This window comes from Schistocerca nitens, chromosome 1, assembly GCF_023898315.1.
Source record: "Schistocerca nitens isolate TAMUIC-IGC-003100 chromosome 1, iqSchNite1.1, whole genome shotgun sequence".
Lineage (NCBI taxonomy): Eukaryota > Metazoa > Arthropoda > Insecta > Orthoptera > Acrididae > Schistocerca > Schistocerca nitens.
This window is the reverse complement of record NC_064614.1, coordinates 1,049,352,736-1,049,491,911: the sequence shown is the minus strand read 5'-3', so window position 1 is coordinate 1,049,491,911 and position 139,176 is coordinate 1,049,352,736. Positions and strand designations below refer to the sequence as shown.

At 40.0% G+C, this 139,176-nt stretch overlaps 1 protein-coding gene across 1 annotated transcript; it reads right to left on the bottom strand.

Annotated features, from left to right (window-relative positions):
* Nucleotides 1-21,716: 21,716 nt before the first annotated feature.
* Nucleotides 21,717-125,055, bottom strand: LOC126197262 (translation initiation factor IF-2, mitochondrial). The gene is made up of 15 exons (XM_049934628.1): nt 124,934-125,055; nt 124,003-124,168; nt 123,815-123,923; nt 120,843-121,026; nt 111,947-112,107; nt 106,522-106,698; nt 106,376-106,425; nt 105,558-105,772; nt 73,824-74,028; nt 47,704-47,808; nt 32,327-32,450; nt 32,106-32,246; nt 27,017-27,181; nt 26,718-26,858; nt 21,717-21,950 (listed from the first exon to the last, which is right to left on the bottom strand). The coding sequence occupies exons 1-15, from the start codon at nt 124,969-124,971 to the stop codon at nt 21,778-21,780; spliced, it is 2,154 nt and encodes a 717-aa protein (XP_049790585.1). The 5' UTR covers nt 124,972-125,055; the 3' UTR covers nt 21,717-21,777.
* Nucleotides 125,056-139,176: the final 14,121 nt, after the last annotated feature.

Sequence of the window (139,176 nt, the reverse complement as noted above, 5' to 3'; positions counted from 1 at the left end):
CATAAACGCCCTTTGTGGACAGAGATGGTGACCATAAATATTTGCGAGTTTCCATTTTATCTGTGGGCCAGACACTGTTGGGGGAGCCGTCGGATGGTGACATCCCTCTGCTGCTGACATTTTGCAAAGCCTCGGGTCTTCAAAGGAATTTTAGAATGGAATGCAACTTTTATGGCGGCTCTGAAATGGTCTATGTTGGGACACAAAAGCACTTCTATTAGTTTATCCAAGGTCACTGGTCGGACACGCTGTAACGTTTGGACCTTTCAGATAATGATCTCTGTGATAATTGTGTTGTTCACTTTAGGGCTAAATGGAGACTCAAAACGCGCTGCGTAATGTGGCTGTACGAAAAAAACAAATCAGAAGTACAATGGCTTCTCCTCTCTGAGTAGGAATTTACGAGTCAGGGACTGGTAGCTTCTCCAGAAAAGAGAAGGATATTGTCAACTTTGATCAGGACTGCCCGATGGGTAGAGCAGATGAGTTAGAGGGAAGACAAGGAGCTCGTGGAGTCTTCTGATAGGCACAATACCCTTGTGGGGCAGTTGCGTGAGTGCTTTTCTGGAGTTTACTGAGGTTTCATGGAAAGTGAGGAGAGGAAAAATTTGGTCTTTTGATCCAGGCTCCAGTCTAGAGAGGATTCCAGTCTTGACTCTTGATATGATTAGGTTGCACTTGAGACAGTTGTCCTGAGCATGACTTCGCACTAGCGTTGGCCCTGACTAGGGAGCCTGTAGTGAGGACTTAGCTATGCCGACAGTTTAGACCACAGTCACCTCGAACTACATGCTGTGCCGAGGGCAGTCTTATTGATTTCAGGTCTGCCACCTTAACGTTTGGCCTCCTTGTGTGCTCTGCCATATAAGTGAATCAAATTGATCCATGGTATGACCGGCGAACGGGAATGCCACACGTTGGGATCTGCCTAATTTATGGGCTTCTTTAGAGAGCAACTGCGATCTAACAGATTGCCAGCTGCGATTTTGCATATTTCGTGTCCGCGATAACGAATTACAGGCGCCACACATTGCCACCCTGCAGACGCTTGAACCATGACTGTCACCTGCTCCAGCTTGCTAGCGTAAACAGAATCACAGTCTTGCCACTTATTCTCAGCAGCACCAACATAGTATAACTTCTGTGCAAAACAAATCCATCAAAGTCTATTCTGCGTTGGATAATTTCAGATTGCATTGTCTATGTTTTGAGCAAGATTCAATAGTGTAATCAGACAGATTTTACTCTTTGCCAATCAATCGCCCCCTATTGGAGCGTTAAATATTTCTTGTGTCTATTTGTGATGCCAGCAGATCATGATTTATTCGTCATCATCCTTAAATTATACTGTTTGTCCTGTTTTATGATCAATAAACCTGGGTCATAATTTTTATAAAATATCAATCCCATGTTGAAATATCAATATCCATCAACAGTTTACTACGATAATGATAAGGTCACCATTCCATTAAATTATTTCAGCATTCAAGTTGATTTAGATTCTGATAAAAATGATAACTTCTCATGCAGGCTAACAACAACCACAATCACGGGGCAAAATCACTTTAGCAGACACATGGGTCAGGTAGTCAAGTGGGAGGCTTACTAGTTAACGTGATTGCTGTCAGGGCGTTAACTCTTAGTCGCCTGCAGCGTTTCAAATCATACCGCAAGGCCAGAGTAGTTTTGCAACCAAGAATGATGGAGGTGGGTTTTATTTTAAAGAACGTCGTTTTGAGAAACTAAAATATGATTATTGTAAGAAAAAAAATTACAACATAAGAAGACTCAAACAATTACGAAATTTTCTCAGTACAAAAATTACAGACTTTCGAATCCATTGCGTTATTTGTGACATAATAAAAACAAAGAAATCAAATCAACATTGATTATGAATCTTGTTAGTTGTCTGAGGAACAAAGATGTCCTTATGTCCTTCAGTTAATAGTTCTGACAAAAAAATATTTTGTTCTTCCACATGCCTTGGTTACCTTGAAAAATTCGCCCAAAAAGTCTTATCCATCAATATAATAGCTTTATAAACAAGTATTCATCTCCATAATAAAGTATTCCAGGTAATTTCTCCCAGATTCACAAATATCATATCTCCTTCTCTAAAAGTCAGCTGCTCGCTATAGTCTGTCTGTAAACTCAAGAGCGAGCAGCGCTTTTGGTGGGGGAAGTGGCCTTTCCCGGAAGAACGCTGCCACAGGCCTACAGGGGCACCCAAAAGCTGTTGCCCGTTATCTGTCTAGAGGTGTAGATCGGCGTGAAGTGATATACCTCGTTTCTGTTCGTATGATCTTAGTTGCCAGTGTCAGTCAGTTAACTTTGTATAATTGCTGATATACTTCGATTTCCGGAAGTGATGGATAATCGTCTAGCATTGCAAGAAAATGTGCAGAATATGAGGAAGAGGAGGTATTTGCGGAGTAACGAGCGTTCAAATCGTCTCTAATGTTATTACATCGTGTATTAAAGAGGCGGCCAAAGAAGAACTGTTGGCTAATATTACCAGTCCCAATCAAAGGGCTGCAATTTATGCAAACGTTAGGCTTGTCCAATAGGACGCATAAGAAAGGAACGCGAAAATCAGCCGCATGGTTTAGTGGAATCGCCACGATGGAAAACTAATAATCTTGGGAGGAAACTGATCTTTATAGACAGTTTCAAAATCACGTAAAACCTTTGATGCTTATGGAACATTAAATCTCTATCTCGGTCACTATTCACCTGATACTGAGACATATTGCTTGAAATTTGTGCGCAATAGCTATTGTAAACACTGCTGAAATTTTCTTCGAAACATGTACATCGATTCTGGACTTCTAAGCAAAAAGCTTGACATACGAGATGCGTTCACGTATTTTTTGGTAAGAACTTTATTTGTTAGTCTACAGCAATGTTACCCTCTTCAAAATATTCCCCATTACATACTATATACTTGTGCCAGTGCTTTTTCCAATTCCCGAAATTCTTTAGGAACTGTTTCTTCGGGGTAGTTAATAGGTCTCTTAACTGTGCTTTTTTAATCTCATCCATGCTTGTGAAACCGCTGTTTTTTAAGGCCTGCTTTGAAATGTTTATATCACTTGTATACCCTTGGTTCACTTATAAGAGGCTCACCAAAAGCAACATTTAACATTTCTAAAAATTTCATACACTTCATTCCACTCCTATAACAAAATTTAATACAGATATTCTAATCTATTTTCATACAAAACAAATAATCGTTGATGCTACCAAAACACATGTAACCTTTTTGACAGCTGACAACGGAGTAAATACCCAATATGCATAACATTGTACACATACTTTAGAGACATGTTTACGAAGACAGTGACAAAAAAGTAGTGCAAATTGTACTAATACAACACGTTAAATTATAAATTTCTGCTTACTTCTTAAACACTCTCCGTGTTGCAAAAATTGTTAAGTTTCAATGCAGTCCTTCAAAGAAAACTTCTACGTTTTAGTAGAAACACAAAGTAAGAACACGCCTCAAATTCTACAGATTGATTGCATTATATGGGGTTCGTTTTACGAATAGCAATAGAGGAACATGCAATACATTCACATGAACAGGCATTCGGTTCTATGTTTGTTGTATAATCGTGACTTCCATTCTTATCTTAATATTATTTACTCTATAATGTTGTGTTTTGGAAGAAGGTATCGTTTTTTGTATTCCTTATGGCCTTAATACATTTGTCTGAAACTGAACGCAGCCGAGACGTATCTGTACACGGCACCGCCACAGATTTAAAGCGCGCGCCGCGGCAGGGGCGGTATTACGTTGTGAAACAGCCTGTAGAAGCGCCCTGTGACGTAGTCGGGTAGGCAGAGTGGGGACTCGTTCGCTCGCTCTTCAGTTTACCGACAGACTATACTATGCCTCAATTAAGAATGCCCCAGCACTGCACAACTGACTGGCGACTGAGTACACCACAGATAACATTACACACAGTCAAGGATCTTATCCACTACTCATGCAGCGCACTCGTACATCTTTGCCCCAGTACAGTAAAGGTGAATTATGTAATATGGCAGAAAACATATAAAAACCTTACAAGTGCTATTAGAGGTATCAAGAATTGAGCAACAAAATTACTACTTTCTGTTCCTCAGGTTGATTAGCTGCAAAGGGTTACATGTAAAAAAAAAAAAATGCAGGTGCTTGGAGTTTGTGAAGACGAGGGATCGGCTTGCAGCCCTTGCGAATGTAGGAATCGAATGACGGACCAAGTGGGACAGATGTGTTGTTCTAAGTGTGTTGTCAGGAACAAATAATTCTTCATGGTCCATAAGTCAATAGCATTCTAGTTAGTGAGTTTCCGGTTACCAACGTGAGTGTGTGGGTTTATTGAGTGTGCATGTGCTCGGTATATAAGGTCTCAGATGAAATCTCACAGTCAGTAACTAGATGGAGGTGGTATTTAGTGAACGAGGTGGACAAGGAGTCGTCCAAGCAAAGCCAGTAAATTCCATTAGTTTCTGTGGAAACTACAAGTGTGACATATTTGTATGATATTTGACCTATTGAGATTGAACATATAGGCGGAAGTTGACAGGAGCCGCTGGCGGTGTGTATAAACTGTTAGCAGTCTACATTTTCCAGTGCTTGGTCGGATTTAGGGAACTTACTGAAAGTAGTAATAAAGTTTCAGCTCTTTAATTATGGACTTGGGAGTGGTGAGAATGTTAAACATCCCTCGCTGTTCAATGAGAAGCTGCAGAACCTTATTTAGACAGACTGAGTAGTGGACGGCGCGTAATTTTCCTCGCGCGTGAACAAAGTTTGGATTTTAGCGGCTGCTACGAGTGCGACTTCTGGCAGTGCTACGAAAGCTCAGAGAACTAATAAAAGGAAAGTTTCAAAGCGTGCTGTTTACTTTTCAGACGAGTTACTTCCATAATTTCTCGTTGGAATGACTCCACACAAGGAGATTAGAGCTGAGTCCAGGGGATAGTTCAATCCAAGCCTTGAAGGGAAATTCAGACAACTTCTGACACAGAAGTTGGTGACACGCTGCCCACGATAATGATATAATAATAATAATTAATAAGATGGATGATCATCTTTTTATTACTGTCAACAATTTGACATACTGAAAGAAACTTCGCTTACCTATACTAAACTGATGCTCATAAATTAAGGATAATTGCAGAATGTGGTGTCACACAACGTGGCACTACACAAAACTGGCGCCAATAGCATAGACACATAGGGAACACACACGACACAGATCTGTAAGTCCACGGTATTGGTTATAAGTTGAGAAAACTGTCCCGAAACACATGTCCTACAAAACGCCACTGCTTTCTGTGCATGTACCCCGACATCAATATGGGATATGATCACCAGGCACACGTACACAGGCCGCACAAAATATGGTATTAATATAAAATTAACTTTATATTAAGTTAACTTAAATATTAATTAGTTAAATAATCTAATTATAGATAATTTATAAATTATATTCGGGTTGCCATACTCTGGATCAGGTGGTCGAGCAGCTGCTGGGGTACAGCATCCCATTCTTGAGCCAGTGCCTGTCGGAGCTCCTGTGTCGTAGGGGTTTGAAGACGTGCAACGATACGCCGACCGAGAGCATCCCAGACGTGCTCGATGGGGTTTAGGTCTGGAGAACAGGCAGGCCACTCCAATCGCCTGATATCTTCTGTTTCAAGGTACTCCTCCACGATGGCAGCTCAGTGGGGCTGTGCGTTATCATCCATCAGGAGGAAGGTGGGACCGGCTGCACCTTCCCCCCTGCCCCCCCCCCCCCCGAAAAGGCGGACATACTGGTGCAAAATGACGTTCCGGTAGACCTGACCTGTTACAGTTCCTCTATCAAAGACATGCAGGGGTGTATGTGCACCAATCATAATCCCATCCCACACCATCAAACCACGACCTCCATACAGGTCCCTTTCAAGGACATTAAGGGGGTGGTATCTGGTTCCTGGTTCACGCCAGATGAAAACCCGGCGAGAATCGCTGTTCAGACTATACCTGGACTCGTCCGTGAACATAACCTGGGATCACTATTCCAATGACCATGTTCTCGACACCAGGCTTTACGGGCTCTCCTGCGACCAGCTGTCAGTGGAATGCACCTTGCAGGTCTCCAGGCGAATAAACCATGTCTGTTCACTTGTCTGTAGACTGTGTGTCTGGAGACAAATGTTCCACGAGCAAGGCTACCTGCAGTACTCCGTGGCCGTCTGCGGGCACTGATGGTGAGATATTGGTCTTCTTGTGGTGTTGTATCTGTGGACGTCCCGTACTGCAGCGCCTGGACACGTTTCCTGTCTGCTGGAATCGTTGCTATAATCTTGAGATCACACTTTGTGGTACACAGAGAGCCCGTGCTACGACCTGCTGTGTTTGATCAGCCTCCAGTCGCCCTAGTATTCCAGCCCTCATAACTTCATCAATATGTGTTCTTTGAGCCATTTTCAACAGAGTCACCATTAGCACGTCTGAAAACGTCTGCACACTTACTCGCTGCACCATACTCTGACATGCACCAACACACCCCTACGTATGAGAACTGCTGCCACTGCCACTGCCACCGTGCGACGACCGCAGGTCAGATGCACTGCATGGTCATACCCCGAGGTGATTTAAACCTGCAAACCCGCCACCAGATCATTGTTTTTCACCATGTATCAGCATTATCCTTAATTTATGAGCATGAGTGTACGTTACTGTTCATATTAACATTACATTCTCCAATCACATTAACGTAACCACCTGTCGAAAGCCTAAAGAATCACTGTCTGCTGAACGGACTGCCGCAAGACGATCAGGAAAAGAGTCAGTGAGATTCTGGAAAGTACCGACAGAGATGTGGAGCCACGTTGGCTCCAGTGCCGTGGCCAGCTGTGCTAGGTTTCTCAGTTGGGAATCCATGGCATGAACAGCCCGATCGTGTTGGTCCCACAGATCCTCGATTAGGTTTCAATACGGGGAGTTTGGTGGCCAGGGGAGTACCGTAAACTCGTAACGGTGCTCTTCAAACAACCCACGTACAAAGCGAGCTATGTGGGGCCTTGCATTGTCATGCTGGTAGATGCCATTCTGCCCAGGAGTAACAAACTGCATGTAGGGGTGGAAATGGTCTCCAAGGATAGATGCACACTTGTGCTGATGCATTGTGCCTTGCAGAATGACAAGATCACCCAAGGAATGCCACATAAACATTCCCAAGGCCACAACGCTTCCTCCTGTGGCCTGGACCATTTGCTTTCAGGCGTTTCACGCTGTACACGTCGTCGGCTGTCTGTCCAATGGAGCATAAAATGTGTTTCATCCGAAAACGCTGCCTGTCGGCATTCAGCTGACGTCCAGTTGCGGTATAGGCGAGCAGATTCCAGCCTTCACCGCCGATGAGCAGTAGTCAGCATGGGTGCGTGAAACAGACACTTGCTGCAAAGGCCCACACGCTGAAAGGTCGTCTGAGTAGACAGTTCCTCGACGGTCAGACATATGTTCACCCGTACACACTTTCGCAGCCGCCATTCACCTCTGTCACCTATGGCCCATGGTACACCACAGTTGCATCAGCGCCAGTGTTGGATAGCGCAATTTGCACGCGCTGTGTATTTTGACCACGAACCGTCGTCGTCCTGAATGCGAGTCCAGTGTACTAACCGCTGCGCCACCTCGCTCGGTCTAAGATCCATGCTCTTGCATACTTTCTGTGCAGAACCTTGGTTGATATTGCTCTTCTTCAGGAACTTACCAATACAGATATTATTGTTGTGTGTCATATTGCTATTTTTAACGTTAGCGAAGCTTCTACTAGCACTGCAGTCCTGATGCAAGATGGCATTCCCTTCACTAACGTCCAGTGTCTTCATAATGGTCCAGGTATCTCATGAACGGTAAAGGGGATACAGACATCATGATCGATCAAATGACATGAGAATTCTCTGATTTTTTTACACAAAAGACACCCGGTTTTATCAGCACCAACAGCAGTTCGATAATCATTGCTGGAAACTATAACCTCTTCCTCCATCTTAAGGATCAGACGCCAAATTTCAGTAAGTGTCATCAACTGCAAAGTCTGATCACTGGTCTTCACCTCGTTGACACTTGGGAACAGCCCTCATATCGACTTTACATGTCTGTCCCAGTGTGCAGCAAGAAGATTGAATAAGAGATGTGTCTCTCCCACTCTGAAACCACATGTTGCTAGCAATGCCACAACGCCAGTCAGTTTTTCTGACCACTGTGCCTACTCCTGCTTTATAAATCTTCAACATCAACCGGTCTCCCGTGGTTTCAGTTAAAGGAAGCTGAACATCCTCCAAGCTTAAAAATGAAGAAAAACTCAACTACGTGCAATTTTTTTTTACATAGGTATCACAGTTCCGATGCTCTGATGTGTTGGATTCGTTATGCAAAGTCTAGGTTTCAGCCCATAGTGAAATAATATGGAAAGCAGAAACGCTTCTGGAAAAAATCGCCGGCCGGGGTGGCCGAGCGGTTCTAGGCGCTACAGTCTGGAACCACGCGACCACTACGGTCGCAGGTTCGAATCCTGCCTTGGGCATGGATGTGTGTGATGTCCTTAGGTTAGTTAGGTTTAAGTAGTTCTGAGTTCTAGGGGACTGATGACCTCAGAAGTTAAGTCCCATAGTGCTCAGAGCCATTGTTTTGGAAAAAATCTAGCATATCTGCATCAGAGACCTGTACAAGAAAACTACTGTCCTAGACGCTGTAACGTATACAGAGCTCAAGTAATTTAAAGCTAAAATCACCTACATATGGCGAAATCGGCTGTCTGGAGTCCCTGTTGAGTCTCCACCAAAAGACGTAGCTGCTGAAGGAAAGGTTTCGCACATCACACACCGATGGAAAGCTCAACTAATCACTGAAGTTGTGAACGACTTCAGCTAGCAAGTGGATACCCAGAGGGGGATTATGGACTGTGTCCATATTTGTTATAGTACCCTATATGACAAACAAGACGTCGACGATCAGGATTGTCATACAGCACTCAGCACTATCCAGTAACACCTGCAAGAAGCAGATAGATACAGCCTAGAAAACCCGTTCACGATCAGCCCAAATGAAGAAGCAATCTTCCACACAATCCGCCTCAGTAGCTCAGGGTAAGCATGGCAGATTGCTACCTGAAGGTTCCGGGTTCGATTACTGGCCAGGACAGAGAGCTGCTCAGCTTAGAGACATGGTGTTTTGTTGTCCTTCGTATCGTTAAAATCGACAGGGACGTCACTTCAAACACACCGTCATATCATTTTTCACCAACCGAGATGGCTGTATGGGCACAGACCAAAAAGCCAATAAGTTTTAAAAAAGCCAACGCTATTGGAACATCCTCAAAGACTCCCATCAAGCTGTTGCACATGATGTGCAGCGAGCCGTCACGATACCCAACACTTTGAAGGGATAGTCGTTCTTCTCCTAAAAACTGCCTGGAGCAGCCACGTCTATAACTTCCGGCCTATCACATAGCTTAGCACTGATTTCAAAATGGTTACACATATGGCCAAAATTCGCATGGAATCACTCTTACCTGCCAAAAAAGGCAAACAACGTTCCACCACTGCGCCGCACGGTGGTCGCTGAAGCATGTCCAGAGCTTACGGTGACATGAGACTGGCGGCGCTTACCACTCCCCAGCTCAGGAATTTAATAGAAGTGATGAAGATAGTGGGTTATGGAGATCGTATCACAACAGTCGTCCATGACTTATTATCAAATGCTTCCTCTCCGATTTTAACCACTAGTCACCACACAAATTCACTCCATACTGATCTGTCTGTTCGTCAAGGATGGCCAGTATTGATGACCCTGCATGCCAAAGCCATAAAGATACTACTGTATCTCACTGAAAGCAGAATTAGAGAATTAGTGGTCCACAACAAGTAGTTTGCTGCACAGTGTACACAGATGATGTATCTGTTGTTGTGTCTTCCCTAAAATATCTGGCCTCCCTGTAAAACATAATTAAAATCTACATGAAGGCATCTGATGTCCCGATCTACAGCAGGAACACTATCATAATTCCTCTCAATGGAGACTTTGACCAAACATGTGATGTGACATGGGTCAAGCAACAGGCCTTTCACCATTCTCTGGGCATCTACTGACAGAAATAAAATAAAATAAAATCGACCGGTTAAAACTACTACCAGTTAAAACTACTACCAATTAAAACTACTACAGCAGAGCTAAAAATTTCGGATTTTAGATAAAACATTAAAAAAAAAACGAATAATGTTTATGTGGATACTTTCGATTGCTTTGAAATATTGGGTTACTATGTAAACTGGGAAAGGAGATCAGTGCTAATTTAATAAAAACAGTTAGAAACTAGCTACAAATATATGACATAAGAATCGGTACAGCATTGCCAAGACAATACTGTAGTTGTTGCCATGTGGCATGGCCTATTAGACTGTATGCGTGAACGTGCAGGGTGTAAGACTTGCCCCCGTCTGGTCTATGTAGTAGTTCTTTGCTGTCATCCTCCAAAATCCGTTGTATCCCAGAATGGCACTACCCCTAGTTTGGAAGTATTTTGCGAAGTGTGGCAGCAATGAAGTACAGTGCTTAACAGCTTAAAAATGGGAGGCACAATAATCAAATGAGGAGAAAACATCCACCATGTTTCTTGGAAGAGAAGATAAATTTGATTGACATGCCTACAAACATGGGATAATAACTGAATCCTTATTTTTGTGGTTGCTTTATGGTGAAAAATTGATATGATCCAATAATGACGATGCAGGAAAGTCATCAACTTGTGCCCTTTGCTCGCACTGTCACCAATGCTGTCTCCTTCACCTTCGTTATCTTTGCTGCAGACAGTGAGATCTATTTCTGCCACAGCCTCAACCTCATATCAATCAACATCTCCTACTCCTTCCCATAATACAACACGCAATAACACTATCTTTGCGCAAAGCCAGTGTCAGTGCCACACAACAGTCCTTCGTCATCAGCATAGGCGTGCGTATATTATGACTACTTCGCAGAGAAAGTTGATGCTCTGACTGAACAGATTAGTGAGCTACTGTCTCGTCGCAACTCCAGCAGTGACTGGGTCTGCTATTGTAGGATATTGTGTAGCTGTACCTCCCTGAACTACTTGGTAATAAATAATGCAAAGCAGCTGCCCTTGATGGTCTCACAGCAACTTTGGAGACCAGACATGCAAGTGCACTTCACTGTGTGCTAACCCAAATGTTAATGGCACTCAGGCTAGAAGCATCTGATTGCCAACTGCAGTCACAGATTCTCTTCATCAGCAATCAGAAGACAGTAAAAATATTTCTTGTGAACACTACTAATGGCATTCAACGTATTGAGTGGGACTTGGGACTGCACCGTTTCTTCACCTTGAATTTCACCATAATCAGACCAGACTTCTTGGTGTACTGTCATCTGCTGCAGCATGAGTGTAAAACTTGTTGACAGCATCAAAGACCTTACAACTGCCAGATTCCAAAGCAGCACAGTGATACCTTATGCCAAGCTCATCCAAGTGGTAAGCTGCCAAGGTAATTGAAGTTTCCAGCTATAATGCAATCTCTAGGTGGTCCGAGGGAGCTATGTCACAATACCATTCATTAAATTAAGATGGTTGATGACCCGCCAGTTTTGAGGAGAGCTAGACAATTAGCTCCTGACTGTATCGCTATTGCAAAGACAGAGTTTGACTCTACGCTCAGAGAAGATATTATTTGCTCTTCTAGCAGTCTGTGGTCATCATCTATCCACCAAGAACTCAATAAATGTGGCAAATGGTGCCTGCTTGGCAGTTACTAAGCCCTTATTGCAAGGGCAGTGCCAAACACATATTTGATACCCCAATTGAGAGATTGCAACTATGCTCTGTGTGATACCACTATGTTTAGTGTGCTAGACTACACAAAAGCCTTCTCACAAATTCACTTGGCAGATGAGGACATCCCAAAAACAAATATGAGCACACCATTCCATTCTCCTTGCTGTAAGGATTGTCATTCCATTTCGCTTACCTAGATAATACTCTCATCTTTTCAGTCACTGGAGAACAGCACTAGCAACACTTGGTAAAAGTTTTTAAACCGTCTTTGCTCAAATGCAGTCATTTCACTTATATTCCAACTAAAATTACTTTGCGTTTAACATTTCAGTGAGTCGAATGGTAGGGGCCAGGCGTCAATCACAACTGTTTCTAGGGCTCCAAGTGTTCACCGTGTTGCCTATTCTACTTGAATGGGCTGCAGGGTTTTGCCATGTGGCACAGGCTGCAGGGTTTGGAATGAGGCCAGGAGGTGGGCCTCAAGGGCCATAGAGGAGGGGAGGCGAAGGAGTGCCAAGCACGTAGTGATTTTTGCATCTTCTGTTGCACTACTATAAAAATATTTTCATGCAAATAGGAGAAACAGTATCTACTGCAGAGGTTAGTACTTTAGTAAAAATTTCAGTTTCTGCACATAAATATTGAAAAGAAGTATGTCAGATTCTCAATCTTTATCAAGTGATCTAAATAAATTGGTTCAAAAGTTACATTCCTTTGCATCTTATAGTATCACATCATAGCTTGCTTTAGTGATCATAGTTACGATGTTTTGAAATTAAGAAACCTACAATCACAAATTTAAAGAGCTTGCAGTGAAAAATGTGCTTGGTACGTTAAGTTTAATGGGCATTGCGACATATGTTACTGTGCACAAAATGCAGCCATTGTATTGAAATTGTTTTCAAGGGTGTAAGGAGAGCGATAACTCACTACAATGTGGAGTAAATACAATTTACATAGTCGAAGTTGGCCCTGCACAATATGCTGGACTCATTTAGCCCATGTGTTTTGTGTTTCGTTTTCTTAAGCAGTTTGTCAGATCAGTCACAACAGCAATCTAAGCTGGCATTACAGTAACAGTGGATGATAACAAGATTAAATTAAATGAAATTGTCCATGTAACACATTATCGTAAGACTAAAGCACTGGACTGATAATGAAAAGATTGTGAGTTTAAATACAGTACAGAACAAAACTCTTTTTTAAACTTATTTGTTATTTTTCTTTAAGAAAACTGTCTTCTAGCAATAATGTGGTCATAAAATTAATGGCTTTCAGTTACCTCTGTATGTTGTGAATGAAATGGCAAAAAATATGGCCACAGGGTACTCCGACTGCCAACATACAACTGCCACTTCAGGTTTATTGAACTCATACAGTAAAATAAACATAATATTGAGTGACACTACAATTCAAAACTATGTGACATGTATAACATGCACAAACAAAGTTCACATTTGGCACGGTCGCTGATGGGAAGTGATCGTAAAAGCATTTCCCATTTGTCATCACTACCGTCAGCCACCGCACAGAGTGTCAACTTCATTTGTGTGTATAATATAACAGTACACAGGGAGATGAGCTTTTCCAATTAATTGCAAAGTTAAAAGAACCCGTCAGCAATGAGGTAAGCTCTTTTATTTCAGTTAACTTGCTGTAAGCTGTGAGGGAGTGCTGAAAAGCAATGCCTTCGAATTGCTTGTGAAACCTCTTAAAGCTTTATAAATGTGCCAAACATTATTAAAATCCTACATCTTTATTCTTCATGTCTACATATTTATTTCTCAACATAGTCACCCTAGTGACAAAAATATTTCTCCCAATGAGAAACCAGTTTGTTGATACTGTCAGTGTAGAATGACTGACTTTGTTGACAGAAACACAACCTCACTTCTGCTCTTCTGAAGTCCTCAAAGGTGTTCTTTAAGTTTGGCAACAAATGAAAATCAGATGGGGCCAAGCTGGTACTGTATGAAGTATGTTTGGTGACAGTGAACACAAAGTGTCAGACTGTCGAAGATGTAACAGTTTTCGTATGATATCTGGCATTGTCATGCTGAAGGAGAGTGTGCTTCATATATTGAAAACTCAATTAGGGCACGCTGTTTTTCACCTGCCAACACAGTTATGTTACACTCTGCCTTGTTACACCCTACAAATTGGCGCCCTCTATCTGCAGAGGCATACAAATATATAGAAATGGAGAATAAAAATGTAGAATGTTAATAATGTTTGTTTTATTTAAAAAGCTTTTAAGTTTTCACATAAAAATTTTGCACACATTACTTATCAGCACATCCTTGTATTAATATTATTGGAGTTTTATTACAATTTTATTTGCACCACAATTTTACTTCTATGATTTGAAATTACAAACAGCACTGCAGTGAAGGCGAGATTTAAAATTGATCAGGAACTTTGACCATTCTCCACTGGGACACTTGTGAAGCAATGCCACAATTTGAAGCAGTTTGTCTGTCTCGTCATACATTCGCATGCCGTATAGAAGACCACAGTGCAGATGCTGATTGACAATTAATGTGGAGAAGGCAACAATTCATAGCATATTCTTTGTGCCTTGATTAAAGTACTGATGTTACTGATATAGCACCATTGGGTACTTTTGTCCAAGTAGTGGTCATAGGTCTGAATATCACAGAAACACTTTTGGATTTAATCCCCATGATAGATACATGCACTGGTGAAGAAATATTTTGTGCTGTTGAACATGCTCTTGAGAATACGAATCTGCCCAGATCAAGATGGTTTCTGTCACAACCAATGGAACCTCAAATGTAGCTTGCTGCAATGTGGGATCTGTGGGACATCTAAAAACTAAGTTGAATCCTAGACCAAAATTTCACTCAGTGTATTGTGTTTTGTTCTCTATATGCAGTACAGCGTTCTGTGAATGTTATATAGAACAATAGTTTCTTGCCAGTGATAGACAATGCCTGTCAAACTCTTCTCTAGCACTAATGAGTCATACATCTTATCTAGTATCTTTTCTGTGTTTTTTGGTTAACAAATGTTTATCCGTTTTTTGTACACCAGTGTTCATATTCATATAAGTGGCTGAGTTGCTTGAAATGCACAACTATAGTTGTTTGGATGCCTAACGCCTAGTTGTGCGAACAACTGTAAAACTGACATTAGTGACATCCAAAGAAATGTAAGTTATACAGCAACTGCTAAAACCATAGCACTGTCTAACTGCAATCAGCCACAGAATGCTACAACTGACTACATGAAAGGTTTAGTGAACGCATAGGAAATCGCTTGTAAGAAGTGTACGAGAATTCTGTAATTCAATGGCAAGTGCCCCCTCTTACCCTTTATGCACACATGAACACAAGCTCAAATTGCCTAGAGAAATCCAAGCAACGTTGATGAGGGGAAAAAAAATTATATGAACATATCATATGAATGAGTGCTTTAGAGTATCACTGCAGTGGTTTGAGAGAAAAGATGTGGCTACACTTGCTGAATTGAATGGCTTCAAAAATTCATTTACCAGATGAGTTGCTATGGAAAACCATTGACATTTTGGAACTGATTCTAGCCACACTTGGGTGTTCCCGTCTTTAAATTTCTGTTCTTACGTTGTTAATTTATTGTGGCACTTCTTCAAACCACAGTTTTGCATCCAGAAGCAACCAATAGTCAATGATTAACGAGTTCATTTAAGCTTTTGCATTTAAAGGAACAGTACAGTGATATCGTTTCAAGTATCATCTACCCCTGTTGTCACGGTATCATCACATATTGTTCACAGATGGATTCTTTTTACGTATGCAATGTGGCTCATCACCTACACACTACTCATTACTTGGCATACGAAAACGCTTTTCATGTGTGTGCCATCAAGTGCAATACACGGAAGATTAGTAGAGGGCAATCCCCTTAATCGACAGAGAAATGGTGGAAATTTATTATCTTACTATCCATCAGTGGCAGCTGCTGTGTTCGAGCGCAAGAGCACATAAATCCCTAACTTTTGAAACCCTGCAGATTTATTGGTTCTTATTCTTTGAATGCTGTTAAATGTAACACATAACCAGCACATTCCTCAGACATCCCACTTCACTCACTATATAGTAAAATTGGACTGGATGTCATTATTATGCTATTATTATTATTATTATTATTATTATTACTACTGGCAGTGGCTGCAGTTGTATAAATTTGTTCATAATCATAACTGTTATACAGAAGATGCTATTTCACACTTTCAAGTTTATCAGCATCAAAAAGTTTGTGAACATCCAAAATGTATACTCACGTGCTGCCACTGCTATCCATCAAATATGAAAGTAATGTCTTCGTAGGAGACAGGAGTGTTTGTTGAGGAGTACTTCAGTTTGTGCTCATACATACATTTCTTTCTGTGATACTGTGGTGCAGAGATACGTAGAAATGATATGCTTTGTTCTTATTTATAGTGCCGTGGATGACTTTTCATCCTACACTCAGCATTACCATTTTTCTCTGTAGTGACACATTACTGTTTTTCTTTGAAAGTGCTTATATGCTGGAAAATAAATCTTTCTTTTTCCAAAATGATGTTTTTATAGAACCTTGGAGACCTTTCCTATGTAAAATTTTCATTGTGTGTTTCAAAACAATTAACAATTTTTATGAGTTTCTATTCATTTTAAGAAACTAATGTACAAGATGACATGTACAATAACTTGGAACAATTGTCAATTGCAGCTACTGACAGAGACAATCAGTCCTTCATTGTTTCTGTTGTCTCACCTTCTTTCTTGATTCAATTACCTAATTGTGTTTTCCACCTATAGGGTAAGGCATTTAAAACTGTCTGTTGAAATATTTGGCAAAATATACATAAGATTAAAAAAAGTGGTAATAAAGAGGGACATCCATTAACATAACGCTTAACCCCCCTGCACCACCCCTGGAGGCAGAAGGAGGGCTGACTTTGAAATCTTAAATACAAACCCCTATTCTTTATTGCTGATTTGGATTCTTGGTGAAAAAATACGTAACTTTTGTATGAAACATTTCTTTTGTTTCACGATAGATTGCACCATAATTGGCACTCATGAATTTGGGGACACAATTGTTGTAAAACGGTAATGACTCCCAAAAATACAGATCCGATTATGAAAATCAAAGTACATTATTCGATATTTGAAAAATACTATCATGTGACACTGTCCACCCTCCCGCAATGCATTCTTACTCTACATTTAGCGTTTCCCAGGAAGAACAACGTGGCTGTAGTAGTAATGTGTTACCTTCAGGGTACTTGATTTTGGTGAGTCCCTTTGCCTCTCTCTATCTCGGGGTGCTTGATTAATGTGAGTCCCCTTGCCACTCACAAGTGTCTCAGCAAATGTTCGAAATGTTGTCAACTGTTTCTATTGCACATTGCAACTCTGTGTCTGAATCACAACCCGACATGTATTAGTGTCTCTGTGCCAATGTTTGCACATTCTCTGCAAATTCGCTGCCGCATATCTCCAGGGGTTGTTGGTACATTCATGTGAACTGTTTCTTTTTCCCATCCTCACACAAAAAAAGTCGGCAGAAGTCAAATCAGGTGGAAGTGTGGGCCACGTCTGAGGACCTCCTCATCCAGTCCATCAACCCGGATAGCTTTGATTCAAAACTTCTCGAGCTAGTCATGAATAATATGGTGGGCACCCATCGTACTGAAACCACATATCCAGTCTCATTTGAAGTGGAACATTGTCCATTAGTGTGGGTAAAACACTATCCGTAATGTCGCTATACATTTGACCAGTCAGATTACCTTCTATGAAATATGAGCCAGTTACCTGCATATCTAAAATACTGCAGCAAACACTGACACTCCACGGGCATTGATGTTCAACTTGTGTTACCCAATGGGGATTCTCCACTGATCAATAATGCACATTATGTTGATTCACTTGACCACAATTTGTAAAATTTCATTCATCGGAGAAAAGTATCTATGAAATGAAATTATCCTTGACTGCCAGTTGTTCCTGTATCCAGTTGCAGAATTTCAGGTGATTGTGAAAATCATCACCATGCAGTTCTTGATGCAACAATAAATGAAATGGATACCTTGTGTGGCATGCAGTGTGCATAGAACACTTCTTTGCAAAATTCCTGAACCTCGCACAATTTGCCGAGAACTAGTGTGAGGATTTGCAGCAACTGCAGCTAAAACACTCACAGTGTTATGTTTGTTTGTCACAGGCTGCAATCAGACTCTAAAGGTTTAACACTTCCCATTTCAGTAAACAGGTGGACAATACTGCAAAACGTCATTGCAGACGGAACATTCCTATTGGGGAACAGAGTAGCATACCTTTGATGAGCTTCGTCAACATTTCTATGAGCCTCAAAGTATGTGGAAATGATATCAACCCTCTCTGCAGTCATTAACATTGTGGAACAATTGCAACAAGATGTATAAGTCCAAATCACTGAAGTAACATGCATAGTCTGACGCAGACTGAGCACATGATCACAGACTTGCTTCATTCAACTGTGGGAAGTGTCACATGATAGCATTTTCGAAAATATCCAAAAAGTACTTCGATTGTCTTAATTGGATGTGCATTTGTTTGAGATAGTACCATTTTGCAACAATTGTCACCTCATTTCCATGTTTTCCTATTACAGTGCCATATATTATGGAACAAAAGAAATAGGGGTTCCTATTTAACCCCCCACCCCCTCCCCGTCCTCCCTCCTGCCCTGGGGGTCAAGCGTTACGTTAATGGATGTCCCTCTTCAAGGTGAACAACGCTTATAGCCACTTTTTTTTTTAATCGGTGTGTATTTTGCAAATACTCCGACAAACAGTTTTAAATGCCGCACCCTGTATAATCATTCTGCTCTTTTCTCTGTGCTTCTTAAAGTAATTGCTTATTAGACAGTGCATGGCTTGAATGTCACCCTTTTTCAATTGTGTCCGTATCTCCTGCCATCTTTCCTCCATGAATACTTCTTTGGCTTTTCTACATTTCTGGATGATTTCATTTCCAAGTGATCTACATTTTACCCGTTCATTTTCAACATCATTTTATTAATTCCAGTAGCTTATCTGTTGTACATGGCTGCCTCTTTTCTACCTTCTTTTTCAAAGCTGCATCTGGCCACCCAGGTTTAGGTTTTCTGTAATTTCCCTAAACTGTTTCAGATAAATGGCGAGATGGTTCCTTTGATAGGGCACGGCCGACTTGCTTCCCCATCCTTCCTTAATCTGATGGGACTGATGACCTCACTGTTTGGTTGCCTCCCCCCAAATCAACAAACTAACCATACTCTGAGAACCACTACAAAGTGCACTGCAGAAGGTACAACCCATTGTACCAGTTATTAGGGTTTCATTACTTTCCATTTATGTATGGTGCAAGAGAAGAATGACTGTATGAATGTTTCTGTGCAAATTTTAATTATTTTAATCTTGTCTCCATGATCCTTATACAACCAATATGTTGGGATTGTTGCGTATTCCCAGAGTTACCATTTAAATCTGGTTCTTGAAACTTTGTTAGTAGACTTTCTCAGGATAGTTTATGTCCACCTTCAAAAGTTTGCCAGTTCAGTTTCTTCAGCATCACTGTAACACCCTCCCATAGATCAAACAAAGCTGTCACAATTCGTGGTGCCCTTCTCTGTGTAAGTTTAATATACCCTGTTATTCGCATTTGGTGTGGGTCCCACACAGTTGAGTAATATTCTAGAACTGGTGGTACAAGTATTTTGTATGCAATCTCCTTTGTAGGCTTGATTGCACTACCCAGTATTCTACCAAGAAACCGACATCTACCCCCAGCTTTACCCACAACTGAGGAAGGGCATAGTTTTAAATTTTGAATATTCAAAGCACGTTGCCAATCTTTGTACCACTTTGAAATCATATCATTACAAGAATGAATATTTATGCAGCTTCTTTCAGACAGTACTTTATTATGGATAAGAGCATCATCTGCAATAAGTCTTAGGTTACTATTAATATTGTCTGCAAGATCATTAACATAAAACATGAACAACTAGGATCCCAAAACACTGGTTCCCCTGGGGACACACCCGAAGTTACTTCTACATCTATTTATGATTCCATCAAAGATGTCTTTCTGCATCCTTGCTACCAAAAAATCCTCAATTCAGTCACAAATTTTGCTTGATACCCCTTATGACTGAACTGTTGACAATAAATGTAGGTGTGGTACTGAGTCAACTGTTTTTGGAAATCAGGAAAAAATGCATCTACCTGACTGCCTTGATCCAAGGCTTTCAGTATGTCATGTGAAAAAAGTGCGAGTTCCGTTTCACATGACTGATGTTTCCGGAATCCATGCTGGTTGTCATGGAGGAGGCCATTCAGTTCAATACCTTGTTATGTTTAAGCACAGAATACATTCTAAGATTCTACAATAAATCAATGTCAAGGATACTGGACAGCAGTTTTTTGTATCAGTTCTACTTACCCTTCTTGTAGACAGGTGTGACTGTGCTTTCTTACAACTACTGGGCATGGATTTTTGTTCAAGAGATCTACAATAGATTATAGTTAGAAGAGGAGCAACTCAGCCACAAACTCAGTATATAAGCTGACAAGGATTCCACCAGGACCTGGAGCTTTGTTCAGTTTTAACAATTTCAGCTGTTTCACAACACCACTGACACTAATACTAATTTCACTCATCTTTTCAGTTGTATGAGAATTAAATTGGGGCAAATCTGCTTGGTTTTGAGCAAAGGATAGCAGAGCTGTCAATAGAGCAATGTGTGAAGCCTTCAGTGATTACCATAGTAGAATATTGGCAGATGATCTTTCACAAAACCCAAAGTAATTCTGGTCATACGTAAAGACAGTGGCACCAAAGTTAGTGTCCAGTCCATAATGAATGAGGCAGAAAGTGAAATTCTGATGTGGTTGAGAAGAGCACAATCTGGCACTGACTCAGTGTACCAGTAACCAAGTTCCTACTTTATCCTTTTACAGGGGAGAGTGTAATCATGTTTCTGGTTATTTGTTTCAGTTGTCAACAGAAGCTTCAGTAATACCATGTTGTCCCAATGCTGCTCCAAAATTAGATGCCAGTCATTGGGTAGTTGTTCATCCATCACTTCTTGTCAGTAGTGGCAGAAAAATGTATGAAGGCTTATTACGCCTGGCCAACCTGGTTAGTATCCAGCCTAAACACCTCTGGTGAACTAAATCAGTGACACAACTTACAGACAACACATCCACATGTAGTGACTGTGGTGAGGATGGAATTTTACCTCTGAACTTCCTTCTGTTTGGGGATGACAATCTGCAGAACATGCAGCAAGTGGGTGATCTTTGTCTTCAATTGACTGATTATTTTACCATTCAATGTTTTAGTCAACAACTCTCACTCATACGTAGAGATAACACCTTGCACTTAATGTGAGAATGAGTTTTGGTGAGGGATTGTGCACTGTTATTAGACCTGTGTATTCTATTTGACAGTACAACCTGAAGAAAATATTTTTGTGCGACTGCTGACGATGTTAGACAGCACAGTGTCACACTGATAGTAATTTCTTTAGTTGTCATGCTTTTTCTATTGAGCTACTTTTCAATTTTCCTTCATATGCTACACTTCTCAACATTAATAAAGCCTTAAATACAAGCTAGCGCTGCTACTCTTCATTTGTTGGTGGAAGAATGACTCAAAGATTCACTCGATGTATCAAATACAGGAAAAACAAACAAGGAACAATGTTAGAGCTTAATATAAAACCACCTAAATTATTTGGATTTTGATAGACAATAATGCTGCACTCAAATGGGATTCAATACACAAAATTATTTAGTTAGTATCGATTAACAGAATATTAAAATGTATCAGCAGGTATACATGTCAGCCAGAAATAAATAAATCTGAGTAACGACAAATTTTTTTATCTACAAGAAATTATACACAGTGTAGCATATAAATTAGAATAATCAAAATCCAGGGTCCCAATCTGTTTCTTGAGGCTCCTTGATAACTTCATAACACACTAAATTATCACCTGGCTGAAAGCGAATACTTGGATCAGAAAGACGTAGTCCACATTCTACATCTTTTTTGATACTATCTACCTCATTTTTTACATGTCTCATAGATTCTAGTGAACCTGCAACAAACCACAGAAGAACAATGATCAATTTTTCATTTGTTTCGACAAGTAATGTTGTTGCATTTTTTAACACTAACTTATGTTGGGTTAACTATTATCCTGTCTATAAAACTCACTTTTCAGAAGGAAACTGTTAGTAAAACACATTAATAAGAGTTTGTCTGAAGACGAGTGATATGCAGGAAGAAATTAAAGCAATGAAAGCAAGCACAAGCTGACAATGATCAAAGATGGAAAAACATCAATTGTGTCTTTTTCATATTTAGTTAAATGTTTCCTACACCATCTGCATAATTTCTATTGAACTGATGTGGAACAAGTCAATTTACAGGGTACATATTGCCATGTACTTGCTGTACCCCTAAAGGGATTGACAAGCCCTCAAAACAACGAAGCATCATGGGTTTGGATATGTACAAGGCATCGCCTTCCCGGACTGTGTCAGTCACAAGGCCGACAGACAGCAGGACAAGCGGCACCAGAGGTCCTCCATACCAGGGACCTATTTTCCTCGCCATGTCATGTATGTGGAACTGGATCAGCATAAATTCCTCCACAGCCCAGCTATACAATGTGATGTCAGTTCACTCCACTAGATTTCTGGGCCAATTCATGCACTGGCTTTCAGCAATCCATCAATCACAGCCCAGTCAGAAGCCACTGCAATGGGGCCTATTACTTTCCAGTGATATCTTGAGACATACATATCAGCCAACTATACCAGCTGCTTAATCTTCGTTGTAAGGGATTATCAGTGGCATGATCTTCATGTCCCACTATGTTTGTTCCCTGTGTACTCCAGATGTATGCCTGTTAGTGTCTGAGAAGTTGTATTTTTTTTATTGAGATGAATTTTCCTTAGTTACTGAATGTCGTTTACATGTGGTAACATGAAGTTTACTTCATTGACATGTTTTATACCATTTTGTGATGTTCAGAAATGTATAAACTTGAGTTTATATATCATGATGAAACTGTTTATGGAGCATTTTCTCTGGTGTTTCAGAAAATATTTGTCATTTCATTTTTTCAGTTTGTAGACAGAGTCAGTCCAAACAAATACTGCTAATCACATGTTGCATGACATTCCACCCAGTGTCATCAGAAAGCATTAGTATATTTGCCATTGCAAAGAAAATTATTTTTTAAGTGCAGTTTTTGATTTCCACTCGATATGGCAACCTCAAATTAATGTAGTATGATATCTGGTGTATCAATATGTACTTATATGGATAATAAATCTGAAAAAAAAACAGTACACAAGAAGTGATTTGTGTGACGCCCTCTCCCATGGTGTCTGCTACTACCATGTCGCAGTGTTACTCAGTCACTGCTGGTGAACCAGTTATTTTTCCTGTTTTACTGACAATGTGTGGTTTGTGGGGGACTCAACTGCACGGTCATCAGCGCGCATAGGAAGTCCCAATTTTGACACAGTCCAATTTTTTCACACAGTCTAATCTAGGCACTGTCACGAATGATGATGATGATGATGATGATGAGGAAATGATGAGGACAACACAAACATCCAGTCCCCGGTCAGAGAAAATCCACAACCCGGCTGGGAATCAAACCCAGGACTGTGTGATCCAGATGCAGCAATGCTAGCTTCTAGACCATGAGATTATTCCTGTTTTACTGTCCCTACCAATTCATCATGACGAACCAAATATAACACCAGATTAATTTGGGACCACACTATCAAATGGGCATGTCAAATTCCACTTTAAAACTAAAGTTGCTTTTAACAGGAAACAAACTGATGCTACTCATTAACACTGGGTATTGTGGCTTGTTGACTGTGGATGAATACCAAACACTATTCTCATTGCGTTGTTTTTTTTTTTTTGCACAAAACTTTACTGTTTGAAAATATGCAATATTTATTAAGCTATTGATTTGTTTGTTTCCAAAGATAGTAATTTTTCGAAGGGTAAAAATTGTTGAGCTACAGATATTGGAGAAGCTCAATTACATGTTTCTTCCATCTCAAATTTTCATTAACATGCCCACCAAAAACATCTGAGCATACTTCAGAGGGGTCCAGGAAAATGTAGACACTCTTTGAAAGTTAATATCTTTGGAACAAAATGACTTATTGTGGCAATTTGGTGCAGTACGGAAGTCCATTGTTTTCTCAAGAGATCTCGGCACACGTTTTCCTGCAGACAACAGTGCAACAATGAATGAAGTAAGATTGTCATTTGCCAAGGCCATACTGAAGTGGTACTGGAAGTACGAAAACATGACAGAGGTACAACAGCAATGGTGTAGTGTATACGGAAAAGAGTGACCAACATTTACAACAATTTATCATATTAGGGATAAATTTGAAGCTGACATTACTGTTCAGGATGTGCATACGGAAAGATCTGGCTGCTGAAAAACATCAACAGGTCAAGCTTCCAGTGCTGCTGTGTTGCAACATTTTACAAGGACACCTCATAAATCTGAGAAGCAGGCTACAAGCAAAAGTGGGCTAAGCCAACAAAGTGTATGACGAAGACTGCAAAGTGGAAAGTGTATTTCCAATATCACTGCGCATACGAATGAGGATGACCCAAATCGAATGATGGAGTACCGCTAGTAGTCTGAAGGCATGCTTCATGAGGATGAATGGTTTGCAGGGATGTTTATATGGTCTGATGAGGTGCAATTCAAACTGAACGGTACTGTAAACCACCACAACTGTGTATACTGGGCTCCTGAAAATCCTCACATTCACATGGACAAATATGTTAAGCTACCGGGTGTTAATGTGTGGTGTCATTTGTCATCGTGATGTTTGATTGGCACATTCTTCTTTGAAGGTACTGTAACTGGTGAGGTGTATCTTCATATGCTGCAATCATCGATTTTACCTGCCATCCATGACGTATTCAAAAATTAAAGACTTTTACCTATAATAAGATGGCGCTACACCTCACTACCACAGAGGTGTCAGAGCCTACTCGAGTGAAAACTACCTGGACGATGGATACATTGAAGAGGAGCTCTCGTGTACGCACTACCGTCTCCAGACCTTGCACTTCTCTATTTCAACCTGTGGGGGACCTTGAAAAGGGAGTTTATCAACAGAACCCAGCTATACTGAATGAGGTGTCCTGCACTGCTATCACGCCGGCAACACTGACAGCCATAGTTCGGTGAACAGTTCAGTGGCATCAATTCCATTTGGCTGTTAATGGGAGTCACTTGAAACATATGAAGTAACATTCCCCCCTTGCAAGAATTGTAATGGTGTGTTTTTACGTTCTCTTAACAGTGACTATCAAAGAGTGTCTACACTTTTCTGGACCTCTCTGTAAATAATACTTAGCTCTAACAAATGTTTGCTAATTGTTGGTGGTGTTACATTTCTTATACTGAACTGACTAAACTCTATTTTCCAAAAAATAAGGAAGATTCTACTACATGGGTGGCAAGTGAAAGGTTATTCACTTATTTAAAGTACAAAACAAGAACAAAAATTGAACCCTGATAGACTCCATTCACAATTTCTTCCCAGTGACTAACTTTTTTCCACTTCAGAAACCACTCACCACCATTTTTAGTATTATTTTTGTTAAATATCATTCTATCCAGTCGATAGGAACACTATTAACTCCATAGAACTTAAGGTTCTCTAAATGAGTGTTATAATCTATGCACATATGTTAGATAGGTCACAAACAATATCACCTTGTGATATTTTGTTATTTATGTCTCGTGATAGCTGGTGACTGAATGCGTAAATGGCATTCTCAATTAAGCATTCCTTCTGGAACCCAATCTATGCTTTACTATGTAAATTGCATCTATTTAAGTGTGATAATACCTTTGAGTACATTACTTTCTTGAGTAATTTAGAGAAAGATGTCAAAAAAAGGATCAATGATAATTACTTTCATTTTTCTTGTCACCTATTCTAAAAAGAGATTTACAATGGCATAATCTGTGAAAAAATTCCCTGTACTTGTGGTGCATGCATGGCATACATAATTTAAAATATGATTTCTTAATACAGAACAACTTCTCAAAATTCTGTTCAAAATTCCATCTACATTCTATAAGCTTTCGTTTTTGAGAACTTTCTAATAATATTAATTTTAGTGACGTGCATTGCATTAACTTAATTATTTTATTTTAGTTAATCAGCTATATTTAGAAAAATATTTCAAATGGTTTTAATTACATTGCCAGTTTCATTAGTTTTTGTCATGATGTGCAAACTTCAGGACATTTTAATAACTTTTCTTCATAATTGCAGTAAGTCTTACAGTACAGGAAGTCCTTTATTGTTTCTAAAAAACTATATAAAATTTTCTTCACTTTTACAAGATGTTTTAATACTTCTAGTTATCCAATGATTTTATGGCTCTTAGTCCTTTTTTTTTTTTTTTTTTTTTTTGGAAAGGTAGTTTCAAATCTGGACACAAATTTATAATGATATACAGTGAATTTCTGAATTTCACATTAGCATATTTTCCATTTATACATTAACCAATTCCACCTCTTTTGCACTTATTCTTAAAACATTGTATTCTGGAATCATTAATTAGCCTTCTCATTATGTATAGATGTGCCTCACTATTGTATGATGTTAAATTGTTAATCTTAATAAGAACTGTCCAAGTATTAACCTTAAGCGATTTAGGTAAATCATGAGAAACCTAAACAGCACTTCCTTACAAACAAGTCTAGTATCCTAACATTGTACCAACTCCCGATTATCATGTAGGACATAGGAAACGTATGTGTTCAATGCACATTTCTTGCTCTCACCTGCATATAAAATTTCTTCTCCTCGGACAAGCCTATATAATGCATTCTTCTTCAAAATTCCTTTTGTGCATCTGCATCCTGCTACTGGGATCTTTTTCCGGCCCTCGTTAATGATAAATTCCTGAAGGACATTTGCTTCACCTAGAACACACATTGTGATTGTAACTTAACACAAACCTGAAAATGGGTAATAAATTTCATTGCTGTACCATCATATAAACTCTAGGTGAACATATTTCTGGAAGCCAGCAACAACCTAAATTATGTTAAGACTCTCTTAGTAATTTTATTATGCTTACCTAGTGTTTGTTCAACCTCTTTTTCTGGTAGTTTTGTACTAATTTCTTTCTTTAAATCATCAATAAGTTTATATATGACATTATGGTGACGGATTGAGATCTTCTTGCTGTTAGCCATTTCTTGTGCCTTCTTTAATGTACTCACATTAAAGCCATATATAATTGCTGTAATTTATTAGAAATACAGTTATTTGTGTTCATACTAAATGTGAATTAAAATGACAAGACAATCATTTATCTTCAATCTGCAGCTTTTAAAACAAGTAATATGAAATTTCACAAATACTTTCCAAAATTTGGTTGATTTTAAGTTTTAACATCTAGTAAAAATATCTACAATTTCATAGAAAGGACTACTTACATGAAGTAAAAATATTATATGGTTGTCAAAACAAAATTTCATAGAAAGGACTGCTTACTTACATGAAGTAAAAATATTACATGGTTTCCAAAACAAATGTATCAAGCATATTCACATAATGATCCCACTAATACACTTATTGTAAATAGGTGTATGTATTTTTTGTGTTAAATAAATAATCAAGAGAAGTCCAGCAAGTGACAAAAACCACAGTCTAACATACACAAACATGATACTCAAGGCTGAATAGTTATCATCATCTCACAGTTGGAACAACACTAGCACCCCTAGAGGCAAGAAAGCCACCTGTAAAATTAATGTTTTTGTAATTATTCTTCTACTTGTTCCAAGCTTTAGTAAATTATCAAGAGACATGAATGTCTATGACATAATGTGAAAACAGCTGAATCTCAATGACTCAGTGGCTTAAGCTACAACTTTTCCTCAAGAAAAACTTTCGAATATATGTATAATAGCAGCTTACTCTGCCGAAAGCCAAGAAAATATAAAACCATATTTCATTTATGAGAATCATGTATTTCTGTTGTGTTTTATTATTATGACAGGCACTTTCCTTGATACCTAATAATTTTGTACAGTGTCTCATGATTTACACTTCAGTCAACTTTCTAATGCATGAATATTTGTTTGAAACTGTAATTATTTTTCTTTCTGTGTTTATGGCTCAAATGTAGTGACAACTGTGGGATTAGTCTCTTCTGCTCTGGGAAATAGTTTTATTACTTTTGACATTTGATCATAATGTCTGTATGGTTTTCCATTCGTCTACAGTTGTGGTGGCTTATTTGGTTCATTAAATAACTCAGGTACTGCATTCCATACAAGTTTCCTACATTCTTCATTCACTGATTTAACTGTAAATGCAGTTAAGAAAACTCCAAAATGTTGAATAGATATACATCATCTTTCTGCAGAAGGTGAGGCTTCTCTTTGTGAACCATTTCTTTGTGTCTTAAAGGAAATGATATTCTTCAGCCAGTTTCTGTAGCTTACAAAAGAATCATAAATAAACTGTCTTGTAATACCTTCTTTCATACATAACAGCATCCTTAGAGAACTTTAAAGACAAATGTTGTGTCATTTTTAGTTAGTGCCAATTTTTAATGGCACTATTTATGCTCCCTGTTGTAGTAACTACGTTACAAATCAATATAAATGATACTATTCACACTCATTTGATATCATACTCAGATGTCCACTTGGAGCACTGCAGTCACGGTGTATAGCAAAATTCAGCAGGAGTATCTTCACTGTGAGTATTATATTAAGCAAAAACTTCATAAAACTGTGGGAATTACACTTCATTACTGTTATTTTCTAGCTAATATAATAAATTTAGGCTTATGTTAGTCATTAACGCTCTGTGTCGGCAATTTCTACATGACTGTGCACACACAATTTGGTAAAGTATTGAGGAATGTATAATTATATACAGATGAGTGGTGTCTATTTCAAATCAGCTGCTTTGACAAACTGGGGGCTATATGTATTTTCCTTTTTAGAAGAGTTCGATCTGCAAATAGAACCACATCAAATTTATTTGATATGACATTTTGCTGGCCACAATGAAGAACTGTCAATTTCATACAGATAAAAGTTACATGTGGACTGAGCAACAAGAAAAAAAAATGTCATTTTGAATAATGCATTTCATAAAAGTATTTTTTAAGAATACTTGCAAGGTCCAAAAACACAGATTTAACAAATGAACATTCACATTACAAATGCTTGTACTGATTTAAGTTATTTATGACATACAATATGGTACCCGCCAGGTTAGCCGAGAGCGCTAATGCGCTGCTTCCTGGACTCGGGTAGGCGTGCCGGCCCCGGATCGAATCAGCCCGGCGGATTACTGATGAGGGCCGGTGTGTCAGCCAGCCTCGATGTGGTTTTTAGGCGGTTTTCCACATCCCGCTAGGTGAATACTGGGCTGGTCCCAACGTCCCAGCTCAGTTACACGACTTGCAGACATCTGAACAGGTTCGCACTATTAAATGGATTAGACTAGACACAGACAGCTGGGGTACACTAATTCCATCCCAGGGGGTACAGGGTGATGACAGGAAGGGCATCCAGCCACCCTCTGACACTAACAATGCCAAATCAATAGTAACGAGGCCGATCCCGTGTTGAAGTGGGACACGGGCACAAGAAAATGATGACGACTTACAACATGGTGAATATAATGTTAATGCCAGTTTTGTGCCCAATCATTACACAAAAAATAAGATTTTTGTTTGTGATTAGACCAAGTTAGTTGAATAAATATAATGAATTTTAAAGGGACATTAAGAGTTGTGATCTCTCAGGTCTCCTCGGTGTGTCCAATTACTGGTGTGCTACCTGCTGTTCAGATCATTTCAGAGTTGCTATTACAACCATGAACCACAGATGGTGGTAGTGACGCATATGAGGTTTGTCCGGAAAATACGTATAAAAGTTTAATAATAACTTTATTTTACAATTATTCAGGTATTACAATATGGTCTCCTTCAAAGTACTCCTCCTGAGATGCGATACACTTCTGCCAACGCCGTTTCCATTGTTGATAACATTGCTGAAAGTCTTCAGTTGTGATGATGTTCAGTTGCCGTGTCGTTTCCGCCTTGATGGCTTCCACATCTCCCAAGTGCCGCCCCCGAAGCACCATTTTGCATTTCGGGAACATGAAGAAGTCACACGGGGCTAAATCGGGTGAATAAGGTGGGTGGTCTGTCATGGTGGTTGAGCTTCGGGCCAAAAACTCGCGCACAATGAGCGACGTGTGAGCGGGCGCATTGTCATGATGAAGGATTCACCTGCCCCCTTTTGCCAACTCCGGTCGAACTCGGGCCACACAAGCTTTGAGACATGTCAGAACTTCAACGTAAAAATTTCCGTTCACTCTCTGGCCGGGAGGTACAAATTCCTTGTGAACAATGCCCCTAGAATCAAAGAAAACAATCAACATTGTCTTCACATTGGACTTTGATTTTCGCGACTTTTTTGTTCTCGTTTCTCCTGCTAGTTTCCATTCCTTGCTTTGAGATTTGAGCTCCACATCGAATTCGTAAAACCAGGACTCGTCTCCAGTGATGACTCGGTTGAGAAAGTCCCCTTGTTCCTCTGCTTCCAACCAATCCTCACAGCACTCAACCCTCTTTGCTTTCTGTTCTGGCGTCAAGAGCTTCAGTACAATTTTCGCAAACAATTTCTTCATTTCAAGTTTTTGTGTCAGGATTTCGTGAACGATTGTTATGGGGATTGACAGCTCATCAGCAATCATTCTGACTGTCAATCTACGGTCTTTAAGAACACAAGCACGAATTCGTTCAACTTTCGCACCGGAACTCGATGTCGACGGGCATCCTGGGCGAGGGTCATCATTCACTTCTCGGCCATCCCGGAACCTTTTTAACCACTTGTTCACGGTTGGTTCCTTCAGAGAATTGTCTCTGTAAACCTGTTTCAAACACTCAAAAATCTCACGGCCATTCTTGCCTAGCTTTGCAAGAAACTTGATGTTGACGCACTGTTCCTCAATCAGAGAGAGCTCCATGCCAACGGCAGGTGAAAAAGGGTAACTGTCAACAAGCTGCCACACACTCCCACCTTCACGCAGAGTGCTCTGACTCGAACTGAGTGTTGATGGGATTGATTACAGCATTAGTCCCACCTGGCAGTGACTGCAGCTTGTAACATAAAGACATTATTCAACTTTTATACGTATTTTCGGACAAACCTCGTACATACACAAGGCAAAAAATGACAGTGCATTGGTGGAGCTGTCAACTGTACTCATGTGATTCATGTGAAAAAGTTCCTATGTGATTATGGTCGCACAAAGGGAATTAACAGACTTTAAAAGCAGAATGGCAACTGAAGCATCATACGCAGGACATTCCATTTCAAAAATCATTAGAGAATTAAATTTTTCAGAGACCAATGGTGTCAAGTGTGTGCCAGGAACACAATATTTCAGGTATTCCCTCTTACCATGGACAATAAAGTAGTTGCTGGCCTTCACCTCATGACGGAGAGGTGTGCACGACATCACCTACAGTGCCTCTTCTGGGCTCGTGATCATATCGGTTGTACCCTATATGACTGGAAAACTGTGGCCTGTACAGATGAGTCCTGTTTTTAGGTATTAAAAGCTGATGGTATGGTTCGAGTGTGGCACAGACCCCATGAAGCCATGGACCCAAGTTGTCAACAAGGCACTGTGCAATCTGGAGGTGGCTCCATAATGGTATGGGCTGTGTTTACATGGAATGGATCATTGACCAGAAAGGTTATGTTTGGCTACTTGGAGACCATCTGCAGCTACTCATGGATTTCATATTCCTAAACATGTCTCTGGGCCACAATTGTTCGCAATTTGTTTGAAAAACATTCAGGGCAGTTTGAGCGAATAATTTGGCAATCCAGATAGCCCAATACGAATCCCATCAAACATTTATGGGACATAATCGAGATGTCAATTCGTGCAAAAAATTCTGCACCAGCAACACTTTTGCAGTTATGGGTGTCTGTTGAGGCACATGAGTCAATATTTCTGCAGGGACTTCCAACGTCTTGCTGAGTCCATATTACGTCATGTTACTGCACTATGCTGGCCAAAAGGAGGTCCGATATGGTATTAGGAGGTATCCAATGACTTTTGTCACCTCAGTGTACATTGTCCTACCAATAAGTAGGTTAGTGATATTTATCACAACTCACCACCAAAAACTTCAGCCAGTTCTATGTCAGTCTCTGTGACACCACCTACACCATAGTGTACTAAATCAAGTTTGCATTGTGAATTTGAGTGATATGTTTCCAGAACATCAAGGATGGCTTCAACTGACCCATCAACGTCTCCTGAAACACAGATTACTGTAATTAAATTGAAAAATTTAAACTATACTACTGAGACAAATGTAATACACATCAACTTTTACCTTTAATGATGATGCTAACTCTAGGTCCTTCATCTTCACTCTGTATTTCCTTTGGTCTTGGGCCAGATGGTTTTAATCTGAACCTACCCATTAACCTTTTCTTCTCTAGTTGTTCTCTGTAGGCCTGTTCACAAAAAAAGCAACTAAAATAAAATGCTACAACGAAGCAGGTATTCTGTTTTAATTTTTATTTTTCACAATAACAAGTTTGAAATTATGTCCCTTTTCTTAAGGAAAGGAATTAAATTCACAAACATGTGTTACAACAGAAGCTGCAGTATTGTAGAAAATGATAAAGACTTTTTTAAATTTAATAGTACACATGGTCATGAATTTATAACTGAATGTCACTCTACTGTAATCTTAACCTCCTGTATTTGACCAGAACTAGAACTAATCAGCATGATAAAATTTGACTTGTAACAAAACACTGCTGGACGTAATAACAGTATTGCAAAACATTGTAGGTGATCTGACAAGTGATGAAGATCACCGAACTCTGAATGTGCATTTAGACTTCTCTTGGCGTCAATCAGAGATAGCTTTTCATAATTTTTATGAACAACTGCTGAATTTGGTATAGAGATTGGAAATATTTCAACATATCCACTGATCCTTTATTTGTTATGTCAAGTTTGTAAATTCATATTTTTTGCAATGTTTACTTTGTAGAATTGGAGAGGAAAGGCATTATGGAATACACTGACAAGAAGAAGGTACAAGATGATAGGACATGTATTAAGGTATATAAGGCATGTATTCACAATGTAGAAAAAGACAGATTGCTACTTACCATAAAGATGACATGTCAAATTACAGATAGGCACAATTAAAAGACACTTACATAAAGCTTTCAGCCACAGCTTTCATCAGTAAAAGAGAGGCACACATCATTCACACATACAAGCAAGCACACCTCTAGCACACGTGACCACAACCCCAGCTGGCTGGAGCTGGTGGTTGTGTGTGTGAGGAGCATGCTTGCTTGTGTGTCTCTCTCTTTTACTGATGAAGGCTACCGTATTTACTCGAATCTAAGCTGCACTTTTTTCCCGGTTTTTGTAATCCAAAAAACTGCCTGCGGCTTAGAATCAAGTTCAAAGTAAGCGGAAGTTCTGAAAAATGTTGGTAGGTGCCACCACAAATAACTTCTGCCGTCGAATATATATAGCGCTACACAGGCATGCTTTGGAGGCACAAAGATAAATACTGGTGCCAAACCCTCTGCGTCAGTAAATAAAATAAAATAAAAAAAAAGGTGGTAGACGAGCTTTTTTATCCGCCACGAGTTTCGACCACTGCATTTTCATACATTATCCAACGAAGTAAATACAAATCCCGTATTGTCTATCTTCAAATGTAGCAGCATTTCAATGTACTACGAAAATCCGACTGGCAAGACTGTTTGGGATGTTTGTCAATATGGCCAACTCTACATTCTGAATTTTTTCCCACCTGTGAAAAGAGATGGTTCCTTATAGGAACTTTTATGAATTTTTAATTGCATGCAGTATTCTCTTCACCATAAGAATAATACGAATATAAACATTTTGCCATGTATTCTTTCGTGTTTGCTGCTAACTCATTTAAATCCTGTCTGCCTAATAAACTACGAAACTACAGTGAGGCAACAGCAAACGCGGAAGAATATACATATCATGTCATGTTTATATACCTATTATTCTTATGCCTAATAGTGATACAGTCAGAAATGAAGCACGGCAATTGACTAGATTTTTAAATCTAAGATTACTCTAATTTCAGTGCAGAATGTAATGTGCTAAAGAGGCGTCTGCAAAGATTTTCAAACGGAGAAAAATTTTCGCTAAACTCTCGTTCAGAACATCTATCATACGCTGTCTATTATTTGGTTCTTGTTGATCACTATCAAAGAAAGCAGCAGTGTAAGTAACAACAAATAGCATTCTCTTGCCATTGTTTCGCTAATGAGACGATTCCTCTCTCTTTTTTTAATTGTAAGCGGCGGTAGCGTGCACAAAAGCAAGCCATGCCGCGAGCGGCAACAGGTCGTAAACACTCATTATCAGAATGCGACAAACAATGCATGACACAGTACAGTAATGCATTTTCAGCTTAGAGTGACGTAAACATCTATAACAAAGAGAACGGCACTTATCAGATCAAAGAAAAATAAGCAATCAGTTCAAACCAGACGAAGTACGCGAAAAAGGAAGGGCACTCGCATAAATACGGACGGAGCACCTGGCGCATAGCAATGGCTACCTGGTAAAGCTTAACTGCTAAGCTTACGACTCGAGCCAAACTACTGTAGCTGCATCGTCATTCATTCGACCTAAATTGTGTCTCATATTACAATGGACCAACTTTGTTTCGATTTGGAGGTGCGGCCTAAAACTTTTTTCTCCCCTTGAATTCGAGTCTCAAATTTCAGGTGCGGCTTAGATTCGGGAATTTTTTTTTTCCTTGATTTCGAGTCTCATTTTTCAGGTGCGGCTTAGATTTGAGTGTGGCTTAGATTCAAGTAAATACGGTATAGCTGAAGGTGCAACCTGACTTGTCTTCTTTACAGTATGTAGCAATTTGTCTTTACCTGCATTTTTGATATTCCTACCAGGATTTTCCATTGTTACACATACATTAAGATATATAAGATAACATGAGCAGCTGGAAATCCCCCTGACTGCTGTCAAACGATTGGCAGCTACTGTGCATTGGTGTGCTGGAAGAGCTCCCGAGAGTTGTGTACACATGATACTGATACCGGGAGTACCTCAAGCACTGTCCTCTCCTGTGGATCCTGTCTCCTCTGCAGAAAGTACAGAATCTGCCTTTACTTGTCCACTTGTCTGTGAGTGGCACATCAATGGTAGATTTAGGTGTCCTGTACAGGGTGGATGGGGACCAGGGAGGACTCAGGATGTTATACTGATCCTTCTAATCAATAAGTTTGAGGCGCTGTCCAGCTTGTTTTTGGTAAACCTGTTTTGTCCAGTACCAAGAGAAGGCAAACACAAAAGGATTGGGGTCTATTAATCATTGGCAGTTCAAACATACAGTGAATGATGGTACCCCTTCAGGAAGGGATACTAGGTGCACTCAGTGTGTATGCCTGGGGGCCTCATTCAACATGCTGAAGAGGCTATTCCAGCAGCCAATGGGAGAACAGGGTGCAACCAACTGCAGATTGTGGCGCACGTTGGGACAAATGGAGCCTGTCGCCTGGGCTCCGAGGTTGTACTTGGATCATTCCAGTGACTGGCAGCCAAGGTTGAGAAGACCAGCTTTGCACGCGGAATTCCACTGAAGCTCACAATTTGCAGCATTCCCCAGAACTGATTGTGGACTTTTGGTTCTGAGTCAAGTGGCCGGACTAAACCTGAGACTTCGAAGGTTCTGTGACAAGCTAGGCTGTGACTTCCTGGACTTGTGCCATAGGGTTGAGTACAACAAGGTCCCCTTAAATGGGTCAGGTGTGCCCTATACACCATAGGCTGCTACTCAGGTAGCTGACTGTGTGTGAGGTGTACAAAAGGTTTTTTTAGATTAAGCAACTCTTCATCCAATCTAGATAATGATAACTGTAGAAAAGCCAGAAGTATCAGTGTAAGATTGAAAGAAATGCCTCCCACAGGTTAGAGTACTAAAATCCTAATGGTTAACTGCCGAAGTGTCAGACTTTGAAGCACTCCTGAAAAGCAGCGAGTCTCTCATAATACCAGGTACAGAAAGGTGGTTGAAACCTGAAATTAATAGCAGTGAGATTTTTGGGGAAAATTTAAGTCTATCTCAAAAGGATAGGCAAACAGGAAATGGAAGTGGTTTATTTGTCACAGTAGACAAGAAACTCAAATCCAATGAGGTAGAAACTGAAGCTGCATTGAAATTGTTTGGCCAAGACTTAGTACAGGGGTGAGTATAAAATGATAACTGGATCCTTCTACTGCCCACCACACTCATTTCTTGATGTATCCAAAAGCTTTAGAGAAAACCTCAGTTCACTTGTAAGTTCCCCAATCATACTGTAATCATTGGTGGAGACTCTAATCAACCAACAATAAATTGGGAAAACTACAGTTTTGTTAGTAGTGGGAACAATAAGACAGTCTGTGAAGCATTATTAAAAGCCTTCCCCGAAAACCACCTAGAACAGATAGTTCGGAACCCGATTCATGATGGAAATATATTGGATCTAATGGCAACAAATACACTGACAAGCCAAAACATTACAACCGTTGCCCACTGTTATGTTGGGTGCCGCCTGGTAGCATTGCCAACAAGTGACACAATAACAAAAATATGTATGTAGAGCAGACACAGACTGGGAATTATCTTAGCGAAGATGTGGGCTGCAAATGGAGAAATCCATTGAGATAAGTGACTTTGACAAAGGGCAGATTATTATTATGCACAGCCTGCGAATGAGTATCTTGAAAATGGTGAAGCTAGTCAGATGTTCACACGCTACTGTTGTGAGCATCTACAGACAGAGGTAGAAGGATGTGAAACTACCACTAGGTGCTAAATGGTTGCACACCAACAGCTCTTCACAGATCGTGGGGTTTGGAAGCTTATCTGCTCTGTAAAGTAGGATAGAGGGTGATCTGTTGCATCCCTGCCGAAAGAGCACAATGTTGGTGCATGCACACGTTTCGGAGCACACTGTTCATCACACATTGTTGAACATGCAGCACCAAAGCAGACCATCCCTATGTGTTAACACACAGTTACGACTGCAGTGGCCACAAGAACATCAGGATTTGACAGTCGATCAAAGGAAACATATTGGCTCTTTGGGTGAACCACATTTTTGCTATAACAGCTCAATGGTCATCTCCACAAATGCAATCACTGAGGTGAACGGCAACTCAAGATGTGCAGCGCACCACAGATTCAGGCTGGTGGCAACAGTATCATGCTATGGGAGGCATTCCTCTGCCCTTACATGGGACCTCTGGCAGTCTATATGGAACTGCGTTCCCTGTACTTGGTTCCATATAGATCAGAGAAGCAATCACTATGGTACGATTTGGTCTGGACCCATCCACTATATTGGAATCTGGCAGTTTGTAATCCATGACATACCATCTTTTAGCAGTGTTTTGTTTTGACGGACAACAAATGTTGGGGAAAATGATTCCGAGCTTTTCTTCTCTAATGTTTAATCACATGTTCACCTGAAGATACGGCTTTTAGTGCCACAAAACTGGTAATGATTCAGTAATAAAGGACCAAATACAGCCGAAGTGGTTACTAATACCCAAGATGAGTACTCATAGCTGTGATCGCCACACCTACAATGTTGCCTGCAAGATCACAATTACAGAGGCAATCAAACAATCATTCTTCCCACACTCCATACATGAAGGGGATGGGAAGAAACCCAGTAACTGGAGCAATGGGGCATATCCTCTGCCATGCAATTCATGATGGTTTGCAGAGTATAAGCATAGAAGTAGATATCAGGGAATAACTTCCTTGGTACCTGTTAGAAGGAGCCTGGAATACATCCAACAAATAACTGACAATGTTGGTTGCTTCTCTGTGATCAAGAGGTCAGCAAAAAAATGAAAGTTACACTGGGGTATCAAAACAATGGACATACTATGTGTTATATAAAACAGCTAAAGTAATGAGACAGTCACTTTTTTCATTCTACAGTGACATCCTCTATAGTGTTTGACAGGCTATTTCTGACAACTGTACAATCATGATACATCTGAAAAATATGATTTCTAGACTACGAGTTGGTTTGCTGAACAGTATTTTAAGTTTTGCTAACACTTAATTTTCACAATCTCACTTAATATGTTGAATATTAGAATGCATCTGTTGAGACACTCTTCTTGCGAAAACATGAGGGTCATCCAAAAAGTAAGTTCCGTTTCTATTTCTATCCGTGGCAGCACTACGATCGCAGTTCCGAGCATGCTCGGCAGTTGCTCTGACTCAAGGAGAAGACATGTACGCCATTTTCAGATCGCTGCTGCCGAAGTGTGCTTTGTAGTGCTTCTTTATAATGTCAGCTGTAATTGAAAATGCTGCCGCGTGCGAAATCACATCTGTGATTTACTTTCTAAATGCAAAGAAAGTTAAACCAAAGGAAATTCATCGGCAAATCTGTGAGGTTTATGGACAAAATGCTATTAGTGATTCAATGTTTAGAAGATGGGTCAGACTGTTCAATGAAGGACATGATCCAGTGCACGATGAAAAACGAAGTGGATGCCCATCTGTGGTTACTGATGAACTGGTTCACACAACTGAAGAGAAGATTAAGCACAACCAAAAGTTTACACTTAGTGCCCTTGCTACACAAGTTCCGCAAATCTTATCTTACGATCACTAATTCATAAAATTGTTACTGAAAAACTGAACTTTCAAAAACTTTGCTCACATTGAGTACCCAAAATTCTTACTGAACAACACAAAAAACAACAGATGGGCAGTGCACTTCAGTTTTTGACACACTACAATGAAGAAGGCGATGGTTTTCTTTCTTGGACAGTCACAGGAGATGAAACTTGGATATCGTACCACACCCCAGAAACAAAACGGCAATCAATGGAATGGAGGCACACTTCATCCCAAATGAAGATTAAGCCTAAGCAAATCATGACTCCTTGAAAAGTCATGTGCGCCATTTTTTGGGACAGAAAAGGCCTTTTGCTGACTGATTTCTTACCATGAGGCCAAATAGTCAATGCACATGGTTACTGTGAGACCATTAAGAAATTGCGCCACGCAATACAGAACAAGCGTCGAGGATTACTGTCAAAAGGTGCTGTTTTTTCTACAATAATGCCCGACCTCCACGGTGAATGTGACCAAACAACTCTTACAGGAATTTCACTGTGACACATTTGATCATCCTCCGTACAGCCCAGACCTTGCTCCTAGTGACTTTCATCTATTCCTAGACCTAAAATCTGGTCAACACTTCAACGATGATGATTAGCTGAAAGAACATGTTACCACATTGTTGAATACACAGGTGGCAACCTTCTATGAAGAAGGCATACAAAAGCTTGTGCCACACTATGACAAGTGCCTACAAAATTTCGGTAGCTATGTAGAAAAGTAGTTTAACAGCTGTAGATTTTTGTACAACAAATATTTTTTCTGTATCTGTACACATTTGTTTTATATAAGCAAACAGAACTTACTTTGTGGACATACCTCGTAATTTAAAGCTAGAAGTGATGTGAACAGTTGTTTTCAAAACAGAAGTGCAATTGTTACAGTTATCAATTTCGTTTATTATTTTTGTTTCTATTATTTTTTTACTTGCCACCCAGTTACACAAAAGAAGAAGAAAAAACTAATTTAATAGTGTTGCATAATCTTGACAATTCACAGTGATTAGAAAGGATTTCCTTCATATAATAAATGATTCATCACAGTATTTTCAACCTCCCCCTTGTTGTCAGTCACTTACACTACAACTGTGACCTATCAAAAATAGCCAAATTTCGTGAATACTGTACGAAAAAGCAATGGCACATTTATTTGTAGTCCCTTGGATTGGAACCATATATCATTCATGTTCCATTTTATCATCCGTCTGATACCATTGTGACACAGCATGAACATAAGATGAATTTCTCTACTCTTAAGAATTCAAATAAACACAATAATGTTACTTGTAAAGTAAATAAAATTATTGTTGTTTATTTGTTCTAGAAGTTTATAAAAAAGAAATACAAATCAGATGATTAGTATTGCCATCGTTTTCACAGCAGCAGACTTAAATTCATCATGGTTCAGCAAATTTCCATGAAACATGTATAAATTAAAAACAAAAACTTTCCTCGTGAATCAATCTACCCATTAGTCAAAATTGGATCAAAATCCTTACAGTAGTTTCTCCGATTAGTCCACCCCCCTTACACACACACACACACACACACACACACACACACACACACACACACACACACACACCTTGCTGGATTTGTGATGGTACACACCAGTACCTCTGACAAAAAGTCAAAAACATAGTTTTGAGATGCAGTACAACACAACTTTTGCTGCAGTTGAAGTGATGGAAAACTGTGCACACATGGTTCGAAACTAGACTATAACTGATCTAAAACACATGCAGTGGCAAGCAGTTGGAGATGGCTGTGCCCAGTTGTATGATAATCCTCTTCCTGCCTGCTCCACAGCTCTGCAGGTGCTCCACTACTGCGAACTGCCATATATCCTTCAGTCAGTTCAGAGACAAGAGGCATACAGTGAAAACCTTTCAAAGCTATGTACTGTTTTATAAACCATTAATTAAAACATTTAAATTTCTTCCCTTTTTCAACAGGTTATAGTACAAACTTGTATGTGTTCAGCATTATTGTAATTTCTTTTTTGTAACAAATTGTAAACTGAAATATAAACACCATCAATAAATCATGCAAGAAAAAATTGTAGGTGCACGAGGGAGTTTTATTTTTTACCCACATAAACGTTATCATCGCACTTTCAAAATGCTCATAAAAGTGTTAAAATAACGTTTTAAGATGTCTAAATTTCAGAACCACCCCAAGGAAGGTCATAATATTGGAACCTCTTTTTTTATTCATCTCCTAAGAGTCACCAGGCACATTTTCTCTGGTGTTTTGGCAGATTTTTGTAATTTGTTTATTGCATTGTGCAGCTGGAATCAATCCAAACAAATAGAGCTCATCATGAATTTCAAGACCCCTACTGTCGATGGAAAGATCGGTTTGCTTCCCATTACAACAAAATGGTTTTTAAAGTGGAATTTTATGTGCCCATTTGACAGAGCGGGCCCAAATTAGTCAATTGTGATATCTGTTTCATTGATATGTATTATTAGGGACAGTGACACCTGAAGAATAACCATCACTACTGCAGCAGTTGCAGCACAATCATGGCCTGCACTGACTGCTACTGCCAAGCATGCAGCACTAAATGAGCCACTGCTGGACTGCTGTTTATTACCTGCATTTTACTGCCCCTGTTAATACATATTGATAAAACAAATATTGGACTAGATTAATTTGGGAGCGCTCTGTTGAATGGGCACATAAGAACAGTAATTATTTGGCCTGACTCCACCTACACAATGCAAAAAAGAAACTGCAAATATCAACTGAAAAAGCAGAATAAATGCCCCTGACAACTCTTACGAGACACGACTACAACTAGCAGAGAGAGAGAGAGAGAGAGAGAGAGAGAATGAAGCTACGAACAATCATAAGACATCTATTTTCTATTTTAGTGATGCCTTTGAATGGGAATAAAACTTGTTTTCTTTAGAAAGCAGAAAAATGTGAAAGCAATGCAGCATTTCACTAATTTATGTTTCCTAATATGGTCTGATGCAATAAAACATGATGAAGTTCTCTGTAAAATATATGAATTATCTTACAGTCCCTGTTTATCTGACAAATCATTGGCTTCTTTGTTTTGGCCGGAGCAGAGCATCAACTAAAAAAAAAAAAAAAAAAAAAAAAAAAAAAAAAAGAGGTTTAGATTCAAACCATGAGAAATAAATATGTATTTTCATGTAACAAACAATAACCATTGAAGCTAAAAATATCTCAACAGCATAAAATCAAACAACGGAAAATCCAGGATGGAATGTTTCAGTTGCCTGAGACTGCAGTCGTGTGAGATGTAGTGTGTGTGTGTGTGTGTGTGTGTGTGTGTGTGTGTGTGTGTGTGTGTTGACAAACGCCTATGGCCAAAAGCTTTAATAGTGAGAGTCTTTTTGTTATGCCTGTCTACAAACTTTGTTTAATATTGCAAAAGTTTATTGTAAGTCTATTTTTTATACTGTTGACACTGACCATATAGCAGAGATGCTGAGTCATAGATAGGCATAACAAACAGACTCTCATTATTAAAGCTTTTAGGCATAGGCCTTCGTCAACAATACACACACATATGCACGCATGGGTGTGTGTGCGCGCGCGCACACGTGCGCGCGCACACACACACACACACACACACACACACACACACACACACACACACAAAATCTCACACGACTGCAGTATCAGGCAATCTCAGGCAACTGAAACATTCCAACCTGCATTTTCCATTGTTTGATTTTATGCTGTTGAGATTATATATTTTACAAAAAAAAATTAATGTTTTGTATTGGACTATAATGATTTTCAACAAAAATGACACTAACAATTAAACAATATTTTTAATTCTACAACTTTCACATTTTGTGTTTTGCGCACCATGCAGTCAGTCCCTAGTTATCAGAATATGTATTTGAGGATTACAGAACAGAACAACATGCTATATGTGGGTATGACACCATCAAAGGCTACAAGACTGTTTATGGCTTCTGATTTATGATCTTAGTGAGCACACAGACACTAACAAAGAAGTGTAGGACTATTTGTGATATGAGAAATTTTATTAAGAGGTACCGATAAGCCTGATGGTTTCATATCTCACCTGCTATAAAACTAATAATATTTTTGGCGTGAAAGGTTTATTGTTCAGTATCTCTGTCAGCTAAATTTTATGACCAGAGCACCATTCATTTTTCTTAATGATCAGCACAACCTCCCTGTATGGCCTTTCCATTCTTTCTTTTTACATCCAGGTTTGATGTTTTACTCCTGTTCTTTCTCCTTCGAATTTGCGTACACTGGCATTAACTTTCTTATGATCAGTCATTCTAATACAGAGCAATTTTCTACCTATTTTCTATTTACTAATGCTTTGTTTGTTGTCAATTATAGATCTTCATCCAGCTTACTATTCATTTCCCTTTCTTCTGTCTATTTTATACTCTATTACATTTTTTTGTATTGTTTGAATCTCATATCTGACTCTGTGCCATGCTCAACAATTTTTATTCCTATGAAAGCATGTCTTCATCTTCATTGAGTTTCAGATACTAACCCTCAAGCATTCATTTTTTGATGCAATCTTGAGAGTCAAACTAATTGTATCTCCATTCATTGTTTGATGCAACCTTGAGAATCATACCAACTGTGTCTGGATCTGTTCTCTCTGTAATAGTCCAGTGTAACATACTGTCACTACTGCACTACGTGTAGTGTTTGTTTTACTCCCTTTTCTCATCAATCTTCCTTTCTGTAATTCTTTGATTTTTAGCTCTATTTCATGGCATGATAAACAGAGACAATGTTGCCATTAGTAGCAGACTGCAGAATTGAAGCTATGAGAAATAGCCTTCTTCCTTCCCACAACTATCTTCATCTATTCTGTCTTGACACACTGTTACTTCTGAATCAAAGCAGCACTTTTTTTTCCCCCCAGGAACTCGAGTCATGTTTGCTTCTACATCAATGTAAATGCTCATAAATGTCCTCTACTGATACAGTTGTTTTATAATTCCAGCTATACCATTAACTGATGAAATTGCATGGTACTCAGTAGCGGCCAGTGACCATGTGCTAATGTGCTACAGCACACTGTAAATATCCCGTTTAAATTATTCCATTTCTCTTCAAATGCGAGCTAGAAATCACATTATAAGCACATCTTCCTCTTTGAATGTGTGCTAGTGTGGAAATAAAAAGGACAAAAACATGTTTTGTAGCATTCTCTCCATGACAACTATGTAGAAACCAGTGTCGAGTGCTGAAATGATAGTCACCCACGCTAAAATCAACTCAAAGAAGAGACACAGCTATCTGTTTTCGACTGTGTATGCTCTGATGTGGCGTTATCCCTTCTGGCACTATGGATGCTACATCGCACACAGTACTGGTAAGTATTTTTCTTTGAAAGTGTGCGTTAAGTATTGTGCATGCAATATGGCAAATTCTGTAGATGATTTGCTGAAGAGCCCTTTCCAATAGATCTTTAGAGTAGGCAGTGAGAGTTAAATAGTTAGGCAGATCTATTCCAAAATTTAATCTAACAAGTGCAGGGCATGGGACAGGACTCACTGATTTGGCTCAAATTAGTTGAGTACAAGCAGGTAGATACCTCTTTCAAGTTCCTAAAATATTTCACCTGAGTAGGTTGCAGGAAAAGGTAAAATGCTATCTAAGGTTTAATATGCAGACTATGAGGAACTTTTGAACAGCAGTTGTCATATGGTGCCATGGCACAATGGTCAAGCACACCGACGCAATTTGTCGACTCGGGTTTGATTCCTGCTGCTATCATCATTTTCCCTCTTTTTTCCATTTTATTTAATTCCTCATTATGTTAAACTAATAACTATAAATTATAAAATTTAAATATATGTAAGGAGTTCAATTTATATATGTAAAATTAATGTACAGTGTAATCCCGACTATTTGTGTGTGAATTATCTGGTTTGCGGGTTATTTGTGCATCTGGAAAAAAAAAAAGGGATGTGAAATATTTTTTCTAGCAAACAGCAATAAATAAACCCCCTCATGTGACAATAAGTGCCATTCCCATTGTTTCAATGACTGCCACATATCAACAGAATATGGTTTCCATTGTTATTGGCCAGTTTGTTCTGAGTAAATTGAAAACTGATGTTAATTGGCTTTTAAGTGTCAACAAAACAAGTTACAAGAAATCTGTAAAAGAATGACAGAAATATGAAAGACACATGTGTTGACATTAAAACAAAAATTAGAATTAGGTGAAAGATCTGAGAAGGGGAAACTGCCGCAAAACTAAGTGATGGTTTTGGTTTTCATGGTGGCTATTCAAACTTGGAAAAAAAGTCCCTGAGAATTCCAGGTGTCATGACCAAGATGGTGTCAAGAAACTCCTGATAAATTACTGGTGAGTGGGGAGTGGAGGGGAGGGAAGGAGGTTATCATACCACACAATAATGGCTTTCCTTTTCTGTCAATAATTTATATGTCCGGCCCCAGTAGCTGAGTGGTCAGCGTGACGGAATGTCAATCCTAAGGTCCCAGGTTCGATTCCCGTCTGGGTCGGAGATTTTCTCCGCTCGGGCACTGGGTGTTGTGTTGTCCTAATCATCATCATTTCATCCCCATTGACGCGCAGGTCGCCGAAGTGGCGTCAAATCGAAAGACCTGCACCAGGCGAACGGTCTACCCGACGGGGGGCCTTAGCCACTCAACATTTCAATAATTTATATGCAATAATATTCAAATAATTAATAGACTTTGAAGTATTAAGTATTTTAAAATTTGTGATTTATGAAAGTCAACAAAATTAAACTCCAATGCTAGGTAGAATCCAGAATTCCTTGATACATTATGAAATTCCCTGAGATTTGCCTGATTTTTTTTTTCAGGTAAAATATAATTCCCTGAGAATGCCAGGTTTCCCAGAAGAATCGCCACCGTGGTACTGAAATGCAGAATGTCCAGGACATTGAAAAGGATAAGCAAAAAATACAGACTCTTGCCAGGACATGCAATTATAGTTCTGGACCATCTGCACACAAAAGCATGAAGAGATCTATATTTTATGAACTAGATGCTGCTCTTTTGCAATGGTTTAGCCAAAAATAAGCGGGTGTGATGTATGCCGAAAAAGCTAAATTTTTTCATGAAGTTGTAGTGTTACAGGGAGAATTTAATGCCCTACCCGGATGGCTAACCAGATTCAAACAATTTCACGGTATACAAAAACTTACTGTTAAAGGAGAACTGCCTAGTTCAAATGATGCGGTAGCTGATTCTTCCCAGGAAGAGTTAAAGAAATTTGTGGAAGCAGAGAATTTCACACCAGACCAAATTTATAATGCAGACAAAAGTGGTCTGCATTTGAAATGTATACCAAACAGACTTCTTGCTTTCAAGTAATCTAAAGAACGCATTACAATTTTGTGACTGCTTCTGAAAACCACAAAATGAAACTACTAGCGACTGGGGGGGAAAAATCCTGAGCATTCATAGATATCACAGCTAAGACTCTCCCTGTGCATTATTGTACACAAAAAGGAGTATTTGGAGGGGGGGGGGGGGTAATGAAATTTTCAAAAACTGGTTCCACACATTTTGTACCACAAGTTCAGCAATTTCTAGAAGAGAAAGGATTGGCACACAAGGCTGTTCTACTGTTTGGTCTCTTGTTTATGACGATGGTCTTACTGCGACTAAGTTTTCACCTTCTAACGTGACTGTCATTATACAGCCAATGGTCCAAGGCATAATTGCATAGGTAAAACAGCACTTCTGGGCTGGTCTATTGAGAATGCTAGTTGATGAGGATTATTTGGTGGCATTCTGGAAAAAGTTGACAATTCTATACGGCATACACATGATTTCTGATGTCTGACAGGAAGTCAACCCACATACACACATTTCATCATGGAGGAAAATTCTTCCACATATAGAAGTGATTTTCAAGGTTTAAGTGATAAAGAAATACAACTGCACAAATAATGAATCTGGCAATGAGTTTAAAAGGTTTTGAAGATGTCAATGAAGAAAACTTACAATAAGGGGCTAGAGACTGATGCATATAAACCCAGCTTCCACTAAACAAGTGACACCGACATTGTGCCTGCTGCTTCACGAAACAACAAGGGAGAGGATGGTAAATACAAATGTGAATGGGGGGTTCAGAACGGTGACTTGGTGCTGCACTGCAATGTGTTAATACTCTTCTGGAATATATAGGCCACAGGGGTTTCTCTACAATGATATTATTGCCACAAAACAGTTTGAAATGCAGTGCGAAAAAATTTTAAGGAACAAACAGGCCTACAATAATTATGTACAGTACTTGGATAAACTTTTGAACAAAGAATGTATGTTTAAAAAATCTTAATTATTTGTGTTTCTAGATTATTTGTGCATCTTCCCCTGCACATTACCCTGAATAATTGGGAGTACACTGTATTCAATTTAGTCATGATAACTACCCTCGTAAGTCGAAAGACTAAAGGCGGTGTTAAAAAAAGCAGGTATACGAGGAAATTTAGCTTGAAAGCACATTGACGAGAGTTGGCTCTGCAGATGTGATGTTCAAAATGCAGTTTTTGCTTTTCATGTTTGTTATTTGGTAAAAGTGATGCATGGGATACAGGACGAGATCTAAAACATCTTAATGCAATAACAATAATAATAATAATAATAACAATAACAATAATAAACCAAGGTGGAAATCATAAGCACACAATGTATTTGATCTTAGTGTATTAGGTAAAGCTAATATTACACCAATATTAAATTGCGCCTATCATGACGACGTAGTAGAACACAATCTGTTTATTTTTCTAATATTGTAGCACATTGGTAAAATTTTTCACGAGTTGCCCCTGTTGGTACAACTAGAACATAGTGATGGAAGAAGGTTATTACTTGATGTTTTTCTCTCTTTCAGTTTCTGAAAATGAATGTGTAAACCAAACATAACTGAAACCAAAGAAACAATACACGGAAAAGAACATTAAATATAATTTTCTGTGTTTTCATATGTTATTTGTGTTACAAAGCAAAAAGTGTAGAACAAAATGAAGATATATTCTTAGTTACCTTACGATATTGTTCTGTCTTTTCTTCAACTACTTCTTTATCGGCCTCCATCTTCTGCTGCATCTGCTGCAGTTCTCTCCATTTCACAACTTCATGTGCACGTTTCTGGCCAGGAAATATAAAAGAAGTTAACCATATAAGACTGAGACAAAAGTAAACAGTAAAAATGTCACTTTAAATTGGAATGCATGTTTATTATGCAAAAAGGAGATGCATCGATTGATGCTAAGAAGAGGTATGGATGTGTTTAAATGATAAGTATGTTTGTACGAGGATGAAGAGGCGAGCGACTGCGCTGGCACAATGTAGCCACAGAGGTGTCTTTCTCTGTGTCTCTAGTATGAAACACCGAAGTAATAAAGCTACAAACAGTTTTTCTATTGATTGTATTTGCAATTTTGTCTCCTGAGGACCTGAATGCAAGTACTGGCTTAAGCACATGTCATCATCTTTGTCATGATTCTCATCTTATTCGTTAGCCAACTTCATCTAACTTTTTCTTTTGTTTCTGTATTTCCTGGTTTTCATTCTAGTGATACGGCTGATTTTAAGGACACAGCCAACTGTTTGGCTTATATAGTTACTTCCTTGCTCCACTAAGTTACTAATATTTATTACTATTAATAAGATTGATAAAGATTACAAAAACTATGAAAATGTAGTAAATAATAGCATAAAATAATGATAAATGCCAATGTTTCAGAATTTCCTCAATAGGAGATATCAAAGATGTAAAAGAAAGAAAACTTCCTCTTGGGACACAGAGACGATTTACCACATCATCAGGGTAGAAACTCAAGTCACAGTCACAAAACCTGGATGGCTCAGAAGTTAAGAACTTGTATACTAAGGTGATAAAAAAAGGCTGAAGAAACAGAGAAAGAAGCAAACAACATGGAATGTAAAAAAAAAAAGAAAACAGATAAAAAAGGAAGTGATAGAGTAAAGATTACTAAAAAATTAGGCTGTGCTGTTTTGAAGAGTAGATGTCACGACGAAATGCCAAAATGTTTCACAGGATGAGGCAGTTTGTGACAGGAAAGCATATTATTAAGTTGGCAACAATAGAATGTAACCAGTAAGGCGTATCTGTAGCAGTTGTGGTCACAACAAATGAGCATCTTGTACTGCAATGATGTCTTTTCTGTTTTCTCTTCTCATAACAGACATTGCTACCATAACTTTGTTTTTGATTTGCACTCAAAAAAATGGATCCAACAACAAAATAACACTTCAGCTTTGTGAGAGATGAAACACCAATGAGAAAATGAGAGATTATGTAAGAAAAATGCTGATCTTCAAGACTCCAGTTGCAATATACAATGTAACACAGAATTCTGGAATGTACTTCAATTAGTGGCTTATAAGCATAAATAGTTGTTGTTGTTGTTGTCTTCAGTCCTGAGACTGGTTTGATGCAGCTCTCCATCCTACTCTATCCTGTGCAAGCTTCTTCATCTCCCAGTACCTACTGCAACCTACATCCCTCTGAATCTGCTTAGTGTATTCATCTCTTGGTCTCCCTCTACGATTTTTACCCTCCACGCTGCCCTCCAATGCTAAATTTGTGATCCCTTGATGCCTCAAAACATGTCCTACCAACCGATCCCTTCTTCTAGTCAAGTTGTGCCACAAACTTCTCTTCTCCCCAATCCTATTCAATACCTCCTCATTAGTTACGTGATCTACCCACCTTATCTTCAGCATTCTTCTGTAGCACCACATTTCGAAAGCTTCTATTCTCTTCTTGTCCAAACTGGTTATCGTCCATGTTTCACTTCCATACATGGCTACACTCCATACAAATACTTTCAGAAACGAATGCCTGACACTTAAATCAATACTCGATGTTAACAAATTTCTCTTCTTCAGAAACGATTTCCTTGCCATTGCCAGTCTACATTTTATATCCTCTCTACTTCGACCATCATCAGTTATTTTACTCCCTAAATAGCAAAACTCCTTTACTACTTTAAGTGTCTCATTTCCTAATCTAATTCCCTCAGCATCACCCGATTTAATTTGACTACATTCCATTATCCTTGTTTTGCTTTTGTTGATGTTCATCTTATATCCTCCTTTCAAGACACTGTCCATTCCGTTCAACTGCTCTTCCAAGTCCTTTGCTGTCTCTGACAGAATTACAATGTCATCGGCGAACCTCATAGTTTTTACTTCTTCTCCATGAATTTTAATACCTACTCCAAATTTTTCTTTTGTTTCCTTCACTGCTTGCTCAATATACAGATTGAATAACATCGGGGAGAGGCTACAACCCTGTCTCACCCCTTTCCCAACCACTGCTTCCCTTTCATGCCCCTCGACTCTTCTAACTGCCATCTGGTTTCTGTACAAATTGTAAATAGCCTTTCACTCCTTGTATTTTACCTCTGCCACGTTCAGAATTTGAAAGAGAGTATTCCAGTTAACCTTGTCAAAAGCTTTCTCTACGTCTACAAATGCTAGAAACGTAGTTTTGCCTTTTCTTAATCTTTCTTCTAAGATAAGTCGTAAAGTTAGTATTGCTTCACATGTTCCAACATTTCTACGGAATCGAAACTGATCTTCCCCGAGGTCCGCTTCTACCAGTTTTTCCATTCGTCTGTAAAGAATTCGCGTTAGTATTTTGCAGCTGTGACTTATTAAACTGATAGTTAGGTAATTTTCACATCTGTCAACACCTGCTTTCTTTGGGATTGGAATTATTATATTCTTCTTGAAGTCTGTGGGTATTTCGCCTGTCTCATACATCTTGCTCTCCAGATGGTAGAGTTTTGTCATGATTGGCTCTCCCAAGGCCATCAGTAGTTCTAATGGAATGTTGTCTACTCCCGGAGCCTTGTTTCGACTCAGGTATTTCAGTGCTCTGTCAAACTCTTCACGCAGTATCTTATCTCCCATTTCATCTTCATCTACATCCTCTTCCATTTCCATAATATTGTCCTCAAGTACATCGCCCTTGTATAAACCCTCTATATACTCCTTCCACCTTTGTGCCATCCCTTCTTTGCTTAGAACTGGGTTGCCATCTGAGCTCTTGATATTCATACAAGTGGTTCTCTTATCTCCAAAGGTCTCTTTAATTTTCCTGGAGGCAGTATCTGTCTTACCCCTAGCGAGACAAGCCTCTACATCCTTACATTTGTCCTCTAGCCATCCCTGCTTAGCCATTTTGCACTTCCTGTCGATCTCATTTTTGAGACGTTTGTATTCCTTTTTGCCTGCTTCATTTACTGCATTTTTATATTTTCTCCTTTCATCAATTAAATTCAATATTTCTTCTGTTACCCAAGGATTTCTATTAGCCCTCGTCTTTTTACCTACTTGATCCTCTGCTGCCTTCACTACTTCATCCCTCAGAGCTACCCATTCTTCTTCTACTGTATTTCTTTCCCCCATTCCTGTCAATTGTTCCCTTATGCTCTGCCTGAAACTCTCTACAACCTCTGGTTCTTTCAGTTTATCCAGGTCCCATCTCCTTAAATTCCCACCTTTTTGCAGTTTCTTCAGTTTCAATCTGCAGTTCATAACCAATAGATTGTTGTCAGAATCCACATCTGCCCCTGGAAATGTCTTACAATTTAAAACCTGGTTCCTAAATCTCTGTCTTACCATTATATAATCTATCTGATACCTTTTAGTATCTCCAGGATTCTTCCAGGTATACAACCTTCTTTTATGATTCTTGAACCAATTGTTAGCTATGATTAAGTTATGCTCTGTGCAAAATTCTACAAGGCGGCTTCCTCTTTCATTTCGTCCCCCCAATCCATATTCACCTACTATGTTTCCTTCTCTCCCTTTTCCTACTGACGAATTCCAGTCACCCATGACTATTAAATTTTCGTCTCCCTTCACTACCTGAATAATTTCTTTTATCTCGTCATACATTTCATCAATTTCTTCATCATCTGCAGAGCTAGTTGGCATGTAAACTTGTACTACTGTAGTAGGCATGGGCTTTGTGTCTATCTTGGCCACAATAATGCGTTCACTATGCTGTTTGTAGTAGCTAACCCGCCGTCCTATTTTTTTATTTATTATTAAACCTACTCCTGCATTACCCCTATTTGCTTTTGTATTTATAACCCTGTAATCACCCGACCAAAAGTCTTGTTCCTCCTGCCACCGAACTTCACTAATTCCCACTATATCTAACTTTAACCTATCCATTTCCCTTTTTAAATTTTCTAACCTACCTGCCCGATTAAGGGATCTGACATTCCACGCTCCGATCCGTAGAATGCCGGTTTTCTTTCTCCTGATAATGACGTCCTCTTGAGTAGTCCCCGCCCGGAGATCCGAATGGGGGACTATTTTACCTCCGGAATATTTTACCCAAGTGGACGCCATCATCATTTAATCATACAGTAAAGCTGCATGTCCTCGGGAAAAATTACGGCTGTAGTTTCCCCTTGCTTTCAGCCGTTCGCAGTACCAGCACAGCAAGGCCGTTTTGGTTAATGTTACAAGGCCAGATCAGTCAATCATCCAGACTGTTGCCCCTGCAACTACTGAAAAGGCTGAATTCAACCTGTTCCCTGTTCATAAATGTGATGACAAGAATTGTCAGAATAATGATCTGATTGGTGTCACTGCAGATACCTGTTACAAATTCTATTACTCTAAAATATTTCATTTTATAAACTTTTATGAGCAGGAATCAATAACACACCAATTTATTAATGTCACTATGAAATTTACTCAATTTTGTGAGCATGTGTGATTAAGATTTTTAAAATTTCTTATTCTCAGTTTATTGTTGCAGTTGAAAATCATTGTGTGAGCAATATTTCTATTGTGTCACATGGCAACAACCTGCCAACAGGTTTAGTCATTAGAAAGTTTGGTTTTCAGTTCACTTTCCTGTCCACCTTAGCAGTTTTATTTTCGAGCAACAGCTTTGTGATAGCAAGAGCTTGTCCACTATGTATCAGCAGCAATTGTAACACTTCAAAGAACAGTCCGATAACTTGACAGGTGTGTGTGTGTGTGTGTGTGTGTGTGTGTGTGTGTGTGTGTGTGTGTGTGTGTGTGTGTGTGTGTATATATATATATATATATATATATATATTCCACGTGGGAAAAATATATCTAAAAACAAAGATGATGTGACTTACCAAACGAAAGCGCTGGCACGTCGATAGACACACAAACAAACACAAACATACACACAAAATTCAAGCTTTTGCAACAAACTGTTGCCTCATCAGGAAAGAGGGAAGGAGAGGGAAAGACGAAAGGATGTGGGTTTTAAGGGAGAGGGTATGGAGTCATTCCAATCCCGGGAGCAGAAAGACTTACCTTAGGGGAAAAAAAGGACGGGTATACACTCGCACACACACATATCCATCCACACATATACAGACACAAGCAGACATATTTAAAGACAAAGAGTTTGGGCAGAGATGTCAGTCGAGGCAGAAGTGCAGAGGCAAAGATGTTGTTGAATGACAGGTGAGGTATGAGTGGCGGCAACTTGAAATTAGCGGAGATTGAGGCCTGGTGGATAACGGGAAGAGAGGATATATCGAAGAGCAAGTTCCCATCTCCGGAGTTCGGATAGGTTGGTGTTAGTGGAAAGTATCCAGATAACCCGGACGGTGTAACACTGCGCCAAGATGTGCTGGCCGTGCACCAAGGCATGTTTAGCCACAGGGTGATCCTCATTACCAACAAACACTGTCTGCCTGTGTCCATTCATGCGAATGGACAGTTTGTTGCTGGTCATTCCCACATAGAATGCATCACAGTGTAGGCAGGTCAGTTGGTAGATCACGTGGGTGCTTTCACACGTGGCTCTGCCTTTGATCGTGTACACCCTCCGGGTTACAGGACTGGAGTAGGTGGTGGTGGGAGGGTGAGGTTACAGGACTGGAGTAGGTGGTGGTGGGAGGGTGCATGGGACATCCTTCCGGTGGACAGGGGTTCCACGACCGTGGTACTTGATCGTCGGGAGTATGTGGCTGAGGGACTGCGTCAGCTTTCAGACAACACCACATACAAAGTTTGCCAAGGTAATCCCATTCCTGATGTCCAGGCGGAGCTTCAAGGAATCCTCAGAACCTTAGGCCCCCTACAAAACCTTTCACCTGACTCCATCAACCTTCTGACCCCACTGACAAAAAATGGTTCAAATGGCTCTGAGCACTATGGGACTCAACTGCTGTGGTCATAAGTCCCCTAGAACTTAGAACTACTTAAACCTAACTAACCTAAGGACAGCACACAACACCCAGCCATCACGAGGCAGAGAAAATCCCTGACCCCGCCGGGAATCGAACCCGGGAACCCGGGCGTGGGAAGCGAGAACGCTACCGCACGACCACGAGATGCGGGCACCAACACCGACACCCCGCACCCCTACCTTCTACCTTCTTCCTAAAATTCACAAACCCAATCATCCCGGCCGCCCCATTGTAGCTGGTTACCAAGCCCCCACAGAACGTATCTCCGCCTATGTAGATCAACACCTTCAACCCATTACATGCAGTCTCCCATCCTTCATCAAAGACACCAACCACTTCCTCGAACACCTGGAATCCTTACCCAATCCGTTACCCCGGGAAACCATCCTTGTAACCATTGATGCCACTTCCTTATACACAAATATCCCACACGTCCAGGGCCTCGCTGCGATGGAGCACTTCCTTCCACGCCGATCACCTGCCACCCTACCTAAAACCTCTTTCCTCATTACCTTAGCCAGCTTCATCCTGACCCACAACTTCTTCACTTTTGAAGGCCAGACATACCAACAATTAAAGGGAACAGCCATGGGTACCAGGATGGCCCCCTCATATGCCAACCTATTCATGGGTCACTTAGAGGAAGCCTTCTTGGTTACCCAAGCCTGCCAACCCAAAGTTTGGTACAGATTTATTGATGACATCTTCATGATCTGAACTCACAGTGAAGAAGAACTCCAGAATTTCCTCTCCAACCTCAACTCCTTTGGTTCCATCAGATTCACCTGGTCCTACTCCAAATCCCATGCCACTTTCCTTGATGTTGACCTCCACCTGTCCAATGGCCAGCTTCACACGTCCGTCCACATCAAACCCACCAACAAGCAACAGTACCTCCATTACGACAGCTGCCACCCATTCCACATCAAACGGTCCCTTCCCTACAGCCTAGGTCTTCGTGGCAAACAAGTCTGCTCCAGTCCAGAATCCCTGAAGCATTACACCAACAACCTGACAACAGCTTTCGCATCCCGCAACTACCCTCCCAACCTGGTACAGAAGCAAATAACCAGAGCCACTTCCTCATCCTCTCAAACCCAGAACCTCCCACAGAAGAACCACAAAAGTGCCCCCCTTGTGACAGGATACTTTCCGGGACTGGATCAGTTTCTGAATGTGGCTCTCCAGCAGGGATACGACTTCCTCAAATCCTGCCCTGAAATGAGATCCATCCTTCATGAAATCCTCCCCACTCCACCACGAGTGTCTTTCCGCCGTCCACCTAACCTTCGTAACCTCTTAGTTCATCCCTATGAAACCCCCAAACCACCTTCCCTACCCTCTGGCTCCTACCCTTGTAACCGCCCCCGGTGTAAAACCTGTCCCATGCACCCTCCCACCACCACCTACTCCAGTCCTGTAACCCGGAGGGTGTACACGATCAAAGGCAGAGCCACGTGTGAAAGCACCCACGTGTTCTATCAACTGACCTGCCTGCACTGTGATGCATTCTATGTGGGAATGACCAGCAACAAACTGTCCATTCGCATGAATGGACACAGGCAGACAGTGTTTGTTGGTAATGAGGATCACCCTGTGGCTAAACATGCCTTGGTGCACGGCCAGCACATCTTGGCGCAGTGTTACACCGTCCGGGTTATCTGGATAATTTCCACTAACACCAACCTATCCGAACTCCGGAGATGGGAACTTGCTCTTCAATATATCCTCTCTTCCCGTTATCCACCAGGCCTCAATCTCCGCTAATTTCAAGTTGCCGCCACTCATACCTCACCTGTCATTCAACAACATCTTTGCCTCTGCACTTCTGCCTCGACTGACATCTCTGCCCAAACTCTTTGTCTTTAAATATGTCTGCTTGTGTCTGTATATGTGTGGATGGATATGTGTGTGTGTGTGTGCGCGAGTGTATACCCGTCCTTTTTTCCCCCTAAGGTAAGTCTTTCCGCTCCCGGGATTGGAATGACTCCTTACCCTCTCCCTTAAAACCCACATCCTTTCGTCTTTCCCTCTCCTTCCCTCTTTCCTGATGAGGCAACAGTTTGTTGCGAAAGCTTGAATTTTGTGTGTTTGTTTGTGTGTCTATCGACGTGCCAGCGCATTTGTTTGGTAAGTCACATCATCTTTGTTTTTAGATATATTTTTCCCACGTGGAATGTTTCCCTCTATTAATTTATATCATTAATTTGAACCCAACACTTACGTTCACATCATTTTTGTTTTTAGATATATTTTTCCCACGTGGAATGTTTCCCTCTATTAATTTATATCATTAATTTGAACCCAACAATTACGTTTGTTATTGTCTCTGTTGTATTTCGAAATCTTTTCTGTCATCTTATTTTCTCTTTTTGTTTGTGCCAGTAGTTTCACTTTGTATTCACCTTCTCCTTTTTACCGTAATCTACTATACAATTTTATCCCGCCTATATAGACTCAATAATACGTCACCCACTTCCAAACCATAACCAAAAATTTTTTTTCCGCTTTCAACACTACCGCTGCTATAAAATCCACCGTTTCTAGTCCACAAACACTTCATTTCACCTATTAAACAATCTTTTCGTCTAGTTCTGATAACTTTCGCTTTATTTCCATTTCCGTTCCTCCCACATCACTGATAATTTTTAGCCGCTTCCCACAGGTTTTAACGTCATTATTTCTTCGCCAGACAATTGTTAGCCTCATTTTCATAATCTGCCACCACAAAACCACTCTTTTTAATACATTTACAAGCCGTTTTTTCGAAATTTTCCCGAATCTCTCCATCCGTTAACGTGTTTTGGCGGCAACACAACCACCTAACCTATGTGCACATCGTTGTCTACCAACCCAAGTTCACCACAGGATCAACATAGCCCACCTTTAACCAACACTTTTTCGCCTTTTTTCACAACAGATCTCCAGTTACTTTCTCCAGTTATTTTCATTTTCATCTCAACCTCATGTTGCACTTTCCACCTTCTAATACCATGTCACCCTCACAACACCCCCACAACGACCCCTTTAAGTTTTATTTACATTCCCTCCGCAAACATGCCTTCACCCTAGCCAGATTACGCTCGCATATTTTATTTTCTCAGGCTTGTCTGAAATTTGGCATTACCCCCAAAGGCCTCACACTTAAAGTTCCCATCTCTGGCTGCAACCCTTCTTTCCATCAGTCCCTATACCAGTTCCAAACTGAACAATCCATTGCCCTCACCCACCTAATCCTTCACCTACACATCAACTCAGCCAATGAACACACAGGTCAACTCCTATCCTTAATAAAAGTCCTCAATCTTTCCTCTCCCACATCCACACCGGCTGTTCAGAGCATCCTCCTGCAGGCCAACCGCAAATTAGAACAGCATGCCACCCTTCACCTCAAAAAACTATCCAATCTCCTGGTTTCCCACCTCCGGAAAGTCAACTCACTCACCCTTCACAACCTTTCCAGCAAACCTCAACCTCCTCTCATTGCACACAAACCCAGTCTCTCCCATCTACTCAACCTCCCACTTCCAGCTCCACGCCCTCCAAAACCTCAAAATTCCAATCAACACAATCTGGAACCACAACACCCTAATTCAGTAGTTAACCTTTCCTCCAAACCTCTCTCCCAATCCGAAACCTCTGTCCTATCCAAAGGCCTCACCTTCAGCCCCACTCCCAGATTCAACCAAACAGCCCTCGTCAAAGATTTACTGTCCTACACTCGTACTCTCTGCTGGAAGTATCACTTTGCCACGAAGAAAAATGATCCTAATCCTACTCCTAATGATCCAACTCCCCAAGACACTATCCAAATTGAACCCTGCCTGGAACAGTTCCGTCCTCCGTCACAGCGGGACCCACCTCCTCTTCCTCAAAATCTCCCTCTCCAAACCTTCCAGGAATTTCTGACTTCCAGCCTTGCCTCTCAATCCTTCTTAAAAAACCTTAATCCTACTCCCAACATCACCACTGCTGAAGCCCAGGCTATCCGTGATCTGAAGGCTGACCGGTCCATCGTCATCCTTCCGGCGGACAGGGGTTCCACGACCGTGGTACTTGATCGTCGGGAGTATGTGGCTGAGGGACTGCGTCAGCTTTCAGACAACACCACATACAAAGTTTGCCAAGGTAATCCCATTCCTGATGTCCAGGCGGAGCTTCAAGGAATCCTCAGAACCTTAGGCCCCCTACAAAACCTTTCACCTGACTCCATCAACCTCCTGACCCCACCGACACCCCGCACCCCTACCTTCTACCTTCTTCCTAAAATTCACAAACCCAATCATCCCGGCCGCCCCATTGTAGCTGGTTACCAAGCACCCACCGAACGTATCTCTGCCTACGTAGATCAACACCTTCAACCCATTACATGCAGTCTCCCATCCTTCATCAAAGACACCAACCACTTTCTCGAACGCCTGGAATCCTTACCCAATCCGTTACCCCGGGAAACCATCCTTGTAACCATTGATGCCACTTCCTTATACACAAATATTCCGCACGTCCAGGGCCTCGTTGCGATGGAGCACTTCCTTTCACGCCGATCACCTGCCACCCTACCTAAAACCTCTTTCCTCATTACCTTAGCCACCTTCATCCTGACCCACAACTTCTTCATGTTTGAAGGCCAAACATACCAACAATTAAAGGGAACAGCCATGGGTACCAAGATGGCCCCCTCGTACGCCAACCTATTCATGGGTCGCTTAGAGGAAGCCTTCTTGGTTACCCAGGCCTGCCAACCCAAAGTTTGGTACAGATTTATTGATGACATCTTCATGATCTGGACTCATAGTGAAGAAGAACTCCAGAATTTCCTCTCCAACCTCAACTCCTTTGGTTCCATCAGATTCACCTGGTCCTACTCCAAATCCCATGCCACTTTCCCTGACGTTGACCTCCATCTGTCCAATGGCCAGCTTCACACGTCCGTCCACATCAAACTCACCAACAAGCAACATTGCCTCCATTATGACAGCTGCCACCCATTCCACATCAAACGGTCCCTTCCCTACAGCCTAGGTCTTTGTGGCAAACAAATCTGCTCCAGTCCGGAATCCCTGAACCATTACATCAACAACCTGAAAACAGCTTTCGCATCCCGCAACTATCCTTCCAACCTGGTACAGAAGCAAATAACCAGAGCCACTTCCTCATCCCCTCAAACCCAGAACCTCCCACAGAAGAACCACAAAAGTGCCCCACTTGTGACAGGATACTTTCCGGGACTGGATCAGACTCTGAATGTGGCTCTCCAGCAGGGATACGACTTCCTCAAATCCTGCCCTGAAATGAGATCCATCCTTCATGAAATCCTCCCCACTCCACCAAGAGTGTCTTTCCGCCGTCCACCTAACCTTCGTAACCTCTTAGTTCATCCCTATGAAATCCCCAAACCACCTTCCCTACCATCTGGCTCCTACCCTTGTGACCGCCCACCGGTTTTAAACCTGTCCCATGCACCCTCCCACCACCATCTACTCCAGTCCTGTAACCGGAAGGTGTACACGATCAAAGGCAGAGCCACGTGTGAAAGCACCAACGTGATTTACCGACTGACCTGCCTACACTGTGAAGCTTTCTATGTGGGAATGACCAGCAACAAACTGTCCATTCGCATGAATGGACACAGGCAGACAGTGTTTGTTGGTAATGAGGATCACCCTGTGGCTAAACATGCCTTGGTGCACGGCCAGCACATCTTGGCACAGTGTTACACCATCCGGGTTATCTGGATACTTCCCACTAACACCAACCTGTCAGAACTCTGGAGATGGGAACTTGCCCTTCAGTATATCCTCTCTTCTTGTTATCCGCCAGGCCTCAACCTCCACTGATTTCAAGTTGCCGCCGCTCATACCTCACCTATCTTTCAACAACATCTTTGCCTCTGTACTTCCGCCTCGACTGACATCTCTGCCCAAACACTTTGCATTTACAAATGTCTGCTTGTGACTGTGTGTGTGTCTGCGAGTGTATACCTGTCCTTTTTTCCCCCTAAGGTAAGTCTTTCCGCTCCCCGGATTGGAATGACTCCTTACCCTCTCCCTTAAAACCCACATCCTTTCGTCTTTCCCTCTCCTTTCGTCTTTCCTGATGATGCAACCATTGGTTGCGAAAGCTTGAATTTTGTTTGTATGTTTATGTTTGTTTGTGTGTCTATCGACCTGCCAGCGCTTTCGTTTGGTAAGTCACATCATCTTTGTTATATATATATATATATATATATATATATATATATATATATATATATATATAACAGAGGGAAACATTCCACGTGGGAAAAATATATCTAAAAACAAACACGATGTGACTTACCAAACGAAAGTGCTGGCAGGTTGCTAGACACACAAACAAACACAAACATACACACAAAATTCAAGTTTTCGCAACCAACGGTTGATTCATCAGGAAAGACGGAAGGAGAGGGAAAGACGAAAGGACGTGGGTTTTAAGGGAGAGGGTAAGGAGGCATTCCAATCCCAGGAGCGGAAAGACTTACCTTAGGGGGGAAAAAGGACAGGTATTCACTCGCACACACACATATCCATCCGCACATACACAGACACAAGCAGACATTTGTAAAGGCAAAGAGTTTGGGCAGAGATGTCACTCGAGGCTGAAGTACAGAGGCAAAGATGTTGTTGAAAGACAGGTGAGGTATGAGCGGCGGCAAATTGAAATTAGCAGAGATTGAGGCCTGGCATATAACGAGAAGAGAGGATATACTGAAAGGCAAGTTCTCCTTCATGAAAGCCTCCCTACTCCACCAAGAGTGTCTTTCCGCCGTCCACCTAACCTTCGTAACCTCTTAGTTCATCCCTATGAAATCCCCAAACCACCTTCCCTACCCTTTGGCTACTATCCTTGTAACCGCCCCCGGTGTAAAACCTGTCCCATGCACCCTCCCACCACCACCTACTCCAGTCCTGTAACCCAGAAGGTGTACACGATCAAAGGCAGAGCCACGTGTGAAAGCACCCACGTGATTTACCAACAGACCTGCCTACACTGTGAAGCTTTCTATGTGGGAATAACCAGCAAAAAACTGTCCATTCGCATGAATGGACACAGGCAGACAGTGTTTGTTGGTAATGAGGATCACCCTGTGGCTAAACATGCCTTGGTGCATGGCCAGCACATCTTGGCACAGTGTTACACCGTCCGGGTTATCTGGATACTTCCCACTAACACCAACCTGTCAGAACTCCGGAGATGGGAACTTGCCCTTCAGTATATCCTCTCTTCTCGTTATCCGCCAGGCCTCCATCTCCGCTAATTTCAATTTGCCGCCGCTCACACCTCACCTATCTTTCAACAACATCTTTGCCTCTGTACTTCCGCCTCGACTGACATCTCTGCCCAAACACTTTGCATTTACAAATGTCTGCTTGTGACTGTGTGTGTGTCTGCGAGTGTATACCTGTCCTTTTTTCCCCCTAAGGTAAGTCTTTCCGCTCCCCGGATTGGAATGACTCCTTACCCTCTCCCTTAAAACCCACATCCTTTCGTCTTTCCCTCTCCTTTCGTCTTTCCTGATGATGCAACCATTGGTTGCGAAAGCTTGAATTTTGTTTGTATGTTTATGTTTGTTTGTGTGTCTATCGACCTGCCAGCGCTTTCGTTTGGTAAGTCACATCATCTTTGTTATATATATATATATATATATATATATATATATATATATATATATATATATATATATATATATATATATATATATATATATAAAACAGAGGGAAACATTCCACGTGGGAAAAATATATCTAAAAACAAACACGATGTGACTTACCAAACGAAAGTGCTGGCAGGTTGCTAGACACACAAACAAACACAAACATACACACAAAATTCAAGTTTTCGCAACCAACGGTTGATTCATCAGGAAAGACGGAAGGAGAGGGAAAGACGAAAGGACGTGGGTTTTAAGGGAGAGGGTAAGGAGGCATTCCAATCCCAGGAGCGGAAAGACTTACCTTAGGGGGGAAAAAGGACAGGTATTCACTCGCACACACACATATCCATCCGCACATACACAGACACAAGCAGACATTTGTAAAGGCAAAGAGTTTGGGCAGAGATGTCACTCGAGGCTGAAGTACAGAGGCAAAGATGTTGTTGAAAGACAGGTGAGGTATGAGCGGCGGCAAATTGAAATTAGCAGAGATTGAGGCCTGGCATATAACGAGAAGAGAGGATATACTGAAAGGCAAGTTCTCCTTCATGAAAGCCTCCCTACTCCACCAAGAGTGTCTTTCCGCCGTCCACCTAACCTTCGTAACCTCTTAGTTCATCCCTATGAAATCCCCAAACCACCTTCCCTACCCTTTGGCTACTATCCTTGTAACCGCCCCCGGTGTAAAACCTGTCCCATGCACCCTCCCACCACCACCTACTCCAGTCCTGTAACCCAGAAGGTGTACACGATCAAAGGCAGAGCCACGTGTGAAAGCACCCACGTGATTTACCAACTGACCTGCCTACACTGTGAAGCTTTCTATGTGGGAATAACCAGCAAAAAACTGTCCATTCGCATGAATGGACACAGGCAGACAGTGTTTGTTGGTAATGAGGATCACCCTGTGGCTAAACATGCCTTGGTGCATGGCCAGCACATCTTGGCACAGTGTTACACCGTCCGGGTTATCTGGATACTTCCCACTAACACCAACCTGTCAGAACTCCGGAGATGGGAACTTGCCCTTCAGTATATCCTCTCTTCTCGTTATCCGCCAGGCCTCCATCTCCGCTAATTTCAATTTGCCGCCGCTCACACCTCACCTGTCTTTCAACAACATCTTTGCCTCTGTACTTCCGCCTCGACTGACATCTCTGCCCAAACTCTTTGCCTTTACAAATGTCTGCTTGTGTCTGTGTACGTGTGGATGGATATGTGTGTGTGTGCGAGTGTATACCTGTCCTTTTTTCCCCCTAAGGTAAGTCTTTCCGCTTCCGGGATTGGAATGACTCCTTACCCTCTCCCTTAAAACCCACATCCTTTCCTCTTTCCCTCTCCTTCCCCCTTTCCTGATGAAGCAATAATTTGTTGCGAAAGCTTGAATTTTGTGTGTATGATTGTGTTTGTTTGTGTGTCTATCGACCTGCCAGCACTTTCGTTTGGTAAGTCACATCATATTTGTTTTTAGATATAGTTTCCCTTCGTGGAATGTTTCCCTCTATTTTATATATATAAAAATAGAGGGAAACATTCCACGTGGGAAAAATATATCTAAAAACAAAGATGATGTGACTTACCAAACGAAAGTGCTGGCATGTCGATAGACACACAAACAAACACAAACATACACACAAAATTCAAGCTTTCGCAACAAACTGTTGCCTCATCAGGAAAGAGGGAAGGAGAGGGAAAGACGAAAGGATGTGGGTTTTAAGGGAGAGGGTAAGGAGTCATTCCAATCCCGGGAGCGGAAAGACTTACCTTAGGGGGATAAAAAGACGGGTATACACTCGCACACACACATATATCCATCCACACATATACAGACACAAGCAGACATATTTAAAGACCCATTGGCTGAGTTGATGTGTAGGTGAAGAATTAGGTGGGTGAGGGCAATGGATTGTTCAGTTTGGAACTGGTATAGGGACTGATGGAAAGAAGGGTTGCAGCCAGAGATGGGAACTTTAAGTGTGAGCCCTTTGGGGGTAATGCCAAATGTCAGACAAGCCTGAGAAAATAAAATATGCGAGCGTAATCTGGCTAGGGTGAAGGCATGTTTGCGGAGGGAATGTAAATAAAACTTAATGGGGTCGTTGTGGGGGTGTTGTGAGGGTGCCATGGTATTAAAAGGTGGAAAGTGTAACATGAGGTTGAGATAAAAAGGAAAATAACTGGAGAAACTAACTGGAGATCTGTTGTGAAAAAAGGCGAAAAAGTGTTGGTTTAAGTTGGGCTATGTTGATCCTGTGGTGAACTTGGGTTGGTAGAGAACGATGTGCACATAGGTTAGGTGGTTGTGTTGCCGCCAAAAAACGTTAAAGGATAGAGAGATTCGGGAAAATTTCGAGAAAACGGCGTCTAAATGTGTTAAAAAGAGTGATTTGTGGTGGCAGATTATGAAAATGAGGCTAACAATAGTCTGGCGAAGAAATAATGACGTTAAAACATGTGGGAAGCGGCTAAAAATTATCAGTGATGTGGGAAGAACGGAAATGGAAATAAAGCGAAAGTTATCAGAACTAGACGAAAAGGTTGTTTAATAGCTGAAATGAAGTGTTTGTGGACTAGAAACGGTGGATTTCATAGCAGCGGTAGTGTTGAAAGCAGAAAAAAATTTTTGGTTATGGTTTGGAAGTGGGTGACGTATTATTGAGTCTATATAGGCGGGATAAAATTGTATAGTAGATTACGGTAAAAAGGAGAAGGTGAATACAAAGTGAAACTACTGGCACAAACAAAAAGTGAAAATACGATGACAGAAAAGATTTCGAAATACAACAGTGACAATAACAAACGTAATTGTTGGGTTCAAATTAATGATATAAATTAATAGAGGGAAACATTCCACGTGGGAAAAATATATCTAAAAACAAAGATGATGTGACTTACCAAACGAAAGCGCTGGCACGTCGATAGACACACAAACAAACACAAACATACACACAAAATTCAAGCTTTCGCAACAAACTGTTGCCTCATCAGGAAAGAGGGAAGGAGAGGGAAAGACGAAAGGATGTGGGTTTTAAGGGAGAGGGTAAGGAGTCATTCGAATCCCGGGAGCGGATAGACTTACCTTAGGGGGAAAAAAGGACGGGTATACACTCGCACACACACACATATCCATCCACACATATACAGACACAAGCAGACATATTTAAAGACAAAGAGTTTGGGCAGAGATGTCAGTCGAGGCAGAAGTGCAGAGGCAAAGATGTTGTTGAATGACAGGTGAGGTATGAGTGGCGGCAACTTGAAATTAGCGGAGATTGAGGCCTGGTGGATAACGGGAAGAGAGGATATATTGAAGAGCAAGTTCCCATCTCCGGAGTTCGGATAGGTTGGTGTTAGAGGGAAGTATCCAGATAACCCGGATGGTGTAACACTGCGCCAAGATGTGCTGGCCGTGCACCAAGGCATGTTTAGCCACAGGGTGATCCTCATTACCAACAAACACTGTCTGCCTGTGTCCATTCATGCGAATGGACAGTTTGTTGCTGGTCATTCCCACATAGAATGCATCACAGTGCAGGCAGGTCAGTTGGTAGATCACGTGGGTGCTTTCACACGTGGCTCTGCCTTTGATCGTGTACACCTTCTCGGTTACAGGACTGGAGTAGGTGGTGGTGGGAGGGTGCATGGGACAGGTTTTACACAGGGGGCGGTTACAAGGGTAGGAGCCAGAGGGTAGGGAAGGTGGTTTGGGGATTTCATAGGGATGAACTAAGAGGTTACGAAGGTTAGGTGGACGGCAGAAAGACACTCTTGGTGGAGTGGGGAGGATTTCATGAAGGATGGATCTCATTTCAGGGCAGGATTTGAGGAAGTCGTATCCCTGCTGGAGAGCCACATTCAGAATCTGATCCAGTCCCGGAAAGTATCCTGTCACAAGTGGGGCACTTTTGTGGTTCTTCTGTGGGAGGTTCTGGGTTTGAGAGGATGAGGAAGTGGCTCTGGTTATTTGCTTCTGTACCAGGTTGGGAGGGTAGTTGCGGGATGCGAAAGCTGTTGTCAGGTTGTTGGTGTAATGCTTCAGGGATTCTGGACTGGAGCAGATTCGTTTGCCACGAAGACCTAGGATGTAGGGAAGGGACCGTTTGATGTGGAATGGATGGCAGCTGTCGTAATGGAGGTACTGTTGCTTGTTGGTGGGTTTGATGTGGACGGACGTGTGAAGCTGGCCATTGGACAGGTGGAGGTCAACGTCAAGGAAAGTGGCATGGGATTTGGAGTAGGACCAGGTGAATCTGATGGAACCAAAGGAGTTGAGGTTGAAGAGGAAATTCTGGAGTTCTTCTTCACTGTGAGTCCAGATCATGAAGATGTCATCAATAAATCTGTACCAAACTTTGGGTTGGCAGGCCTGGGTAACCAAGAAGGCTTCCTCTAAGCGACCCATGAATAGGTTGGCGTATGAGGGGGCCATCCTGGTACCCATGGCTGTTCCCTTTAATTGTTGGTATGTCTGGCCTTCAAAAGTGAAGAAGTTGTGGGTAAGGATGAAGCTGGCTAAGGTAATGAGGAAAGAGGTTTTAGGTAGGGTGGCAGGTGATCGGCGTGAAAGGAAGTGCTCCATCGCAACGAGGCCCTGGACATGCGGGATATTTGTGTATAAGAAAGTGGCATCAATGGTTACAAGGATGGTTTCCGGGGGTAACGGATTGGGTAGGGATTCCAGGTGTTCGAGGAAGTGGTTGGTGTCTTTGATGAAGGATGGGAGACTGCATGTAATGGGTTGAAGGTGTTGATCTACGTAGGCAGAGATACGTTCGGTGGGGGCTTGGTAACCAGCTACAATGGGGCAGCCGGGATGATTGGGTTTGTGAATTTTAGGAAGAAGGTAGAAGGTAGGGGTGCGGGGTGTCGGTGGGGTCAGGAGGTTGATGGAGTCAGGTGAAAGGTTTTGTAGGGGGCCTAAGGTTCTGAGGATTCCTTGAAGCTCCGCCTGGACATCAGGAATGGGATTACCTTGGCAAACTTTGTATGTGGTGTTGTCTGAAAGCTGACGCAGTCCCTCAGCCACATACTCCCGACGATCAAGTACCACGGTCGTGGAACCCTTGTCCGCCGGAAGAATGACGATGGACCGGTCAGCCTTCAGATCACGGATAGCCTGGGCTTCAGCAGTGGTGATGTTGGGAGTAGGATTAAGGTTTTTTAAGAAGGATTGAGAGGCAAGGCTGGAAGTCAGAAAATCCTGGAAGGTTTGGAGAGGGTGATTTTGAGGAAGAGGAGGTGGGTCCCGCTGTGACGGAGAACGGAACTGTTCCAGGCAGGGTTCAATTTGGATAGTGTCTTGGGGAGTTGGATCATTAGGAGTAGGATTAGGATCATTTTTCTTCGTGGCAAAGTGATACTTCCAGCAGAGAGTACGAGTGTAGGACAGTAAATCTTTGACGAGGGCTGTTTGGTTGAATCTGGGAGTGGGGCTGAAGGTGAGGCCTTTGGATAGGACAGAGGTTTCGGATTGGGAGAGAGATTTGGAGGAAAGGTTAACTACTGAATTAGGGTGTTGTGGTTCCAGATTGTGCTGATTGGAATTTTGAGGTTTTGGAGGGAGTGGAGCTCCACCAAGAGTGTCTTTCCGCCGTCCACCTAACCTTCGTAACCTCTTAGTTCATCCCTATGAAATCCCCAAACCACTTTCCCTACCCTCTGGCTCCTACCCTTGTAACCGCCCCCGGTGTAAAACCTGTCCCATGCACCCTCCCACCACCACCTACTCCAGTCCTGTAACCGAGAAGGTGTACACGATCAAAGGCAGAGGCACGTGTGAAAGCACCCACGTGATCTACCAACTGACCTGCCTGCACTGTGATGCATTCTATGTGGGAATGACCAGCAACAAACTATCCATTCGCGTGAATGGACACAGGCAGACAGTGTTTGTTGGTAATGAGGATCACCCTGTGGCTAAACATGCCTTGGTGCACGGCCAGCACATCTTGGCGCAGTGTTACACCGGCCGGGTTATCTGGATACTTCCCTCTAACACCAACCTATCCGAACTCCGGAGATGGGAACTTGCTCTTCAATATATCCTCTCTTCCCGTTATCCACCAGGCCTCAATCTCCGCTAATTTCAAGTTGCCGCCACTCATACCTCACCTGTCATTCAACAACATCTTTGCCTCTGCACTTCTGCCTCGACTGACATCTCTGCCCAAACTCTTTGTCTTTAAATATGTCTGCTTGTGTCTGTATATGTGTGGATGGATATGTGTGTGTGTGTGTGCGCGAGTGTATACCCGTCCTTTTTTCCCCCTAAGGTAAGTCTTTCCGCTCCCGGGATTCGAATGACTCCTTACCCTCTCCCTTAAAACCCACATCCTTTCGTCTTTCCCTCTCCTTCCCTCTTTCCTGATGAGGCAACAGTTTGTTGCGAAAGCTTGAATTTTGTGTGTATGTTTGTGTTTGTTTGTGTGTCTATCGACGTGCCAGCGCTTTCGTTTGGTAAGTCACATCATCTCTGTTTTTAGATATATTTTTCCCACGTGGAATGTTTCCCTCTGTTAATATATATATATATATATATATATATATATATATATATATATATATATATATATATATATATATATATATATAACAGAGGGAAACATTCCACGTGGAAAAAATATATCTAAAAAGAAAGAAAGTGATGAGACTTACCAAACAAAAGCGCTGGCAGGTCGATAGACACACAAACAAACACAGACATACACACAAAATTCTAGCTTTCGCAACAAACGGTTGCTTCGTCAGGAAAGAGGGAAGGAGGGAAGGAGAGGGAAAGATGAAAGGAAGTGGGTTTTAAGGGAGAGGGTAAGGAGTCATTCCAATCCCGGGAGCGGAAAGACTTACCTTACACACACACATATCCATCCGCATATACACATATGTGTATATGCGGATGGATATGTGTGTGTGTGAGTGTATACCTGTCCTTTTTTCCCCCTAAGGTAAGTCTTTCCGCTCCCGGGATTGGAATGACTCCTTACCCTCTCCCTTAAAACCCACTTCCTTTCATCTTTCCCTCTCCTTCCCTCTTTCCTGACGAAGCAACCGTTTGTTGCGAAAGCTAGAATTTTGTGTGTATGTTTGTGTTTGTTTGTGTGTCTATCGACCTGCCAGCGCTTTTGTTTGGTAAGTCTCATCACTTTCTTTCTTTATATATATATATATATATATATATATATATATATATATATATATATATATATATATATATGAATATAACAGAGGGAAACATTCCACGTGGAATGTTTCCCTCTGTTATATTCTGGTCTTTAAATATGTCTGCTTGTGCCTGTATGTGTGGATGGATATGTGTGTGTGTGCGAGTGTATACCTGTCCTTTTTTCCCCCTAAGGTAAGTCTTTCCGCTCCCGGGATTGGAATGACTCCTTACCCTCTCCCTTAAAACCCACATCCTTTCGTCTTTCCCTCTCCTTCCCTCTTTCCTGATGAGGCAACAGTTTGTTGCGAAAGCTTGAATTTTGTGTGTATATTTGTGTTTGTTTGTGTGTCTATCGACCTGCCAGCGCTTATATATATATATATATATATATATATATATATATATATATATATAAAATAGAGGGAAACATTCCATGTGGTGTCTGTATATGTGTGGATGGATATGTGCGTGTGTGTGAGTGTATACCTGTCCTTTTTTCCCCCTAGGGTAAGTCTTTCCGCTCCCGGGATTGGAATGACTCCTTACCCTCTCCCTTAAAACCCACATCCTTTCGTCTTTCCCTCTCCTTCCCCTCTTTCCTGATGAGGCAACAGTTTGTTGCGAAAGCTTGAATTTTGTGTGTGTGTTTGTGTTTGTTTGTGTGTCTATCGACCTGCCAGCGCTTTCGTTCGGTAAGTCACATCATCTTTGTTTTTTTATATATACGAAAATTAAATCACTGTGGTGTTACAACTGACGTCTTAAGACAATCCTTGATGAGGAGCACATTAATGTGGAAAAATATGACGCATCTCAATGCAGATCAATTTTCGGTGGATAAATGAGAAAAAAATTGAATGGAAGATTCAGAATCATGATCCAACTACACAGTAACGGTGTCACCACGAAACTGTACCAATCTGTGGTCTGGTGGCCTTAAGATACAAGTATAATTGTTTGTAAATAAAACATGAAAATAGTAGCATAATATAAACTCAAATCCTTCTATAACAACTGGTTTACTATCAGGTGGATGTTACGAAAATAATGTTTCTTTACAGACGAACCACGAACACAAAGAATATTAGAGCACAGTTGGAGAAATAAGGACAAGTTCTGTCTGTGGTGAGACCATCAGAGATAGTACAGCTTGGAAGCAAGATGAGAAATAATCTATGATCTTTTCAAAAAGTATCATTTCAGTCTTTGTCATAAGTGATTTTGGAAAACTATGAGAAACCAAAATCTGGGAGGCAGCATGGAACTCCAGTCCCTTACCTCACTACGTATGACCAGGTTTGCCTCTTTAACATGTGATTAAGTTTACTGACAATAGGTCTCTGTTGTTTATTGATGAGGGGTGGGGTTCACTGGTGACAGTAAGGCAACTGTGCACATAAATGGTTAAGATGGATCACTTGCAACAGGAGGGACAAAGCACACCTAAGTATTGTGGTACAAAGTAAAAAAAAAATATCCATTCTTTGGGTCTTTACGTAAATCTGTATACGATATGGGGATCTAGCATTTGTACAGACAAACTTAATGTGGTAAAAAGCTTCTTGCTTAATTGGTACAATATATTCAACAAGCTAATGGATATCATGAGTATGGGTTGTGGAAAAATAAGTAACGACTGACAAGTCAACTGTAGAAGTTTTCTTCCTTTCAGTCTAGTCTCTTAAGAAAACACCTTTCACACATCCCCTTTCCAAAGTCTCATCTGGCACATGGTATTCCACCTTACTGCGTTACCATTAAAATTGGCACCTAAGACTGTCACCCGTCCTACCACAACTTGAAGGTTTGTTCAGTCCCTCATCCTCACCAGTCTGGTCCTTTGTTATCACACAATTCGAGATCAAATCTTACTTGACAGCCTCTACTTCTTTTGAAAAGTCCTTTTACTATGTGACCAAACTTCCTGAAGGCCACCACTGCAATAGAAACTCTTGTCCTTCAACAGCTGGAACAGCATTCCCACAACCAGCTGAGCAAGCTGTCACAGCTATTTGTGTCTTACGCCTGCTTTGTGTTACATATTGCCAAGAAAGAGACTACCATTCTGATCTGAACCCTCCTCCCCTCTCTTCAACCCCTCACAACTTCCTGACAATGTCTTGTTGCCCTATTCTGCCTTCCACATCACCCAAAACTTCCTCTACCCTCCATGAAACACATGCTCCTGAACACCCACACCGTAACAGTGCTGTCAACCTTTCTGCCAAAACTCAGACCCCTGTACAAGTCTCAGTCCTTTCTAAATACCAGATCTTTGGCCCGAAACTTAGTTCAACAATGCTGGACTTTTAAAGAACCTTCTTTCCTTTATTACTTCTCTGGTGTGGAAACATTATTTTGCCACATATCCCACTTACAACAGGCAATCAAACTCCTACACAGGACCACGTTTAAAACAGTTCCAATCTCCTTCTCTTCCAACCACTCATCTCCCCTGGTAATCTTTCTGGAATTCCTCACTTCTGACATGGGATTGCCTTCCTTTCCTAAATCCCTCCCCAGTGAGACCAACATTGCTCCTATGGAAAAAACAGCTATCCATATTCTGAGAATCAATCCACCCCACAGTCAAAGGCTCCACCACAGTGGTCATGAATCGCAGTGCCTATTTGGCCAAGGGTCTCTGCCAACTTTCCAACACCTCTGTATATAAATCTTACAACCATGATCCCATCCTGAAAGTCGAAACATGACCTCCAACAGCTCCTCTAGGTCTTAGATCCATCCCAAATCCTGACACCTGAATTCACCTCCCTCCTTACACCACTAACTCCACACTTCTACCTTTTACCTACTCCTTATCCTCCAAAAATGCAATCCCATAGGTCACCATGCTGGATGTCCCATTGGGGTTGGGTACAATGCTCCCACAGAATTAACCTCTGCCTTCATTGTCCAACACCTCTATACTAATGACCATAACCTACCATCCTACACTGAAGACAAAGCTCACTTCCGTCACTGCCACTCCACAGTTCCTATCTCATTACCACCAGATTCCTTGTTGGTCACTGTGGATGCAACGTCATTGTACACCAATATCCTCCCATGCCTATGGAACACTACCTTCTCCAGTGTCCTCCTGATACCAAACCCACCATCTCTTTCCTAATTTTCCTAGCCAACCACATCCGGCCCACACTCATTCCACTTTCAAAGGCTAAATCTTCATCAGTCCAGGTAATTGCTTTCTGTAATTGATAACCAATAATCAGTCACACCACAGCCGTGGGAGTGTACATTTGTGTGTGTGTATTTTTTTTTACTAGAAAAAAGGCAGAGCTCAAAAGCTACTGTGAATACAGCACCTTCCCCCCCCCCCCCTCCCGCCCCCTGTGTTCTAGTCAGCTATAGGGGAATGGTTGCCTTTCCCTTACTTTACGTATTTCAAGTTTTTTTCCCCTATTTTTAGGGGTGGCAGAGAGGAAGAGAGGAGGAGGAGGAGGAAAGTGAAGAATATACAATAAAATCTTTGACTACCTGCTTCAATTCAGTAACAAAGATTAAAGCGATGATAATATCCAGACAACCTGTGCAGAAATCATTACCACAATTGGGAACTCAAATTAGATAGTGGACTGAATTTTAGACACCTGGGAATCTAGTTACACAGCCACAACAATTTGAAGTTGGAAACACTGGATTATAAATGAATTGTGAGCTCCCTTGAGTAAGACAATTATGCCCTTACACTCTTCCGCAAAAACAAATCAAAATGTCGAATGCACTAATAATTCCAGTGATGTTACATTAAACTGAGAGCTTCATCCCCCGAAAGATGAATTACAAGACTTAATACTTCTTTAAAAACTTGCCAGAGGATAAGGACAAGCTGATTTATGTGTGCAGGGCACGCCCTAACGTCTTCAGGCCAAAGGTGTGCTGGTGGAAGAATTTGAGAAAAGGTGTTTGTGTAGCAGATGACAGATGCATGATGTAACAGTTGGATGAAATTTTGAAAGACACAAAGTAATTCGGAGGGGGGAGTGGGTGGAGGAGCCTGAAGATAACTGGATTTATTTAAGTTCCTGAACAAAGATTATGAGAGCAACATATAATTAAAAGTCCTCAATAAATGGTCAATAATATTACATGAAAGAGTACATAGCACAGTGGTTGACAGCGTAGGAGTATAAATTGAAACCAAATGGCCTCAGTTGTTACTGAACGCTTTTTCACACATCTAACTTCAGCTAGTGGACGACACTGTGTTCAGTGTGCCTACAAGTTCATAAATCAAATTAGTTACAAATACTGGTAAGTGGTTGTCCCCCGTATATCACCATAGTCACAGGGTGACATCAGCATGGACATAATATGTCGGTGTATCAGCACAAGGTAGCGAAGATTAAGATTGGCAGCGACTGAAAACACCTAAATATTGGTCTGAAGTAATATATCGTGTTCAGAGTTCTATCAGAACGCCTACAGTCATCAACTTTAATGCCAAGAGTCTTTTGAGGCTAAATGTTAATAGTAACTCACAACAAAAAAAGAGAATCTATTATCTTTCATTCTGGTCTCACATGAAACTGTTATCTGTCTCACTCCTCAGCAAATGATTTTGCAGTCCTGTTCTAGATTTAATAATGACACTTTCACAGAGTTGAATGCTTTTTGTTTCCAGAAACTACAATGGTTCTAAGAAATACAAATAAAAATGGACAGGTATAGTAAAGATGAATTTTTAGAAACAGAATACTACTTTATCACGTAATACTAAAATTTAGTGTAAATTCTGTCTTGTTATCTGTGGTTGAATAATTAATTCTCAATAATATTTCACTGACTTATACTCTGTCACAGATGTTTTCTTTAAATATCTGTTCCCTAGTGATTATCTTTTGAAGAAAGGTGAGAGTTAACTGAAATCTCATGTTTTACTAGTATAAAGAGTTGTCAAATTACAGTCACAGTGAGTTGTATCTCTGATAAATATTATCCGTGTGATGTGAAGCAATTGATACTCTACATCTTCTGTGACTTCATATTTGTAGAAGGCTTTAAGCAATTAGATATACCGACTAGAACTTTTGGTACAAATATTCAATGACACCATGAATAAAATATTTACCTCAGACTCAACTTCAAGAATTTCATCCCCAGCTGATGGAAGTTCCCTCCAGCCCAAGACTTCTACTGGTGCTGATGGTGGTGCTTCATGCACTGGCTTTCCCTGGTCATCAAACATAGCTCTTACTTTAGCCCATGCTGTACCAGCCACTAAAACTGTTCCCTTCCTCAAAGTTCCTCTCTTCACAATTGCTGTTGAAAGTTTTCTGTTGAATGTAAAGCAGATTAGAAACTAGCTTTCAAAACCTTTACCTTAAACTTATTTATGATACAAAGGTTCTCATCTTTCTGCACATAGTATATTTCAGATAAAATTCGGAGCTATGTACTGAAGTCCCTCCTGAGAGTTGTCAAGAGTCATGTTTTATATGGAATCCAACATCAACAGTAAATGTAATTTTTGTTCTCATTATACAAAAAATGCTGTACAAATTGTAATTTTACATGACCAATGGAGAGAGCAACTCAAATTAGCTTGGTGGAATAGTCTAAGCAATTGATGGTCAAGACCAAAATATATATAACACACACACACACACACACACACACACACACACACAGAGTGTCCCCCCTGAGAGTCATCACACACATTTTCTCTAGTGTTTCGGCAGATGGCTGCAATTTTGTTTTTGTAATGTATACCTGGATTCACCCCAAATAAATACTGCAACTGTTCATTATGTCTTTCGTATGACGCCCAGTGTCGAAAGAAAGTGTTGGTCTGTTTAGCATTATGAACAAATTTATTTTTAAATGGAATTTTACATGCCCATTTCACAGAGTGGTCCCAAATTAGACTAGTGACTTATTCATTTTACCAATATGTATTAACAGGGATTTTAAAATAAAAAGCAAAAACAGTACTCCAGCAGTGATTGGGAAATGCTGCTGCATGGCAGTAGCAGTCAGCATGGGCCAGCATGCTGATCAGTCGCTGCTGGATTACTGTTTATTCTTCGTGTTTTAGAACTGCTGTTAATAGATGCTGATAAAATGAACATCATACTAGACTAACCTGGGACTGGTCTACTGATTGGGTATGTGAAATTCTGCTTTAAAAAAATTTTTTTTTACATAAATGGAAAGAAATCAATGCTTTCCATCAACAATGGGCTTGTGATGAGTAATATTTGATTGGGCTGACTCCAGCTAGACTTTGCAAAAAAGATATCGCAAATATCTGTCCAAACACCAGAAGAAAAGAATCTCATTGCTCTTAGGTGGGCATCATAATGGGAAATACCATGAGCATACTGGACTGATTTCCTGTGAACATGTTTTCCAACTGAAAATACCTTTGGAAACAAGAGAACAATTACATGTGATAACTCTATGGAGGGCTTACCATACAAAAAGCAGAACTTGCCAAATGTCATGAGAAGCTTGATTAAAAGTATAGAAAAATTTAACTAAAACTATACATAATAAAATGTCACCTAATTTACATAATACACTATTTAAAACTGTTTTGTGTGATATTCACACACATACTTGTACATCTCTCCATGTCCGCTTGCTAACATTCAATGTAAATAGTATTTATCACCATAACTGCTAAGAACTGACAAAGTTGTTTGTGCACTGTTATACAATTATTAAATTTTATAATTTTTAACAGTGTTTTGTGCTGTTTGTGATGAGATAACGATTTAATAAACTTTTGAAAATGTCCGCTTGCCGTGTTTTTTTAGAGTTTTCTGTGTGTTGAAGTCGTTTAGAAAATTCATTCTCTAGTTTTCAGCTGATGTTTCTTATTGTTTCTGGTGAAATATTTCAGTAAAATTTTCATTCACTGTTTTAACTTTGTTGAGTGTTCCAGTGGCAGCTTGAATTTTTGGTTTTAGCTAGTACATTTTGTAAAGTTTTGCTGATGTTGGTATTAATTGTGGTTTAGTAGTTTAATAGAAGTTGTTGCTGTCTTACTAGAGAGATAATTTAGAGACTGCTATTGTCAGTCCTATAAATAGTTCTACTAGTGTAACTAACTTAGGTAACATAGGCATTTAGTTTTTTTCAGTAATTGAAAAATTTTACCATGGGTAAGAACTGTCGACGCTGTCATAGGTTTGTGAGTAGTGGGTTACGGTGTGGGATTTGTTCAAAGTATTTTATTGAGGGGAATGCAGTGGGGAAGCCAGTGGGCACTCTAGTGAGATCCTTTCCTGGGAATACAGAATCTGTAGTAGAAATAAGTTGATAGAGGAGCAGGAGAATAAGATCTGTGCCCTTCAGGTACAGTTTCAATACACAAAGGAGGAACTAGGTAAGTTGAGGGGGGCGAAGGGTGCTGGGGAATGGGAACTGGCAGTTGGCAAGAAGGCAGCTAAGAGGAAGAGGTATTCAGATAGTTGTACTTTGTGTATATGCAATAGGTTTGACCAACCGTTGGAGTTTAGTGGTCATAAGCATTGTGAAGCCTAGTGCAGGGTTGGCTCAGGTGACTGACAGCATAGGGGAGGTATGAAGGAATTTTACGAAAGAAGATCAGGTAGTGATAGTGGGTAGGAGCAGGGAATAGCCTTGATAGGGATGGGGAATATGACGTAGGTGATGACATGATAAAGATAGCTACTCAAACTGGTGGCAGTGATGTTCATTTCATGCAACTGTTTCAGTGTCATGATAGAATTCATCTTAATGAGGCTGTTACATGCATTAACATGGGGCTGGAAAATGGTTCAAATGGCTCTGAGCACTATGGGACTTAACATCTATGGTCATCAGTCCCCTAGAACTTAGAACTACTTAAACCTAACTAACCTAAGGACAGCACACAACACCCAGCCATCACGAGGCAGAGAAAATCCCTGACCCCGCCGGGAATCGAACCCGGGCGTGGGAAGCGAGAACGCTACCGCACGACCACGAGATGCGGGCTTAACATGGGGCTGGAGAAGGCACTGATGGCAGAGGGCGTGGGTCACATTGCAGTGGTGCCAGTTGAGTCTATCAGTAGATAGGGTTTCACTGGGCACGGTCGGCATTTCAATAGGTATGTGGAGGGGAGGCTGGCAAAGCTTATAGGTGACAATGTAGTGGGGTGGGGGGGGGGGGTCACTCATGGAAAAATTCCTGTAGCAGTTGGTGTTAGAGCTGCACCTTTTATTAGGCTGAAGTCAGTTGATATGTATACCTGCTTAAAGGAAGTCCTTATAACTAAGGAATCACCTTCAGAGGACATCATGTTTCCAAGTAGAGAAGGAATTAGCATATTTCATATAAATATAAGGGGTATTAGATATAAAGAAAGTGAACTGCTTCTACATCTACATCTACATCTACATCCATACTCCGAAAACCACCTGATGGTGTGTGGCGGAGGGTACCTTGGGTACCTCTATCGGTTCTCCCTTCTATTCCAGTCTTGTATTGTTCGTGGAAAGAAGGATTGTCAGTATCCCTCTGTGTGGGCTCTACTCTCTCTGATTTCATCCTCATGGTGTCTTCGCGAGATATATGTAGGAGGGAGCAATATACTACTTGACTCCTCGGTGAAGGTATGTTCTCGAAACTTCAACAAAAGCCCGTACCGAGCTACTGAGCGTCTCTCCTGCACAGTCTTCCACTGGAGTTTATCTATCATCTCCGTAATGCTTTCGCGATTACTAAATGATCCTGTAACAAAGCGCGCTGCTCTCCGTTGGATCTTCTCTATCTCTTCTATCAACCCTATCTGGTATGGATCCCATACTGCTGAGCAGTATTCAAGCAGTGGGCGAACAAGCCTACTGTATCCTACTTCCTTTGTTTTCGGATTGCATTTCCTTAGGATTCTTCCAATGAATTTCAGTCTGGCATCTGCTTTACCAGCGATCAACTTTATATGATCATTCCATTTTAAATCACTCCTAATGCGTACTCCCAGATATTTTATGGAATTAACTGCTACCAGTTGCTGACCTGCTATATTGTAGCTAAATGATAAGGGATCTTTCTCTCTATGTATTCGCAGCACATTACACTTGTCTACATTGAGATCCAATTGCCATTCCCTGCACCATGCGTCAATTCGCTGCAGATCCTCCTGCATTTCAGTACAATTTTCCACTGTTACAACCTCTCGATATACCACAGCATCATCCGCAAAAAGCCTCAGTGATCTTCTGATGTCATCTACAAGGTCATTTATGTATATTGTGATAGCAATGGTCCTACGACACTCCCCTGCGGCACACCTGAAATCACTCTTACTTCGGAAGACTTCTCTCCATTGAGAATGACATGCTGCGTTCTGTTATCTAGGAACTCTTCAATCCAATCACACAATTGGTTTGATAGTCCCTATGCTCTTACTTTGTTCATTAAATGACTGTGGGGAACTGTATCAAACGCCTTGCGGAAGTCAAGAAACACAGTATCTACCTGGGAACCCGTGTGTATGGCCCTCTGAGTCTCATGGACGAATAGCGCGAGCTGGGTTTCACACGATTGTCTTTTTCGAAACCCATGCTGATTCCTACAGAGTAGATTTCTAGTCTCCAGAAAAGTCATTATTCTCGAACATAATAAGTGTTCCAAAATTCTACAACTGATCGACGTTAGAGATATAGGTCTATAGTTCTGCACATCTGTTCGACGTCCCTTCTTGAAAACGGGGATGACCTGTGCCCTTTTCCAATCCTTTGGAACGCTACGCTCTTCTAGAGACCTACAGTACACCGCTGCAAGAAGGAGGGCAAGTTCCTTCGCGTACTCTGTGTAAAATCGAACTGGTACCCCATCAGGTCCAGCGGCCTTTCCTCTTTTGAGCGATTTTAATTGTTTCTCTATCCCCCTGTCGTCTATTTCAATATCTACCATTTTGTCATCTGTGCGACAATCTAGAGAAGGAACTACAGTGCAGTCTTCATCTGTGAAACAACTTTGGAAAAAGACATTTAGTATTTCAGCCTTTAGTCTGTCAGTCTCTGTTTAAGTACCATTTTGGTCACAGAGTGTCTGGACATTTTGTCTTGATCCACCTACCACTTTGACATAAGACCAAAATTTCTTAGGATTTTCTGCCAAATCAGTACATAGAACTTTACTTTCGAATTCATTGAACGCCTCTCGCATAGCCCTCCTCACACTACATTTCGCTTCGCGTAATTTTTGTTTGTCTGCAAGGCTTTGGCTGTGTTTATGTTTGCTGTGAAGTTCCCTTTGCTTCCGCAGCAGTTTTCTAACTCAGTTGTTGTACCATGGTGGCTCTTTTCCATCTCTTATGACCTTGCTTCGCACATACTCATCTAACACGTATTGTACGATGGTTTTGAACTTTGTCCACTGATCCTCAACACTATCTGTACTTGAGACAAAACTTTTGTGTTGAGCCGTCAGGTACTCTGAAATCTGTTTTTTATCACTTTTGCTAAACAGAAAAATCTTCCTACCTTTTTTAATATTTCTATATATGGCTGAAATCATCGATGCAATAACCGCTTTATGATCGCTGATTCCCTGCTTATGGATGTTGGCTCTGAAATTATTGGTATATCGGAGCACCACTTAAATAATTTGACAATTCAGAGGCTTCCTTTACCAGGATACAGATTAGATGGCTGTTTTTCAAAGAGTTCCTTTCGGGGTGGCAGAGTATCCATGTACATAAAAAACCAGCACAGACGTATCACGGCACTGCACCGAACAGATATCTAAATGTTGTGCACGAGCACTTGAATGTAATGAAACTAAACTTCTAATTGTTGTTGTTTGCACTAACTAACACTAAAAGCCTTTTTTACTCAAACAAATGTCACATGCAATTACAAACTTGTAGGAAAGTTAATCCAACGGCAATAAAGGATTTTTTTTAAAACTCGTCAAGGAACAAGAGTAGGAGGATGTTTATAATGCCGATAACATAGATGACAAATATAATGCTTTCCTTAACATATTTCTCATACTCTTTGAGAGTTGCTTTCCATTAGAACATTCTAAACAGGGTACCAGCAGTAAAAGGCAGCCTGGGTGGCTGACTCATGGGATAAAGATATCATGTAGAACAAAGTGGGAATTATATCAAAATGTTAGAATTAGTCACAACCAGGCTACAGTTGTCCATTACAAACAGTATTGTAAGGTGCTTAAAATGTTATTAGGAAGGCAGAGTGTATGTGGTGTGCAAATAGAGAATCTAATTCACAGGATAAAATTAAAACCATATGGTCAGTTGTGAAGGAAGCGTCTGGTCAGCAACACAAGGTCGATGATATAAAGTCATTTTGTAGTAAAAACATTTCTGTTACTGATAAATCAAATATATGTACAGTATTTAACGATTATTTTCTGAGCATTGCTGGAGAATTAAATAAAAATTTAGTTTTTACAGGGAATCATATAACTCTCTTGGAAAATGCCTTTTCGAGACTGATGTTTGAAATACTCCTCTGTGATACTGACAAGGGGGAGATTGAGTCAATAATTAAATCACTGAAGACTAAGTGACTCGCATGGATATGATGGAGTGACTAGTGGAATATTAAAGTACTGTGCTCCATATGTTAGGCCTGTACTTAGTCACATCTTTAATGGTCAGTTTCCTGAACGATTAAAGCACTCAGTAGAAAGGTCACTTTATAAAATGGGAGAGAGAGATAATGTACACAATTTTAGACCTATTTCTATGCCACCAGTGTTTGCTACAGTTATTGAATAGGCTGTGTATATAAGCATAGTTGATCATTTTATATCACATAATTTGCTAACGAATGTACAGTTTGGATTTTGACATTGTTTAACGACTGAAAATGCCACATTCTCTTCTCTCTATGATGTACTGGATGGTTTAAAGAAAAGGTTTCAAACACTAGGCATATTTTTTTTATTTAACTAAGGTGTTTGATTGTGTTGATCACAAAATATTGCTCCAGAAGTTGGACCATTACAGAATATGGGGGGAGTAGCTCACAACTGGCTCCCCTCTTACTTTAATAACAGACAGTGTTGAGAATGGCTGTGATGTGGGGTATGAGTGGAGTACGGTCAAATGGGGTGTGCCCCAGGGATCAGTGTTGGGGCCACTCCTGTTCCTCATTTATATATGACATGTCCTCTAGTATTATGGGTAACTCCAAAATATTTCTGTTTGCTGATGGCACTAGCTTGGTAGTAAAGGATGTTATGTGCAACACTGGCTTGGTTTCATGGCTTGTAAAAAATAAACTAATGCTAAACCACAGTAAGACTCAGTTTTTACAGTTTCTAACACATAATTCAACAAAACCCAATGTTTTAATTTCACAGGATGGGCACACGATTAGTGAAACTGAAAAGTTCAAATTTCTAGGTGTTCAGTAGACAGTAAACTGTCGTGGAACACCCATGTTCAGGACCTTGTTCGAAGACTTAATGCTGCCATTTTTACTATTCAAATGGCATCTGAAGTGAGTGATCGTTTGACACGAAAATTAGTCTACTTTGCCCCCCCCCCCTTTTTTTTTTTTTTTTTTTTTTTTGTTTTGCTTGTATTGTATGGTATTATATTTTGGGGTAACTCTTCCAATTTTAAAAGGATATTTTTGGCTCGGAAACGGGTGGTTCGGGCAATTAGTGGTGTTAAGATCACGAACCTCTTGTCGACCCCATTCACTACCCTGGGTATTTTGACACTGGTCTCTCAATATACATATTCTTTACTGCCGTTTCTTGTTAACAATATCAGCTCATTCCCAAGAATAAGCAGTATTCACTCAGTTAATGCTTGGCATAAATTGAACCTGGATTTGGATCAGACTTCCGTCACTCTTGTGCAGAAAGGTGTGCAGTTCACTGCTGCAACCATTTTCAATAAGCTACCACAAGAATTCAAACATCTTAGCAATAATCCACGTGCTTTCAAATCGAAATTGAAGAGTTTTCTCATGGGTCACTCCTTCTATTCTGTTGAGGAGTTTCTTGAAAAATTAAGCTGATTCTTACATTATATTGTTGACTGTGTTTACTGAAACTTATGGCTTGGCATTTTTGGGTTCACAAACATTTTATTATTATCTGTTATTGCTTTTATGTTGTAATTTCACATACTGACAAGTTCCATGACCTTGGAGATTTGCTCCTCAGTTTGGTCATACGGAATGTGAAGTGTAAATAAATACACCGATGGTGACCTCACCAACTGTGACAGAGGAAAGAACAGCTTGTTTCTAAATGGACTTAATAACCTTGAGCAGTAATACAAACTTATTCTTACATCTTACACTCTTAGTCAAAGAGTGATTTTATTGGAAAATGGAAAAAAATTGACTGATGTAATCCATTAGTACCAAATCACACCACTGCAAGCAGTAATGACAGTCTTAGTAGAGATGACTGCCTCGGGTAGCTCTCTGCTGTCTGAAGTGCCAAATAAGGTGACTCCATTTAAATCTCATGCTAAGGACAGTGTATAGTTTGGATCAGTGTGAACGAGTTTGCATATTTATTTCTTGCAGCAGCTTTTGTGTTAAATAAAGTTTCTAGTAAAAAGTAACTGTTGATACATCCATTTCAGTACATGAATTTAGTTCCGTTTTATGTGCTTGCAGATCTAGTGGTCTTAGGCTATAGTGAGAAGGTTGCAGAGCAAATTTTAGTGTTTCTTTATTCTCCTTGTTTATATTTTGCATAGATAAGAACCTTTCATATTTTGCATAAATACCATCCTCTGTAGCGCCAAAGTCGCTTTTCTTTTGTGGGAGTCTATACTTTCTTGGTTACTCCTGATTGCTTTGTTTGTATTTCTTGAGATTTTATTAAGTTTATTGTTATTTTATTTTTATGCAGTCCAATATGGATAGGGACTGTGCTAGAAGTGAGCAGACACAAGGAGAATTGGCTGCTGTCCATAAACAGTTGAAAAGTGCACTGGCCATGGTCGATAGGCTTCTTGTTATTGCTCAAAGCTGTGGTGACACTGGGGCACGAGCGACAAGAACTGTGACACCTTGATGCCACTGGAACCCCTTGGTGATCTGATTGTCACTGCATCTTCTGATGCACAACATCTGATCAGTCCATCTTCATTTGAATGTGAATGGCACACAATGGTGGGTTCATACATCACATCCAGTGTTGGTAATATTTCTGAGCCAGCATGGGATGCCTTCCCGTTGTGCCGGCGGCCAATTTTCCTGCCCAGTCTAGAAAAATTCAGTGGGTGGGATGATAGTACTTGAGAGCTCCAAACGTAGGCAGGTAATGCTGTTGGTATATTTGCTAGGGATCTCGTCCAAGATGTGGAGGAAGCCCTGCAGGCGGCTAGCAAGTGCAATCGGTGCAACTGGCTGTAAAATAGTCACATATGTAGGCATTAATGACGCCTGTGGTTCTATTTAGGTTCTGAGGCCATTCTCAGTTCATTTTAGCAGATGGCTGCATTAATGAAAGCAACTAGCATCACACACAGGGTTCAGGCGAATCTCACTATTTGTAGCACCCTACCTCAACCCAAGGTTGACGTCGGTCCTCTGGTTTGGGGTTCAGTGGTAGATCTAAGCAAGAGGCTCAGATGATCCTCTGATGGTACTGGATGTGAATTTCTCAACCTCCGTTACCGAGTGGAGAACCGTAAGGTTCCCCTTATTAGGTCAGTCGTGTACTACATCCAACAAGCGGCTACTAGGGTTCAGGAGTAAGTGCCTGCCAAAATCAAAGATACATAAGCCACAAATTCTCAGAGAATGCTTGGCCTTGTGGATCAGAAATAAAAAAGATTAATATGATATTAGTAACCTGCTGGAGTGCCAAGGAAAGGTCCCAGAATTAAAACTGCTTATTAAAGGTTATAATACACAGATAGTATTAGGAACAGAAAGTTGGTTGAAACCACAAGTGAATAGCAATGAAATCCTAAGTTCGTCCGGAGTATTTATCGTAAGGATAGCTTATTCACCAATGGCAGTGGCGTATTTCTTGCAGTAAAGAATTCAGTAACATCTAGTGAGGTCACCACGGCTTCTGAATGTGAATTAATCTGGGTGAAGTTAAGGATCAAAGGATGGTAATTGGATGCCTTCATAGCCCACCTGGGTCAGGAGCTGTAGTGGTAGAGCTTCAGAGAGAACTTCCAAAATATTGTTAATAACTTTCCTGATCATGCCATTGTAATAAGGGATGACTTGAACCTGTCAGATATAGATTGGAAGAGGCAGGCTATCAAAAATGGTGCCAGAAACATTATTCTGAATGTCTTGTGCAAAAATTATTTCAAGCACATAATTAGAGAACCAACTTGAGAAGGTGAAGTCTTGGAGCTCCTGGCAACAAATGGACATCAACTTATTGGATCAGTTAATGAAGCGGAAGGTGTCAATGATCATAAGGCTGTGGTAGCAAGTATGACTACTGGTATTACAAGGAATGTTAAGAAAGGAAGAAAAATATTTTTGCTTAGCAAGAGTGACAGGGTGTAAAGTGCGGAGTATCTGGGTAGTCAACATCAAATACTCAATGCCGAAGATGTAGATGCGTACAAAATTCAAAAGTATAATTCAATATGCCTTAGGCAATTATGTTCTGAGCAAGGTCTCAAGGGACCTACTGTGGTTAATAGGCGTGTTACAAAATTGCTACATAAACAAAGAGAGCTTCATCACAGATTCAAGAGGAGTCAAAATTAGCAGAGAAACAAAAGCTGAATGAAGCACAAATGACTGTAGGAGAGCAATGAGAGTAGTGTTCAATAACTTTGAATGTAAAACTTTCTAAACCGATCTGACACAACCCTAAAAGGTTTGATCTTACTTAGAATCAGTACAGGGTTCAAAATCATCTATTCAGTCACACATTGACTATACAGGCATTGAAATGGAAGATAACCAAAAGAAGATCAAAATACTGAATTCAGTCTTCTGAAACAGTTTCACCATGGAAGACCATAATACAGTCCCTCCTTTCAACTATCATATGAATCAAATATTGAGACAGCTGACTGTGGAATAGGAAAGCAACTACAGTCCATAAGTAGCGGAAAGGCATCAGGACAAGACGAGATATCTGTATGATTATACAAAGACTGTGAGAAAGAACTTTCTCCCCTTCTAGCAGCAGTTTATCATAATTTGCTGGAGCAAAAAAGGGTACCCAGAGACTGGAAAAAAGCACAGGTCATTCTCGTTTTCAAGAAGAGACACAGGACAGATGCACAATATTATATGCCTATATTGTTGACATCAATCTGTCATATAATTATGTTACATGTTTTATGATAAAAAATTATGATGTTTTAACAGAATAGAATTCTCCTCCATAAAAAATGGATTCCGCATATAAAGATCGTGTGAAACTCAGTTCGATCTGTTCCTCCATGAGATCCACAGCACTGTACACAATGGTGCTCAGGTCGATGCCAGGTTCCTCGACTTTCGACAAATATCTGACACTGTTCCACACTGCTGTTTAGTGAAAAAGATATGAGCTTACCGAGTATCTGACCACATTTATCACTGGATACAAGATTTCCTCGCAGACAGCACTCAACATATTACTCTTAATGGAACAAAATTGACAGATGTAAAGGTAATATCTGGAACACACCAAGGAAGTGTGATAGGACCATCACTGTTTACAATGTATATAAATGATCTAGTAGAAAGCATCGGAAGCACTTTAGGACTGTTAGCAGATGATGCAGTTATCTGTAAGAAAGTAGTAGTGCCAGAAGACAGAACCGCTTTGCAAAATAACCTACAGAGGATTGACAAACGCTGCAGGTTCTCACAGTTGACTCTGAAAGTAAATAAACACAACATATTGCGCATATACAGGGAAAAAAATCCACTACTGTCCAACTTAGCTATTGATGACAAACTGCTGGAAACAGTGTCTACCATTAAATATCTAGGAGTAATTATACAGAGCCACCTCAAAAAGAAATACCACATAAAACAAATATTAAGGAAAGCAGAGGCCAGACTGAGATTCACAGGAAGAACCTTAAGGAAATGTAACTCATCCATAAAGCAAGTGGCTTACAAGGCACTTGTTTGACCGATTCTTGAGTATCTAACCTTGGAAAATCCAGGATGGAATGTAACAATATTATGAAAAGGAAAGTTGCTACTCACCATACAGCAAAGATGCTGAGTCGCAGATATGCACAACAAAAAGACTGTCACAAATAAAGTTTTTGGCCAGTAAGACCTTCATCAAAAATAGACACCACACACACACACACACACACACACATGACTGCAGTCTCAGGCAACTGAAGGCACACTGCAAGCAGCAGCACCAGTGCACGATGGGAGGGTATATTTCGAGAGGGACCGCTCGTCACTGCAGATGCAACAACCACGGATGGCTAGGCTGTATGGAAGGGACTTCTTGGTATGGAATGGGCGGTAGTTGTTGAAGCGGAGGTATTGGGGATGGTTAGGAGATCTGATATGGACGGAGGTGCTGATGTTGTTGGGTTGAGTAGGACCAGGTGAAGCAAAAGTCAGAGAAGCTGTTGAGGTTCTGGAGGAATGTGGATAGGATGTCCTCACCTCGATCCAGATTGCAAAGATGTCATCAACGAATCTGAATCAGGTGAGGAGTTTAGGATTCTGGGTGTTTAGGAAGGATTCCTCCAGATGGCCCATGAAGAGGTTGGCATAGTATGGTGCCATGCTGGCGCCCATAGCCATACCCTGGATTTTTTTGTAGGTAATGTCTTTAAAGGAAAAGTAATTGTGGGTGAAGATATAGTTGGTCATGGTGACTAGGGAGGAGGTTGTTGGTTTGGAATTCATCAGGTACTGGTAAAGGTAGTGCGCAATAACGGTAAGGCCATGGGCATTAAGGATGTTAGTGTAAAGGGAGATGGTGCCAATAGTGATGAAGGGTACTGCGTGGTAAAGGGACAGGAAAAGTGGAGAGTCAGTGGAGGAAATGGTTGGTATCTTTTATATAGGAGGGTAGGCTCAGGGTAACAGGGTGAAGGTGTTAGTCTACGAGAGCCACAATGGGGTGTCCTGGGTGGTTGGGTTTATGGACTTCAGGAAGCACATAGAAGGTAGGAATGCTGGGAGTGGTAGGGGTGAGTACAGAGATGGGCTCCAGGCAGTCTTTTTTACTACTCTCCTTTTCCACTATCCCATCCCCCTCCCCACCTCTCTACTGCCCAACATCTAAATTCTGACTGCACACAGTTGCCCTCTCCTCTCTCTAACTCATCCCTGTGCACTCCCCAGCTGCACTTCACTGTCCACCACCTCTACCCTATTGTCCCTCCCTCCCTTCCACCCCAGCCTCCTCCTTACCCCAACCCATGCACTGGTGCTGCTGCTCGACATATGGCTTTAGTGGCCTGAGACTACAGTCTTGTGTATGTGAGTTGTGTTTGCATGAGTGTGTGGGTGTGTGTTGTCTATTTTTGATGAAGGCCTTACCAGCCAAAAGTTTTATTTGTGACAGTCTTTTTGTTGTGCCTATCTGCGACTCAGCATCTCTGCTATGCAATTCTGGAGTATTGTTCATCAATCTGGGACCCTTACCAGGTAGAACTGATAAAAGAGAGAGAGAGAGAGAGAGAGAGAGAGAGAGAGAGAGAGAGAGAGAGAGAGAGAGAGAGATCCAATGGAGATGGTACATTTTCTTATAGGATCATTTAGTCAGTGCGAGAGCATTACACAGATGCTCAACTAACTCCAGTGGCGGACAATGTGAGAGAGGTGTTGTGTATCACAGAGAAGTTTTCTTTCGAAATTTCGAGAGAGTACTTTCTGGGAAGAGTTGGACAACATATAACATCCCTCCCCCACATACAACGAGAAAATTCGAGAAATTAGAGCTGGTACAGATATTAATGATCACTCTTCCCCTGTGCCATTCGTGGGTGGAACATGGAAGGGGGGGAACAGTTAATGGCACCAAAAGTACCCTCCATCCCACACTGTCAAGTGGCTTGCAGTATACTGATGTAGATGCAGACACTCAGTAACCCACAAAAAGTCTTCAGGTCAATTGCTTGTGGTTGATTATGTTGTAGAATAAAAGAGGCAAAGCTGTAACAGACCTACAAAAATGATCTGGATGCATCTCGTGAGCTGGGTGTTGTGTGTACAGTTGTCTGGTGTGTATTAAGAAAATATTTGCATCTCAACACACTCAAAGTAACAATGGTGTGTGAACTAAGAGACAACAATAGGCTTGTTCATCCAAATTTTTGTAGAGAAATGTTACATCAACAGAACAAAGATGAAGATTTCATTGGAAACGTTATCTTTACTGATGAGCCAATTTGTTACTTAACCCTTTCCACTCCCATGACACGTGGCACTAGACACTGTAAATTTTGTTTTCCACCACAATGTTGAGCCTCATTCGACATTATTTTTCTTAGTTCTCTCATGTTCCATTCTCAAATCTAACAGTACTAGGCATCTATGATGAATATTATTATCATCTAGGGAAACCTGTGTTAACTTTGTGTCAAGCTGTGCAGAGAGAAAGGTTGTAATCATCATGTTCCAGTTAGTAGGCCTGAAATGGCTAGTTCTTCATGAACTTTCTGGGGAAGAGAATGTACAGATCTTAGAGCAACCTCAAAGTGAAAATGAGAGCAAACACAATTGTGAAGATGACAGTGATTCATTTGGAAACAATTCAAATGGAAATGACTATGAAAACAGCTCTCTATCCTATTTCAAAAAATATTACAGGATCAAAAGTGTTGGATGATAATGTTAATGTAAGTATATTTGAATGAAAGTGCACATTTTGTTTTAATGTATACCCTAATTTTTAATCCATTACCTCACTGTTTCCACAGAGACTTGTACTATTCTCTGTTGCTCGCCATTCAGGCTGTGGCTATTTAAATAAGAATGCACAGAGATGGCTGTGTCTGCATAACGGAGTGGAAAAGTTTAAGCAATAAAGTTAATCAACACAATCATGGGAAAAATTTAAAAACATTTCTTAATAAAAATTTTTAACAGTCAAGATCACAGGTAAAAAACATTAAGTGATGACTACTTCAGCTGATTATACAGTCATCTTCAGATCTGAAATAATAACAGAAAATTGCTGTAACATAAGGTACAAGAAGGGATTACAGAATCCTTAATGATACAGGGAAGAAGTTAAATATCTACCAATTATAAAAACATGCATAACATCTGCTTGTAAAATGAGCCTAAGACACAATTACATTACAGTGGATGCTCTTGCAAGAGCCAGATCTCATGAAATAATGGCATATACCACTGAGATAAAACATTAGGTCTACAAGACCTAAGAAGTAAATATATGACATCAATACACAATAGAACATACGACTGCATACACCAAGCCAAAAATCAACCAAAACATTATGAACAGAAATGCTAGTGTGTCCAGTAGTATGTGGTCCCATTTAGACTAAGCGTCTAAGCATGCTTTTGCAGGCCCACAAGTAAGACAGAATTTTTATTTTTATTTTTGTGAAATATTAGATCACTTGTCTCCATCCACAGCGGATACTGCCTTGCTGATGGCACCTTATGTGCTGGATAGGGAGGCTGATGAGCTCTGAAGAAGCTGGGGGCTATGCTAGCTGTAACATAGCTACTGCAAGGTCACACAAGCCGGAATGGTACCAGCAGAGGGTCCCAGCAGAGGTGTCAGACAAAGCCCGTCCCACACTGTAGGATAGGTGGGGCTCTATAAACTAGGCTGTCAACCCTACTAGTGGAGCTCACTCCAAAATGAAAGCCTAGTCCTCCAGGTTGAGAGTTGAGTGCATGGTCAATGTCCCTGCCTTGTAAAAACCTATCATTACAAGTAATTTCACACGGAATGCTGACTTTCTTTATGAAGATGAATTGCACCAAGGAACATGAATATGGATATACCGATGCTCAAAAATTTGGAGCACGAAATGTGCATACACTGCTGTAGATAGGTGCTACAAATAGCATTGTGGAAGAGACACTAAGGTATGGTAAGGTAGTTGCTCCACTTCAGGAAATCAGGTGGAATGGAAGAGATGAGATTCACAACAGTAAATTTTTGATACATTATCCAGCAAAACATAAAAAACAAGGGGGAGCATGAAGTTGGATTTATGGTCTTCAATGGTATCAGCAGATGTGTTATAGCTTTCACCCCACATGGTTTCTATGATCTGCTACATGAGGTTTGTGATAAAATACCTAGATATGATTAAAAAATAGTTCTTAGTGACTAGCATGCCAAACGGGCAAAGAAAAGGCTTTCAGAAGCATGCTTGGTATGGAAAATCTGCATAATGAAACTACAGTGAAACCTCTTCATAACGTTCCTCCATATAATGTTTTCCTCTATATTACGTCCGTTTTTTTTTCGGTCCCGACTAAAAGCCCATATAAACAATGTTAAATTTTCCTCTTTACTGCGTTCCCTCTATATTACAGTTTCCTCCATGTAACACTCATATTTTTGGAACCCTGGTCAATTATTTCCCTCTTTATAACGTTTAAGTGACTGGATGTAGACACATCGTTTTCCGTTATGTGGTTTCACAGTTTGCACTGGCTCGGAAAGCCCGCGCTCAGCGTATTTCATATGTCAGCGGCAAAACCCGGTCACGTGACATGTGACGCACATTCTGCTTGCGATCTTTTTGGCGCCATTTCAGTTGAAGCTTTGTATTAGTACTTAGTAGCGTGTTGTGTGAGCTGAGCAGCAAACAGTTCGTGTGCCTAGTAAGTGTGTGTCTTCGATATAATATTTTTTTTAAAAGCTTTCATCAGTGGACATGGGTGAAAAGCGGAAGAATATTTCTCTGGAAGACAAGGTTTCTATTATTAAAAAAGTGGAGGCATCTCCTGGCGTGAGTCACGTGGAGCTAGCGAAGCAATTGGGACTGGCCCCTTCAACACTCAACACTATTATGAAAAACAGATCGTCGATAATGGAAGGGTTTGAGAATTGTGGAAATTTGAAACGTACGCGTTTGAAACAATCGACTTACAACGAAATGGAGGAAGTTTTATTAACTTGGTTTCAGCAAGCACGTGCTGCAAACATTCCTATAAACGGAACTATTTTGAAGGAGAAGGTGCTTCAAATATCACTTCAGTTAGGAATGGACAATTTTAAGGCATCCATCCAATGGATGGATTGATAAATTTCGACAGCATCATGGTGTTGTGTACAAATCAGAATGTGGAGAAAGTAAAAGTGTGGACGAACCAACTGTAGCTCAGTGGATACAGACTCTCCCTAATCTGATACAGGGCTACAAACTGCGTGACATTTATAACGCTGACGAAACCGGCATGTTTTTCAATTTAATGCCGGATAAGACATTTACTTTTCGTGGGGAAAATTGCCATGGCGGTAAGAAGAGCAAGGAACATCTTACCGTTTTGTTGTGTACAAACGCTGATGGCAGTGAAAAACTGAAACCTTTGTTTATCGGGAAGCCAAAAAATCTGAGGTGCTTCAAAAACATTTCCACGTTTCCATGCAAATATACAAACAATGCCAAGGCATGGATGACGAGTGAAATATTTTTACGTTTTCTAAGAGAATTTGACGCCAAAATGGGGAGTGCTGCAAGAAAAGTGCTGCTGTTTGTGGATAGATGTGCGGCACATCCACCAGACGTACCCTTTCTGAGAAATGTTAAAGTAATTTTCCTGCCACTCAGCTGCACCAGCCGTCTGCAACCTTTGGACTTGGGCATAATACACACCCTTAAGGTTAAATATAGGACAGCCCTTGTAAAAAAGGCCTTGAATTTGATGGACCAAAGAAAACCGGGAAGCCAGCAAAGCTCACAACTGAAACTGAACATTTTACAGGCAATAAATTTAATTATGTACTCGTGGAGGGAAGTAAGTGCTGAAACTATTAAAAACTGTTTCACAAAAGCGGGATTCTGTGATAATGAGATGGCAGCTCCTGTGGAAGAAGTTGCAAGTGATTTGCAAGAGTTTCACCAATTAATAGGCGGTGATTCTGTCACTTTTGAGGACTTTGTGGCTGTGGATGACAACGTGGCAACCACAGGAGTACAAAGTATTGAGGAGCTGACTGCAGAGAGAAGCTTGTAGAGTAATAGTGGTAGTGAAAGTGACAGTGACAAGGAAGATGACCCTGTGCCCTCATATACTAAGGCAGCTGAAGCCTTTGAAACATTCAGGAGGTACATGATGGCCCATAGACTTGAGGACAGAATAGTAGTTCAACTTGCTCATTTGGAGCAAGAAATGATTGCCATAGAGTCTAGGAGAAACAGGAAACAAGCAAGCCTGCTTGAATATTTTAAAAAATCATAGGTATGTTATTTTCAGATTGCTTAGGTTCCTAGAGTTTTGTGCAAATTTAAGTTCCATTTGATAATTTAATTATTGAAGTAATTTTTTTGTAACTAATTCTTTTTTAATATGTCCCATTTACTGTGTTTTTATGTAATATGTTCAGTATATCATAAACAAAATTTGGCTCATATTCTATAATTGGGTCAACTGAAGAATGGGATACCACCTGTCAGCTTTGGAGAATGATGTCAATCTTAAGAATCTGTTATAACTTTTTATTGTACAAACTGATCCATTTACTTTCACCCATCCACCTACCGAGCCCCATGTTTTAATTAAAAAAACTAATTAGTTGATACATTGATCATTTGCAATGAATATCATATGTTGTGAAAATTTAAAACATCATCTATGGCACCATTTGTCAAAGCTGATTAGTGGTATCCTGATCTTCAGTAATGACCTATAATTATTATTTGGAAGCCTTTCTCTTTATAGTGTTTTCCTCTATACAGTGTTCAGAATTTGTGGTCCCTTGAAAAACGTTATATAGAGGTTTCACTGTAGTAATAATGGTGTGAGGGTTGCCCAATTTGAATAAGTAAGTACCTGCCAGGCACTTAAGTGTGATTTGCAAAGGATCCATGTAGATGTAGATTTTCCCCAAGGAAAAATATCTATAAAGGGATCTGGAAAATATTATGATCAAATGTAGCAAAACCAAATAGACAATATATTGGTATTGAAGAAGTGAGCATCTGATACAGGAACTGTGCGCACTTTTCTATGAGTTAATTCCGATTCTGACCATTATCTAATAAAATGGCTCTGAGCACTATGGGACTTAACATCTATGGTCATGAGTCCCCTAGAACTTAGAACTACTTAAACCTAACTAACCTAAGGACATCACACAACACCCAGTCACATTATCTAATAGAAGCCAAAATTATGCAGAAACTTGTGATGGCTGCCATAGAACGTAGTACCAGAGTAAAGAAATGGAAGATAGAATGGTTGTAAGATAGGTCTACTGCTCATGACTATCAGAACAGGCTGAGACAGGAGTTATAAACAAAAGATGGTGAAGACCATACAGACAAACAATGGAACTCTATTTAAAATTGCATTTTCACAACAGCACATGAAATACTGGAGGAAACAGGGACATCTGGAAATAAAGACTGGTACGATGATGAATTTAGACAGCCAGTGCAACAGAAAAAGAAGCAGGACTAAAGTGCTTACAGCAAAACACAAGATCAAAACCGTCATTACATAATGAAAAGAGAATAGAGACAGCACGGATATTAGGAAACAGGGAAAGGCATAACAAGAAAGATAGTGGAGATGAGAGTGCTACCAAAGAAGGTACTCAAGAAAATAGACTGAAAACAACATATAAGGACAAAGAGAGAAATTTGCTGACAAATAAACACAAATTGATAGGTAGCTACATAGGCACAAAGTAAATCCAGATGTGTGTGTATGCTGATGATGCAGCAACTATTAATAGAAGAAGAGTTCAACTAGAGAATAGTAGGTGAACTATACAAAGCCACATTGCCTAGAGGTGTTGCTGTTAATGAAATGAAGACTAAGTACATGATTTCACCAGGAAGGCAGTAGGTTTCAATTTTGAACATGTGTGTAACTTTGAATGTCTCGAATATAATGTTAACTGGACAAACTGTAAATCAACTGAAATAAAAGGGTGCATATTAAGTGGTAATAGATGATTCCATACATTTAGGAAATTGTTGGCCTCTAGGTCATTAAATAGACAGCTGAATCTGCAAATTTGTAAGGTCATGATCAGGCCAGTAGTAAACTAGGGATGTGACATGTGGACACTAACCAGTACTGAAGAGCAGCAGCTCAAGATATCTGAACAACAGTGTTCTGTGCAAGATCTGCAAGTAGCTCAGGATAACAACAGTTTCTAGAGATCTAGAATGAACATTGGCCTGGATCGCCTCACACAAGGAGCTGACATTCTAAGAATAATAAAACATAAGAGGATACGCTGGCTTGGACATGTCCTTAGGACGGATACTGGAAAGACAACTAAAAACGTTTTTGAATGGAAGAAGACAGAGAGGAAGGCCACGAAAGTGGTGGATAGACAATGTGGAAGATGATACAAAATCTCTAAGAGTCAGAGGATGGCAGAAAACTGTACAGAAGAGGGCAGAAGGGAAGAAACTTGTTGAAGAGGCTAAGACCCGTGAAAGGTTGTTATGCCACGAGAAGAAGAAAAGAAGAAGATCGCTTGTCTCCATGCTGCCTATGTCAGGAATTAACAACAACTCTAGTACTTTAAGCAGTGAAAATATGCAAAGAATTTTGGAACACTGTTGTGACAACCCAAAAGTTAATACCTTTTGAGCACTGAGCAAGAGCAAAGTTTGTGGTCTTTTCTTTTTCCAAGAGAAAACAGTCCATGGAATAGTGTACTTAGAAATTCTGAAAAACTTGTAATCCAGCTGAGTGACAAGGCTGACCAAGAAGGCAGCTTAAATTTCATGGAAGATGGCAAACTGTAGCGCTACTTCACTGATCTCCACGATTTCATCACAACTGACCACTTTCCAGATAAATGGTCTAGATGATGTGTACCAGTTGCATCACCCCAACATTCACATAACACTAGAATGCTGCATCCATGTGGATCACTACTATCTATGCAATATAGCACCATTCGCTTTCAGTGTGCACGCACATCCCTAATGCGACCAAACAGGTGTGTGCCCCATTAAATGTGGCTAAGGAAACATGGTGGTTAGCTATATCGCAATGCAGCATGAGCCTTTGCACACTGCAACTTTGCAGCCTATGGGCATCTGAGCGGCTTGCAAAGCTGCTCAAATGGCTGTGTCATTAGGCAAGGTACTGTCAGTCATCTTCTGCAACATCCACCACAATGTGCAAAGCGTATTCGTCCTCTCTCAGACATACCGTAGCCAAGTGGACTCCATGCAATTGGGCACATCTTTGCAGTGCTCTATCTGACACCTCCAGATTTTTTCTTGAGGGGATTCACCAATGATTTCATGTGTCTGTCACCCTTACTCGCATCTCTAGCACAGCTCAGAGCAAGAATCCATGATGCAACTGAATAAGTCACATCTGACATGCAACATCAAATTTGGCAAGAAATCGACTTCGGATGGGATGTGTGCCACATATCCAAGCGAAATCACTTTCAATGTGTTTAACTACAAAGCGAACACTTTATACAGTTTATTAAAAAATGACACCAATACTAGTTTTCAAGTAGTATGAATATGTTTACATGAATTTCCAAAGTTGTAAAGCCCTCCTACAACCACCCAGTATTTGACAGTACACTGTTGTGGTTTAGTGAGAGGCAAACATTTTGTGTCTGCTGTTTACATGTTTGCAAACCACGGTCGGTATCACTCCTTACTTATTTTTCCATAACAATAACGAAAACATTTCCAAGATACCTTGTCACACATTAAAGGCCGAGCTTTGCCGCCAAAGTACTGACTTTCAGCAGAGTTTATTTCATTAGGATATTATGAGGGTTACAATCCACATTACAAATGATCAAAAATGACAACTGATCCATGACTGTGATTCCATGTTAGGGAGTTTTTTAGGAAAATAAAGTGGGAATTATATTCACAGTGTAATGAATGCTAAATAGTCAGGGATGGGATGGTAGTAGAACTTAGTGTGTTTGTTAACTGTACATTTTGAAAATGGGAGGGGGGAGGGTTCCAGTTTGTTGCATCCCAACCATACTGAGATGAAGAACAAAGTAATTGTGATTGTTCTCAAGTACACGCATGTAGATCAACTAGGAGGATGGGGCTGAGGAGGATGATAATGATTAGTTTTTTATATATGAATACAATCTTAATTTCTAGTCACAGCTGCCTACATTTTCTCTGTTAAGACTCCAGATGATACTGCTATTTCCTGCACCATATTTCTGTTCGCATGTATTGTGTAAGTGCAGGCAGAAAAACAGATAAACTTGACTTCATTGCTTTCCATAATAATTCAGCTAAGTAGTGCTGTTATAGTAGCCTTAAAGGAAAGTTCAGAAGACACTATTCACAAAGACAACATGAGAGGTATTTCAGCTATTCAATTTGCACAGGTTTCCTTACTTCAAATACAGTGGTACCCTTTGAACAAAATATGAGCATGAGTCTAACATGTAATTGGATTGTTCAGTTGTCTATGATACCTATTTGTCAATTGTACAACTTTCTAAATTATGGAGGTTGGAGAGGGAACAGAATGCCAGCACAAAGAACCTAATATCTTGAATAGCTACAAGGATCCTACCAAATGTAACAATCCCATCCAATGGACAGATTCCTCTTGTTTCATAGGGCATCACAAAAAGGTTTGCTATTTAGTCCATGCCTGGCAGCTCCCCTCTGTCATCAAAACTCTGGGAGTAAAAACTCCCTTTATCATATACTAGTACCAGCTACACACTGGTTCCATCTCATTGTGTTTCCATGTGTTAACAAACTGTGACTTGAGAGACGGGAAAATAATGAAAACAGATGCACACAGCGGGTATCATAAAAGGAAATGTTAAGATGAAAGAAATATTTATTTGAAGCAAAGTATTTCATAGGTGTGTGCTACATTATGTGTTGTGTTCAAGATAAAAATATTTCATCCATTGTTTATTGCAATTGTATGATCTCGAGCTACTGTGACATTATCACGTAACATTTCCATAGTACAAGGGGTCCTGCAACACGTCATGTTTACAGTAAACTGAATATTGCTAATCAGCCTGGTATCCGTATCAGATTGGATTGATAGAGGAAATATGGAAAATCCAAAGAAGAGTAGGACATTTCTACATGTTCATTTACTAAGCATGAGAGCATCGCAGAGATGCTCAGCAAACTTTAGTGATAGACACTACAAGAGACATGTTCTGCAGCACAGTGTGGTTAACCAAAGTCCCTAGAGCATATTTTTCTAGAAGCATCCACCAATATATTGCTCCCTCCTTTATATATAGGGTGTATCAAAAAGAATCACCCGATTTTAAAAAGTCATAACTATTATGTTATTTGAGATATATGTGTGAACAACACACTGTTGGAAAGAGCAAACCCTCAAACTTTACATGGTTCCCACTCAGTAGTAGCAGTGCACACCCATTTCAGTCCTAGTAAAAATGGCGTCAGGACAACAGGAAGCAGTCTGTGTTCTGCATTTTGTGTAGTGCAGGTCAGCAATAATTGTTCATCATGACTTTTGTACTAGGTATGGTGTGGATCCTGCTACTGCACAGAGCATTAGACAATGGCATAAACAATTCCAAGAAACCGGTTGTTTGTGTACAGGCAAATCGCCAGGCCGTCCCCGAGTGTCTCACATAGATGTTGAACGCATCCACCACAGTTTCACAAGGAGTCCCCAGAAAACCATTCACCGTGCAGTTCGACAGCTCAACATGCCCCTGATGTCCGTCTGGCATGTGTTGTGTCGACATTAACACATACCGTACAAAATTCAGCTACTGCAAGCTCCTCGTGAAGATGACTAACAACAATGTGTGGAGTTTTGTAATTTTGTTCTTCGCAAGATGGAGGAAGACACTTTTCTTCCACGCTTAAGTGTTTAGTGATGAGGCAACATTCCATTTAAATGAAAAGATGAACGGTCATAATGTGAGAACATGGGGTACGGAACAACCACATGAATGTGTACAACATGAGAGGGACTCTCCAAAATTTAATGTGTTTAGTGCAGTTTCACATGAAAAGGTGTATGGTCAGTTTTTCTTTGCCAAGAACACTATTACAGGAAGCACATATTTCAGTATGCTTGAGAACTTTCTTTTCCCACAGTTGGAGACTGATTTGAATAATTTCATCAACCAACAGGATGGGGCGTCGCCACACTGGCATCTGGAACTGCAGGAATTTTTAAATCAAAGGATCGGTCACATTGGACCAAATGATTCAGCCTTACATTACTGGCCTCGAAGGTCACCGGACCTGGCTATCTGATTATCTCTTGTGGGGATTTATTAGAGACTCTGTTTATGTGTCTCCATTAGCAACAACAATGAATGAACTGCAATATCGCATAACAGCAGCTGTGGAAGCTGTAACTCAAGACATGCTCACTGCAGTATGAGAACAATTTGAATACCGCATTGACATATGATGCGCCTCTGAAGGGGGCATATTGAACGCCTATGAAGATGTATGGAAAAAAAAAATTGAGTTTCTCATTCATCAAAACACAAAACTCACTGCATATGTTTATTAGTCAGAAATACAGATATGCCGAATCAGATGATTCTTTTTGATACACCCTGTATATTGCAAAAGGACAATGAAGGTAAAATTACAGAGATTCGGGCCGCATGGGGCGTTACCAGCAATCATTCTTCCTGCGAACCATTTGCAACTCGAACAGAGAAGGGGGAAGCGACAGTGGTACACAAAGCAGCCCCCGCCACATACTGCAAGGGGGCTTGTGGAGTGCTGATGTAAATGTAGACACCATGAATATTTATAGACTGTGTAATGGTATTGCTCCTGCTGCCACTGAAGAATACCATCAGCACTTTGTAAAACATGAAATTGTTGGTTATTATTTGTTTTTTTTTCTTTAATATGCATTTTAACACAATGGATGAAAAAAAATTAAAAAAAAAATGAAAAAAAAAAACAGCAAGAAGTGAACTACACGCTTCTTATGAGAAAATTCCAACAAAATGAACAGGAACAGCAACACACTGCCACATGGCAACCATTAGCACATGACTGCTTTTTGTACATCCTGATGTTGGATGAAAGGAAATGCAAACCTACAATTCTAGCATTTGTAGACTTAGAGAAAGCTTTTGACAATGTTGACTGGAATACTCTCTTTCAAATTCTGAAGGTGGCAGGGGTAAAATACAGGGAGCGAAAGGCTATTTACAATTTGTACGGACACCAGATGGCAGTTATAAGAGTCGAGGGACATGAAAGGGAAGCAGTGGTTGGGAAGGGAGTGAGACAGGGTTGTAGCCTCTCCCCGATGCTATTCAATCTGTATATTGAGCAAGCAGTAAAGGAAACAAAAGAAAAGTTCGGAGTAGGTATTAAAATCCATGGAGAAGAAATAAAAACTTTGAGGTTTGCCGATGACATTATAATTCTGTCAGAGACAGCAAAGGACTTGGAAGAGCAGTTGAACGGAATGGACAGTGTCTTGAAAGGAGGATATAAGATGAAGATCAACAAAAGCAGAACGAGGATAATGGAATGTAGTCGAATTAAATCTAGTGATGCTGAGGGAATTAGATTAGGACATGAGACACTTAAAGTAGTAAAGGAGTTTTGCTATTCGGGGAGCAAAGTAACTGATGATGGTCGAAGTAGAGAGGATATAAAATGTAGACTGGCAATGGCAAGGAAAACGTTCCTGAAGAAGAGAAATTTGTTAACATCGAGTATTGATTTAAGTGTCAGGAAGTCGTTTCTGAAAGTATTTGTATGGAGTGTAGCCATGTATGGAAGTGAAACATGGACGATAAATAGTTTAGACAGAAAGAGAATAGAAGCTTTCGAAATGTGGTGCTACAGAAGAATGCTGAAGATTAGATGGGTAGATCACATAACTCATGAGAAGGTATTGAATAGAATTGGGGAGAAGAGGAGTTTGTGGCACAACTTGACTAGAAGAAGGGATCGGTTGGTAGGACGTGTTCTGAGACATCGAGGGATCACCAATTTAGTATTGGAGGGCAGCGTGGAGGGTAAAAATCGTAGAGGGAGACCAAGGGATGAATACACTAAGCAGATTCAAAAGGATGTAGGCTGCAGTAGGTACTGGGAGATGAAGAAACTTGCACAGGATAGAGTAGCATGGAGAGCTGCATCAAACCAGTCTCAGGACTGAAGACCACAACAACAACAACGATGTTCGATGAATGGGTCTATGGCGGACATTATTAACAGAAATCTTGTAATGATTTCAGTACAGTGTGTGCAACATCTGTAAAATGGAATGAATATTGTGGGACTTGAATTTGCCACTGTCCAAAGACTGACCACAGTGTGCTTCCCTTTACTGATGAAACCACATTTACATGGCATACAATAAAAATAATACACATAAGATACATCATATAACAACCTAAATGGTACAATTGAAGCATTTTAACCGAGTACACTTTTCTATCAATAACATGTCCATAACTCCTCTTATCTCGAATATTTAATAACAGCTCTCCGCCAGTCATTGTTATGTGTAGAAAATATATTGAAACAGAGAATAATCTTTTGTAACAATACCAGAGAAGGAAAGTTGCTACTCACCATATAGCGGAAATGCTGAGTCGCGATAGGCACAATAAAAAGATTCACACAATCATAGCTTTCGGCCATTAAGGCCTTTGTCAGCAGTAGACACACATGAAACACGCGCTCACACACACACACACACACACACACACACACACACACACGTACAAATGTAACTTGCACACACATCTGCAGTCTTAGAGAGCTGAAACTACACTGCGAGCAGCAGCACCAGTGCATGATGGGAGTGGCGGCTGGGTGGGGGTAAGGAGGAGGCTGGGGCGGGGAGGGGGAGGGATAGTATGGTGGGAGTGGCGGACAGTGAAGTGTTTCAGTTTGGACAGAGGGCAGGAGAGAAGGTGCGGAGGGGGGAAGTGGTACGTAGCGGAAAGGAGAGAAATAAAAAGAATGATGAGTAGCAACTTTCCTTCTCTGGTATGGTTACATTCCATCGTGGATATTCCATAGAATAATTTTTTGGCCATACAAAACGCAATGTATTTACACAATGATGGGAACCCATTCACAGTTTACCACATGTGTCACGCAACATCTCAAACCACTTAACAGGGAGTATTATTTAGACAATAAGATCTTCAGACCTAAGACCAGTAAGATTATTGTTTATGAGATTCATGGATTTAGATAAAGATGGAAGAATACAGAAAAAGGTGAAATATGGACATCAATGAGGATGCAGTAGAAGCAATGGATACACATGAGGTACGCAGCTCATGGTTGGGCAATATTGCAGTACATTAGCAGAACTAATTGTGTGGCCAGGGATATAACATGATTCACACTCATCATTCATCTCTTGTGTTTCTATCTGAACTGCACATTCATCACTTACTGGACCGAGTAATATTACTTTTGTTGTTGTTGTTGTTATTGCTATCTGTTGTCACAGTCTTCTGTCAAAGGACTATCCCTTCTTTTAGCCAAACTGTGCCATAAATTTCTTTTCCCGTTACTCAATTCAATACTTTTTTCCATTAGGTATCCAATTTATCTACCTACTCTTCAGCATTTTTCTGTAGCACAACATAACATATTGCTGTTTTTTAAAAGAGCTTTTCATGCCACTGCCCATCTGAATTTTATAGTTCATCTGTTGTGATGAAAATCAGTTACTTTTCGAAATTTCTTGTGTATTCAGCCAGGCAGCCTCATCCAAATGGTACAGTATTTTGGGAAGTTTGCTTATTCCATCTTCAGGTGATCCTGATGACTGACCACCTTGCACTGGGTGTCATCTTCTGTACCTTCTCTCTCCTGCCCCAAGACCGCAGTACTAGTGTGTGGCTCTCCTCATGAAATGGATAACAAAGTGCATCGTCATAAGATGAGTCACTGTTCTTAGTTTCTATACTGTCACAGCAAGGTTGTCTGTAATGCAAAGGAGACGTGTCTACATCATCTCAGCTCTATAGATGAAACTGTGTAAGTGTACACAGCATATACTGGAAGCCAGCTCATTATAGATACTGTACAATGAGGTGACAGAAGTCAGGTTATACCTCGTAATATCTTGTCAAATCTCCTTTCACTGACTTAGTGCAGCAACTTGATGCTACATGGAGTCAACAAATTGTTTGAAGTCCCCAGTAGAAATATTGAGCCATCTTGCCCGTAAACCCATTCATAATTGTGAAAGTGTTTCCAGGACAGGATTTTATGCAAGAACTGACCTCTTGATTATGTCCCATAAATGTTCGATGGGATTCATGTCAGGTGATAGTAGTGGTCAAATCATTTGCTTGAATTGTCCAGAATGTTCTCCAAAGCAACTAAGAATAATTATGGCCTGCTATTCATTCTATGTGGTTGCTTGTAAGGGTTGGGTTGTTTGGGAGAAGAGACCAAACAGCGAGTTCATCGGTCTCATCGGATTAGGGAAGGATGGGGAAGGAAGTCGGCCGTGCCCTTTCAAAGGAACCATCCCGGCATTTGCCTGGAGCGATTTAGGGAAATCACGGAAAACTTAAATCAGGATGGCCGGACGCAGGATTGAACCGTCATCCTCCCGAATGCGAGTCGTGTGCTTATGGCCTGCTGACATGGCACAATGTCAACCATAAAAAGTCTATCACTGTTTGGGAACATGATGTCCATGAATGGCTGCAAATGGTCTCCATGTAGCCAACCATGCAGATAACCCAGTCCATTCCATATAAACACAGCCCACACCATTATGGAGCCACCACCAGCTTTCACAGTTCCTTGCTGACAACATGGGCTTCATGGGGTCTGCAGCACATTCGAACCCCGCCATCAGCTCTTATCAATTGAAATTGGGGCTCATCTGACCAGCCCACAATTATACAGTCATCTAAATGCCAAATTCTGCGGCACTATCCCAGTGGAAATGTTCGCTGTACATTTCACATTGATTTCTGCAGTTGTTTCTCACAGTGTTGCTTGCCTGTTAGCACTGACAACTCTACGCAATTGTTACTGCTCTCAGTCCTTAAGAGAAGGCCATAGGCCACTGCGTTGTCCTTAGTGAGAAATAATGTCTGAAATTTGGTATTCTTGGCACACTCTTGACATTTTGGATCACAGAATACTGAATTCCCTACTGATTTCTGAAATGGAATGTCCCATGCATCTAGCTCCAACTACCATTCCACATTCAAGAGTCTGTTAACTCCCATCACGAGGCCATAATTATGTCAGAAACCTTTTCACATAAATCACCTGAATACAAATGACAGCTCTGCCAATGCAGTGGCCTTTTATACCATGTTTACACAGTACTACCACTATCTGTGTGTGCATATTGCTGTCCCATGACTTTTGTCACCTCAGTGTATATACAAGGGTAATTCAATAAGGAATGCAACACTTTTTTTTTTTTTTCACAAAGCAGGAAGCTTTGATTCACAATTTAAATTCACCATACAGTTCACTAAATCTTTGGCTATAAAACACAATCTTTCACCTTAATGTCCTTCTAACTCTTAATGTGACACTCTTGAGTGCAGACATGATGCCACTCCTCTGATCTGCATCTCACCCACATTCCTGCTGCCTAAAGACGTATCCACAATCACTGTAGTGCTTCCCATGTTATCATGGAGAAGAAGATGTGCCTTAGCATTTTGGTGGCCACAAAAACAGTGAACCCCTTTCTTCAATTTTCTGAGGGTCTCACAACAGACTTTGGAGTTGGTTGTTTGAGGATAAGGGATAACATCAAACTTAAAATCCCCTTCAGAATCCCACAAGACTGTAGCCATGGCTTTACCAGATGAGGGTAGAGCTTTGAACTACTTCTTTAAAGGAGACACTGTGTTCTAACACTATATGGATTGTTGCTGTTTTGTTTCAGGCTCCAAGTAATTAATCCTGTTTCATTGCCTGTGACAATTTGGAACAAAAAATTGTCACCATCAGTCTGATAATCAGCAAGCAATTTGGCATAAATTGTCCTTTTTCCCATTAATGCTCTTCAGTTGGGTGTTGCCAAACCCAGTGGGCGCAACCCTTTGAATATACTAACAGTGTGAGCACTACCAAGAAAGATGTCCCACTGAGCACTAAGTTATTTGATTTTTATTTATCACCTTGAATAAGTGTGTCTGCATGTTTCAATGCAGACGTCACACCTGCGTGCAGCTGCCTGTCTGTGGAAGACCACGCAGATTTCCATCTCATTAATCTCCTGATTACAGACGTTTTGCCAGAGCCTTACTAAGTTTTTATGTACTGCCCAATGTCCATAGACATTCCTTAAATGCTTGTGAATATTTGTGATGGTCACAGCATTGTCATCTACTGGGAGTTGCTGAAAATATAAGACATGATACAGGAATGACTAAGGATGTTGCAAACAAAATACAACTTTTTTTTTTAACTACAACTAGCTGAGACAAAAGTGTGTTACATTTATTGAACACCTCTTGTACTTGCATGCTTTCAGCTGCCACACTCCTTCACAATGAGAAGGCGCCCTAAGCATCCTCACATCAATAATAAATCTGAGAAAACTGGAAAAATTCTCCAAACCCATAACCCCTGCATCCCAAGAAAAAAGCCTTATTGAGGTCTATTAAGGATGACCTAAGACTCCGGAAACTAGGAGTCTACCGCATCCCATGCCACTGTGGGGAAAATGTAGGTAGGTCTGACCATCCGGATGGGACACGAAACATACATGAAGCACAAGCATCCAACACATACAGAACAACCAACAAAGGCAGCTGTCACAGAGCACTGTAACTTCACATGATATCACATGAATTATAATGGCACCAAGTTGTTAAAACAGCCAAACACATTCTGAGATTGCATTTCTTAAAAAAATATGTAGAGATCTGGCCACATGATTAGTTGATAAATAAAGACAGCAGTTTCCAAACTAAATAATGCTTGGGGCAGAGTCTTGAGCATACTCAAAGCACTAGGACAGTCTGTGGGGATGTCCACTTATGCCAAACTAACTGAGATCTGAGATCACACCATGTAGACGTGCCACATAGACAGACCTCTCAACCAAATCAGCAGCAAACATCATTGCTCAATATAGCAGAGCTGCATGTCCTAAGGAAACACAAAGGCTGTAGTTTCCCCTTGCTTTCAGCTGTTCACAGTAGCAATTTATATTCCTGTAATGCAGTTGCACACATGGTAAATTCATCTGTATCACTGAGGCACATATGTATCCCATCATGACAAGATTCATGGTTCATGAGGGGAGGGGGGAGATGATTATGATTATTATTATTATTATTAATATAGAGGGAGATTATTATTATCATTTATTACAAATTAGAAAGGAATTGGACAATTTGTTTTAACAGAATGGTAGCATTACATAACTGAATCAGTATTCGGGCCCAACACTATTTTCTTGACATTAACTGTGGAGCTTATGTAGTGGTGTAATCTATGGGATTCTAATATCTGAAAATTACTTGAGAACATTCAGATTTGGGTAAATCAAACATTGTGTGTGTTCTAATATGAACTGATAGACACTGGAAGGACATTTGGTATGGAAAGGCATTTGGCATATGTAGGCTGCCTTGTGACCACTCTTTTATGTTTTGTAGAGATTATTCTTTGAGAATTAGAACTGAGTGCTGCTGTTGTAGCAGTTAATGATAGGTCTACATAAATGTTTACAATAATACTAAAGCAGTTTCATAGCAGATCAGCATTTAAGCTCAGTTAATTTTCCTCGTGAACTAAAAATGGAACACAGAAAGTTTAAAACAACTTGTAATAAGAACTTAGAAATATACAAACCCTCTCAGCATATCAGTTTTAGACTCAATAACAACACCCTCTATCATCCCTTTAGGATCTCCTTTTAAATCCATCAACTCAGCCTGTAGAACTATTGCTTCTGCTAGGACATCCAAGTTTGTTCCATGGAGGGCTGATATTGGAACCACTTGAACATCTCCACCTTCATCTTCTACTTGTATTCCGTGTTGCAGCAACATTCTTTTTGAGCGTTCCTAAACCGAATAAATCACTTTCACACTCCTGAAGGCCAATAATGCACAAAATAAATGATTCATTATTTTCTATTTCTCCAGATTAAAGTTTCAGACTACATTTTTACAATAGGACAGTAGAAACAAACTTTTGTACAGTATGAGCAAATAGAAAGGAAGTTCAAATACTGCTTTTAGACTACAAATATCAATAAAACATCAGTTTATGAGTAGACTCTCTGAATAACTGTCCACAAAGCAAACTTCATAGCACATTTTTTTTCTATAAACCATTACAAATTAGAGTACTACAAACTTGCATGCTATACAATATAAGCTTATGTGCTGGTCACAGGATAAACAAATTCTGTAATAATAAATCATGGTAAAATCCTTATTTCAGTGTTAATGCTGCACAATTAGAGCTGCTACTTTGTGTTCAACCATGTAGGTAAAATGACAAATCACATCTGCCATGAACAATGTCATGTGAATGCTTGTGATAGCACTGCAAAGTATCAAGAGTAACTGCTACTGACATAAGTCAATTGAATATGTCAAATTACTATAATAAGAATAGCCTTTACCACTCAAATAAACCAGAGAAAGTTAATGTTTACCTACTATGTCAGCTTCAGGTTTGTCAATCTTGTTAATGGCAACAATTATGGGTACTGTGAGAAAGAAAAACAAAATGATAAGTTATGAGACACAGACATTTATCCACCATCATTATAATAATCTTTTAAATTTTCTACCGAGACATTTACCGTTAGCCTCCTTTGCCATACGAATTGATTCAACAGTCTGCTCCATCACACCATCGTCGGCTGCCACAACCAGTACCACTATATCAGTAACTTCCGCTCCTCTTGCCCGCATCGCAGAAAAAGCAGCATGTCCTGGTGTGTCAAGGAATGTAATGGTGTCTCCACTTGACAGTGTCACTAAATTGGAAAAGTAAGGGTGCAAATTGAGCAACAATGCCGTAACACCTGGGAAACAAATTTACTACTCATCTTAAGGAACTAATAATTCTGAAAGCTAGAATAGCTCCACGCTCTTTTAAAAGCATCTATTGGCAGCACTAAACATGTCACCTCCTGAAGGTAAGTACTGGCTAGAAATTTTGTCTCTGTTTTATAATGCAATCTAAATTCTGTCATGATTCAACCCTCATGCAAAACATTAGATTTTGATATTTGGATAGATATCCTAAACATAGGCTGTAAGAAAGGAGAGATGGACTACCATAATCAGGGTAATGTCTACTAACACAGTGTGGTTTTGAAATTCCAAGTTGTGATCTGTTTCACCTCACTCATCATTAAAGATTAGATTAGATTAGATTAGATTAATACTAGTTCCATGGATCATGAATACGATATTTCGTAATGATGTGGAACAAGTCGAATTTTCCAATACATGACATAATTAGGTTAATTTAACAACATACTTAAGTTAATATAACAACTTTATTTTATTGTTTTTCTTTATTTTTAATATTTTTTTTTGTTTTGTTTTTCTTAATTTATATCTAAAAATTCCTCTATGGAGTAGAAGGAGTTGTCATTCAGAAATTCTTTTAATTTCTTCTTAAATACTTGTTGGTTATCTGTCAGACTTTTGATACTATTTGGTAAGTGACCAAAGACTTTAGTGCCAGTATAATTCACCCCTTTCTGTGCCAAAGTTAGATTTAATCTTGAATAGTGAAGATCATCCTTTCTCCTAGTATTGTAGTTATGCACACTGCTATTACTTTTGAATTGGGTTTGGTTGTTAATAACAAATTTCATAAGAGAGTATATATACTGAGAAGCTACTGTGAATATCCCTAGATCCTTAAATAAATGTCTGCAGGATGATCTTGGGTGGACTCCAGCTATTATTCTGATTACATGCTTTTGTGCAATAAATACTTTATTCCTCAGTGATGAATTACCCCAAAATATGATGCCATATGAAAGCAATGAGTGAAAATAGGCGTAGTAAGCTAATTTACTAAGATGTTTATCACCAAAATTTGCAATGACCCTTATTGCATAAGTAGCTGAACTCAAACGTTTCAGCAGATCATCAATGTGTTTCTTCCAATTTAATCTCTCATCAATGGACACACCTAAAAATTTGCAATATTCTACCTTAGCTATATGCTTCTGATTAAGGTCTATATTTATTAATGGCGTCATACCATTCACTGTACGGAACTGTATGTACTGTGTCTTATCAAAATTCAGTGAGAGTCCGTTTACAAGGAACCACTTAGTAATTTTCTGAAAGACAGTATTGACAATTTCATCAGTTAATTCTTGTTTGTCAGGTGTGATTACTATACTTGTATCATCAGCAAAGAGAACTAACTTTGCCTCTTCATGAATATAGAATGGCAAGTCATTAATATATAATAAGAACAACAAAGGACCCAAGACTGACCCTTGTGGAACCCCATTCTTGATAGTTCCCCAGTTTGAGGAATGTGCTGATCTTTGCATGTTACGAGAACTACTTATTTCAACTTTCTGCACTCTTCCAGTTAGGTACGAATTAAACCATTTGTGCACTGTCCCACTCATGCCACAATACTTGAGCTTGTCTAGCAGAATTTCGTGATTTACACAATCAAAAGCCTTTGAGAGATCACAAAAAATCCCAATGGGTGGTGTTCGGTTATTCAGATCATTCAAAATTTGATTGGTGAAAGCATATATGGCATTTTCTGTTGAAAAACCTTTCTGGAAACCAAACTGATATTTTGTTAGTACTTCATTTTTACAGATATGTGAAGCTACTCTTGAATACATTACTTTCTCAAAAATTTTGGATAAAGCTGTTAGAAGGGAGATTGGACGGTAATTGTTGACATCAGATCTATCCCCCTTTTTATGCAAAGGTATAACAATAGCATATTTCAGTCTATCAGGGAAAATGCCCTGTTCCAGAGAGCTATTACACAAGTGGCTGAGAATCTTACTTATCTGTTGAGAACAAGCTTTTAGTATTTTGCTGGAAATGCCATCAATTCCATGTGAGTTTTTGCTTTTAAGCAAGTTTATTATTTTCCTAATTTCAGAGGGAGAAGTGGGTGAGATTTCAATTGTATCAAATTGCATAGGTATGGCCTCTTCCATTAACAGCCTAGCATCTTCTAATGAACACCTGGATCCTACAATATCCACAACATTTAGAAAATGATTATTAAAAATATTTTCAACTTCTGACTTTTTGTTCGTAAAGTTTTCATTCAATTTGATGGTAATACTGTCTTCCTCTGCTCTTGGTTGACCTGTTTCTCTTTTAATAATATTCCAAATTGTTTTAATTTTATTATCAGAGTTGCTTATTTCAGACATGATACACATACTCCTGGATTTTTTAATAACTTTTCTTAATATAACACAGTAGTTTTTATAATTTTTGATAGTTTCTGGGTCACTACTCTTTCTTGCTGTCAGATACATTTCCCTTTTCCGGTTACAAGATATTTTTATACCCTTAGTAAGCCATGGTTTGTTACAAGGTTTCTTACGAGTATATTTAACTATTTTCTTGGGGAAGCAGTTTTCAAATGCATTTACAAAAATGTCATGAAATAAATTATATTTTAAATTGGCATCAGGTTCACGGTACACCTCATCCCAGTCTAACTGCTGTAGGCTTTCCCTGAAATTTGCAATTGTTAAATCGTTGACTGGACGTACTACTTTGGAGGACTGTTTAGTATTGCTGAATGGAGCTATGTCATATATTGTAACTAGCTGTGCACCATGATCAGAAAGACCATTCTCAACAGGCTGAGCGTTTATCTGGTTAAACTTATCTTGGTCTATAAAGAAGTTATCTATCAGTGAGCTGCTATCCTTTACCACCCGAGTAGGAAAATCAATAACGGGTGTTAAATTGAAAGAACCGAGTAATACTTCAAGGTCATTTTTCCTATTACCCTCTTTCAGAGAATCTACATTGAAGTCCCCACAAATAATAATTTGTTTCCCCCTGTCTGACAGATAGCACAACAAGGAGTCCAAATTTTTCAGAAATAGATGAAAATTTCCTGATGGGGACCTATATACAGTTACAATTATAAATGTGCCTTTATTTAATTTAAGCTCACAGGCACATGCTTCTATATGTTTCTCTATACAAAACTTTTTTGTTTCTATACTTTTTGCACAATGATAACTTTTGACATATATGGCAACTCCTCCTTTCTCCATATTTTCTCTCATTACATGTGCAGAGAGCTTATATCCACTTACATTTACCTTATCCATATCAGTAACAATGTGATGCTCAGACAGGCATAGTATATCTATTTCATTCTCAGCTTCTAAATCTTCTAAACAAACCAGAAGCTCATCTACTTTATTCTTTAAACTCCCAATATTTTGATGAAATATACTTACATTATTTTTAATTATACTTTTATGAGAACCTTTCCTTATTCTAACATTTGCAGTACTCTCCTGTCTGAGTTTCTCATTGTGCTTAGGCCTAGTTCCTCTACCAGTGGTCACACGGTGTTCAGAGAGGCAGATTATGTCAACTGGGTTGGGTGACTTTAATTCATCAATGCAATTACCTAGGACTGAGATACAACTTGGTGGAGATAAAATTTCTGGTGATTGGTGAAAATTTATAATTGATAGCTGTGATTGGTGATCCAATGTGCTAGAATTGTGCTGTTTAATTTCTTTCCTAAACTGAAGATTTGTTTCAATCCTGACCTCTCGTAGAACTTGACATCTTTCTGTCTTACCTATCCTAAAAAAGGTGCTGCTCCAACACCTGTAACCACTGGTATTTTACCATTCATGGCAGTGCCTCCCCCCCCCCCCCCCCTTAAATTTCCTGCTATTACCCCAGCCAGTTTCCCCTTCCCTTTCCTGTTGGGATTTTATTTATGGCCCCCCACTCCCACCTGGTTTACTGTACTAATTATCAGTCTATAATTATAGCTATTAAGCAACATTTTACAGTATTTCACTGTAACAGACACCTAGAGAAATTTAAGTCATATTAAGAATGTACTGGAATGATCACTTACTGATTCCAAATTGCTAGCAGTATTAATGAGGTATAAAAATTACCATACATTGTAAACAATAATGGTACTACAGATAATGTATTTGTTTAAAAACATATATAAAAGAAAATAATACAAATGATTAGTAAGTGATCAATATCAAAAATTGTTTCTTCATATAATTATGTTCTTTTTTCACCCTCTGAATCTCATAAAATTTTTGTATCACTTCCATTTTTAATCCTTAATAATAATAATAATAATTCCATTACCTTAGATTTTACATGTTATCTAAAATGATATGTACTGCTGTTTAATCTTAGAATGTATCTAACCAACTTTTTCCATTTTATGCATGACAGCAGTGTCATATACAGCCCAATATTTGTAATATAGGCCCTCAGCTACATAATTTAATTTATCATCTTGTAAGTTGAAATCTGAAGATGCTAGTGCTGGTTGTATGGAACACACAAAAATACAAAAAAGGTTACGTGCAACTTGCAGCTGCTCTACAACTTCACAATTTTAATTTCAACTAAATTCTTGATTTATTCTATGTTACTCTTCTAAACACTTTTTGACAACAGATATGTATTTGCATATTCCTCAGTTTTTATTCTGTTTCATTCTTTTTAATTGCATGCCTCTCGATTCAAAGCTCTAGTAAAATTTTAAATTTTCTGTTAGTTGCCTGCATCCATACACACACCCCTAGCTCTCTCTCTCTCTCTCTCTCTCTCTCTCTCTCTCTCTCTCTCTCCCCCCCCCCCCCTCCACACACACACACACACACACACACACACACACAAAAAGTGAGGATAGAGAAGAAAATTTCCAGCATTCATGTTATCAGTTTAGGGAAACACAAAATGCAAAATCTGGATGGATGGGGGAGGATTTGAACCCCACTTCTTCTTTCAAACAGAAGTCCCGTGATATACAATGATATGTTTTCAGAAAATAGCATTCAAGTAACAATGCTTGGTCTTCCGATCCCATGAAATTGCACCAAATTCATGTCAGAAAGGGTTACAATATTGCCAAATGTGCAATAATGAATGCAGATGCATCAAGCAGTTAAAGAAATTCTACAGATAATATAAAACAAAAATTAAAATAACAAAAAGCGGTTACAAATGTAAACAGCTATTAAGGATACAAAGTACCTGAAAAGGCTCCAATATGTTGTGTGATGCCTCCGAATTCAGACTCAACTACTGACGTATGACGCAAGGCATCCAGCAATGTTGTTTTACCATGGTCAACATGACCCATTACAGTCACTACAGGTGGTCGTTTCACTAAAACTGATGGGTCTGGTGGAGGACTGTAAAATTAACAGACACATCAGATTACAGAGTCTCCTGAAAGATAAATACATATTTACATACTTGTACTTTTTCATTAAAGCAAAACACACACACACACAAAACAACATACACCACAATACCAACAGAAGATGAAGAATAAACGCATGCTAACAGTTGGTAACACTACACACTGTAAACGCACACATTCAATACATAGTGAAAATTGGAAGTGAAGTGCTCAAGTAAATGTGGTCAAAAAAACATCAAAAATCGCCTATTTTGGGCATGGGAACCGAGAAATACATCTCCATGACGACACACATGGATTAACAACTTTGAAAATGGCAAGTAACACCAAATAATAATTTAACCTCAAGAAACTTTCATTGCAGAAGTTGTTCCCAACCCGAAAAACAAGAGAATAAGAAAAGAAGATGTAGTAATAGTAACATACTTGTAACTAATATATAACACATTTTTATATACATAAAACAAATATAAAACAGGTCACTGAAGATGCTTCACAAATAAAAGAAGTGAGACACACACAGCAAAAAAGAAATGCCTTTCATTTAGTTGTAAATACGGACTATAACATTATGAAAACAGATTAGTCAGACTCCCTTGCAAATATCTTCAATGAGATTCCTTATTACAGAAATGAAGTCTAAAATCAACAAACTCAGAAAGTGTGTGTGACATCTCTCCATCTACAGCAGTAATAAAAATGGAATTTTTTGTAGCTGCAAGGCGTTGATTACTTCTGTTACACAAGTTTTGAGACAGAATTTTTTGTATCACATTAATGAGAACAGTAAACAGAAAAGAGGGAGTGTATACACTGGCAATGACTTTACGAGAATCCAATAACAGTACATGTAACAAGTGCTTCCAAAATTTGCACATATTTTGTCTTGAGAAGGCCTACTGCATTACTTGCAGCCATAATGTCGTCAGGTATCTTCATCAATGAGGCTTATGAGGACATCAACTAATGTTTTTATAGTTTTTCCTGCCTCGCATCAGCATTATTTCAGATATTTACTTGTAAGTCCTGTCAGACGGGGTTAAGTAGAAAAAACGTTTTCCACACAGGTGTCAAGTATCACCTTCTTCTCTGTCATCATTAACAGTATTATGTCGACAGAAGAGTCCCAGTACAGTGCTCTTTATTTGTGGACAAGTCCACAACATTTGGCTCATCCACCAACACAGCATTATTCACAACCTCTACTTAGTCCACCTTCTTTGAAAATGAGTGACAGTATTCCAAATGTGGGAGAATGGGCGAGATATCTGATGGCTCTTATGTAGGGTTGCCATATGTCCCAGAAAACCTTGATTGTCCAGATTTGAGTGGTGTAAATAATATCCCAACTGGCTGAGCAGAAGTCCCAGAGTTTTAAAAAATAATCCCTTTACATAGATGGCAAGGAAATACAGTTTAAACACCTCCCCAATCTCCTCAAACTACAATCAATTATAATAGTCGAGACTCATATATTATCAATTGCATTATCGATACTTTCTATATGCTTCTGGTGCTACTTCTTTCCATTCCATTGGAATATTGGAAAGAATCTTGTTCAATGTTCTGTATTTTAAGAAGAGCCTGTAGGAATCCATCACATTCAGTCTGATATTCTGGTAAATGATCATTGTTATCAATATCTAACATTTTTAAGGCCATGTCAACAAAATGGGAAACAGCATTTAGAGATGAACACACCAGAGAATTTCCTTCAATGAAACGGATCAAAGTGAACACGACACAGAATTCCTTTTCTATACATCCATCCCCCACGACAAACTGTTGAAATACCTCGACCCTGTACATTCATCACAAAGGTACAATAGGTATAATAAAATCTAAATTGTAATTTATCACAAAGTATTTCACATTAAAACTATGCCAAATATATTTGTATCACTTATTTCATCAAAAGTGCATTATATTTAATTGCTAATATCCTTCTGTCCCAGTGGACAGTGGAAGAGAATTAGAGCAACCCTATTCTTATTTGATTTCAAGCTGACATGTTTAGCACACATAAGGGACAGACATTCTGCACTCAGTCACCACTGTAATGTTGTCTTTCCCATTTGGTCTGTTTCCTAACAGACAAATTCTCATTAATGAAACCACTTTATAAAATGGGTGAAAGGGATAATGTAGACAATTACCAGCAAATTTCTTCCCTACCAGTGTTTTTGAATGTGTCAAGAAAATTGGCAAAAGCATTTGATTGTGTGGACCATGCAATAGTTCTGCATACGTTGCAACATTATGGCATTAGGAAAATACTCAACAATGACTCACTTCTTAGCTGGAAAGTAGGAGGCAGAAGGCGGACAGCCAGTCAACAAATAGAGTAATGATTTGGAGTTGACTTGGACGATGTAAAGCGGAGGATGTTACAGAGTTCTGTTCTGAGTTTGTTATTTTTATATACCAGGTGTAGAAGTATCAAACCAGAATTTCCCTATAGATGGTGCAAGCCATCAGTGTACGGCTCCTGAGACCGCATCTGCAGCGCCATCTGCTTCCTGTAACAGCTGATGACAAATGTCAACACACAGTAACCCAAGTTCCATATATCGGTAACTGTTACAAACCCATAAACATGTCAAGTTTAGTGCCTACAAATTATGATTTGTGGGCAGCATAGGTTTTCTGTTATCATTTGACGAAAACTGCAACAGAATCATTTCGAATGCTTGCTGAAGTTTTTGGTGAACATTCTCTTGGGAAAACACAGTGTTTTGAGTGGTTCAAAAAATTCAAACGTGTTGATTTTGATGGGGGAAACAATGAGTGTGGGAAACCACCGAAAAAGTTTGAAGAGAACAAATTGCAGGCTTTATTGAATGAAGATGATACTCAAACTCAACAGGAACACATGGAACAATTGATTGTGATATAGAAAGCCATTTCTCTTTTGTTGAAAGCTAAGGGAAAGCTGCAGAAAGTTGGAAAATGGGTTCTGTATGAACTGAATGAAAGATAGCCAACAAATCAAAAGACCATTTGGGAAATGCTGCTCGCCAGATGCAAAAGAAAGTTGTTTCTCCATTGAATAGCGGCAGGTGCTGAAAAATGGATATATTTTGAGAATCCTAAGCATAGGTCCATGAACCATGGACCTTGCCGTTGGTGGGGAGGCTTGCGTGCCTCAGCGATACAGATAGCCGTACCGTAGGTACAACCACAACGGAGGGGTATCTGTTGAGAGGCCAGACAAACGTGTGGTTCCTGAAGAGGGGCAGCAGCCTTTTCAGTAGTTGCAAGGGCAACAGTCTGGATGATTGACTGATCTGGCCTTGTAACAATAACCAAAACTGCCTTGCTGTGCTGGTACTGCGAACGGCTGAAAGCAAGGGGAAACTACGGCCGTAATTTTTCCCGAGGGCATGCAGCTTTACTGTATGATTAAATGATGATGGCGTCCTCTTGGGTAAAATATTCTGGAGGAAAAATAGTCCCCCATTCGGATCTCCGGGCGGGGACTACTCAAGAGGATGTCGTTATCAGGAGAAAGAAAACTGGTGTTCTACGGATCGGAGCGTGGAATGTCAGATCCCTTAATCGGGCAGGTAGGTTAGAAAATTTGAAAAGGGAAATGGATAGGTTAAAGTTAGATATAGCGGGAATTAGTGAAGTTCGGTGGTAGGAGGAACAAGACTTCTGGTCAGGTGACCACAGGGTTATAAACACAAAGTCAAATAGGGGTAATGCAGGAGTAGGTTTAATAATGAATAGGAAAATAGGAACGTGGGTAAGCTACTACAAACAGCTTAGTGAACGCATTATTGTGGCCAAGATAGATACGAAGCCCACACCTACTACAGTAGTACAAGTTTATATGCCAACTAGCTCTGCAGATGACGAAGAAATTGAAGAAATGTATGATGAAATAAAAGAAATTATTCAGATAGTGAAGGGAGACGAAAATTTAATAGTCATGGGTGACTGGAATTCAAGTGTAGGAAAAGGGAGAGAAGGAAACGTAGTAGGTGAATATGGATTGGGGCTAAGAAATGAAAGAGGAAGCCGCCTGGTAGAATTTTGCACAGAGCACAACTTAATAACAGCTAACACTTGGTTTAAGAATCATGATAGAAGGTTGTATACATGGAAGAACCCTGGAGATACTAAAAGGTATCAGATAGATTATATAATGGTAAGACAGAGATTTAGGAACCAGGTTTTAAATTGTAAGACATTTCCAGGGGCAGATGTGGACTCTGACCACAATCTATTGGTTATGACCTGTAGATTAAAACTGAAGAAACTGCAAAAAGGTGGGAATTTAAGGAGATGGGACCTGGATAAACTGAAAGAACCAAAGGTTGTACAGAGTTTCAGGGAGAGCATAAGGGAACAATTGACAGGAATGGGGGAAAGAAATACAGTAGAAGAAGAATGGGTAGCTTTGAGGGATGAAGTAGTGAAGGCAGCAGAGGATCAAGTAGGTAAAAAGACGAGGGCTAGTATAAATCCTTGGGTAACAGAAGAAATATTGAATTTAATTGATGAAAGGAGAAAATATAAAAATGCAGTAAATGAAGCAGGCAAAAAGGAATACAAACGTCTCAAAAATGAGATCGACAGGAAGTGCAAAATGGCTAAGCAGGGATGGCTAGAGGACAAATGTAAGGATGTAGAGGCTTGTCTCACTAGGGGTAAGATAGATACTGCCTACAGGAAAATTAAAGAGACCTTTGGAGAGAAGAGAACCACTTGTATGAATATCAAGAGCTCAGATGACAACCCAGTTCTAAGCAAAGAAGGGAAGGCACAAAGGTGGAAGGAGTATATAGAGGGTCTATACAAGGGCGATGTACTTGAGGACAATATTATGGAAATGGAAGAGGATGTAGATGAAGACGAAATGGGAGATACGATAGTGCATGAAGAGTTTGACAGAGCACTGAAAGACCTGAGTCGAAACAAGGTCCCGGGAGTAGACAACATTCCATTGGAACTACTGACGGCCTTGGGAGAGCCAGTCCTGACAAAACTCTACCATCTGGTGAGCAAGATGTATGAAACAGGCGAAATACCCTCAGACTTCAAGAAGAATATAATAATTCCAATCCCAAAGAAAGCAGGTGTTGACAGATGTGAAAACTACCGAACAATAAGTTTAATAAGCCACAGCTGCAAAATACTAACACGAATTCTTTACAGTCGAATGGAAAAACAGGTAGAAGCCGACCTCGGGGAAGATCAGTTTGGATTTCGTAGAAATACTGGAACACGTGAGGCAATACTGACCTTACGACTTATCTTAGAAGAAAGATTAAGGAAAGGCAAACCTACGTTTCTAGCATTTGTAGACTTAGAGAAAGCTTTTGACAATGTTGACTGGAATACTCTCCTTCAAATTCTAAAGGTGGCAGGGGTAAAATACAGGGAGCGAAAGGCTATTTACAATTTGTACAGAAACCAGATGGCAGTTATAAGAGTCGAAGGACATGAAAGGGAAGCAGTGGTTGGGAAGGGAGTAAGACAGGGTTGTAGCCTCTCCCCGATGTTATTCAATCTGCATATTGAGCAAGCAGTAAAGGAAACAAAAGAAAAATTCGGAGTAGGTATTAAAATCCATGGAGAAGAAATAAAAACTTTGAGGTTCGCCGATGACATTGTAATTCCGGACTTGGAAGAGCAGTTGAACGGAATGGATGGTGTCTTGAAGGGAGGATATAAGATGAACATCAACAAAAGCAAAACGAGGATAATGGAATGTAGTCGAATTAAGTCGGGTGATGTTGAGGGTATTGGATTAGGAAATGAGACACTTAAAGTAGTAAAGGAGTTTTGCTATTTGGGGAGCAAAATAACTGATGATGGTCGAAGTAGAGAGGATATAAAATGTAGACTGGCAATGGCAAGGAAAACGTTTCTGAAGAAGAGAAATTTGTTAACATCGAGTATAGATTTAAGTGTCAGGAAGTCATTTCTGAAAGTATTTGTATGGAGTGTAGCCATGTATGGAAGTGAAACATGGACGGTAAATAGTTTGGACAAGAAGAGAATAGAAGCTTTCGAAATGTGGTGCTACAGAAGAATGCTGAAGATTAGATGGGTAGATCAGATAACTGATGAGGAGGTATTGAATAGAATTGGGGAGAAGAGGAGTTTGTGGCACAACTTGACCAGAAGAAGGGATCGGTTGGTAGGACATGTTCTGAGGCATCAAGGGATCACCAATTTAGTATTGGAGGGCAGCGTGGAGGGTAAAAATCGTAGGGGGAGACCAAGAGATGAATACACTAAGCAGATTCAGAAGGATGTAGGTTGCAGTAGGTACTGGGAGATGAAGAAGCTTGCACAGGATAGAGTAGCATGGAGAGCTGCATCAAACCAGTCTCAGGACTGAAGACCACAACAACAACAACAAGCATAGTAAATCATGGGCATCCACTGCAAGACCAAACCACTTTGGAAGACAATGCTCTGTGTTTGGGGGCATCAGAAGAGTGTCATCTATTATGAGCTGCTAAAAACCGGTGAAGCCATTAACACTGATCACTACCAACAGCAAATGATTGGTTTAAGTCAAGCATTATGTGAAAAAAGACCAGAATATGGACAAAGGCAACACAAAGTCATATTGCTCCATGATAACGCCCCACCAAAAAATCAAAATGGGTCAGGGAAACGATCGAGGTGATCAGTTATGCGGCTTATTCTCCAGACTTGGCTCCATTCGATTATCATCTATTTGCATCACTGTGATACACTCTCGCTGGACAACGCTTCTATTCATATGAAAATGTACAAAAATGGTTCACTGACTGGTTCACTTCAAAAGAAGAATTTTTTGATGTGGCGTTCATAGCCTGCTGCAGTTTCAAACAAAAGATGTCTAATTATTGTAACCAAATTCCAGTTTCATACTTCAACACCTGGTATTTTTCTCCTTGCAGCTGTCACTAGTGTTATTGTGAAAGATGTAGAACATAATATAAATGATGCAACTAATGTGGTAGTCTGTAAAATCAGCACATGGCTTTCAGAGAACAGATTAACAGTTAACTGAAACAGAATGTAATTCATACTGTATCCAACATGGGACTCCTGTAAAAGCAGAATTTTAGTATCCCGAGGTAGTCTGCCAGTGAAGTTGAACATTTTAAATTCTCACAGTTGAGGATAGACGAAAGACTTTCTTAGAAGTGTGCAAATAATCTAGGACTAAAGGAGACCACTCACTGAATAGCAGAAGCAGTGAGAAAGGCACAAACAAAAGCGAATGAAAACTTGCCATATTTTCGAATAAATCCTTTGTTGAGTTTGAGAACAAATACACACACCTGCAATTTGGCGAGTGGCCTCCTTTACTCCTAAATTATTTACATTCTGCCAGAACTTTTCTACTACATTTTTCATGGAAGTATCACGTTTACCGAAAGTGAATGCTGCCATCTTCACAACAATGCTCTCCACATTTCCATCACTGAAACGCGAAGGAATGTTTACTTCACTTACGGTAACTCTTGTATGGTGCTGTATTTTGCACTAACTCTGGGCACTCACTAAGAACATTCTTAGCCCAGAAATGGGTGGTAAGACTCAACTGTGTTGTCAGTTTGCAAATTTTGTGTAGACTGTTGTTCAGGTGTCTCAGAATTCTGTCATGGTGTACACATATTCTATCACAAGATTTGATGTTGACAATGTTGATACATTTAAAAGAAACTGCAATACTGCTCAGTGAATACTATGAAGGAAAACAACCTCAACACTTTCTGAAACATAGTACAGAAACGTTTGCAGTGTGTAACAGGTTTCATTTTCAACAGGGTTCCATCAGAACTGGAAATCCAGGGTGATAAAACCCAAGCATTCACATCCAAGTTGAAACGTTCCCTTGTGGCACTAACTACATTGTACAGGAGTTCCTTCCAGTAAATGACAACTTTTCTGTGTAATATGTTATTTATTTGTATACTCTCACACAATTTTTTTGTGTTTTCTTAGTTCTTTTGTTTACAAACTTTCTAATCAGCTTTCTGTAAAGGGACTTTTTTAATGATTATAAAGTGGTGGATTGCATGGTCCCACATATCTGATAGATAGACACATAAATACACAAATAGGAGTAGCTTAGCTTCATGTACTTGCGAAGCACAATATTTCTCTTTCAGTTTTATAAGGCTGTTGTGTATTCTCTATTGGATTATGGTGGCAAGGGCATGGATCAAAAAGACCAACATTTCTGATGAACATAATGTTATCCATAACCAGGAAATAAGGCTTGCCTCAGGTGCCTAACGGACCAGCCCCACAGCTAGTCTCTGTGCTGAGATCGTTGAGCTGCCACTATTCACCAGATGGTCCATTAGATATAGGCCTTGGTTGATCCATTTACCAGCATGTGCACACAGTTGCCACATGAAATCAATGTGTCTTAGCTAAATATTCACCACATCCTATCAACATCACAGAATTCATCTCTTAATTTTTTTCTGAAGGCAAAAGATGTTTACAGTTCCAAGTACCATTGACATAATTACAGGTACAGAAAACTAGTATAAATAGTGAAGGTCAAAGGCCTGCAGAAGAAAATAATACCTGTAGTTAATTGCCTGTGTGCATGTGTCATTACGTTCTCAACGTCACTTTCAATAGATCATAATCATAACAAACATAAATGTTTAGCAAGTTCCAATAAATAAAAAAAATAGTCTGACAAAGAAATGCTAAATGTTGATATCTAAATTACACACAGAGAAACATTTGTACCTTTTCACTGCATCCTTATTCTTTTCAACAGTTTCCTTAACTTGGCCAGGTGGTGCTATGACTCTGTACTTCATACCACTTTTCCTGACAACTTCTTGAATGACTTGCCAGTTGTCAATAACAGAATGTGGATGCGTATAGTCAACCGAATTGTCCACAAACATCATCACCTCAAAAATGTGATCTTTCAGAACAGAACAACAATGAAAATTAAACCACCCATCCATACAAAAATTATAAACAATGGAAATTTCTACATTGTGGACATAGTATGTTGCTTCATTAAAGAGTAAGTACTCATATCTAAGTAAATTTAGATTCTAAATGACATTTTAAGGTTATTATATCTTAAATGACCAGTAAGTAAAATCTTTTTTAAACTATTTATTTCATGTAAAGGAAGAAAACATATTCTTTCTATTAACTATTATAAAATTGTTGTTTTTCTGCTGTATTGAGATATATGTAGCCCATAGTTTTCTGTAATTACAAAGTCTCAAATAAATTTACAAAATAAATTGTGACACATTTTCTTTTATAATTCAGAACAATAAATTTATACATATGTAAAGTAATTCAATACTATGTGGATGCACAACAGTGAAGAATAAAAAAAAGGTGAGTCCCCAATGAAGGTCTTATCACATACTGTGCTAGAATCAGACTTTGGACGACATCTTCAGATGAAAGACAACTTCCTTCCTAATATTAGTTGTTACCAGTGATGTAATGGTATTGTGGCCTTGTGATGTCCTAATTGGGCAGTGAAAGTGAAAGTTGGTGTGTGGGAAGAGGACATTTTGGAGCAGTTGTGTTGCTTGAGATATTCTCTTCTGATAAATTTCAATACTACTGGTCAGTTGTTATTTTCAAAAGTTCATTATGTATGTTGGTTGTGTTTTTCTTGTGACGAATGTCGGTGGAGGCGTGTGATGTGCTGAGCACCATAACTTTCCTCCAGAAGTATGGTGTACTGGCAGAATACGTCAAAAGCATGAAATTCCTGTGAAAATGATTGAAGAGGTCAATCTCATGACAGTGACAGTTTTCTGTGGACAATTTGTGACATTCGAGTTGGCGAAAAACCTGTCCAAAGTATCTTGACAGGTGACATTCTTTATTCGTGCCACTATTCATTCAGTTACTGATTTGCTGGAAATGGAGAGAGTGAGAAGTTAATTTTACAGGTGTATTACTTTTACTCTTTTATAAAATCAATTTTAATTTGTCTAGTATCAGTTGTAGGAAAATGATTAAGGTTAATGGAAGGGAAGTTTGGTTTTTAGCAGGAGGGGAGAGAGATAAGCTGGAGAGATTGTTTGAGTACAAGAAGAGAGGAACAGGTATTTTATTTCTCTATAGCCTACTAATTTTTGCGTTCTTTGAATGGTGTTCAATGATATGTGTCTGATTTTCACTAATTACATTTTTTAAAGGGGAGTATGTTTTGAAGGTTCACTTATTGAATTTTTGGATTTTATTATGAATGTATGCAATGGCTGGTATCAGTGATTTCATTGCAGCTATACTGGTAAACTGAAGTTACTGATACCACATAAACATTCACACCAGAGAATTACCTGGTTTATTTGTAAACATGGTTTCTTTGTAGTTAATAAGTATTATGGAATTCACTTGAGCTACAAATGTGAAGTGTAGATGATGATATTGGTCTTGTCATAAACAGTTTGTTATGTTTTAGATTTAATTTTGGTGGTTATTGTGGAGTTCATCTTAGCTATATGAATGAAATGAATTTATCAACACCAGTTTGTATTTTTCTTCTATGCAGATGTCAATGTTTTGTCATTATAAGCTTTACACGTTATGTGAACTTATCAGTACCTGCATCAGTTCTTTCTTGCGATTCAGTATAACTATATAGATGTGTTAATTAAAGAAAGTGATACCAATGTTGTTGTGTTTTCTGGAGTATTTATGTAATGTAATGGTCATATCTGGAGGGGGGCTTTTCTGTCTGGCTTGTCCCATACAAAGAAAATCCCAAATTTCTGTAGGTGTCCTACTGGTCTCCATTGTAGATTGATTGCACTTCCCCAGTATTCTATCAAAAAACCGGAGTCTACCACCTGCTTTACCCACAACTAACCCTATGTGACCATTCCATTTCCTATCCCTACAAAGTGTTACACCGAGGTACTTCTATGAGTTCGTCAATTCCAACAGTGACTCATTCATATTATAGTCATAGAACGCTACATTTTTTCATTCTGTGAAGTGCAAAATTTTACATTTCTGAACGCATAGAGCACATTGCTAATCTCTGGAGCATACTGAAATCTTATCAAGATCTGTCTGAATATTTATGCAGCTTCTTTCAGACAGCACTTCATTATAGATAGTTGCAGCATCTACAATAAGTCTGAGCTTCGATTAATATTGCCTGCAAGGTCATTAATGTACAACATAATCAACAAGGGTTCCAACACATTTCCCTGGGAGAGACACAAAGTTCACTTGATACCCCATATGACCGAACTTTTGACAATAAGTGAAGGTGTGGTACTGAGTCAAATGCATTTTGGATATCAAGAAAAACTGCATCTACATAGTTGCCTTGATCCAAAGCTTTCAGTAGGCCGTGTCATTTGAGAAAAGTGTGTGTTGTGTTTCACATTATTGATGTTTTCAAAATCCATGCTGGTTGTCACTGAGGAGGTAATTCTGTTCAAAATACCTCATTATGTTTGAGTTCAGAATATGTTCTACAGAGCTATGACAACACTGAGATGTTACTGTAGAGACGTTTACAAAACTGCAACATGTGACTGGGTGAGGTAAACAGGTGAAGCTGTCATACCCAGCTCACTGTAACTGTCAGAGATCTTATGCCAATTAAAATATAGGTACATTTAACACTGGTGAATAATATTTTAATGCTTTACAAGATTTGTCATAAATAGCATCTTTCCCAATATCTCCTTTAACTTTAAAAGGAATATGAAGCTTACCAACACCTTTTCCTATGGCATTGCCTAGTTCTTCAACTGTCATGTTTTTCCATATTTCTATAGTTGGCGCATTACTTTTTGGGGTGTATTGAATAATCCTTGGCGCTTTCTGTTAAAAATAAAAATATATATCAGACAACAGGTCTATTATATAAGGGAATTTTAATTTGTGTGACAGTAAAACTTACTTTCTCTTCCGCTGATCTTCTCTTTTTTCGAAGCCAGCTTGTAGCATATAATGATCTACATTGATGACACAAGTGTAGATCTGTCACTTTTGTTTGAAAACGGACAATTGTAGGCATACTACTTATATTTTTCCACATGGGCTTGTGAAGAAGTGATCCTCTTATGCTATAAAACAAGTACATAAAATTTTGAGTCTAACATTCTTGGAGATTTACCATTAATCTTTGTATTACATTCACAAATGTTGACAGTATATCATTCCACATACATATGAAATTTAACCAATGTCAGGGAATGCTTTATTTTAACATGTCTCGAGTAAAGGCACTTTGCTACTATGGAAATCTACCGTAGGTCGGAATTAATTTCTTCATACTAAACAAAATTCTGTTTCTATTTTTACCTGTAATGTTATACTGTACTGAACATACAAGGCGGAATGAAAAATTTTATACAAAAACAAAAGTTAATCTAAATGCCACTTGATATCAAGGTGGAATATGGTCACAGTAGATAATTAACAATAAATAAATCAAAAACAAGATGTTCCCACAATGACATAACGGTGTTGGTTCTAGTCTCCTAATATGTCATTCCAAATTAAGTGACTGGAAAGAGAGAAACAAATCCAGTGTTTTGAATTACACGTGAAACAAAAAAAAATCTCAGTAACTAGGTGGTTCATACAATGAAAACGAAAGTGGTTCTATGTATCTCAACTGCTACTTCGGAATATCCGAACACAAATATATAAAAGTTTGTTAACGATCCTTTCTAGTGATTCAAATAACGAAATACAATAGAACCATATATATTACATGTTGAGGACGACTACTACAATAAGCTATACTACCAACGTATATGAACGATCTAAGTAGCCTTAAAATAAAAATTAAAAAGCCTATAACTTCAGTTTGCAAAATAATTCACCTGATTAAGAAAAATGATTTAACAAATACTGTAGCCATAGCGCTATTGTTGTATACACAAAACTGTAAACATGTCAAACATCTTATGAAAGACACTACAACCTTCCAAAGCCAGTCGTCCCTATAGAGATCACTTGTGATACCGCTTGCTGTAAATATCTTAGTACTACCTTGTAAATCGCTGATCTGTGTAATCGATACAACACAGGTACACTCTCTTACTTTAGGACAATTATAAATACATAGAATAGTACAGGGATAGTCTTGTCCATTTTGTTGGGTACAGAAAAGACTACATCTCCGCAGTATTCACCTTTTCTGAAACGTGTTCTCAGTGTGTTCATACGATCAATGTACATGAAGTAGTGACAACGTGGTCCAGACCACAGTTAGACTGTGGTCCAGACGCTCGCAAGATATCGAGAATGCGCAAATAGGGTATGGAAGCGGTCAGGTGGCGCTGTTATCGATTTGTGTTGTGCATTTGACGGGCATGCGGTTGGGAGTGTTGTTAGTGTGTGGCGTCGAAGAGAAGAGTGTCGATTTCACCACTCTAAAGCATTTTTTCAAAAGATGATCAACGTTCATGGATTAAAATCGAGGCTGCCCCTGAGAAAAATGCATCAGAATGTTATCGAGGATTACGTGGAGCCTGTTGGGGGAACGCATTACCATATAGGACGGTCATACGACGAGTCAGACTGCGACTGAGGATTTTTACGGCACAGATCGGCTTTACATTTCTCAAGACCAAATTGGTATCGCGAGTGGTCTCGTTTTCATCGATGGACTGTCCGTAATTATCTGTAAAGGTTGGTCTCAGTCATCAAATGCTGTGGCGCATGCTGAAGAAACGTCTTAACATGAGAAAAATACTGTCCTATTGGATTTCACATTGACTTACCAACGGATATGGCACCGGTATGTTTTGGCTGGCATCCACCTGGACAGATACTGCAACGAAGGAGACATATTTCTGGAGCATATCTTCACCATCGGTGACACGTGGATATGAGCCTATGAGTCTGAATTAATGCATCAATAGAATGAATGGCGTCACCCAGGTTCGTCACATCCACAGAAATTTCGAGAGACACCCAGTCAGGTGAAGCTATAGTTGACTGTGGCATGTGGCTAAGAGGGTGTTATGCATACTATGCTTGAGAGAATAAATTGTCAACACTGATTAGTATTCCCGATTTCTTAAGTACATCAGTTACCAGCTATGTGGTGCAAACTTCTACGTTTATTGTGAGACAAGTGCATGACAACAAACATTGTCATGTTGCAAACCATGTGGTTTGAGGTGCCATGTCACAGATTGCACGGCCCCTTCCACTAAAGGTTCCTGTCCTCCCTCGGCCATGGGTGTATGTTGTTGTTCTCAGCATAAGTCAGTTTAAGTTAGTTTAAGTAGTGTGTAAGTCTAGGGACCGATGATCTAAGCACTTTGGTCTCTTAGAAATTCACACAGGTAGTTCTTGGAACATTTTTCGTACTCGCCAGACGTGAGTCCCTACGACTTCAACCAGTTTTAGAAGTTTAAAGAACCCATCCCAGGTCGATGATATCCTGACATGGCATCTATATCCAAGCAGCAGGGCGCTCTATTGCTGTCATCAATTCGCATATTTTACTGTTCGCATCGCTTCTGACTAATCTTTCATTGATTGTATCAATACCCATTTGTATTGTGATGTACTGTGAAGTTTCGAACATTCGCGAGTGCCGCGAAAAACCCGTACATTAATCGTAGGCTTTTACTAAATTTGGGAACAGCTATCCTACACTAGTTCAAAATAATCATCCTCTAATTTCATTGTACAATAACGTGAGAAACAGAGAAGTTTGAGTATTTTCGGATGCTTATAAAAGTATATTTTCATAACTTACCAGTGCGATTGTTTTCGATATGCATTTAATTTGTAGCAAATCAGCGTTTGTGGTTCATAGTTCAACCAAAAAATACACCACTCCCGAATTTCATTGAATATCAATGCAAATAAACGTACGTTTTTGAGAATTTTCAGAAGCCTCCGTTGTCCTTTGCATAATCTACTAGCAATTTGTAGATAACCGGCGTTTATGATTTAGCTGTTGTAGCAAATTTTGTACCTAAAATATTGTGTTAAATTTAGTTTTCCCTTGAAGAGGAGTATAAAAATACATTGTCTGCATTAATCGTAATTAATTCTGTTTTCGAGTATGCTAACAACTGTAATTGACATCAAAACGTTCTAGGAAACTAGTGATTGTTACTACAGTTTTTTTTTTGTTGCCTTACTGGAAATCTCGATTTGTGTATTTGCTTCAGTTCTTATAGCGAATTAGCAACTTTTTAGCTTTACGCATTATAAACTAATCAGTGGACTTAATTTAAAGTTCCTGGTTCATTGCCTTGTAATACATCACATCAGCCAAAATGCTATCCCACTGTAAATGCTGTTCTCAAACAAAGGATGAGTCGGCTGACGTTCTAAAGTAGCTGGAAATCTACTGTCAAACGATTGGCAACTGCTGCGAATTGGTGTGATGGAAGAGCTCCTGAGAGCCGTGTACCTGTTATATCTGTACCAGAGGTACCTCAAGTGCTATCCTCTCCTGTGGATCCTGACTCCTCTGTAGAAAGTACAGTATCTCTCATTACCTGTCCACTTGACTCTGAGTGGTGTTTCAATGGTAAATCTAGGTTTCCTGTACAGGGTGGGCAGGGACCAGGGAGAACTCAGAGTGTTGTACTGATCCCCCTAATCAATAAGTTTGAGATCTTGTCTTTCATTGCTTTCACTGAAACTGGTAGTGAGCCACTGGAACTCACGTCTTCTGTTTTGGGAAAATATGTTTTGTATGTATAAAGAGGAGGCAAACGCAAAAGGGTAGGGATCTATTAATGGTTGGCAGAACAAACATACAGCAAATGATGGTATCCCTTAGGGAAATGGCAGCGAGGACAGGAAAGGACACTGTGTTCTATTAATGTGCATGCCTGGTAGGCTCATTCAAAATTCGAAGAGGTTATTCCAGCAGCCATTGAGGGAATGGGGTGAAACCAACTCCAGATTGTGGCACAGATTGGAAAAAATGACGACCGTCATCTGGGCTCTGAGGTCATTTTTTGGACATTTCAGCAACTGGTGGAGAAGGTTGAGAAAACCAGCCTTGTGCATGGAGTTTCAACGAATCTCACGATTTGCAGCATTGTCCCCAGAACTGATCATGGCCCTTTGGCTTTGATTTGAATGGAACGACTGAACCAGAAACTTTGAAGGTTCTGTGATAATTTAGTCTGTGACCTTCTGGACTTGCGACATATGGTTGAGAATTGTAGTGTCCCCCTTAATAGGCCAAGTGTGGACTACACATCAGAGGCAGATGGTAGCTCAGGTAGCTGATGTGTGTAGGGTGCACACAAGGGTTTTTCAGATCAGGTGGCTTTCCATCCAATCCAGATAACGACAGCTGTAGGAAACCCAGAAGTATCAGTATAAGATCGAAAGAAATGCCTCCCACGGCTGAGAGTATTAAAATCCTAATGGTAAACTTCCAAAGCATTCGCAACAAAGTGTCAGAGTTTGAAGTGTTCATGAAAGCAGTGTGTGTCGCACAATACCAGACATAGATAGCTGGTTGAAACCTGAAATTGATTGCAATGATATTTTTGGGGAATATTTAAGAGTACCTTGAAAGGATAGCCAGATGGGAAATGGAAGTGGTGTCTTCTCGCAGTAGACAAGAAACTCAAATTCACTGAGATAGAAATTGAAGCAGCATGCGATATTGTTTGGGCAAGACTCAGTATCAGCGGTAGGCATATGATGATAATTCCATCCTTTTATCGCCCACCAATCGCCTGATGTAATGGAAAACTTTAGAGAAAACCTCAGTTGACTTGTGCATAAGTTCCTCAATCTTACTATAAACATTGGTGGAGACCTTAATCATCCAATAATCAATAGCGAAAATTATAGTTTTAGTAGTGGTGGTCATGATACGACAGCCTGTGAAACTTTACTGAATGCCTTCTCTGAAACCTACTTAGCACAGATAGTTAGGAACCCCACTCATGGTGGAAATATATGGGATCTAATGACAACAAATAGACCAGAACTCTCTGAGGATGTCCACATCGAAACTGGTATCAGTGTCCATGATGTGTTTGTGGCAACAATGATTACTGAAGTACAAACGACAACTGAAAAAAGCAGAAAGATATAAATGTTCAGTAAACTAGATAAAAAATCAGTAGTGTGGTATCTCAATGAGGAACTCGAAACTATCAGCTCAGGGCAGTAGCTTGTAGGGGAGTTCCGGCTCAAGCTTAAAAGATTAGTTGACCATAGATAGATATGTACCCTGTAGAACAGTTCATAATTTGAGGGAACCTCCATGGTACACAGATAATGTGAAGAAACTTCTAAAGAAACAGAGGTTACCGCATAATAGGTGTAAAACGAAATATAGTGCTGTAGACAGAGAGATGCTTGAATGAAACACATTTGGCTGTCAAGAGAGCAATGCGGTATGCCTTCAATGGCTACCATAGCAGAATATTATCAAGTGGTCTTTCATAGAACCCAAAAAGATTCTGGTCATATGTAAAGGCTGTCAGTGACACCAAAGTTAGTGTCCAGTCGCTAGCAAATGAGACAAGAACTGAAACTGAGGGTGGCATAACAAAAGCTGAAATCCTTAACTCCATTTTAAAATGTTACTTTACAAAGGAAAACTGACGAGAATCATCCCTATTTAATCCTCGTAACACTGAAAAGATGAATGAAATATTAGTGTAACTGGTATTGAGGGTGAAAGGGTACAGTACCGCCCGACATTGAAAATAGGTACAACATACTTCATTATTTTTGTCAGAACAACACATTTTTTTGTAAAATAACTCAATTTCAATTAATACAGCGAAGCCGGATACCAGTGTGGGAAAGAATGACAATTTATTTATTTAATTGATCACATGTGCACTCCCACAAAATAAATCCCTACATCCAGTTTGGTGAGATCTGTGAAATGAATGAATGTATGGTCGTCTGCTAACTGCAGATAGTGAATGTGAATATATGATCATCTTTGAGACGATCCTTTGGCCACCTTTGGTGGGACCAAAGAGATGAAACTTACCGGAGCTTTGAGCGCCTGAAATGTGGCTGACCAATACGGTAGCATGGTCTTCTCCCACCTCGACAGAGGTGCGAGATGACCTGAAGAACGGCCATGTTTCAGCACTCTGCCGCTGGATCTTGTGCTGTTAAGACCTGTCTTAGGTGTGTTCCGTAAAGACAAAAGAGTGGAGACATGGTATGCATGTGGAATACTTAAGAGTAGTTTGAAATAATAATTTCTCTATTTCAGGAACTTGTGTGGGGAGAATTAAATGTCAGGCAGGTAATATTAATGGGATCGTAGTAATCTTTGGAAGTGACCAATGGTCACAATGAAACCACGTGTAGCAATAAGCTGAAATACTTCCATGTGCTTAAGTTAAACTGAATTACTAGCGTGTGTACTGTAAGTTGAAATATTTAAGAAATGACGTGTGCAGGACTTGAAATTAGAGACGAGTACTTCCACGTGGTGAGTACTGTGTGAGTCTCAATCTGTGTATGAGACAGAGGATAAAGAGAAGTACTCGTCCATGGTATCAGTTGAGGACTCGCGTGTGTGATGAATATGTTCTTAATATTACTTTGCGTGATATGTTTCCGTGTGACGCTTGATTCATACTCTGAGAGAGAAGCAAGGTGAGTCAGCCGTCTATCCAGCAACGCCACTTGGCTTGCATTGCACAGGAAGACGTGCATATACCTCCAGAGTTCATAGTAGGAAAGTAGAATTACGAAGTGGGGCAGTGTCGTGTGAAACTGGGATAAATATTAATTGAAGTGGGAAAGCTGAAAGTGATAATGTTGTGACTATTCCCTGTGTTGTATTTCATGTTGTAGTGTGGTGCATGTCATGTAATTTAAGTATGTGTGGTTTGCATGGGAGAGTAGCAAGGTAGTTTCAGAGGTAGTGGGTTATGCGTGTTCCTTTTGTACCGCTCGGTCTGGAGGAAAGTTTCGTGATGATGGTTGTGAGAGTCGAAGTGTGAGATATAGAAAAAGATCCACCGTCCTATCCAGAAAGTGCACTGTAGCGTTAAATAATTACGAGACCGTAAGATAGAGAATCACCAATGTAAAGCCATGCCCACTGGGCGGCATTTCTCATGTGTTATTGTTGTAGGTTATAGAATTTGTGTGTTTAGGTTATAGAATTTATCGGAATAAATAAGATAGTGAAAAGAAAAAGATTGGTGGTCTTTTCCTTCGAAATGTATGTTGTCATGATATCCAGAATTTATAATGTGTGAGCCACTCATATTCATGCGATGGCCACGTGTTGATAAAAGCCGTTAAAATAAAAAAAAATAAGAAAATGTGGTATTGCCAGTGTGTCGTGAACAGTCAGAGTTCTGTAAGTTACTGATAGTCAGATGTGCGTTTCCGTTGCGTATTATTCATATAGGAGGATAATTTGTAACTTAATTGTGAGTACAAGAGTTCATGATACTCGATAAATAAGAATGAATCCACTCGCTTGGCAGACCACTCATCTTGCAGGCCAGACTGCTTGATGCCACAGTATGAGCAAGGTATGTGGGTGCCTCTCGTAATTTCGACCCTGCCAAGATTTTGCTGTTAGGGTTTGCTGTTAAGATTTTTTTGATGGAATATATTCTGATAGCACTAAGGAGTAAAATTTTTTTGTTTGCAATTTCTTTCTGGATTGGTGAGGATCTTTAATTTTTTTTTGTAATCGGTTGCCACGTAGTCCAAGGCTGGAAGATCGTTGTATAATTTTTTTTGTGTAGTGTCCGTAGTAACTAGGTCGCAGTCGAAAAGTGTAGTCACCATGGAGGAGAGTGATTCTGGGGTAAACGTAGCAGTGTAGCAGGAAGTGGGTGTCGACCTTGGGTTAATGAGCGAGAACGGCAAACACTCGGAAGGGGCTGAATTGTTCAGCGGACCGCGGCTAGGTGATCCTTTAAGCGGCGGTCTTTGTCCACAATCTGGGGCTTTTCCCGACCACTCGGGCGAGCCGGGACTATGTCAGGTATACAGTGAAAGTGCAGCTACCCTTAGCGAAGCTACGGTTTCTCAGGCGAACGAGGTGAGTGCGTCGAAAGTAGCAAATGACAATGTGCTACTGCAGTTTTTACAGAGGATGGATAGAGATAATAAGGAAAGATTGGAAACGAAGGATAGAGATAATAAGGAAAGATTGGAAGCGATGGATAAAGATAGTAAGGAAAGATTGGAAGCGATGGATAAAGATAATAAGGAAAGAGATAGGGAGACTAAGGAAAGATTGGAAGCGATGGATAAAGATAGTAAGGAAAGATTGGAGGCAATGGATAAGGGAAATGAAGAGGCAATGAGGAAGCTACACTCAGTTATCGATGAGCGTCTGCCCGCAGTTAATAATCGGTTAGATGAGGGGGAGAAGAATCTGGGTGCGTTGAAGCAAGTATGTGACGCCGTGAAAGAAAAAGCCAATAATTTGGAGGTACGAATAATTGCAATAGAGAGTGATATTACAGAAAGTAGGGACGTGTTGCCAGATGAGCGAATCAAAGAGGTAGTGGTCAGAATGAATACGATTAGTGCAGATGTAGAAGAGATCAGTATAAGAGGCGAGACAGGCTCTGACAGTACGCATCGAGAGGTTTATGCCAACCAGGGGGAGATACAATCACTATTTCAACTTAAAGAGGCGCAATTAGAAATATGTAGGAAACATAGGGAAGAACTAGCACAGTTGCAATTAGCGTGCAGTAGCGAAGGTGACATACCACTAGGTAGATTGCAGAGGGAGAGTGAGATAAATTCAAAAAACGAAAATAGGCAGAAAGAGGAAGACAAACTCAGAGAGTTAGAAGAACGGTTGCGTCGGATAAAACAGGTGGCAAACCCAACTGGGTATAGTCCAAGGCTGTCTCAATTTCAAGATTCATTACCTTCATCGTGGGGACTGCTCCTCAAAATGAAGATTGAGTGTAACCATTTGAGGGACGAGGCTAAAGCGAAAATGCAGGAAGTTATTAAAGACTGTAGTAGCTATTTAAATGAAGTCTGGTCGAAAAGTAAGCAGGACCAGGTTACGCAAAGCATATTGATGATGTCAAACTGTAACGAAGGTGGTATAAGAGATCCAGTGGCGTGCTATCAGGAAATGCTGAGACGAAATAGGTATTTGGATGTGCCATACGAAACTGGGGAGCTCATTAGGATCTGTATAACGAAGTTGCCAGTGAGATTGCGCAGAGATATAGTGATAGCAGGCAGAGGCTTAGACGATTCCACGTCATTTCAGCACTTGTTACAGGATCTGGGTAATGAGAGCAATATCGTGAACGGAGACACGACTCATAGGTCAGACAGAGTCGAGGATAGGAACGGCAGAAACTATCAGAATGACAGGAGAGCATGGAATCCTGGCATTTCTTTCTTGTCGTAATAGATTGATGGATAGGAGAAACTAATCCAACATATCTGCCCTCAGCATCTTGCCTTAAAACACATGCCGCTGGCACTGAAAATTGTCTATGTAGGAGACATACTCTACTGATATGTAGGAATGCAAATACCTTACTTCTGATCATAGAATAAAACACCAGTAATGGAATCTGTTAGGCTGGTCTCTCAGAGCAAAATTTGCAAATTTTTATTTCGAACACTAAAGTAAAAGGACTGTTTCCTCAAAACAAACCAGTTACTAAAAAAATGTTATGTAATAGTGCCAATGAGTCCAGTTTAATTAGTGCGATTTGACTATTGCAGGTACTTAACACGTAATGTAAAAAGGCAACATTAGGATCGAAGTTTTTAAATTAGATGCCATCTGATCTATAGTATGTCATTGTCGTGGTGATTGTTATAATGAAGTGCTGTGTATGGTTGTTCGGAATCTGGTGTTAGGAAAAGAGGCCACTAGCACCAAAGTTTCTAACACTTGTGCCGTACAGTTTCTCCCAGCTTGTATATTCTCTGCACACATTTAATTTTCATGTAAGCACAGATTCCTAACTAGCAAATTATTTACTGTGTACAGTGAACCATTTAGAGTGAGGCGGATTGTCCATGAAAACGCTGTACTGATTGAGACGATCAAGGGAAAACAATCGCATAGGCTTCATCACATTTCTAACATCAAATTATGGAAAAGTTAAGGATAGATCGAAAGTAGGAAATTTATGGTAGATAGTCAGTGTATTTATTTGTGGTGTGTAACGTTGTGCAGGGTCAAATCGAACATAAGAATTTTCAGGCGGGATGTCAGGAAGTATGACGGAATAGACTGGTCGAATGAGTCATGAACAGGAGTAGACAGAGTGGTGTATTTACGTATTTTTTGTCATATGAATAAGGATCAAGCAGAAACGACGTGATGATTAATGAGTGGATAAAGATGGTAGATAGAGAGAGAAGCGACGTGATAAATAATAGGGGATAGAGGTGATATTTAAGGAGAGAAGCGACGTGAAGCAGCGTGATTAATAAAGAGAGATTCGACGTGATGAAACAGTGGTAAATAAAGGTGAGTAGAATTAATAATGTGGAGATGTCTTAGATGTATGTTACAGAGAGGCCTGTGTATGCTGCAATCGAGATTGATGCCAATGGCGAAGGAAGACCAGGAAATAATGGAGTAATGGACGGACAGAGAGCCGAAATACGAATGAAGAGAGGAGGACAACTGCACAACGTGAAAGGACATAAAGGGAGTATGGGATCCAGATGGTGAACGTTGTGGAATACTGACGTAAGATGTAATATAAGTGTAAATCTAATTCTTACCATAACATTTGCAACATGAAAAAAAAGTAATTTTTGTTGTTGTTGTTGAAGCCTGGTGCCAGTATAACTATTCAAAACGGTACCAAGAATGTGTACAGCTATTTTGCAGGATGAATAATTTGTGTACTTTTTGTTCTTAGATGAAATGTCGCAATTCTAAGTTGATATTTAGTGGGATGAATAATCGGTAAAGTGAATGCAGAGGTAAGCTGATGGAGAGAGGTGCCAGAGTGAAAGGACGAATTAGGAGACTGGAATGCTATCTCCGAAACAGCTTCATGTGTTATGTGGTTGAGTATAAGGGAGCAAAGGTATGGTATGTTGTCGTGAGTGTGGTGGTGTTAAGGTTAGGTGACTTCTAGACCTATTCTGTTAATGTATTAATGGATTGAATGAGAAGGAAAATGTGATGTCTGGTGAGTGAGAGTCGTAGAGTAGTGTGATCAATGCGCACACTCCTGTAAAGGGTATGCTACCGATCCATAACTAAAACATTATTGTGCTCTATTGTTTGATTTGGATGAACCTCGATGGCAGTTCAGGATCTGACATCATGAGGATGGTACATACATGTCCTAGAAATGTTGTTGTATGTAATAAAAAGGTAAAATATATAAAGAGATACTAATTTCAGTCTGTCACAAGCACAAAGGTGCATTGTATGTTGTAGATTTAGAGTCATCAGTTTCTAAAATGTTTATTGTGTTAGGATGTTAAAGTAGTTTACTATTTAATAACATGTGGTAGGTAATTGTGAGCTGTGTAGATTATTTCTTATTTTTTTTGTTAGAACACTTTCAAGGGGTATTAATTTCAGTCTGTCACAAGCACAAAGGTTCACTGTATACTGTAGTTTTAGAATCAACAGTTTCTAATATTTTCACTGTGATAGGATGTTGGAGTAGTCTAATATTTGATATTGTAATTATGAGTTGTATAGATTGTTTCTTATTCCTTCTTTTTTTAACATTTTCATGTTTTGTATGAGGGACGACAGGTACAATCAGTAGCACAAGTGTGGGCTGTATTTAGAAAAGGCATAAATGTTGATGTATGTGTAGAAAACTAGGGTGTATGATTTTATGTTTTTTAGAACAAAGATTCTTTTATTACCAATGTACCTAATAGATCATTCATGTAATCAATGAGTATTTAAATACTGTAAGAATATCCTTTTGTCTGTAATGTTGCGAGATGTATGGAAGGGTCTGACTGATTGGGTGTCGTAGCGCTCAGGTGCTACGCAGAACGAGCCCATACCACTACCGGGAGGCCAAGCTGACGTCGCCATGGGAGAGGTGACAAAGCCGCTGCGCTCCCCATTCCACTTTCGGTCGGGGTACACTCCACGCGCCCACTACATCAGGTCAACGGCCTGGGGCGACACGCACGTACCACTGGCCATTCATAAGTTCCGCCACCCTTACGACTGGGGAAAGTATCCCGCGGAGGCAACAGCGGGTGGTTTCTTCTGCTCAACGGCTCGCGTGGCGGCGCCACGGCAGAATGAACGATGCGCGGCAGAGTCCGGCGGGCATTTTTACCAGCAACTATTAACTAGTACTGGACTGTGGAGCCGTGAAACAAGATGACTGCTCGTATGTCTGCATAAGGTGGAAAGTGAAGGACTGGTGTTTCCACGTTGTGAGTGGTGGAAAAGATTTTGTCTTTAGCAGACAGGACGATTGTTTTGTTTTGTCTTGACCACTGAATGGTGGGATCCATAAACTTTTGGCAGTGACTTGTTAAGTGTGCTTTGTGAATTGCATGTGGGACGCTTGGTATACTTAAAGAGGACAGTTGTCGTTTGGTGACTAATTATTGTATGAAACGCAAGAAACTAAAGTGGGACATTGACATTTGCATTTGTAGAACGAGACATTTCTTTAATTGGTGCGGGAATAAGTGCTGTTTGTTGGAACTTACGACTTTTAATTACACCATGAACTGAAAGGACAGAACCGTGGGTAATAGTAGTTGTAGGGCCATTTCTGGACGACCAGATTCGTGTGGATGGTACTCTGAGAGTGACTATGACATTTGTGTTTAATGAGCTCAAAATGCCGATTTGAGTGACTTAAAGACTTTCGTCCGGGTAACCATGGGACAGCTTTGACACCGAGACAGTGTTTCTAGGGAACCTGTCAGCAACTTTTTTGACCCCAAGAAAATCACAGAATGAAATGATTCCGTGTGACTCGCAAGATAGGGAATAATGTATTTGTACTTGTAATTGAGTAAATGTTTTTTTATATGTTTCATTCCTGAAGGGACAGCAAGTGTAATTGTATTTCATTAACATTTGTGTTTAGAATAGTTAGTGTGTTTTTTTGTTTGTTCTGGGTTATCAAGTACACGTAACATGTTTATTAGAATATTTGGTACAATGTTGCTTTAATTATTAGCCAGTGGCGTAATACTAACGTAGCGGCTCTTGTTGCATTTGTCAGTAAGGTTGTCACAGGGGACAAGAGTTTGCATTGCACAACAAATATCGGAATTAACGGATGCATTTTGATGTTGTGGACAGTAATGATCTTGTTGGTGTGTTGACTGAAGCCACTTATTTTCATTATCACAGTGGTGATATTTCACATTAAAGTGTAATGAAGGCTAGTCGAAATGCAAGTTCTTGTCGTCTAAATGTGTAACAACAGAGAAATAAGCAGTAGAGTAAGATACGAGAGCTGCTGATGGATTCAAGCACTTATTGCTAACTATTTATTGCGTGTATTGATCAAAGTTGATGGGCTGACTAGCTCAGCAGCAGGTATTTGTACTGGTGGACAAGGATAGGGTTAAACTCACAGTCGAGTAGTGGTGGCAATTGCTTAAGTGATGATAGTTAATGAGGTATGACATGATGTCTTAGATGAACTATATTATGTAACCAGTATGTAACTTGTGGTATATATCATTGTTTTTCTTCTCAGTTTTATTTCTCTGTAGGTTTGATGTATATTTTAGAGTAATGGTATAGAGCCTGACATTATACATGGAACTAGAGTACGCAATTTTTTCTTTTGTTGGTTTTGTTTTGTATTTAGACATTGCCGTGTAAAAGATTATTACAACGCAATTTATGAATGTCGGATTACTTGTTCTGTGGTTGGACGGTGAGCTATTTAAAATTTCATGAGTACAAATAGTATTTTTTTTATTTTTCATAGAATTAGTGAAGTTTGGATTACTCATAAAAATAACGAAGATCCCAGTAACTAAGCAAATTTTTATCTCAACATTATTTTTTATTTCTATGATGTAATGTTTTATTTGTCATGTGGATTGTTGTAATTTTGTATGTGTACATTACTCTGGATTGTGGAGAGTACAATAATGCAACAACTGTGTCAATAATTTGGTAAAGTAACAGCATTTGGACGTCTATTTGAGGTCACCAGGGGCTAAGGTCTCCTCCTGGTTATTTTGATGACTTGCTACGTTTGTTCTAATACAGCTTTCTTTAAAAAAAATGTTCGGAACTACCCTCGCATTGCAAGGATAGTACCGTGCCATTTTTTTCTGCATGGGTAGCCGGTGGTGAAAGGGTACAGTACCGCCCGACATTGAAAATAGGTACAACGTATTTCATTATTTTTGTCAGAACAACACATTTTTTTTGTAAAATAACTCAATTTCAATTCATATAGCGAAGCCGGATACCAGTATGGGAAAGAATGACAATTTATTTATTTTATTGATCACATGTGCACTCCCACAAAATAAATCCCTACATCCAGTTTGGTGAGATCTGTGAAATGAATGAATGTATGGTCGTCTGCTAACCGCAGATAGTGAATGTGAATATATGATCATCTTTGAGACGATCCTTTGGCCACCTTTGGTGGGACCAAAGAGATGAAACTTACCGGAGCTTTGAGCGCCTGAAATGTGGCTGACCAATACGGTAGCATGGTCTTCTCCCACCTCGACAGAGGTGCGAGATGACCTGAAGAACGGCCATGTTTCAGCACTCTGCCGCTGGATCTTATGCTGTTAAGACCTGTCTTAGGTGTGTTCCGTAAAGACAAAAGAGTGGAGACATGGTATGCATGTGGAATACTTAAGAGTAGTTTGAAATAATAATTTCTCTATTTCAGGAACTTTTGTGGGGAGAACTAAATGTCAGGCAGGTAATATTAATGGGATCGTAGTAATCTTTGGAAGTGACCAACGGTCACAATGAAACCACGTGTAGCAATAAGTTGAAATACTTCCATGTGCTTAAGTTAAGCTGAATTACTAGCGTGTGTACTATAAGTTGAAATATTTAAGAAATGGCGTGTGCAGGACTTGAAATTAGAGACGAGTACTTCCACGTGGTGAGTACTGTGTGAGTCTCAATCTGTGTATGAGACAGAGGATAAAGAGAAGTACTCGTCCATGGTATCAGTTG

Coding starts and splice junctions, on each gene's coding strand:
- LOC126197262 (XM_049934628.1), bottom strand. CDS start 124,971: ATGGCTACAGTATTTGTTAAATCATTTTTCTTAATCAG. Junction 47,809..73,823: donor TTCTTGAAGTTGAGTCTGAG/GTAAATATTTTA, acceptor TTTCCTGGCCAG/AAACGTGCACATGAAGTTGT. Junction 27,182..32,105: donor ACTGGCTGAAGTTTTTGGTG/GTGAGTTGTGAT, acceptor AATAAATTACAG/CAATTATATATGGCTTTAAT.